The sequence below is a fragment of the Parasteatoda tepidariorum genome, chromosome 7, assembly GCF_982258835.1.
Source record: "Parasteatoda tepidariorum strain Cologne lab strain chromosome 7, Ptep-v5.0, whole genome shotgun sequence".
NCBI lineage: Eukaryota > Metazoa > Arthropoda > Arachnida > Araneae > Theridiidae > Parasteatoda > Parasteatoda tepidariorum.
In genome coordinates, this window is record NC_141761.1 from 26,155,154 (window position 1) to 26,277,049 (window position 121,896).

The following is a 121,896-nucleotide window of genomic DNA, read 5'->3' on the forward strand; positions in this document are numbered from 1 at the left end:
AGGTTTGCAAATATTGAGAGAGCTGTGTAGTTAATTCAAATATTCTTGAGAACATTTTGGCGGTGATTACTGTTTCATATTTGCAGAATGATTCTAAAAATATTTTTGCCTTTGCACGGATATCTGGCTTGAAATTTGAATTTTGTTGTATAGTTTCTAAACTTGTAATCAATGTGACATACAACGGTTTTATAGTTGAATCTGAGTTTGAAAATGAACCAAAAATTTTCTTTAATGCAGAATCTTTGGACCACCAACGTATGTATTAGTCAATTTGCTATACAAACAAATATCAACTTGATTACTATTTTTACTAGAAGACAATGAAGTATATAGTGTATTCAAATAGGTATGTTATTGAATTCTGAGGTTAAACCAGTTTTTACTTTTAATGTTTTAGTACGGTACAAATTCGACAATAGGCCCCTATAACCCCTTCGTCATTATAGACCCCCTTTAAAAATCCTTCGACCGGTTGGGGGTCGATACCGATCCTGTAGGAAACCCCTGGAACTTAATACCTATATAATATATATAGAAATAAAAATAGGCACTTACCAAATGGAATTTTAAAAAAAACACACAAAAACAAATAATACATTATATTAAAAGTCTAGTGAAGAGTCACACACTGTAGAAAATTCAACTGGATAAAATAAAAGTTCACGTTTGTGCAATACTGGAAATAATAAAGAAAGAGAATCCTACACAGTTTTGTCATAATGTCTTATACCTTCATTAAAACACATTTGTGCTTTTCATCCCATGTTTTATAAAAATTGAAGCGATTTTGATTATTTAAGTCAACTTTTTTTTGGTAAAACTGATAAATTGAAGTAAATAATCAGAATTTTTTCGTATCTATTATCTTGAGAACAGTAAGAGATATAAAAAAAAAATTTCAAGTAAAAGTTACTTTTTTTCGAAAACCCTCTCCATGATGCCAAATAAGATATAGGTTTCCATTTAAATAATCAAAATTGTGTTAAAATTCCGGTACTTCCGGGAATTTACAATATCACTATTGAATTCCTTGGGGTCGATTTAGTTATTAGATTTTTTATTTCAAATCGATTATTTGCTCCATTCTCGAAAAAAAATGGATGCCAGGCATGGTCTGAATCACCCTGTACATTAAAACAATATTATTACTACATATATCATATATGTTATTTAATATTATTAGCGCAATATTATTTGAAATGCATGCAATGCACTGTGGGCCAGAAGACCATGATCTTTAGCCAAAAGTGAAAATTAAATTTTCAACTAAAATATGTGTAGGCAGTTTTAATATAGCCCAAGTTAAGTATTTAAAATCATTCCAAACATATTTACTTTTTGGACCAACAAGAGTATAATGTAATGAAAAATATATTAAATTTTTTTTTTTTAAATGTAACTTTTACATTTTTATTTCAGAAATATATATAGGAATTTCAGCTTACTGTTTCATATTTATCAGAGTAATTAGTCTGAAATTATAGTACAATTTTTCAATTTGTTGGATTAGTTAATACTCTTGACAAACTTATAGTTTATCTCTTTTCATTTGACAATGTTTGAATGACTTTCAAAACTTATTTCCAAAAAGTTCCACGAGGTAACTAGCTAAACTTTTTTTTGTTGTCTTCTTTGATGTTTCTTCTTTCGAAAAAACCTGCCCTATTTTACCTGTATTGCAAAGGTAAACTAAATATACCGAAAAACAAAAAATATGCTTTTTTTCTTCATGTTTTCGCGTTATTTTGTAATATTACTTCGGAAATATAATTTCCTTTTCATTTTTAATATAAAATTACTATATTTAATTATTTAAACGTACTATATTATTTTTCTTATTTTTGCTCGCCATATTTCAGCCGCCATTTTTTGGGGGGTATTTTTAGTGTATTTCAAAATCTCATCTATCAATTCAATGTACCTGCACATAAAACCCCCCAAATTTTATCGAAATAATAATTTTGGCCACGAAACCTTGGATGCTGGCCCACTGTGCAATGTATTAAAAAATTTTTTGCGCTGCTGGCTCGGTCTGCCTATTGGCCAGTCCGGGCCTGAAAGTATATGCTACCTTTTATTAATTTACTAAAGTACACCCTGTGATGGTTTAAAATTGCAGATGTCTTTCATAATATGCTTGTTATTTGATTTTTGTCAATTGTAATTAAATGGTAACTATATGGTTGTTCTGTTTGAAAGATTTTAAAACAAAATTCTTGTCTTAGAATTGCAGCACTAATTTTGTGTCAAAATGATAAAGATAGCTTTAACTGATCATGTTTTCATACTGTTATTATAGCAAAAAAAAAAAAAAAAAATGGAAATCTAGTATAACAGTTCATAACTGATAACATGTAAAAAAAAAATAGAGCATAGTATTGTTATTGTTTTATAAAATATGCGGAGCACACATTTGAGAAATAACACTATTTCGCTTTCATACTTTATTTAAATTTGGATTTGTTTAGACATTGCAAAAATATTAATTTCACATCATGTTTTATTTTCATTTAATCCTTAAAAAATAAATACTGTGTTATTCTAAAGTTGTTAAAAAAATTTTTAAATGAAATTTTTTATACATATTAAAATGCATTGAATTTTAAAAGTTTATAATTTAATTTTTCATTTGTATTTTTTTAGAGTATAAAACTTAATGCTAAGAATGTTTGTTTTTAAATTTCTTTTTTATCAAATTTATGATAATTATTCTTAAAATTTTGCATAATTAAAGTCAAAGAATGAAGTTTATTAAAATCTAACAGATTAAATGGCTTGGTCATATCAATAGATAACCTTTTAAAAACTATCTTTTTATAAGCTAGAAGAAAAAGAGGCTGACACGTAGATAATGTGGTAAAGTGTCTTATATCTCAAAATTCAATAACGTAACACGCTATAATAACTGTCAAAATTAAAATCAGAGCGCAATTAACTGTACCAATAATCCAATCTGCAAGCACTGTGCAGGTCCCCATCATACTCAGAATCAGGGTTGCAAGAAAGCACACCTACCGGGTTTTACTGGATTTTTCTTAAATTGATTTCTTTTTTATCCTCTGTTATATTAAAGAGCTATTCTATTGAAATATTTAGGTAGCCTAGCCTGAAAAAATGAACCTATGATGAAAAAACTGTGTTTAGAGACAGGAGAGTCACCTTGATGAGTCAGTGCCTTTGACTAGCTTTTTATGCAAAAATTGTTTTTTTCTGAAATATTTTATCAGATTAAAATATAAATAAAAAGTAATCCTGTGTTACAATAAGTTTCAAATGGGTGATGTATGTGAGTACATATAACATTATGATGTCACAAAAAACCTTATTGACTTATGCACCAATTTATTTGTATTAATTACCGATATGTTAAGTTAATTCATAAAATTAAACCTAATTATTAATATTAAAATAAGCTTTTTTAAAATAAGGTACTTATCCCTTCCCTCTCTTTCAAAAAAAAAAAAAAAAAAAAAACATAAAAAAACCCAGAAAAGCTCAATAAAACCTACCTGGGTTGGGTTTTTCGCAACCCAGCTCAGAATTGTAAAATATGGATACTAGTGTCTGCTATAACTGTCATTATGTAAACAAATGGAATAGTCATAACTGAGACTGGACACCAATTGACATAACTCATTAGGCAAACAATCACTTTTGCCCAACATACCATCAAGTACGACTATTGGCCATAATTTTAAATTAATTTTGATTTTTTTAAATTAATTATTACTTTAATTCTCAATCAATTCTTCTAAATTACTCTGACTAGTTTTTAATATACTATCCCATTCTTTTTTTTAAACTTTAAGTTATTCTTCATTACTTAACTTTGCCAACTATTTAAATCACTTTCACATTATTTAATTAATCATAAACCAGTCACTGGCTTATACTATTCCACAACTAATAAAGTTATTCATCTTATTACAATAAGTTCATAATTGATAATTAAGATTTATTATCCACATTTGTCAGCAATTGTTAATAATTCCTTCTAATTAATATTCTGGCCCAACCATATTCAATTAACAATAGGCTCAATCACTTTAATACAAGGTATAACAGCCAGCAATTTTAATTTATAAATTCAATAATATTACTTCTACAAGTCATAACTGCTATCAAAAATAACGAATGCTATCATATTTTCACGAATGATCAACAATCGTGATTAAATATAATCTAGTTAACTAACTCAGCTATAGCACTAATAGTCTCAACTAATTTTATTTCAATAATTATCAAAGGTATGTTATATAATATTTCTCAACATATTTTGTTGTTTGACAATTTCTAAATCATCTATCTTTTCTTTTATTAGTTTTCTAGAAATTTCAGCTTTTTTATTCTCTTCGTTTTTCTTTTTTTTGGCTTTTAATGCATGTCTCCATCTTGTTCTAGACCCTTTTACAGCATCTAGCATTTTTTTATTTATTAATGTCTATGTTTCTTATTCCATTTATAAATGAAACATAATCATACATACGCCTTTGTGAAATAATAGAGTCTTCATTGAGGTTTTCAACCAATAAGCTTTTATTGACTGAAAACCCCCCTTCGACTGCAGCGTTACCATGAGAGAGAACAAGAAATTTTTTTATAAAATCCCACAAATTTTGAAATTTTTTTTTCTCTGTGCAAATATTTTGAAAAAAATTTATCTAATCTCTGTTGCAGTGGATTAAACTCTAAGAAACTCTTTTGCTCTTCTTTTTTCTTGGCAGCATCACAAAACAGTAAAAATTCCTTTTTTGCTTTTTCTGCTGTTGTTTCAGCTACCCAGTTATTAACATGGAGAATTTCTAGACAGGTATCCATCCTTTGTTGAGCAATGGATGGATGTTGAATGATCAATTCTGGAACTAAACTTGAAATGCCATGCGTCATACTATACAACAATGGACTTTTTTTTTTTTTACCGTCATCAAAAGGAATTTTCGACATTCTAACTTGAAATATCCCTTTTCCTTCTCACTAATTTTTATCATGTTCAGATATTTACATGCTGCAAAACCTATATTCACATTATTAACACTTGATAGATTGTCATTGCTTGTTAAGTCAATACTTGCTATTTTTTTTTGCAGTTGCACAGCTGCCAACCTCTAGTTATAAAAATGCAGAAGATGGACAAAAAAAATGCGGAAGAAATGCCTAAAAATGCAGAAGATTCGCAAGCGCATACTAATTACCAATAAATTTATAAAAGAAGCGGATTTTAATTATTTATTTATAAATCCACTTAATATGAGCATAAAAAAGCAGTACTCATCTTTTTTTTAAACAAAAAAGGAAATATCTTTTTAAAAAAACTTTTGACCAGCTACTTGATGGTACAATATTCATTTATTAATTCTTGATTAAAAATGTAGTTACGGCCCTGCCAAAGGCTGTTACAAGAGGAACAGCAACGTCTGACTTAAAGAAAATACTAGCTATCAGGAGGATGGGTAAAATGCAGAAGATCTTCTCTTCTGCGCATAAAAGAGGAAAAAATAGGTAAAATAAGTAAAAATGCAGAAAGCTTCTGCAAAATGCAGAAGGGTTGGTAGCTACGCAGTTGTAGCATTGTCTATAACCGACTTTTTTACACAACCTGCAAAAGATTTTGTGTTAGTTCCAATATACTGGAATATAAGTATGGACAGAGAGGTTTGAAAATTTAAAAGAAAATGTTAAAATTCTTTAAAAATTAGCTTAAAGAATGCTAATTTTGGTAGCATTATTGGATCCTTAACAGTCTTCGACATTTTTAGTTGAGATTCCGGCTGGCTGAGAATTTTTTTCCTCTTCTATGTACCTTTTAAGACAAATGTTCCATGTGCAAGAAAGAGGAAATTTTCTCAACTGTTGTCTGTAAACCAGTTATTCACACAAAGAGCAATAAACCTAGCAATCCTATCAAAAATTCCTTATCATTGGATAAACAGGAGGAAAATTGCTAACAGGACAGGTTCTACCAGGGAAAGAGGAATGTTATTATGAGGAAATTACATATTTTGAATTACAGAATTTTTCCTTGAAACTTTATTTTTGCCTGTCAGTCTTTGAATGAACTATAGTTTTTTTTTATTTTCCTAACTTTATGAATATCCTGACTTTTGCAGGTTTTCCTGACCGTGTAGGAACCCTGTAAGAGGATGTGTCAGCATGGTCAGTACTGGAACAGCGATACTATGACATTACTAAAAATAAAATTCAAAGCAATTTACAATTGAAAATTTTTATTATCAACAAAAAAACTTTACTGATAATTATAATTGATACAAATTCAGTATTAATAAGTACATACTATTATGACAAACATATGATATTTTTGAACTTAAATAAATGTATTATGTACTATCAAATACACATATAACAGTACCCTTTAAAGAGAAAAACAACTAATAAAGAGTGAAAAATGTTTTGCCAAGAAAAAAGAAAACATTTCATTTATGATAAACCATTCAAAACGAAATTTAAGAAGCATAAAGTAAATATAGTTTGAAGTGAACATTTTGTAGATTTTGTCCACAGATTTAAGAGTCAAAATTGCAATCTGATAAATATATTCACCACGTATTCTCATCTCAGAATCTAACTTAAGCTTCGGAAAGTAAGTGTTTATGAACCATCTCTTCTTTATTTATTAGGTGGGTAGTTTTGCTCAGGAGCTGCATTAAGCTATTCAAGTCATGAGACCAATCATTCAGAACTTCATTGGGGTCTTTTAACTGAGAAAATGAAATGACACCTGCTAATCTGTCCACTTTGGCCCACACTGTTTTGTTTACCACCAAGTTTGAAAGAATCTCTTCTGTTTCCTAAAACATAATTGGAAATAAATTTATAAAAGAAGATTAGTCGGAGAATTAAAGGTTCAAAAAATAGAAAATACTAACTGCTTCATTCAAGTCCAGTAGCTCAGCCATACGTTTCAGAGTAATACGAGTATAATATTTTGCCATAATTCGTATATTCTATAAAAAATAATGAAACATTACCTCATAATCTGAAAATAAATCATAAAAGGCAAACACTACAAATTGTGACTCATAAAGAAAATTGTTCAATCTACGCACTAGATAACTATATCTTTATATTTAAAAACAAGTTACATTATACAGGGATGAGATTGGCCAAAAGGCAAAAAAGCTGAATTTCCATGCGAGTAAATTTTACAAGTGTGCAATTGTTTAATAATAAATTCAAGACAATTTAAGATAATAAATAACTATGTGTTGACATAAAATCGTGTACTAGTTTATTAATATATAACTAACTAGATAGAGAAACTAACTAGATTAGCAAATTAAAACTAATGAGAACATACATTAACATTCCCATTCTTTTAATAAATACTATTACAGTAGGGAACCGATTATCCGGAATGATCGGGACCATTGCTATTCCGGATAACTGATTTTTCCGGTTTTCTGAATCGCTACAAAAAGCCGTTTTTTTTATTGTTAAACCCAAGTAAAAAAAAAATTTTTTTGGAAATAATCTTTAAAAGAAGAAAAGACGATGGACTAATACACTAATGATTATTTCCAAAATGATGGTAAGGTAAACATCTTTTAAAAAAGGAATAAAAATCTTAAAATCTTATGAGGAAAAAAAAAAATTTTTTTTTTTTAAAAATAGCGGGAACATTTATTGAATTTCGTTCCGGTTTTTTGGTTTTCTGATTTCCGGATAACGGGTTCTGTACTGTACATGATTTACAGCAAATATGTCAGTAACATGACTTTTTAAATTGTTTAGAAAAGAAAATCAACTTTTACAATTGGAATCACTATGCTCATATTATAATCTAATCTATCTAGAGCCCTGTGAAACATATCAATAACTGTGAAGTAGAAACATATAGTAGCTCTTTAACATACAAAAATTCCTATTTTAGTTTGAAAAATTACATGATAATCAGCAACTGGTTACATAATTATTTTTCATTTGATATGAATATTATAAATTTTTTAATTAAAACATTATTTTTTAAGTTTTGGTGCTTAATTAACTCTTTTTTCAAAAAAATTGAATCACTTTTTAAGTGATTGTTTTTGTTTGCTATATCTTTATGTTAGCTATTTTTTCTTTCTTTATTTTTTTTTTTAAATTTTCGATTGCTGTAAATGTTTCATGCTTTACAAAACAAGCAAAAAATCCTTTAACAAGGCTTGTAATGCAGCTTGTGAATGAAGGGTGCTCCAGTTTGGAAAAGTTTTATATATTCTTGCGATAATAGGAAAACTGACACAAACAGATTGGTGATTAATTCAGTCGTTAGCTCTTCTTTGAACATCTTTTGACAGATCCAATTTTTCAGGGAGCGTAGCCAAATTTTTTAACAAAAAATAAGCACATTTTAAAGCACTCAAAAAATATCTTTTAGCACTTTGAAGAATATTATAATCAGACAGGGTTGGCAAGTTTTTGACAATTGATGGTTTTATTTACAGTGATGAAGACGATGGCGAGTCACAAATGATGAAATTAACAAGAGAATAGAAACTTTCTACCACTAATAGAGAAAAATTTTTTAAATGTTTAGTTGGTGCCTGTAATTGGCAAAAATTCAAGAGATTTTTCGATTCTATCACGGAAGGAGGAAAATGAAGTCTGAAATTGAGAATCTCTTGCAAAATGCAGCAGGGTTACACATGAGAGTAAAAAATCCTTACCACTGAATCCAGCTCAGTATATGAAAGTGCGGACCCGCAAGTATTTCATCAAACAAGTAAAACAAATGGTGTCTTCATTTACTACAGACTGGCGGTACGACAAAATAGATAGGGGTTGAATTAATTGTGAAAATGTCTTCTTGCATAATTTGTGACGAAAATCAATACGGTAAAGAAAAATATCACATTTCGAAAAAGGGAAAATTAAGCACTTTTTAAAAAACACCTATGAAAAAAAGCATCTTTAAGGGCCTTTAGAAATCGAAAATAAGCACCTTTAAAAAATGATATGCACCCTCCTATTTGATAATAGGATATAAAAATTAAAGGTATTTATAAAAAACCCGATAAACTCCACATTTTTTAATAAAAAAACCCAAGGCAGGCTGAGATTTTTCAAAAAAATCCCCTATTATTCAAACTTTATTTTTATTACAGAGCTGTTTCATTGGAAATTTTAAAAAATGATACTGCTTTTTATAAATTTGCAGTTATTATTTGCACATCGCACACAGTTATCATAGTTTTTTCTTAGAAATAGCTTCCGTTACAGATTACAGTTCAAAATTGTTTTTGGTTACTTCTTCTATTAGGGCTTAACTTCATTATTATATGCATGAGCGCCAGTAGCTGAACTAAACTACCTTAGAACTATCCCCTCCCAAAAAGAACATGATCTCTTCCATGCGCAGTATCCTTTTTGTCCATGCCCTATTCTTTTCTTTTAGAATGACTCCCTTTCTACATGGAGTACCATTCTAAGCAAAAGAAAGAATTTATAATAAAAGAACCAATATATCAATGAAAGATGAACTTGCCTTGTACACATCCTCTTTTGTCTTTCTAAAATGCTTCACCCTTCATGTATTGTCTCATTATAGGCAATAAAAAAAACGACTTTTTATTTTTAATATTTTTTTCAGACTGAAAAATTGTTCCTAGCAATTATAGGGATACTGAAAATGAAGAACTTTTAAAAACCTTGTACCAAAATTAAGTATTTTCAAGGGCACTCATTTTTCAAAATAAAAATTAAGCAGTTTTTAAGGACTTTTAAGTACAGTGGGAACCCTGCTCTCTGTGTGGGCTAGTTCCATCAAAAAGTGGTCCACCAAGGCAAATTTCGCCAAATTCTGAGCCAGGAGCTTTTTTGTCTTCAGGACTGAGTCCAAAATTACAAAGCTACGGAAGTGAACATAGGTAGCCAGTCGTTGACTCAAAATTGGGTTGGCTGTTCAACGACGGCTATATATAAAATCAGGATTTGAGACTCACCAGCATCAAGTTTCCTTATAATTAACCATATATTATGAGGAATATACTTACATATTAATATACTGCATGCTACCATATGAATATACTTACATGCTCAACAACTCTATTTTTCAAATCTTGCCAGCATTTTTTACCAATTTCATCATGCCCAAACACTTCAGCAGCAGTGACGTCAGAAGTTGCTTCACGCAAATCAGATTCATACTTGGCATGCAATGATCGCCAATTTATCAGTTCTAGTGTTGTGAATAGCTGTAGCAATTCTCTATAATAAGAATATCAAACAAAATATTATGATTGCAACTTTACTTACTCAGCATGCTATTAGAGATAAATAAGTATAACAATTATAAAATGGTCTTAGCTTTAATAACTGAAATGAGTAAAAATAGAATTTTATAACAAGAAACAAGCAGAGTCTGTTCTAAATTTCTTCAACTTTAAAATTGCAAACATTCTCTACACAGTAGACTTTTTAAATAATCCAGTAGATAGTTTCCACAGGATGGCCCATTTCTTTATGTAGTATAAGTTTTGATTTTTCATATAAAAAAAAAAATACTAAATGAAAAATATAAACTCTAACAGTATCTATTAAAAAGCTTGAACAAATTATAATATTACATTTATAACTTTTGATAAATGGGAGCCTTTGCCACAGCACTGGTTGAACCAGTTTATATAAATTGCATTAATTACATTTCCAATTTCCTAGAGCATATTTCAGATGATAAAGTTACAATATAAAAAATACAGTTTGTACATTGCCACGTAATATTTCCATCACAAATAAATGTTTTTGCATAACCAGCTAGAATATTTAAACTCTTTACGTATCTAAAAAGTATTAGCAATTGGGAGAGCATATTACTGGCTCCAAGTCACAGAACTTGCTCAGTAATACCAAAACAAAAAGTTTTATTATTATTTTTAAATATAATAATTGCTACTTCTCGAAAAAAAACAAAAAAACTTTGGTTTATAAAGTTACTTAATACCAAAAATGAAATTGCAAATCATAACATTTATTTCTTTATTTTAAATTAAGATCCTAAGATTAGATCTCTCCAAAAACTGGACAACAGGCATTCAACATTCAAATTATTCATTACAACACAATTAAATTTGCATTATAGAACCTATTCTACTAAATTTCAAAGTAATAAAAAAAAAAACATTGTAGCAATAAAAAGCAATAAAAAATTGTAATAAAAAAACTTTAATGAAAAAGTTAAAAACCAATTTTATTGTAAACAAAACAAATGTGAAAAGAGGAAAAAAAAAAAGAGCAAAAGGCTAAACTAGATTAAGTTAGCTTCTGTCAAGAAAATATTACTTGTATTTTGGAATTTCTTCCAATGTTTTATCTTCCTTAACTCTGTGTATAAGATCTGATTGCTCATTATCATAAGGGGAAAGCACAAGATACATGACAACTTTTTTCAAGGCCACTAGCTTTTTCTCGGGATCTTCCTGTATCTGAGGAGTGCCATAAACTGCTCTAAAATGTTTACAAATAGCCAGATAGGATCCTTCATGTTGATCTAAGATGATCATCAAATGATAAAATTTCAACTTCAAATCCTGAAACAAAAAGTAATACTTAAATACAAGAACACTAAAAAATATTTGCAGCCTGTTTTAATTGGATCCGGAGCAAGTAGTTCATAATCAATGTAAACCTTCTTCATATGTTTTTAAGTTAGATCTTAATAAAATAATGATTATGGTGAGTAATAAAGTTTCTATTAGAAATTTGTATGCTGGAGTATTTATTTAATAATAAATTGTTTTCTTACCTGCACAGAAGCATCCTCAAAAAATTTTGTGCTTATTTTCTTGCTTATAATTTGAGTTCTAACATAATCTTTTATTTCTAAACAAAGTCTCATTTGTTCAAGTATAAGTTCAACTTTTTCTCTACGGTCCATTGAACCAAAAGTTTCCACCTGTAAAGAAATGGTTTAAAATTACATAAATAGGACAATTAATTAAAAAATAACAAAAATCAAAGATATTTTAATTTAATTTTTTTCTGCACCATTACAGAAAATGTTTGCTTATTACTATTTAATTAGACAAAATACAAAAAATTTGCATGTACGGAGGAGCAAACTCTACTTATTGCAGGCATTGATTTGGCAAGATCTCTGGCCTCTTGAGAATATTTTTAAAAAAGTGTTAGTTTAACATTATAGTTTGTATAAAATTTTGCTGTCAAGAACATAACTTGCATTTAATGATGAATCTTTTCTATACTTCTTAAAAATTATTTTATGAAAATTGTCAAAGAAAAGCATAACTGTTCAAGGAACAAGAACACTTTAAGTTGTTGAAAAATTATACAAAAATAAACAATGAAGTATAATTATGTAAAGTTATTCAGTTAACTGACAAATTTAATTACAAGGCTATAGCTTAGCACAGCAACATATGATTAAGATTTGTGGGTGGTCACTGCAATACGGGCTTTGGAGTAGTTAGGGGAAATGACTGAGTCCATCTGGAACATTAAACTTAAAAATTATGACTACCCCATACATATACACATGTGTTACAGCTTATTTATTTTTTTAAGCATAAAAATAATATAGAAAAGGGGAAAAATTGGCATAGAAGTTTTTTTCATATTAATTAGTATTTGTTATAAAACGGAAAAACTGATAGTAATTTTTACGAAACAGTATAGCGTTTGCAAGATCTTCTTTGACAGAAGATCATAGATACAATTTCATAAATTTCAGAGCTAGGAATAATTTTTCAACACCAACTTGAGTAGGTGTTACAGTACTTTTTTTAAAACTTTTCAGGATAGATTTGTTCTTCAAGGGCTGCGTAGAAATCATGCTAGCATTTTCCCCATTTTATATCAAAAGCTTTTGATTCTTTATTTTCTTTCACTATGTGTTAGTATCTTCAATATTAAAATATTTTTCAAAATCTAGTTTATCATTGGAAAAGGGTGACAGACTTAGTTGCAATGTCGGCAGTATCCTGATTTGAATGCTGTTCTGAGAATAATTTCATTCTGAGTAAAACTTAAGTTTGCTTTCTTTGCCTCTTTAATTAGCTAGTTATCCGAAGTCAGACTTTGTGTTTTTAAAGACAGCATGATTTCCTATTAACCAAAAAACCGCCACCTTTGATTCAAACTAAACGACTCCAGGTTGCAATGACAGAAAGAAAATGTTAATTATGTGCACCATTAAAAAATGTGATGGCTGTGAGTCGATATGTAAGCTCTAAACCAAACTTTTGTATATCACAAGTCAGATATGGCACATTTTTTTCTGGTTTTATTCATGCAACGAGTTTTTGAAATGTAACACTAAAATTTGGTGTTCTGTTTCAGAATTTTCAACGATTAAAAACCTAAGTAAAAACACTCGAAAAATTTAAGCAATTTTCATGTCATTTGAAAATAAATGAACTTATAGTAAAACTATCAGCACATACTTTAAATATTGTAAATGAAGAGTAAATTAGGGACAGCAGTCAAAATTTTCAGAAATTAAATTAGAAAATAGTGTTGGAAAACAAATAAAAAATTTTATGAATATAATTCTGAGGAGAAAAAAAAATATTAAAAAATTGTGTAGAAAAAGAAATTAAAATACTTTATATTCCAAAGGAAAAATCGTTTGGCAAACACCGTGAAAGTTCTACGACAATGTCGATATGATTTAGCCAATGAATTAATACCAATTAGAACATAACTTTGGTTTCGAGATTTTGCTAAACTTAAATCGAAATAAGACGAGGGGTAAAAAACTCGCACCATAATCTTATTTCTCTTCAAGCTGTGCGTCTTTATTTTTCCTTCACTTCAGATGAACATGAATTGACAAGCAGGCAGGTACAGAAAAAGAATTCATGTTCTATAATGCTATGTACCCACACCCCTTTAAAGAAGAATGAATTGAAAAACAGTTGCAATGTTACAGTGTGCAACAGTTGGAGTTGAGTCATTATTCTGTTTCTTGGCTATCGCTAAGTTCAAATGGGAAATGGCGATTTTTTAAAATAAATTTTTTTTTTACAGGAAATAACTGCGGAAAAGGAGAGACACCGAAATAAAAGGAAAAGTAAGAAAAATAGGAGGCCAGCGGTTCCTGAGTAAATGAGAATTTAGCAATCTAATCTTATACAAAATAACATCCTGTATTAAATAGCTTTCTCGTGTTCCATATGCATACTAAAGCAAGTTTTTTCCTATGAGAAAAACTAAAACTGCACAGAAAAAACACCTGAATTCAAGCAAAACACAAATAGTAGCTGTATCAAAATATATGCGAAATACATCATACAAATAAACATAAAAAAATTATACATATAAAATTTTCAATAGGTTGATGATGGATATGCTTTAGCAATATAATTCTCCCCCCCCTCCTGTTAAATTAAAAGCACAGTTTCACTTTTTTCTTTGCTTAGTTTATCAACTAAAAACATAAGATTTATTATTTATATCTTCACTTAGCTATAAGATCAATTTACTTGTTACACATCTTTTTTTAAAAATAACTTTTTAACTGAACTCCGGTATCATCAGTCTTTTTTGAGAATTTCAGAAATTTCAAATATGATCTTAAATTTGTATTACACAACAATAAAATGTTTTTTTCTTCTATTTTTTTAAAATTCTATTTACAAAGAAATGTTTTAATATAAAATCTAGAGACGAATTAACACTTAACAATCAAATTATCTTTTAAAAACCACCATGAGGAAATCTTTACAGTATATTTAATCCGATTATCGAAAAATTTAATTTTACCTGTAATTCTTGCAGAATTTTTGCAGCTTCATCAACTTTGTTTTCATCTTCTCTTATTTTGCACAGTTTATAAGTTAGTCGAGCTCTCTCTACTTCCACATAAATCTAAAAAATGAAAATCTTACATGCTTAATAAAATCCGCCCAGCTATCATTAAACATTATTAATTAGCACTAAGCTAATAAATTATCAATTAAATATAAGTTTTTAAATAAAAAAATATATGCATGCAAATATTATTTAAAAGAAATAGATTAAAGATTTCGTGCACATCAAATATACACAAAAATAATACAGTAGTTAAACAAAATTAAAAACCTCGGAAAATAAAAAAAATTGGTGCAATAAATTTATATAGACAAAATTAAACAAAACCTATTACTTTCCTCTAAAAGAAAAGAAGAAAAAAAAATGAAACTAATTCTGAGTATCAAACTTTCATAATTAGAAATTCTGTGATCTGCCTATTAATATGTAGCATCTTATTAATGGATTTATTGAAATGTGGATATGGAGATAAAGACTTTAACACTTGATATCATAGATCATCTTTTATCTTTATTTTTGAGACACTTATCTTTATTTTTACGTTGGAGACACTCTCCCTTTCTTTTTACTAGATTTTGTTTAATAATGCACACTTATAGTCAGACACTAAACATTAAACTGTCAAAATAATTTCAAGATTGTAAAAGTCAAGAAAATAACCTTAAAACCTGTGACTGAATTTTTTTAAGCTGCTACAAACTTCTCTAGCACGAATATCTACCTGCAAGATACTTTTAATAATAACAAGTATACATGTTACTAATCTACATAAAAAAAAAAAAAAAAACTCAAATACAATTTTTTTAAACGAATGTAATTTTTTAAAACTTCTAATATTATGGCGATACTCTCACATTTTGTTAAAGGAGAACACTAATTATTTTCTTTTTTGTAAATCATCATAACATTAAAAAAAAAAAAAAATCAGCAGTGTAATTGCGCCAACCTGACTCTTTAAAAAAAAGGGGTACAAAACGTGTGTCTCGTTTCGAGATTCGGTTGTTGTAATAAAGGTATTTCCTGCAACAACAAAAAAAAAAAAAGCTATAGAACCACTGCTTTAAGACTTAAATATATATACGATATGCGCAATTCAAATTTTCCAAATTGTCAAAAATATATAGGGATATTTCAAAATCAATAGCTGCTGAAAATGAAATCGAAAACTACACTGATTTTTGACAGTACCAGCATAAAATGAGTGTGTCAAAGTGATTAATTAAATGGGCAGTTTAAATTTTATATGTAGAAATAATATTAATTGTGAAATAACTGGAATTTTAAAAACCCTATGGGATTTGGTAGCACTAGCAGTAAAAAGTGAAATTACAGTGAATTCGCGATAACTCGAATCTGATAGGACTGACGAAAAACTTCGACATATCGGAAGTTCGACTTACCGTTAGTTTCGGTTTTGGACTTTCAAAATACTGTCAGATTATTTAATTAATGCTTATTAGCTACAAATCTTCTAAATGCTTACAATATTAAAAAAAAAAAACAAACTATAAAGTATAACACAATTACTTACTTTATTATTTGTACTACATTTTACGTTTTTTTAAGTAATCCATCATTTTACGTTGAAGTAATTCCTTATGAGTCTCTAGAAACAGTAAATCTTCAATTTTCTGCAGGTGCACAAACATAGAATTATCAATTCCTTCACGACTCTCTAAAAACTTTTGAAGAACTTCAAGAGATGCACGCGCTTCAAGTATGTTTGGGGCTATTGTTTCTGAACCTTCTTCCTCAGCAGCACTTTCGTCATTTTCTTCTGCGATCTGCATAAATTCTTCGTCGGAAATATCACCACAAACAGCAATGTTTTCATCGAAGTTGTGTCATCTGTTGTGTTTGGCAGGAGAAACTGCAAGTTTACTGCTTTCAAATTAGGTAGATCACTATGCGCTGTGCATTTATCCATAAAAAGTATCACTTTTCTTTTTTTGGCGAAGAATTTTCGATCCAATTTTCTTACATAGTCTTCAAATAAAACAGATGTCATCCAAGACTTTTTGTTAGACTTGTAATCCAAAGGATACGTTTTTACATTCTTGAAACATCGGGGATTTCGGTATTTTCCAATAACAAGTAAGGGCAATTTCTCTGTCCCAGACGCATTTCCCCCAACTAGGACAGTCAAACGTTCCTTGCTCATTTTACCCCCTGAGCAGTTTTCATCCTTAAACATCATAGTCTTATTTGGAAGACATTTAAAAAATAAACCCATTTCATCAATATTGAAAACATCATTTTCACTGTATCCTTGAAGTAAATTTGGTAACGTTTCATTTAACCACTGTTCACATACTTCAAGAGGGACAGCATTAGCTTCTCCATGAAGTGTGTGAAAGACAATATTGTGTCTGCTCTTGAATTTGTCTAGCCACCCAGCACTAGCGTGAAAATTGTCTATTTTTAACAGTTTAGCAAAATCTATCGCTTTCTCACGTAGCAAAACACCACTTATGGGAATAGCATTTTCTCGATTTCTGTACTGCAGAAACCATTTCAGAAGAGCTGACTCCACCTGGGGAAAGGCACACATCTTCATTCTTTTAGACAGCGGATTCGTAGATTCATATCGTTTAAGGATATTTTCTGTTTCTTTTAATATCGTAGAAAGGGTATTCGGGGGAATTCCATACTTCAACGCTATATCTTTCTTCTTCATGTTTGGATTTCTATCTACATCATTAATAAGATTAATTTTATCTTCCAAGTTGAGAGTTTTTAATTTTTGCTTCGACATCTTTAGAGGCAAACACTTCTTCCACACAATCTTTAATAGCAAATCATAAGCATAAAGCTTGTTCAGACCAGAAAAAAGTTTACTTATTCCTACAGTTGTTGTCTGTTACGAATTAATTCTTTTCGGCGGCGTCAATTCGTCACCAATCAAAATAATTTTTGTTTAGTTTTTCTCGATACACTCACGCCGGAAGGAGCACCTCTTGAAGGCTCCTGTTGTTTTTTATTTCTTATGTTTTATTATTTTCGTTTTCAGTCTAATTGTTAAAATTTATTGTTACGTTTTGTTAATAAATTGAGTCTATTGTGTGCGTGTTGCAAAGGAAGGGGCAAGATATCAGCTCCTAGGTTTTAGATTTCTTGCTTTAAAAGATCCAGTAATCTTTTTTTTAAAAAAAAATTGAGTTAAAGGGAGAGTCGAGAATAATTAACATGAAATTAAAGATAAAAGGGTCGGGACCTCATAAAAAAATCGAGTTGTAGTAATATTCGAGTTATCGTACTTCGAGTCATAGCGAATTGACTGTATTTATTATAAAAAGTATTTCGTGTATAATTAAATTGTATAAAAAACGTGATTTGTCTCTTAAAGATTGTAAAAATTTGCAGCAATAACTGTCAAAAGAACAATTGAAGTACAGCAAACGAGAATATCATGTAATGAGGCTTTGGTGCTAAACGAGATTGTCAAAGAGTGATTTCTTGAATTCAAGATTCGAGTTTTGAGTGTCATAATAATATGGGTAGGTACATTAAAAAAATTAACGAGAATGCAAATAATAACTAAGCATAAATGATAACTGACATCGGAATTTGGAAAAAAAAATTTTTTTTAGTAATAATTGCCAGAAAAAGGAGAAGATTAAAACACTACATATTTAAAATTGGAATCAACAAAAGTTGCGATCCAAAAGGTGAAATTTGAATTTATAACAATATTCTCACTCCCAGTCAAATTTTTATTAAAGTGTGAACAGGGGTCTGTCTAGGGTTTTCTGAGAGGTACCTATTTTGTGAAAATTTAGATATCATTTGTGAAAAATTAAAAATTATGTTAAAAAAATCAACACAAAAATATGGACTTATGGTTTCTTAAGGGATACAAAAATAAAATTTTAAGAAAAAGTATTTTGTGAAACTACCGTTTCTCCTAAAATTGAATTTGTGAAACTACCGTTTTTCCTAAAGTTGAATTTGTGAAGGTACCGCTAAACGGTAGTAAATTCGGCCTGGACAGACCCCTGGTGAAGTATGGTGAAAAAAAAATAATGAATGAAAGAACATGACTTGTAGAATGGAACTACCTTTTCAGCTTTAGCGATTTGTTTTTTTTCCGCTCTAATATTTTCCAATAGAAATACTAGCCGAAAGGAGTCACAGGGTTGCCACTCACATATGGGGGAAAAAAATTCCCTGTATATATTGTACACAATAAATTAAGAGGAAACAATAATTATTGTGCTCTTGCGTGAGCTCAGGGGTCTGTCTAGATTTTTCTGAGAGGTACCTATTTTGTGAAAATTTAGATATAATTTGTGAAAATTAAAAATTATATTAAAAAATCAACACATAGATATGGAGCTATCGCTTTTTACGGGATGCAAAAATAAAATTTTAAGAAAAAGTTTTTCGGATTTTCCTAAAGATGAATTTGTGAAGTGGTAGCTGAAAATGGTAGTAAAATTTGGTTTGGACTGACCCCTGGAGCTATATTGGGCAGACTTTATTAGTTTTAATTACAGGAATAATAGCTGTACATACTTAAATAATGCTATAGTAAATGAAATAGTTTAGTATAACTGAAATATCATGGTTAAATATCCCATAGATTAAGCTTTGAGAGGTCAATATTTTTTAAAAGATGAAAATAAGAAACTAAAATCCTTGTATCTTCTCAGTTTGTACAGAAAAAAAAAATCAAAATTCCCTGTTATTTTAAGTGATTTTTAAATTCCCAGTATTTTCCAGGTTTTCCCTGTTCTTCCTGAATTCATTATTGAATTTTTTATTTCTGAAATCAGGGGTCTGTCCAGGCCGAATTTACTACCGTTTAGCGGTACCTTCACAAATTCAACTTTAAGAAAAACGGTAGTTTCACAAATTCAATTTTAGGAAAAACGGTAGTTTCACAAAATACCTTTTCTTAAAATTTCATTTTTGTATCCCTTATGAAACGATAAATCCATATATTTGTGTTGATTTTTTAATATAATTTTAAATTTTTCACAAATTACGTCTAAATTTTCACAAAATAGGTACCTGTCAGAAAAACCTAGACAGACCCCTGAAAATAAGAACAGAAAAAATCACAAATTCCCCCCTTCAGTGCGCGTGAAAAGAATCCTTTGAAAAATGAAGTAAAAGTTTTGTTATTTAATATACATTATTATACAATAATTCTAGGGAGGGAAAAATATGTAGTCAATCTCTGTAGAAAAGTAAACCAAGATTTTTTTTCTTCACTAATCCTTATTTTTTTACTATTTTAAAATAAGAGTAGAAAAGTCACAAGCATTTCTCTTCCCTCTAATGCGCAAAAAAGGCATCTTTTGGCAATAATTATGAAGGAAAAAATGTTTCGAACATATCTGGAGAAAAGAAAAATCATTAACATTTCTTTCCCCTACGATGTGTAAAATAGGCATCTTTTAACACCCTAACGCAGATTTTTTGAAGAAAAAAATCTCTTTATATCTAAAAAAAACCTACTTTAGAACACAGATAAAACATTTTCAATTCTCAATTATATTCGAGTGTGAAAAATTATAGCAGCATAAAATATAACGCCGCTCAAATTATTTCGAGCGTGCGCAGTCTGGTCTGTTAAAGCATTCTCGAATCAACTCGAGCACACAAGTTAAGAGGTTAAATATAATTTTATCATTCATTAAAAATTCATTATAATTTAATCATTCATTAAAAAAATGTGAAAGAGATTTACTTTTCCAGCTGTAACTTGGCGAAGTGTATCTATTAACTCCAATTGAGTTTTCTTATCTGGCATTTGATCTACATAAGTGCAACACTCTTGAATCATCTTCGTAACAGCTTGTTTGATTTGACTCCGTCTTTTAGTCAGCAAAACAATGTGTTCATTCAAAGCAGTATAATTCTTTGTTTCAAAACATAGTCGAACAATTGCAACTAACACTCGTCCACATGAATGAGTATCTGCTCCCTACAGGGATAAACATTATAAAAGTATTTTAAATGAAATTACCTTTATAACCTGAATTGTATGTATGGGTCATGTATCTAAAAATCACCATGCTTGAATTTAAACTTTCATTTAGCTCTGACATTATTAAACAGCCCAGATTAATATTAGAAAGTGTAGTAATGTTCAAATAATCAAATCAATAGTAAATAAATTACAGCTCAAGGTCATTGCATACTAATTTTTTTGAAGTAATTAACAATTAGCTTTTGGAAAAAAGCATCAAACTCTTTTAAAACTTCCCTTTAGACTATTAATCTTAGATTTTGACACTTTTTTTACAGAATTATCCACATCATTTAATTCGATAATTTATCATGCTTTACTTAAAAGTTTTAAATAACTATCATATTGCCTTGGTTTTATATTAATAGCTTTATTTACACTTGTTTGGTCCAATGGACAAAAACTCGTGATTCCAGAAGCGAAATTATGTGTTTGGAACAAGCCTCCTTCCAGATGCTTAATTTTGACGAACACAATTATATGTATTTTAAATTGTATATTAAACAAAATAATGTAAATTTTTTTTTTAAAAAATAAAAACGCAAATAAACACAAATTTTTCATTGGGCAAATATATTTTCACCCAATTAAAATAATGCTTGATATTGTAATTTAGTATTAATTCATCATTCCTAATACTATAATTTATATTAGTAGATAACAAAATTATGCTTAAAAAACTACATTTTTATTAACATGCAACAAACTATACTTACAGTTCTTGTTTGCTTTTCCAATGACAGAAGAATATCTAAAGCTTCCGTCAATTTTCCTTCCTAAAATATAATTTATGTTATAGTTTAAAAGAAACATTTAAGAAACTCAAAAACTTATTCCTCACTATGCAAACATTTAAACTTTAATCTTTTAAAATATTATTTCGGATCATCCATTACAGATTAGTTACAAAAGAATGTTAAAGAATTAGTTACAAAAGAATTATTTATTGTATACTATAGTTCAGGGATGGCGAACCAATGGCACGCGTGCCATTTATGGCACGAGACACAATATTTTGGGCACGCCACAGATCACAACTGTTATTACACTATGAATTGTTATTGCACAAATGTTATTACACTATGAAGCGAATGTAACAATTAAATTAAAATTCACAAAAAACAAACAAAATAATGAACAATTATTAATAGAAAAATTAACAATTAATGCTAAAAAACAATAATAACCACAAAAAAACAAGTTAAAAATAAAAAATTAGCAAAAAAATTAACAGTCCTGCTTAAACTAACATCTTACAACCTATTATAAGTTATTTGTCATCTAATCTGCAACAACAGAAGTCACACTGATGTTACTTTAAGTTGTTTTAAGACATAGCAAATGTATTTTTTTTCAATGTAAATAAAGAGTTTTGAGTTGATAGTATTTAGTATTACTATTTTCCCAATAATCATGAAGTCAAAATTATTTGACGGCACGTCTATGACCTCATTAAAGAATTTTTTAGAAGAAATGGCACGTTGGTGTACAAAGGTTCGCCACCCCTGCTATAGTTACTTTGAGAGTATAAGTAAAAAAAAAAAAAACTTATTTGGGAACTTGAATCATTACTTTCGATCTTATTGCCATGAAAGTAGCACAAATACAGTTAAATATAAAAAGGCATACCAGCTAACTTTTACGCATTTGGCGTAAAATTTTACTTCCATATTTAAAGTGGTAGTAAAGTGTATGCTTTCTATATTTTCCTTGCATATATATACTTAATTAATAATATTTTTGATTCACCACTATTTTTTAAAAAATTAAGCATATCTATTAATATGTAATACTGTTGTAGTAATCCACATAAGCTTGTTCAAAATACAGCAAATGTTTCTGCTTAAAATAGTAATTTAAATTTCATTTTACTACCACTGGGGAATATCATCCTTGAAAGGATTAAAAGTTGGCAGGTATGTAAAAAGATTAGTAGGTTCAAAATAAAAATATTACTTTAGGAAGATAATTAAAATAAGAAATTTCTATCCAAAAAATTTAAATATATAAAAAAAGCTTCAATCTTCATAACAAAAGTATTCTTTAAAGAAATGCTATTTATAAAATTTTTTTTCTAAAAATCAAATTTAAATAAGTTTTTTATAATTAAAAACTTTCATTTACAGAATGTTAAATTATTAAAAAAGACAATGGTTAAACATAATCAAATATTTATCAATTAACAAATTGATTAAACCTTAAAATATTGATTGAACAGATAAAAAGGTATGATTTTTGGATTATCTATTGTTTTGGTATTAGTATTTGGTATACAGGATACTACAGGGTTCATACAGAGATCAGAAGAAGAAATCCAAGGAGTATCCAAGGAGTCCAAAATTTTAGGGACTTATCAAAAATTAAAAAACTTTGTAAAAGATAATTAGACAGTTTTATTTTTTTTTTTTAAATTAAAAAGCAGTTATTATAAGCAACTCACAAAAATGTATAGTTTCCATATTTCTTTCTAGCCCTTTTGAAATAAATTTTGACTTTGTCAAACTTCATCAAGAAAAATAAATTAAGTTATCACTTTTACACATAAATACATTTTCCAGTTTCAAATATTTTAATAAATCTTGTTGAAGTACAGATATTAAAGATTAACATAAAATCCTACGAATCTTATGTTTTTAAATTTGAGAATACATAAGAAAATCTAAGGCATATTATACAAAAAAAAAAAAAAAAAAAAAACCCCAGTAAATTAATAAAGTTTGCTTGTAACATTTTTTTTCTTTTTAAGTTTTTCTTAAACTATTAGATTTTGACAGCAAAATCATATAATTTAGTTTCCCTGTTTGGACAGCAAATTCATCAGCGTACTTAGTAAGTTCATCTATGCAACACAATAATCTAAGGAGTTTCTAAGGACTAATTTAGAAATCTAAGTAGATCCAAGTACTCCTTGGAGACACTTTTATTTCCAAGGAGTATAAGGAGTCTGTACGCACCCTGGATACATGATTAATTTATCCTTCCTGAATACAAAGTGGGTGAAAAAAACTGACTTTCTGAAATTATAATTTTTGTGCCCATACTTTTTCAGTCTCAGATAAAGAAGTCGCATAAGTCATACCAACAACTCAAGAAAACAAATGTTTCTGAGTATGAGAATTAGTAGGCATTTTGCTTTGTCATATATATATTAATTCTGATGAGTCATCAGATAAGATTTAAGTTCCTGGCGTGTGACAGTTACTTTTCTGAAACAAGATTAATGTTATTTCTTTTATTCTAATACAGTAGACGCCGCTTAATGTGATCACGGTTAATGTTATCAATCGTTTAATGTTATCAAAATCGCTTAGTCCCGTCCGCTTATATCAAAATACATTGAAAAATCATCGTTTATTGTAATCAAATGTTCGTTTATTGTTATCAGTTTATAGGTAAATTTTATTTTCCTGAAATCAATAAAATCAAGAAGGAAAACTTTTTTTGTGTTTTGTGAAGTGTTTCCTGAAACTTACCAAACGTCCAAACGGGGCTCGTATATTATCTTTTAAACATGTGTTATTATGAGGGGGGGGTGGTATTTTGCCATTTTCGGTCAAGTATTGTAAAATTCCGCAGCACTGTGCGATTTCAAATTCCCGGAAATCCTAAATAAAGAGAAAAGAAGACCTGCCAGTAACGAGTCAATGTTTGCCACGAGCCCCTTTTTAGAAGAATTAAACAATTTGACAGATGATATGTCCCAGCCGCTATGAGAAGGGGGTAAGGGGTGACCTTCAAAAGAGAACATTGTTTCGGGTATGCCACTTGATCTTGGCAGGTCGCTTACTGAATCGCTATTGGTCAAACAATAAAATGGGGAGGGGGATAGTGAAACTGCCACATCTAAGTGTTTAAAAGACGCATGGAGATCTTACTATGAAAGAAAAGGTCGACATTTCAAATCGTTACGATAAATTGCAGAAAATGAGCCAAAGGAATGCTGCTGTTCAATTGAAAGTTTCGCAGCCGCTTTTGTGCAAAATTTTAAAAAATCGTGAAGATAGCGAAAAAAAAGTGCACTTTGAACGAAAATCTGAATTGTAAAAGAAATCGAGATGGAAAAGACAAAGAGGTTGAATCTGCATTAAAACTCTGGTTCACAAACGTTCGTGAGAAGGACGATCGTGTTAATGGTCCAATTTTGCGCCAAAAAGCTGAAGATTTAGCTGCAAAATTGGGTGAAGGAAACTTCGTAGCCACAGAAGGATGGTTCCACCGCTGGAAAAAGAGGCAGAACATACTCTTCCGAAGGACACATGGTGAACAAAAAGATGCCGATAATGTAGCCGCAGATCAGTGGCTTAAAGAAGAATGGCCTAAACTTATTGCCACATATTCACTTGAAGATGTATATAACGCTGATGAAACTGGTCTTTATTTTCGTGCGTTGCCTGAACACACGTACATGTTTCAGAAGGAAAGGACGCAAGGCTGTAAAACCTCCAAGGAACGCCTAACTGTGCTATGTTGCTCTAGTATGGCCGGCACTAAAGAAAAACTTTTAGTGATTGGAAAAAGTAAGAAGCCCCGCTGTTTCAAAGGTGTGAAAAATCTGCCCGTCGATTATTTTGCCAACAAAACGGCTTGGATGACTACCACCATCTTTAACGAATGGCTGTTGAAATGGGACAAGCGACTAAAACGGAACATACTCCTGCTCATAGACAACTGCACTGTGCATGATGTAACTGTTTCATTAAAAAAGATAAATATCGTGTTCTTACCACCAAACACCACTTCTTTAATTCAACCGTGTGACCAGGAAATTATCCGCACCTTGAAGGCATATTACAGAAAGGAAATGCGTTCAAGGATCTTAGAAATTATGGAAGACCAAGACGCTGAAGATCTTAATGCGAACGCTCTAGCCAAAAAAACAAATGTTTCGGATGCCATACATTTGCTAACAATGTCATGGAATAATGTCTCGGAAAAAATAATTCGAAATTGTTTCAGTCATGGAGGATTTTGTCAACCAGAGGACAACAATGCTGCTGCGATGAAAGAAATGGAAGACGTTTTCAATCCCCCGCCCAATATGAATGCTGAGGATTTTGAAGCATGGTTGGAGATCGACGAGAAGGTTGAGACTTCTACTTCGTTAACTGATGAGGACATTTGCGAAGCCGTATGTGTCAAAGATCAAGTTTCGTCACAAGATTCTGATGCCGATGATGAACCCGAAAGTGCTATCGAGGACAAAATTCCGACGCCTGCTCAGATGAGGGAGGCACTTCGAATCTTACGGCTAGGTGTGCAAAACAAAGCCGACGCGGAACACTTTCATAAACATTATGATTATGAGCGATTCGTAAATGACTTGCTTCGAAAGAATGCTAAACAATCGACAATTAATGATTTCTTTTTCAGTTAATAATTAACCTTTTGAATTTTGTATTGTTTTCTGCAGTTCATCATTAAATATGCACGTATACTAACTAATTCTTTTTCTTTAGTGTACATTAATTTCTATTAAATACTTTAGAGTTTTACAGCAACTACTCCTAATTTAAATTTTTTTTTATTTTAATATGTATGTAAAAAAAAATATCATTTTTTAGCTTAAATTTTTTTTTGTTTATTGTAATCAATCGGTTATTGTTATCAAATCACGTTCGTCCTGATGTGATCACATTAAGCGGCGTCTACTGTAGTTTGCATAAACTAGTAGCAAGATAGAGAAAATGAGTTATATTTGAAAAGTTATTTAGAAATACTGAGCAGAGTTAGATAATATATAGATGCACAGATACACACAAGGAAATTCTGTGGATACTTTTTAAAATTAACATGAGAAACAATGTAAAATATCAAAATTCCAAATGTTTTTAATATTATTAGGGTGACCCGGGGTAATTCACGATCACTCTGTTTCTGGGGTAAATAATGATCACCTAAGTTTTATTTGAAAAAAATAATTTTTTTTAAAATTTAAGACATGAACAAGAATGCTTGTACACTTTACTAAAGTATAACTACATTTACTTAATAATAGTTTTTTGTTTAATCTAACAAAATAAGTATATTTTAAACTGCTTTCTGTATTTTCCTTTTCAAAGATAGGTTTCAAAATGTGCACATTTCTGCAAAGATCCCCCTCCTTCTCTTAATAAATATTTTGAGTTACTTTCTTTTTCTTTGATATGAAAATAGTGTAATCTTTTGTTTAATTGTTTCACATTCACTGTAAACATTATAATTGATAATGGGAAACTATATCAAATGTTGCCCCCTACAGATGGGGTAATTATTGATCACTGGGGTAATTCCTGATCATTGTCATTTCTTTTTATAAATAGTATTAAAAATAGCTGATTGTCTTTTCTTAAATAGCAGTTCATATTTATTAAGTGGAACAACTATAAAATATATTTTAATTGTAATCACAAAATTTGTTTTTAACTGTATACAAGACAAATGTGTTCTGATTTGCACCATTTCTGGTTTGTCTTACCTTGCTTCTATCTTAATTTTTTGTGTGTACATTGTTAGAATAATTTTTAAGTTTATAAATTAGCCAAATATAAATATGGTGAGAAATTATAAGACCAAAAAGGAAACTAAGCCTCTAGAAAGCAAGATTAGTGAATTTTTTTTAATGATTGAAAATGAAAATTTCAGTGTGAGAGCTGTTGACATACCTTACTTAACTTGACACTCTCACTTAATGAAGTTACAAAATCCAGCAAAAGAAACCCATGTGTGAACTCTTTCTTATGTTTCAGCAGAACATGAGAATGAGTTGGCTGCTTGCCTAAAATGTATGACATGATGCAAAGAGTTTTGGAAAATTTAAAGTGTTAATCTTTATTCTTGCTTTTTAAATAAATCGTTTTATTAGCTCCTTAAACATATCTTTTTGATTTATTTGTTTGATCTTGATGCCTTATTTGTTAATTATCATTGTATAATTATTTTTAAACAGCTCCTTTACTATAAAAACTGGTGATCAGTAATTACCCCAGAAATGATCAAGAGAAGGGGTAATTCCTGATCACTAAAAATTTAAAATCTTTTAAATTCAAACAAAAGAAGATAACATAGAACTCATCTCATAAAGCCTCAAACTTCCAGTAAATATTAAAATTCTATCTTGAATAGTTTTTTCACAAAATCAGGAATTACCCCAGGTCACCCTAGGTAATTTTATTCTTATATTTCTCATATGCTCTGCACTCATTCATTTTTCCAGTATTGAGAAAAATTATAAATACTACAATTATCTTAGTTCCAATTTTTCAGTAAAATAATAAGTAATAGAGTCGGAACAATATATCTAAAGTAATTAAGGGTGTTAAATTTTTCATTCCGCGCAATGTACATTAACAGTACCTATATGAGATTCAAAACCAAAATATACTAGATTTTAAGTGAACTTTACTAACGTTGCCGTAAAAATATTGTTATAGAAGTTGATATTCATTCCATAGAAAACGATTAAGTCATTGTGCATGTTAGTAGCAAGTGTAAGTTATAATACCTGGCATAATTTTTGACAAACAGGGATTTTCTCATCTACAGTAGAACTGTAATCCTCTTCCATCCTTAAAATTCGACCAGAATCCGTGAAACCCTCCGTCATGTTGCTAATAATAGATTGATAGATAAAATAACATAATAGAGCACAATATAACAATGGTACAATAACAAATACTCACATTATAGTATAAAAATATAATTTTTTAAACAGAATTCCAAATATTTTTCAAAACACAATGAATCGGCACGTAATAACGACACGGTTACAATTGCATACATTACTGACAAATGCCATCTTTATTTTAAATTTTCCAAATGTTTCAAATAATTCAAAAATACTTGAACTATAAGATTTCTTGCTTCAAACATTTCAATATCTAGTCATGTAAAATAAGCAAACAATTTAAATTTTTGAAAGAAAAATTTAAAATAAATTTAAATTAGTTTGAGAACTGAAGTGAGTTTATTGTTATGTTGATATTGAAATATAATTGTTATTATTCTGATTGTATGTTGGTTTATAGAAAAATTTCTATTGAAGAATTATTTCTAAGTATGCCAGGATTTGAATAATATTAGCAAGTACATTATAAGTGTCTATTAGCCATTGTTTTTATCCGAAGGAAGAGGTAGGACCAAAGCGTTTATTAAGACCTCTTACAATTCTGTTCTAATAAATATCTTCATTTCTTTTGATCAGATCCAAGGGAAATATCAAAAGTAATTTAATAATACCCATTAAAAGATTTTTAATTATGGTGTGTGATTAAAATCACGCCGTTGTTTTCCTAATAATTACATAGAATTATTAAATATGGCGTTTTGCATCAATCGCTCAATTCATTTTTTATTTTATAACCATCATTGAACAGCTGACCCAAATTTGAGTTTACGACTCCGTAGCCTTGCAATTTTGAACCCAATCTAAAATACAAAGTAATTCCTGGATCAGTACCCCCAGTGCTACTGATTTGTTTTGGGAATTTGGAGGACTTGAGGGGATTTAATTATTGACTATGTCAACCTTCATCTACCAAACGGTACCTCATGGTAGAATCATTTTAACATATCTTATATACTAGTGATTTGGTATTTAACATTTGTAGTGGTAGTTTTAGGCCACAGACTTTGTGATCTGACAGATTTACTGTGCACCAGTCACCATGAAAAACTATATTTGATTCTTTTGATGTTGCAATAGATAGTTTTGCAAGTGTGTTAATTTTGTTGTTGTGTTGTTAATTTTGTTAACCAAATAACTGAAATTGAGAAAGAAACAAACAGTACACTTGTTTATTTTTAACAAGGTCTGATAAAATAAAAATTTTCAAATATAGGTAATTACAAAGATGTAGCATGGGTTCACATGTCAGATATTATAGCAGTGCTGCCAACTCCAACTTCAGATAACCGAAGACTCACTTTTGACAGTGATGTTTCCCTTTAACCAGTTGTCAAATTTGTAAGACGTCCCCTCTGTTACATTTCATATCCTCTCTGTTACGACACATTATTTGGTAAAATGTGTTTGTAATTTTAAAATACTTATAATAATTCATATGAATTGTGATAATTTAAAAAAAATTACAGGTAGTGTTTCGGATGGTCCAAATCACATAATTTAGCGTAAATAACAATGTGTGTTAAAAAATGTGAGATTTTATTTGTCACCACTGTCACAAGTACTTTTAATTAACTTGCAATTTAATTATGAGGCTCTTTTATTATTTTATGACAATTAATTAAAAATTGCACTCTAAAGTTGCCTATTGTAGAATTTTTCTTTTCAGAAATATTTAATCTATTTTTTATAATGAAATATTTGCAGATGTTAACTCTATTATAATCTATCAATTTATAAAAAATAAATAAAAAGCAATTTTACATGTTAATGTCTAAATTGATTAATAATGACACATCATTACATACACATTGCAATAAAATGAATGTAAAGGGACAAAAACTATAGTTGTGAAATGTAGAAAGTTCTCTTTTTATTATTTTTTATTCACATTCAATAGCACAGCAGTATACAACCATCTTTTATTTATGGAATTTTATAGTTCGAAATATAGCTTGGCAATCTATCTCGATGGTAATGGGTGGGGATTGCAGGGAAAATTGTCCTTGAATCAAGTGACAACATTCTTTGCAACGAAAGATTGACTACAGAGAGGGGCTCTCTCTACATTAATTATTCCTGTAAGATATTTTAATTCTAGGGTCTAAATTTAAAGAGAAAAAAATTGTCTTCAACAAATTCATTGCGCGTTTTTTATATACATAAATGTAACCGTCGTTGAGCAGCCGACGTCTTTTGAGTTTACGCCTACTGATGTTCAACTCTATAGCCTTTTAATTTTTAACCCAATCTAGAAAACAAAGAAACTCCTGAATCAAGTATTGAGAGAAATTTGCCTTTGTGGATGTCTTTTTGATGAACTAACCTGCATTTGCATTACATGGAAAGGAAAATGTTTCACGGTTAGCCTGATGACAAGGAAACTCTAACCTATGATCCGTCTACCACTGAGGATATTTTACATCAGCACTGTGGTCGGTGAAAGCCGGGTGTGAAATTTGTATCGATCAACCATGGCTGGGATTCGAACCCAGGTCACTTCATTGTGAAGAGAGCGCTCTATCCTCTGAGCCACAATAGCTTTCATTGAGTGTTTAAACAAATTAAATTAAGTAGAAGATTTCCATATTTGTATCTACGTGAAAATAAATGCCAAGTTTTGGCAATTTCTGAGCAGTAGCCCACAAGAAACTAAATATTAATAAATAAAAAAAACTTGCCTGTGGGTGTCTAAGCAATCAACTTGAGAGACATTTAAAATTTGTAGTTACCCCCATCAAAATTAAAAAAATTGTTTTTTTTTTTTTTTTTTTTTTTTTTTTTTTTTTTTTTTTTGGAAGTTTTAAATCCCTTTAGCACCTTGGCAATTGAAGCTGGTGTGAATGGATACCAATATAGCAATGTCCCCTTATTTAACTGTTTTTTATTTATTTCTGCTAGATTTTTAAAAATACAGTAGGGAACCGATTATCCGGAACGATCGGGACCATCGCTATTCCGGATAACTGATTTTTCCGGTTTTCTGAATCACTACAAAAAGCCGTTTTTTTTATTGTTAAACCCAACTAAAAAAAAATATTAGGAAATAATCTTAAAAAGAAGAAAAAACGATGAAATAATACAGTAATGATTATTTCTAAAATGATGGTATGGTAAACATCTTTCAAAAAAGAAAAAAAAATTTTAAAATCTTATGAGGAAAAAAAAATTTTTTTTAAAAAAATGGTGGGAAAATTCATCGAATTTCGTTCCGGTTTTTTGGTATTCCGGTTTTCTGATTTCCGGATAACCGGTTCTGTACTGTATAAGAGTTTTGCTTAAAATTGCAAATTGCTGCAGAAGTTTTTTCCTCCCTGTGTTAATTGATTAACTGATTTGTTTATCCAGGGGGAAAAATAATAATGTGCTTGAAAATATTGTTATATCAAGTCAAAAAACGCAGGTGTGCTAAATATGTCTGGTCACGCCAACGTGATTCGGAGGAATTCAGGCATTCTTGGAAGAAATTTTTGTGTTGTAAAAAATTTGCTGTAAACATCTTGTAGTAATTTTTTCCTGTCTGTTGTTAAAACTTGTTGCAAAATTTAAAATGTAGTATTTGAGCAAACATAAGAAATATTGGAAAGTAAGTAATCATTTAAATACCTTATGTCTGATACGTGGTGGCTCAGGAGATAGAGCATTCGTTTTCGAGCTATGGATGATAGGTAGATACAATTTCCGCATCTGGCTCCCGTCGACCACAGTGCTGATGTAAAATATTCTCAGTGGTAGAGGGATTTGGGAATCAAGGTTGTCCTCTTCATGCACCGCTAATACGGGTTAGTTCCATCAAAAAGTTTTTCAGAAAGGCAAATTTCTCCCAATGCTTTATTCAGGAGTTCCCTTTTCTTCTAGATTTGATTCAGAATTACAAGGTTACCGAGTTGGACAGTAGTAGTAGTGATGCAACAGTTCTTAATTTGGCCGGATACCGGTTATCTGACCAATCTTTGAGCCGGATATCCGGTATCTGGCCGCAGTACTTTTTTTAAAATAAGTATTTATGTTTAATTGGACTTTGCTTATTTATTTTTCATTTTTTATTTATTTTTATTATTTATCATTATTATTATTATTATTTATTATTTTTATCATTATTATTTATTTTTATTTATTTATTATTTGCTTATTTATTTTTTATTTATTATTATTTTGCTTATTTATTTGCTTATTTATTTATTATTATTATTTTTCTTTTGCTTATATGATTATATATTTCTTTTAAATAAACTTTCAATTAGAAGTACTTAACTTTAAATTTCTGAATATTAATAAAGAACTATTATATAAATTATATTGTGCTAAGCTTAAATAAAACCACTGATTGAATTTTTATTATAAGTAGGTGGCAGAAACAAACATCTGTTAAAGATTCAAACTTATTTATATTAAAAATCCAATTGAAATAATGAATAAATTAATAATTTTAAAAATATTTCTTTCTTTTGTTCTTAATATTGAAGTATATATATAATTTTAATCATCTTTTTCTGAAATAATGTAATTTAGTAGTTGTAAACCCTAAATTGGGTGGGTGGTTCAACGACGGTTAAAAAAAATATATATCTTTGTCGTATTAGTTTACTGTGAAAATATATTATATAAATATATAAGAAAAAAATATCTGCTATGTCAAAGCTGACGCTAATTGAAATATATGTCAGTTTATTTATTTATTGTTTTGAATTCCTTAAGCTTTTGACTGGGGCTTAAAATTAAGTTGTGAAAATTTTTATTCTTTCAATATATTTTGATTTCTATTATTTTTAACACATGCTAATTTATTCTCAAAATGTGTAGAATCAAATGAGTTTTTCTTCGTTTTGAAAGGAAAAATTTTAACAATTGGTAAACTATACTTTCTAAAATTATTTTGGGAAAGTTATTGTAATTTTAGAAAGCTCTGCAATTTAGGGACTAATTTCAAACCGGGGAAGGAAAAAAAAAAAAAAAAAAACTGTGGTCTAGGGAAATATTAGGCATTGAAAATTTTTTGCACCCCTTGGTTGAGCATGCATAAAAAATGATACTAATGTAGATAAATATTTCTGCAATCTTTTATAGATTTTCTTAACTAAGGATTAAATTTTTTACAAATTCATTTAAAAAAATTATTCTTATTATTTGCAGTTGTATTATATTAGACGCTTGCTAAAGATGGAAATTTGTGAAGCACCTGATCCTGTTGAAGTTACTGTAAGTTTCTAATGTTATAGTTTTAGATTGTGTTATCTAGAGTAATGTTACAAATTTTGAGTATCAGATTATGATAATTACTTCTGTTTTAGAATTTTCATTTTTGCCAGTTGAGAACATTGAGACTTGCTAAGGGAGATGAAAAAGTACCAAAAGATTGTATTAATATTGTAGCCTCAGCAAGTAAATATGGATTACTCTTCGTTGGAATTGAGCATGGTAAGCTGTAATTTTATCACAAATAGTTAAAATGTGTCAAATTTTTAATTTCTTATTTGAGTAATGAATACTGAATATTTAGCTAAACACAGTTGAACTCTCTTATTACTAGTTTGATAATAATTTTTTTATTTTTACTTGATTCAAATCACTGATCTATATCAAATTATTCAGATTAGTAACTCAAATTGTGCGGTTCAGATCACTGATTGATATCAGGTGATTAAATTCACAATACAAATCAAGGGATTCTAACCACCTTTTAAAATATGATTTGAATCAAGTGATTCAGAACTTCATTCGAATCAAGTTCTTTGGATCACCAATTCAAATAACCAATCACTATCGAATTACATGATTCAACTTAGATTTCAAGTTCAGTTTCCTTCCTTACCTAGTGCCCTTTATCTCCATGCCAACTGTCAATAGAAGAAAAAAGTATTAAATTGTTAGAACTTGTTTAAATAAATAAATATGCTTATTATATCTTTCATATAATTTTAATACGTATTTTGCTAGAAGATCTAAATACTTTTAATTGTGGCAAGTTAGTGCATTACTATTTTCGCTTTATAAATTTTTTTATTTGCGAATTCTTAGAATGGGAAATCTTGAATACTTTATAATGGTTGCATTAAAAACACCATGATGTAACAAGACATTTTTAACTTTGTGTAATGTGGCATTAGTATGAAATTAAAGGAATTGAAATTTAAGAAACAATAATTCATTGTAATTTAAATCTATTCAGATAAAATCAACTGATTCAAATCACTAAATTGAAGAAAAAAAAGAAATCAGTTATCTGTTGGCAATTTCTTTAATGTGTTAAACTGTATTTAATTTCCCTTAATTAATTTCCGATTCTATATTGGATAGAATTTAAATTTTATTTTACTTAGTCTCTATTAAATCTTAAACTGCAAATTTGTTTTTAAAATTATTATTTAATTTAGTTTTCTTTTATAAAACCTATTAAATATTTTTCCTTAAAAAGATTATATAGTAAAATTGTGAAAATTTCGTTTAGTATTGTTTAAAATTTTTTAATAGTTTCTTGGTATTAATTTTTATAATTGACCACATTGACTGAATGCAATTTCATGTGAAATCTAATATAACTGTAAACGTAATTAGTAAAGTATATATAAGTTATTAAAAATAAATACAACTTATTCAGTATTTAATAATTTTAAAATTGTAATTCCATTCTTTTTAACATGGTAAGGTAAAATAATGCAATTACTTAATAAAGTAACAACACTTTCATAACTTTGAATGATAGTCGTTATCAAAGACGGACTAAGAAGATAGCCGAGATATAAAAAAGTGATGATAATATTGATAAATATGTTAAAAAAGGATTAATAGATAATTTACAAGCATTAATTATATTAATTTTATGTGTTTTTAACAGGATCTTTGATTATTCATAATCAAATATATTTGGTTTTTCTGTTCAACATAAATACAAATAGACAATTTCCTTTTTATGATAAATAGGGATATACACTTTTATTTTTCCTTTATTAGGTTTTAAAGTTTTTAAACTGGAAAACATTTTGAGTTTAAGTGAAGACAGAGAAAACAAAAGTATTGAAGAAAATTATTACTGCCAAGTAGTATCTTCTGAAACCCCTGTTTTGATGTCCATAAGTGCTGATCAGAAAACTTTAGCTGTTTGTTTTAACAGAAATGGTTCATTGATTTCTGACATGTATGACATTGCTGCTTTTGAACATCCAGTAAGTGTCATCATTTTGACCTACATTATATTATTATTACTTCTGTTTGTATATTAATCTATTAAAACTGTTATGTATTTTTGTTATTGTAATGCTTAATATTGTGTTAATCATTATTTAATAATTTTATTTTCAAATTTGTAGCCTTCAAAATCTAAGTCTTTTGTAAGAACCTTTTTTTAAAAAAAGTATATAATGTATGTTTTATGATGCTAAAATATTAATTTTGTATTTTTAGAAAGATTCTTAATTTAAAAAGTACACTTACAATTTTAGAATTTTACTGTCCAGTTTTTATATAAATTTATATTAATTTATTTCATAAGGTAATGAAAAGAACATCAATTTGTCTTAAAAACTGATAAACAATACATACATATGGACAATGTACAGTCAAACCTCTATATCATGCACTTTGATATCTTGAGAACACCTGAATTCCCTTCATGGTTAATAGAAAAAAAACTTTTTTTAGCTTAAGATATTTCTCAGTGACCCTCAATTTAAAGAAATATTTTCCATCACCAAAATTGTCCCTCTTCCAATGAAGAGTTTAGAAGGTTTTTTTGAATTCTAATACTTTTTCTTGAACAATTTTATAAATCATTTCTTAAAATTCAAAAGAGAAAAAGATGACCCTGTTTGAAAAGAAATTGTATGAATTATCTATTCCTCGAGAAATAGACAAGCAGGAGGTAGGAATATATAAGAATATGAGGGCATAAAATAGAGAATAACTTGCAAGTTTAATGAATCAAAAAAAAAAAAAAAAAAAAAAAAACTGATATTTTAAAAAGAAGTAGTTACTGTGGACATAAATGTTTCATCAATTGTTCCTATCTGGAGATCAGGTTAATATAAGAGGCTAGAGTATCTGGAAATATACTAATAGAAATGGAGTATGGCAAAACAATAGAGAAATCAAATAAAGATGCAAAGATGTTAACATTGCATAAATTAAGTTTTTTTTAAGTAAAGCATAAATTAATATATATATATATATATTTTAAATAAATGCATCTTTTACAACTTTTAAAATTAGAGTCTAGTTATTTTCAATGAAATACTAAAAAATATTTGATTTTCCAAATTTTCAATTTAACAAAATATTTAGCGTCCCTTTTCAGGTACATGATATTGAGGTTTGATTGTATATGTAAAATTATATGAAGTTTTACAACCCTTTTTTTTTGATAAATATACATTATGGTAGGTTTTCTACGGTCTCTTGCTTTTTTAATGAATCTGATTTTGAATGAAGTTTGTCTTGAGCATGTTTAATCAGCTTGAGTAGAAAGCTATAAAGTTTCTTATGCCTGTAGTAAATGTTGTTTCTTGCAATTAATTTTTACATGTAAGCCAATGGGTTACATATTGGACACCTGCAGAACATACAATTTTTTATTCAAATAATTTTTTAGGAAGATATTCTCATGTGTGAAAATTAAAATAAATAAAAATTAAAAAAATATGTACTATAAATTTTTTATGCAATTTATATCTTTAAGTTGCTCAGCTGCATCATTTAAATTGTTTTATAGCTGAGTTAAACTTCAGAGCCAGTTTTTTCTTCTTCTTTTTAAAATTGTGCAAATTTGTCAGTTTTGATTTTGCTGAAATTTTCAGGATTTGTTCACTATAAGACACATACTTTTTATTTTTCAAATTTTTTCTTCTTCCTTGAAGTTTTAGAAGCTCAAATTTGAAGATCCTATAGAATTTTAAGAAAGCCACATCTATTTACATGCAGTAATACTTTTTGTGACATGACTGAACCATACTGTGTTCATAGTTTTCCTGATAAAAATTATTTTGTCCTTGTCTTTCTGTTATTTGTGTGTGTCCAGAACATCCCATTTTCTTAGAATACAAATGCAGATTTTTATAAAAGGGTTTTGGAAAATCAAAAAATTCAAACTTTTGCCCTAATATTTTTATTTTATATAATGCTCGTAGAATATGCAAAATTTGATAGTTCCAATTTAGAGACTGTCTAATATTTATATAGGTGGTTCTGGCATGTATCATTACTCACAGCATTCATGTTCAAACCTTTTTTAGGAAATTTAGACATTCTTTGAAAGAGAAACTCAAGTGACTCTTTTATAATTTCAAATTTTTAGAATTAAGCATTCAGGGGTCATACACTTATTTATTATTTTAAGCAATTTCACTAGCAAATCTTGTAGGGTGGACTTTTGTAGTTTCATAATTTTTAATTCTTCTCTTACATGAGATTTTAAAAATGATTGATTTCAATCAACAATAAAGTAATCATATAGAATTTTTAAACAATGATTTGAGGGATCATCCACTAAAATTACTTTCATATAAAAATGCTAATTTTCATATTCAGTGTTTTCATTTTGCTACTATTGAAATTATTAGCTGATTATAGAAGTCTTGAACTAAATTACAAATTTTAATAATCTATTGGTGTGAGAGAATATTGATTAATTGATGCAGTTTTTTTTAAGGAATGGTATTGTAATAATTTTCAGTGTATTGATTTTAACCTATTATGAATTCTTTAGTATTGGTAAAATTATGATGGAAAACTATCTGTTCTAAACAAAGCATTTCTGAATAATATATTTTATTATTCTTTTTCGGTAAAATTTGATGCCCTAATTTTTTTGAAAAATGTCCTGATCTTTTCCTTTACCCACTACAAAGCATGTCTGAGTCATTGACCCTTATTTTGTGTACTACTTCCACACTAACTTTTAAGACATGAATATGTTCAATGAGGTTAAAAATATTAAAAAATCACTGAAATAAGGCTATATTCTTAAATTTTGACCATCAAAATTTACTTGTGCCAACAATGAACTACAAAGGTATATATTTCTGTGAATATTTTGCATATTAATTAGTACCTAAAAAAATCATATGATGTGTACATTTGGCAATACCTTTAAACTGACCATAAAATATCACAAAAACTGAAATTTCTTAGGGGACAACTTACATGTTCATTAACTGTTTTCAACAAAACTAGACAAGTATGAAATTTGCTGTAAAGTAAGCTTTAAATATAGCAGAAACAAAATGAACTCAAAGATCTATGGTTACTGTCTCAGTTATAATATTAAAATTTGACACTATATAATATGGTTTTATTATAATATAGCCCTATAGTTTGCTGCATGTGCCTGAGTATACAGAAATAGTTATGTGAAAACTAAATGGTTTTTTAAAAAAAATTTGATTTAGACCCAATATAAATATCTGAAGTTACCATCTTTGTTTTAATAGTAGTTAAAAACATTTCTCAGGTTAGTGGAAAAATCAGGATTGCCTGTTTTACGAGGTTATCTGCTTTCTCATTTCCCCACAAACCACAGTGGCTTAGAATCAATTAACTCTTACCTTTTCAGCAGATTGTAGAGTTTTCATGATTCTTTTACAAATTAATTTAAAAGCTCTGGTCAGTGAGACATATTTTGTAACTGTATGAATTGTAGCTTGGAAATCAATGAGGAGGAAAATTTTTTTTTTTTTCATGTTCTCTAAATTATTATGAATTGTGGCTTGGCAATCAATGAGGAGGAATTTTTTTTTTCATGTTCTCTAAATTATTTTGGAGCACAAGGTAAATTGCTTTCATTTCTCCATATAAATTGTCTAAATTACGACTTAGGGGCTCTTTGAGTTGGAAAACCTTGGAGAAAACACCAGCTCCCTCTCTCCCAGTAATTTTTTTCGCTGAGTATAGATCTGAATCCAATTGTTAATGGGGTATTTTTTTCCGTTAATAGTGACAAGAGCAGCCGCTTTGCCCTTTTGAGCAAGAAGGACAAAATGAAATATTGGAATTTCTTATTTCATTTTTCCCAAAAAGACAGAGGGTCTGAAATCAAGGATTTTGTTTCCTGTAATGTCCAATGAGCCAGATATTTTCGGGAATTCTGTTAAAAAGGTACTCAGTGTTTTCGATCTCAAAGTACTTGAGAATACCTATAATAAGAACCATCTTTTTCTGAGAGTCAAAGTAGCAAAAATTCGACTGTTATGCAAATAGTCAATGCCAGTCTGCAGTTCAAAAGCTGGGACAGGTGTTGAAAAAAACAATAATGTTAATATATCAAAAATGTCAAGTACCCAACCTTGCCTAACTTAGAAAAACTGTGTATGTTGTGTACATTTACTCATATTTTTAATATTTTCAGCAAAGTACACCTGTTCCTTTTCAAAATGTTCTACTTTCTGGTAATGGGACTAAGCTGAAAGATTTTGCTTGGAATCCCGTTGCTGTCAATACATATGCATTTTGTACAAGTGATGGCAGTTTGTCTGTACATGAACTTAATGGAACCGATCTAAAAATTGCTGCAAATATCCAGAATGCATCAGCCTTATCTGGTATGCATTCTTTCCTTATTTACTAAGGTGTTATGAATATTAATAGTTAAGTAATCAAATATTTTTACAAGGTGTTATTAACAATGCTTGCTAAGACATGTTTGAGATATAAGTTAATAGAAGATAAAAGTAATCTTTAATGAAATTTTTACCAGTGTTTCAAAATATTTATTTTAGTGAAAGATATTAGTATCACTTTAAAATGTTATGTTGCGACTTATACTAGTACGCACTTAACTAATTAAATTATGTTAAAATTAATTAAATTTTACTAAAATAAAATTAATAGTTTTTAGTTTGTTAGAAATTATGTGAGTAATGAAATAGGTTATTTTATTCAGATTGTTTTGCTAAAAAAAAAAAGTGCTAGCGATATCCATTGCTATTTTAACACATGAAATGCTTGCAACTTTAGTTTTAGTTGTTTGTTAAATGACATTCTTTAATTTTCTAAGTATTAGATGCTATACTTGTAGTGAATTGTTAAAATTATTAACATAAGTTATGTATAACTATTTCTTCATCGCAAATAAGTAAATAGTAGAACATTTTTCCCTTTATATTTAGGCCACATTTATTATTTATTTTTAAATTTCATTTTGAATAATATATAATTTATGTATATTTTAATAAATATAATTTATTATTTATATTTGTTAAAATATATTACATATTTTACATATTTACATATGTAATATATTTTACATATTTTAATATAATTTATGTATATTTTAACAAATAAAAAGTCTTTTAAGAGATAATTTTTAAACATTTATTTTATACATGGTCTTTTTCCTGAGGTATATTAATTATTGGAATGAACTATAGTTCTATATTTACCTAATTTAAGTTTTAATTGTATAATTCAAAAATGTTTGTATGCAAATTTTGTGTCGATTTTAATCAATAAAACCAAACTCTTATTGGATTAAGCTTCTTTGCTTCCTCTTTTTTGGGGAGTGAGGTTGTTATATTCTGTTGTTCAGGATTAAGTTCCATATTTCTTCAAATACCATTTCTATGGTATCAGTGTTATTCAGATTTCTGAAGTAAGGATCCCAGCGTTGGCAAGAATTATGATTTTTTTTTTTTAAAAAATAAAAATTATGAAAAAAATCTGATTTCCTTTTTATTTAAATCATATAATTTTTTTTTACTTAAATCTGATTTTTTTTTTTTTTTTTTTACTTAGACTAAATAAAACTAATAAATAGATTAATAATGCTAAACATTATTTTAAAAACAATATAACTAAATTACCTAATATTTCTAACTAAAATGGTTAAAATTATTATATAATTATTACAAGCTAATCACAGAAAAAATAAAATCAATGTTTTTATTCAAACTACTTTCATGGATTTATGTTTATTATCATTAGTTACTTATCAAATGAATGAAATAATTTATATCCGTAAACTTTATAAAAATAAATAAGTAAAAAATACAAATTCACTAGGCAGTGCAAGTTTTTCTTTATGATTTATATACACAAACTACATGTCTAATGAGTTTTAAAAATATATTTATTTAAGTTAACATGAAACTAAATTGGTATAATTGTATTATGTTCATTACATAGCAAATTATTTACATAAGCAGTAATTAGATACTTATAATTTAAAAGCTCCATATCTTTTCAATTCACTATCAGTCTTTTATTTTCTAGCATATTTTGAAGATTTAATAATGATTTTTATACATTACCCCCTCATTATTTCTCTGGATTAAACCTTCAATATCAATGAGATCAGACTTTGAAAAAAATTGCAACCAAAATTATCCTAAATAAAAAAAAGAAAGAAAAAAAAATATTCGAAACAATGATTTTTTATTTACTGATCATTGTGATTTAAATCAATGATTTAAAATAAAAGTGATTTCAATCATGTCAACTCTATCTAAAACAAGATAAACTGTCAAAGTATAAATCTTAAATAGTTGAACGTTAACTCTTTATTTAAAAAAAGTTATTGATGTATTTTTTTTAGTTATGTTTTTATACTTCATTTAAACTAAGTGTATAATTCAAATGTGTAATTTAAGTGTATAATTCAATTGAAAAAAAAATTAGTGGAAATATAAAATTAATTTTTTCAATGATTTTTTGCCCTGAATGTATTTTGATTGATACAATGTGACAATGATTTCTGGCCACAAAAAGTCAGTCATAATGGCTATTAACTAACGTAATCTTTTAGGACTGAAAGAGAATATCATTTTAAATTGCTAAAGAGAAAAATTTAATGAAATTTCAAGATATTTATAACGAAACATAAAATTTTTCTTATATATTAAGATTAACTTTTTTTTTCCTATTATGTAAATTTTATGATTTTTTTTACTTACTAAGCGACAAACAATAAATTCTAATTTTAAAAACTTTCTTTGAAAAAAATTGTTTCCATTAAAAGAAGACAATTTAAAAAAAAAAAAAAAAAACCCTGAATGATTGTCCAAACGAATTTATTTCATACATTGAAACTGGCTTACATTTATCGATTAAATTATTTTAAAAACTTTTTTTTTCTTCGTAAAAGCTAAAATTATTTTTATATGCAAATAATAAGTTTATGCATTTTATTCAAAGTTTAAAAGGGAAAAAAAATCTAAAATACAGGAATTTTTCACTCAAGTTCTTATTATGGGGGGAAAAAACTAGCAAAGAAATAAAATGCATTATTTCTACAGCTGTGGCAACCTTCGCAATCTTGAAAATGCCTAATATCTTAGTAAATTGTGCTAACAACTATTTAAAGCTATACAGGAACAAGTATCAATGTTAAAATATTATTCTGCATCTCTAATAGTCAGTGAAAAAAAAATCTGTTAAGAATCACTGAACTCAGCAATTGGAAAGGCTAGTTATATAAGTAACAGGAAAGGAAAGCTATTGCTTTACTTAATTACGGCTATAAAGTTCATGAAGATAGTGTGAAAATAGCATGTATAATGATGACACTTAATTGGTGAAAACTTGTTTGTGAAAAAAATTATAATCATTTCAGGACTATTTCATTATAAAAGTACTTCAATTATATTTCATTTAACTAAAAAAAAGTACTTGCTAAATATTGAAACATGAAGTAGATCATTAATTTGTTGCATTATACTTTGATTGTTTTTTCTGTGACTTTTATTTAATTTATATGTTTCATATTTTCAGTCTGTTGGAGTCCTAAAGGCAAACAAATTGTTGTTGGTAAAATTGATGGCTCTTTTAGTCAATACAAGCCAACTTTACAAGAGGTTAAAAACATTCCTCCTCCAGCACTTGATGAAAAAGTAACAGGTGAGTTGTTAATTTGTAGGTGTATTGATGGAAAGCAATAATGCTGAGCTTCTCAAAAAGTAAAAATTCTTGTTGCATCTTATTTAAAATGGGTAAATTAAGTTATCAAAATACTTTGTATTTTCAGAACACAATAATCAATATCTTATTTAGTAGGAGTCAAATATCTTATTTAGTAGGAGTCAGATGAAAGGTAAAATTAAACTCTAAGGTTATGTTAGATTGTAGGTAAACCCTACTGTTACGTTTATTGAGGGGAAAAAATATTGACAAAGACTTATAAATTTTATGCTCTTTTCTAATTTATTGCGATTGCACAAAGAACAATTAATTTGAATATTTCAAATAATTCTAGTGAAATTTTCGACAAAAAGTAATTCATGTACATTCTGAAAATTGCCTTATTTGAAACAAAAAAAAAACAAAAAAATCCACTTCTACTGATAATTATTATTATGATAACAATTATGAATGCAAATTAATTTAATACAAATGCAACATTTAGTATAATGGACATAATGCTCTATGATTTCAAATTGAAAATAAACTTTTAGAAGATGTAAGCTAAAATTAAATAAAATATTACAAAATGAAAATGGTATAATTAATAATAAATATTTTTCTTGGTTCTATGTTCATTTTTATTAAAGAAAAATGATACATGCATTTTTTTAAAAATTGTAACAGATTTTTTCAGCTAGAAATGCTTCTTGAGCATGTTTGCCATTAAATAGATTATTAATTTATGAACAATTTCTTGATAAACTGTAAAAATTCATGTTCTTCCAAATTAATGTTCTGGAAGACAAAGGAAAAACAAAATTTCCACAAAATACATATCTTTTAGTGTTGATTATCCTTGATAATTTTATTTCTTCAGAAATATTTTTATTTACTTATTGAACCCACTAATGCACTATTCCTCAAAGTAGAGTTAACTCGTGTCAAGCACTTGTGTTTTATAAAAGTTAAATTTTTTTTTATTTTTTGACATTTCTTAAGTAAATTTTTTTTTTATAGTCGGTAATTGTATATGTGTGAGAGAGAGAGAGAGAGGAGATGTTATTTTGCTAATATTTTAATATAGCTTATGTTTTATTCTGTAGATTAGCCATTTTGCTAGGGTTTTTTAGAAGCCAGTGAAAACAATGAAATGGTTAAAAATAATTACTGAAATCTTTATTGAAAATTTAAATGATTAATTAATATTAGAATAATTTCATGCAGTAGAAAAAATACTAGTAAATATGTTTATCTTCAAAGTCAATGCATTATTCAGTTAGTTTATATATAAATGCATTTGTGTGAGCGTTATTTTAAATAGTTAATTGTTTTATCTTTCTTAAAAATAAACTACCTATTTCCTGCCATTTGGATCCCATTTTGTTGTCAAATACAAACATTTCATATACATCAAATGTTGTCAAAAATTGTTAGTACACAAAATTGTTTTCAAAACATTATCTACGCTAGTTGTTTAAATTTCTACGGATGTTTAATAATATATGTAACGCGAACAATTTATTTATAAAGAGCAAAATATATTTTGAAAAAATATCGGAGAGTCTGAACTATAAATCTCTCACATATAAATTTATGAGTGTTATTTATTTTCTTTTAAATCCATTTTTTTTCTTGTAGACGCATTAAAGAATATTAAAATCTTGCATTTGTAACACAAAATGTTCTGTCTACAAAACCAATTCACCAAAAATAAATAAGAAAAATATTGTTTAGAAATTATTAGTTTTTAAACTGTTGAGGGCATTTAATTTGTAACTAACGATAAAATGATTTTAAAAAAAGTTTACCTCTGACAAAATATTCATTTTTATGCAATTTTTGCCTTGATTTTAATAATAAATTTGCTGATTTATACATATTTTAAAATTACTGAAATTATATTTTTCTGAAACTTCTGTATAATGTCCCTTATATGTATTAAAAAATTTTTATGTTAAAATTATTTTACAAAATATTGTGTTAGAGTATTTAATTGAAAGCTTATTTTCTCACATTTCTGTAAATAATTAATGCCTCCATTTTTCAACTGAAAATTCATGTTTCCGTTCAATTCTATTAGAAATCAAGTTGCATTATTTATTAGCATTGATAGTATTAGCTTAGGAAAGAATTTAGTTGTCTAGCCACTTTTCTCAAACTCTATCATGAAGCACTTTTTTTCCCTCTCCATTTGTTGTAAGATAGTATTCTTCAACAAGTGAAGAAAATAAATTTATTTTATACATGAGAGTATTGAGAATTTTTTGTGAATTTTTTTAATATCTCGAGCAAGGTGATTTTTCTTATTTGACAACTGTCTATTGGTGGGTTTCCCAGTAGAACGGGAAAAAAAATCCACAATATTGATGTATAAATAAGTTAATATGGCTTTAATAAAAAAAAAATTATATTTAGTGTTTTCTTATGTAAATCTTTTCCCCCCCCCGTTAGTGGAAAACATCTGTTGGGTCTCTACAGCTCAATTTGTTGTCCTTTATGTGCCAGTCACAAAAGGTTCTCCACCATATTTATTTGTTGTTTCTACCCCAGTAAGTAGCGCTCTTATTAAACTATATAATATATATATACAGTGTTTTCATCATAGAAAAAAAATGGGTGAGAATTTCTCACCCTTTCTCAAAAACAGGGTGAGATTTCAGAAAGTTAAGTGAGATTTCTAAAAACTGAAAAAATACAAATAGACTTGGAAAAAAAAATTTTTTTTTGTTATAATACATTTTTAACGTCTTCTATTTTTTAAAGCATTGAATATTTTTGCTGCATCATCATAGAAGATTTTGCCTTTACTAGGTATTTGTCCATCTTACATTAGCGCATAAAGAAATTTGAACGTCTTACATGACAAACCATACCTACAGTAAACACGTGGTTGCAGAGAAATGTGTTCTGAAAGGGGTTCCGTGGTTCGGAGGGGTTGTGTTCTGTTGTTCGAAAAAGTTCTGAACAATGCCTACTGGTAAATAGGGAAGCTGGATAACGGGGCAAGTGTTGAAAATAATGAAGATCCAGGAAGAAAAGTGAAACAGATTTTATTCTAAATGACATAATTCGAAGCTTTTTCCAAAATGCGAGAAATTCGCGAATTTTGAAATTGATTTATAGAATGCGCGAATTTCTCGCGGCAATCATTTTTTAATGCGAGAAAAGAAAAAAATATGCGAGATTCTCGCGTTCTCGCGCTGTAGTGAAAACACTGATATATATATATATATTTACTTATTGATTTCACTGGAACTTTGTTTAGTTTGCTCAAAGTTTTTAAAATATTTCAAAGGAATATTTTATATTTTTAGAAAGGTTCTCCCATTGTATATCAGAATTTTTATGACGTGTGTTTGGGAAATAGCTCCAGCGATGAACAACGATATTTTTTACATTTTGAACCAACTTGGTTTGTATTTGAATTTCATTCTAAAATTACTTAATCATGAGAAATTTTCTACATGTTTATGATGTAATATATTTTATTGTGGGATTTATATCAATTGCTTATTATATATTTTAGCATATATTGTATTAAAAAGTCATTTTAAATATCAGTTTTTTCAACTTCTTTAAGTTTCATTAAATGTGAATATTTTGTTGGTATTGATGTTTTGTGGTATATCTATATAATCCACAATTAGACAAAAGTTATTTTTATTTTGCTTTTAAATCGACTTACAAATATATTTTTTAACTAGATTAATTGTTAAACTAGTTAATAATAAATTGTAGTTGCCCACATGTTTTGCACAGCTCCTACATTTAACTCTCTTCTTTGTACCCTTTAACTAGTACTTTTGCTTTTTTTTAAAATTTAAATTTAATCGTTATTTCCTATTGCATTTTTTTGCTTATAACTTAGCATTTTATTTTTTTTCAAATATGATTTATTTTCATTGTTCATGTGTTATGAATTAGCACCTTGTTTTAAGCACTGAATTTATAATTTTAAAACTATTAAAAATTTTTAATTAAAAATTTTTTTTTATAATGTCCATTCTCTAAAAATTAATATTCAGTAATATTTATGTATTTGTATTTAGTGTAGTCTATCTTATTTGTTCTACAAGAAACAATAAATTGGGTAAAGGGACAGATTTTGCTTTGATCTCTAAAGAAATCAAAAGAATAATAATTTCTGAAGAATAAAGATTTTGTTCAATTTTTGGGATGGGATGTCTTTGGTGTATCTGTAGAATATTTTGTTTGAATAGGGGCGAATTTTGAACTTTAGTAATTGTTCTGTCCTGAACCCACGTTTTCCAATCGTTTTCCGGAAGTTATAAAAGTTATTAATTGTTTTTTCTGCTGTTTTTACTGTTATATATCGTGATATTGGCCATTTCTACCTAGTTTTTAAAATTTGATGTTTTGAATGCAATATTATTGTGACATGCTAAAATTTCAAAGTCGGAAAAATCTCTAATTATTTCATATTGTCTTAAATTTGTCGAAACACATTTCGTTATAAAACTGCTGAGAGGGCTTGAAAAGTATTAGAAATTTGCATGGATACTACTGAAAACTTTTACCAGAAGTCTCTGCAATAATACAAAAAATATGTTTAATCCCAATAAAATATAATTTCCTTTATAAATTTCAGTTAATTTTGTTAAATATGTCATATTTTTTTTATATTCTTTAAATTTTTATTATTCTTTTTTGTTATAATCTTGTTATAATTATTTATTTTTCTTTGTGGCAGGGGTGTAACTGTGTGTGCTTCAAGAGATTCCATTGAAATTGCTATCATTGGTGATTGTGTAAGTTTTGGTCACGCTTTTCTCTTATGCCCGAGTTTTTTAATGAATGTTTTAAAGAACAATATAAAAATATAATTTAATACTGATATAATACCAAAATATAATTTAACTCCAAATCTTAAACTTTAATTTCTCTTACTATTTAAGCTTGAAATTTTATTTTAAAAATAAATTGCTAATCAAAATAACTTTAGTTTGAATTGGATTGTTTTATTTCGCTTTATCGAAATGAAATTTACTAGATCTTGTTTGTGTAGATTTTCAAAGTATTCCATTTCTTCTTGAAATTAATTTTTCACCAGCTTTGATCTATTTTGTTAAAATGATCATAAATTATTAAATTTAACGTATTTTGACTTTTAAGTTCTTTCCTTTCCTTTTTTGAACTTTTTTTTTCTTCAGTTACGTGTTTATTTCACTGAATTAAAAATAAAATAAAATAGAAGCTATTTAGTTTTTTGGAGTACTTTTATTTATGATTTTCCTATTCTGGCTATTTATGATGTTTCGAATTTGGATATAATTAAATGCAAACTGATTATTGTCTTAAGTAACTGGGACTCAGATCCAGTCCAGGTAATTGAGATGTTTAGATTATAGGGGTAGCACCTTTTTTTTGTATTTTCATCCAAAACTCAGAAAATGAAGGTGTTTTTTCACTAATAGTGTCATGAAGAAATATGTCTTTTTTCATGAATGTTTTCTTGCCACATAGATATAAAGATATTTTAAAATTCGTTTGTACATATGCTTGTACTTATGCAAAAATTACATTATATAGTAAGATGACTCTTTTATGTCTTTTTATCTCATAAGAATAAAAATATTTTTTTAATCCAATTATACTGATGGAAACAAAGTCCATTACTCATTTTCTGAATGATAAAACTTCCATAGAGCATTGTTTAAATCTAAATCTTTGACTTATTCAATGGATTGTTGATTTCATTGGTTTATATTGTTCCGTATGTAGGATTGACATGATTTAAATCACTTATATTAAATCATGATTAAAATTGCGATTTTAATCATGTGACTTTTTTAAAAAAAATCATTGGTTTAAATGAACTATGATTTTATTTAAATAAATTTTTAGAGGGTGGGATTTTTTTAAAGACTTTATTCAACAAAATAATGAAAGGCTAAATTATTATATTTCAAAATAGACTAATAAAGAAATAAAATTAGAGAAAGTGAATGAGAGTAATATTACAGGATTGCTACACTATCTAGAAAATCCAAAAAAATTGGAAAAGTCTGGGAATTCTAAAATTGTCCAAAAAGTCAGGGAATTTAATAATTTTGAGTGAAAATGTGGAAAAATTAGTGAGTTTTAGTTGCCAGACTCCAAGCATGTGTTATTTGGGGCCACATTTTCAAATATAAAAATTTTGTTTTCACCTATTCGGCAGTGAGCTGGACTTCATGTAGCTGTAACCACGACTTAGAAAACTTTCAACTGGTAAAGGGTTATTAGTTGTGAGAATCCAGAACAGATAGAAGGATGGAAAGACTTCATATTGTTTATTCTTATTTTTGATGAAGAAATTTATTGAATTGACTGTTTTATAATTTCTTATAAATTAATGTTTTTCATTGTGTGTGTTTGTTTGCTTAATCCTCCATCACCTAAGCTTGATAAATGAATTTAAATAAACTTGATACGAACTTAATGTTTAATTACACCTAATTAAACTTGTCATTTGTTAAAAATTCCCGGTAAACGTTGGGTTTGCCGTTCCACATAAAAATTATGTAGCAGTACTATAATATAATAGGGTCAATTCAGGTTGTATTTTTTAGGATCCATCTTCTCGAAAAACTGAAATTATTTTTTAAAAAATTACTTCATTAATGAAGTATATTCAGTTTTAGAATTCACTATTTTCTATTCTTTTTTTTTTTTTTTTTTTTTTTGTAAATTGTAAATCTACTTACTTTTCCAATCATTTTTCGGCTGATGTCGTTATTTTCAATACATTGTTATTATGATGCTCGAATTTGGATATTTGAGTTATCTCTTTTTGATGCATTCGATTTGTGCTGATCCCATTACTTTCAATTCCTTTGATGCTAATTTTTTAGGCAGTTATTTATTATTTCTTTGGCACTTTTCACATAGTTTTTCCAGTCCATGTAATTTTTTTTAACATGTTTTAATGTAATAGTTTAACATGTAATAGTTTTTTCGGCAATTCTAATTTTTCTCACTTTGTTCACTTGGTTTTTCGAATTCTGATATTCTTAATATGATGTTGTTACGACTTTCAAATTAAAATTATTACTCTTTGTCGTGTTAGACTCGAAACAATTCTATCGTGTTTTCACTTCATCAGATGATAAACATTTCAGCATTTTCCACAAGGTATAAGGTTTTCCGAATTCCAATATATGTCTAACATGCTATTACAACATGCTGATTTTGAATTTGAGTTTTGACTCGCTTGATTCATGACGATGCTATCCTGAAAAACATGTCTTTTTTTTCCAAGAATCCTCCGAGGAACAATTTTGTGTAATCATTTTTCGATCATTAAATTTTGTCAAATTGGTTTACATTTTTTAAAAATTTTGTTAAATTTGTTTTAAATTGGTTTTTACAAAATTAAAATTTTGGAATAGGTTGTTTTTTAAGAATTTGAATTTTGTGAAGAAGCCACATAATGGCTCCAATTTCCACCTGGATATTACATATAGATAATGAAAGATAGTTATATAACTTGTGTCTTTTTCCCTGTATGGTTTTGCTGTCTTGTTTTCCCTCTCAATTATGTTTTCGTCCCTAATTTATTTTAACAGTGAGTAAAAAAATGGCCCTTTTAGACCTGCCAACCTTAGAAAATAAAAAAGCAGGAGACTCTTTCTGTATCACGACATAGAGCAATATTGAAAATTAAACCTGATTCACACTTCCTTCAAGAAGTTTATTTCAAAATATATTATTTACATTACATAAAATGGACCACAGTAAGATTCTGACACTGACTAATAAAGATATGTGTTCTTACTATAAAATATAAGGTTCTATATTAAAACATATCTTTTGATTTTTTCAAATTTAGGAAGAAGTTCAAAACTAACAAAATATGTCAATAATGAATACAATACTTTATAAATGTATTTCTTAATTTTTTTTTTAACTGCTACTGTTTTAAAACTGCAGATGTTGCTGATTTAGCATTATTTTAAAAAAAAAACTGGCATCTATAGAAAGTGAAAAAACATTTTGCCTAATGGTGTCCAAGATATCTCCGATTTTGCCATTTCATTGGTTATTGCTGCTGTTTTGGTTCACACTCACCATAATTTTTAGTGATGTTGCTATGGGGCAAAATTTTTCTAAATAAATGCCCAGCATGATCTGAAGCACAAGTTGCGAAGGAAATTGCACAAATTCTTGTTTTTTTCCTCTATCTTGCACTAAATAGAAAAAAGCAGGAGAAAACACCCTGAAGGCCTGAGGGCGAAGATTTGAGGCAAAAGCAGGAGACTCCTGCTAAAAGCAGGAGAGTTGGCAAGTCTGCCCTTTTTTCATACTTTGTCTAGCTTTCTGTTGTTGTCTAATTTACTGTTTAATATATTCCCTGCCAGCGAGATTTGAAGATGACACTGCTTACTTTATATATTGATCATTTTACTTTTCATTGGGTTTAATTCCTATTAATTCTAACATTAATTTTATATTTTAATAAAAATTTTCAAAATACTTATAATTTTGTTTTGTGAAGACAGAAAATTGATACACTACTAGAATTTTGTTTTGTCAAGTTTTAATTTTTTTTCCCTCAGATATTTCAAATAAATAAAATTTTCTTTAATAAATTTCTACATATTTCTATAATAGATTTCTAAATAATAAATTTCTACATAGAGTTGTGTTATATTTTTTAACTAAATATATAGTATAAGATACAAATTATAAATTGTTTTATGGTTTTCTGTATATTTTGACCCTCACATTGTCAGTATATATTACGATATTAGACTGAAATTTTTTAAAAATATATCTGGAAAGTTAAAGAGTTTTATTCTTCTATTTGAGTTGTAAGCCTGATGTTTAACTGGTAATTTTCCTTTCTCTGTATGTAAAATAATTTACCGGTAAAATTAATCAGCATCACCTCCAGGATAGGATTTGCCTTTAAAAGATTTTTCCAGTCCACTCTTCTGCACATAGAACAAAATTGGTATTTATTGTTTGTTACAAGCAAATTTCAATTATACCCAATTTATTTTGTATTTATTTGAATACTTTTAAGTGTTTTTAAAACAAATTAAATTTATAGTTAGTGTTTACCAATTGTGAAGAAAGATTTATTTTATACAATAGTTTTTATTTGTTGTATTCTGTTCTATCCTAAATTACTATTGAAACATTTTAGTTAGAAATATCAACTATTTTAGCTATATAATTGTTTTTTAAATAATATTAATGTAGTGTTATTACATTTTATGAGATAATTTGGCTGCTAAATAAATATATAAAAATGTCTAATTTAAATTTTAAGAAAAATTGGATTTAAATCAAATAAATTCGATTAAAAAAAAATCGTAAATTTTGCCTCATTTGTCTGTATGTTAGGCTTTATCTCTATACCTATTGTTATTTCTCTTATCACTATTATATTTCTTACTGGCATTAGACTTTTCATGTTTAGGTAACAAGACGCTTCCATTTAGTAAATGTGGAAGCCATGAAGGTCAAACTAAACTATACTTTAGAACAGGGTCTTTAGAACAAGGTTTAGGACAGATGAATTAATCCACAGTGTAAACCCTGGTTTAAACCATCCTGTCCAAAACTGTCTTAAACTGTCCAAAACCCTTTTACTCAAATTCTGTTACAATTTTATCTGAACAATATTTAAAAGGTAAAATAAACATAGAACTAGTAACATATTGATTATTAAATCTACTAGAGAATATTTGTTTTTAAAAGTATAATGTTTTATTAATATTGTTTGACTCTTCAACTCAAACATTAAACAAAGGATTATTAATCGGTAATCAAGTTCAATTGGCCCTCTCATTCAAGTACATAACTGAAGTTTGACCTTGCCATACAAGTTAAGCTATTAGGGACTAAGTGCTTGGTTAGTCATAAACAGGTTTATTTATCTATAGTTCTATTCAAGAATACTTTTATTTCATTCATGTTCTATTCTATTACCATAATGGTGATACATCACCAGTGTCAGTAACTGAAACTGATGCCCTTCAAAACAGTTAATACATTTTTCAGTTATTTTGTATTTCCAATTTAAACTAATATATTTATATTTAAAAACTATTTTTTTTAAATAGATGTCTTTTTTTATCATCCTGTAATGCAGAAATTATAACATTTTTTTAAAAAATTATTGTGAAAAATAAAAATAAATTTTAAACAAATTTAGTATTTTTTTAAAAAAAAATTATTATTTTTTAATATTGCATTATTTATTCTTATGCAAAAACATTATTTATCAGTATTAAAAGCATATTTATATTTAAAGGATTAGGTATTCACTTTTGTTGTTCTATGAACTGTGGAGCTTCAAAAATTATAAACCTTTTCCTATTATATTATCTTATTTTCCTTTAATAAGTTTAAGTAAAATTTATAAAAAATATCAAATATTTATTGATACATGTAATTATTATGTGCTCAATGGTTTCACCTATAGAATTTTTAACTTTTACCAAAGTTTAAGGTTTTGGACACTTTAAGACAGTTTTATCCAGTTTAAGACAGTAAAACCCACATGTCCTGTCCAAAACCAGTTTAGGACGTCCAAAACCCCTGCCCTGCTTTAGAAATTATGGTTTGTCGACTGGTAAATCCACAAAAATTATAGCTGATAGATTTGTAAAGCAAAACCAACTATATCAACCTGCAAAACATTTATTACAAAATATAATTTCTATAAAACAGTGCAATACAAAAAGTGTTTTTTTTTAAACTTTATGGATAACTGAATCATGACAGCATATCTTTGAAATAAAAAAATAAGGCTGCATACAAAATAATAATAAATTGTTAGCTCGTTATAGGTTAGCAGTATTTCAATGAAAGAGGTTCAAATAATTGAGTCTCTACTGTATTTTATGTATATTTTTTGTGGGTGGAGGTAGGGAATGTAATTTCAAAAGTTAAATGTTTGAAAGTGAAATTACGTAGAATAACAATTTTAAGTGTAGAATAGGGCACACCTTGGATTTTGCACAGTACCTTAAAGCTTTTACTATGCAAAATTCTTCAATTTTCATATTTTTATTATTTCTTACTTTTAGTAAAGTTCTAAGTACTAATTAGTAGTTCTTCATTACAAAATTATGTTTTCATTACATATATATGAAGAGAGAAAATATTCTAATATCATGTAATTTGGTTGCAGCCAAACTGGGTTCAGTGGGATGTGAAAGAAGATGGGAAAGCTCTGTTGCCTGGCAAAGATGGTGCTTCACATGCTATTGGAATGGGAGTTATGTATTGTGCTCAAAGAAAAATTGTAATAAGTAAGATGCCTCTCTATTTTGTTGATTTCTAAACTAATTGTTTAGGAATTTATTCTTACTAGGTTAAGTTGTTTAAGCTATTTTAGGAATGTAAAGTTAGAATAAATTGCTGATCATCTGATGTAATTCTCAGGGATGCTACGCCTGCGCCATTTGTGACAAACTGAGACAAAACGGCATAACTGCGCCATTTTGCGACATTCAGCTCAGTTTCTGCCAAAGCTGCGCCATTCTGAGACAAAACGTCCAAAATTTGGCAAACCTGAATTCAGTTTCAAATATTAATCCGCATTGCCGTGAGTCATTGGAGATCATTTTGCCGTTCACGTCTCCAAGGGATGAAAGACTTCCACGAAAAAGCGGAAATCCGCTTTTTTCTCCCAATTTTTAAAATTTTCGACCATGTTCCAAAAACTAAAATTTTTAGGGAGTCCAATTAGAGAAACCCAAGCCGCCGGAACGATAGTCGGATTCCCGCGACTTCCGCTATAGAGTGGAAAGGAGTCTAAGTGTTTCGTTTCGACCACCGATATATGATTTTTTTTTTCGTTTGGCTGATTTTCGGAATTTTAAATATTAGGAATTGCGCTGGAATATGCCAAAATCGCGATTTTTAATCAGACGTTTTTAATATCAATCATCGATTTTCGTATTTAACTTATTTAAAACTTATGTGTTGCGACTTTTTTTACGCTGTTTAAAAATCGTACTAGCAATTCCTATTCACTCAATTTAAAAATTCAATATCGCGATCTGTATTCCCGCGAGTTTAAAATCCAACGTCGCGATTCGTATTCACGCATTTTTGAATCCAATATTGCGATTCGTTATCACGCAGTTGTAATATCAGATCCCGTTTTTCGTATTTGTACGCTATTTAAAAATTACTCATTGCGATTCGTATTCACGTGATCTAAAAATTATTCATCGTGATTCTTATTTACGCAATTTAAAAATTCAATATCGCTACTTGTATTTTCGCGTTTTTAAAATCCAACAGCGCTATTCTTATTCACGTGATTTTAAAATTTAAAATCGTGATTCATATTCACGCGATTTTAAAATCCGAAATAGTGATTCATATTGACGCGATTTTAAAATCCAATATCGTGATTTGTGTTTTTTAAATCCAGCTGCGCGATTCATACTCACGTGATTCATATTCACGCGATTTTAAAATCCAATATCGTGATTTGTATTTTCGTGTTTTTAAAATCCAACAGCGTGATTCATATTCACATGATTTTATAATCCAAAATCGCGATTCATATTCACGCGATTTTAAAATCCAACCGCACGATTCATATTCACGTGATTTTAAAATCCGATATCGTGATTCATATTTACTTGATTTTAAAATCAAAAATCGCGATTCATGTTCACTCGAATTTAAAATCCAATATCGTGATTCATATTCATGTGATTTTGAAATCCAATATCGCGATTCATATTCACGCGATTTTAAAATCCAAAATCGCGATTCATATTCACGCTATTTTAAAATCCAATATCGTGATTCAAATTCACACGATTTTGTAATTCAATATCGCGATTCATATTCACGCGATTTTAAAACCCAAAATCGCAATTCATATTCACGCAATTTTAAAATCCAGTTTCACGATTCTAGAAAGAAGTAGAATTAAGTTTTTTCTTGAATTAGTTACTGTAAAGATGTGATATATTTTTCTACAGTTGTTGCATTTAAACAATTACTAAGTGCATTCATAATCACATTTTATGATTGTATATTTAGCTATACAAATTAAAAGAACATAGTCAACTAACTAATCTTGTGAATGCAAGAAAGTACAATCTACTAGTCAATGCCAATAAACTAAAAAGTTTACTTTTATACTTAATAAAGGATGCAAGTCATTTTCGAAAGAAAATTATATTTATATGTGTCTTTTTAAATTGTTTATAATAGTTTTTAAATATTTCTGTTTTGATATAAAAATGTATTATATGCTAATTTTTGGCTATTAAGTGCTCCCTAAAATTTTCTTGAAAAATTCCGACCTAAAATATTTCAAAATTTCACTGCACCTCCTGAATTCTATCAAAGAGTGTTTTTTTTTGTGTTATTTGCATTTTCTTAAACTCTCATTATTTAATTACTGAATTTCTCTTTTAATTATTGAAATCTGTAGACCTTTCATTGTAACTGAATAGTTATATATTTTGAGATGAAATTTGAGCTCAAAATAAAATGGGTATTTTCCCTTTTGAATTACTGAAACTAAATAGATATTTCTTTTTAGAAAGTTAACACCATTATATTTTTAAAAATAAGAAAGTTAAAATTTACTTTGTAAAATTCTGGAACAGATACTATTCATTGGCATAAATGATAAATGCAATATATATGAAAACAACAAGAGTCCATAAAACAATTTTGTGGACTCTTATAATCAATCATATGCAGGTTTATTAAAATCCTAGCAATAGTGAATGTATGTATAATTGTAGTACTCCTAGTATGCTATTAATGGTTTTATGGATCCTGAAAATTATCTTTATATTGTTATCAAACTGATTAATAATCATTTTAGCTGAGATAAACTGAGTGAAAAAAATAATTTTAGCTGAGACAAACTGAGCCAAAAAGAGATTTTAACTGAGACGAAATGCAATTTCTGGTGAGACAATTTGATATTTTGCGAGTAGCATCCCTGAATTCTCTTTAAAATTTATTAGTTCAATTTCTAATGTAATTTCTAGAAACACTCTTAGAAAGTAAGAAATTTGGATTACTGAAGTTTATTCATCTCATTTTTAAATTTATAAAAAAATAAAGTTTGGACAGATTATTTTTTCATTGAAGGTAAAAAAGGATTGCTGTATATTAAGTACTGTACTTAAAAAATATATAATTTTCCTTTTCAATATATCATAATTTATGAACAGTTCTATTGATAAATTAGAATAAATTTTATTTAATAAAATCTTTTGTTAAAAATAAAATTTATGATACACGGTGTGCCTTAACTAAAATTAAATAAAATGCTCTTACACCTAGAAAATTAGATGAGATTCTGAATTTACAATGTTCTTAGATAATAAAAATCGAAAAATTAATATAATCTGTGGAGAGATTTTTAAAAAAATCTACTTTGAACATTTTTGCTCACGAAGTACGAAATTTCTTAAATGTTAGCATCATTTTATACTTATAAATAGAATATATATATATATATTTGTATTAAATATTTATAATAACCTTTTATAAATTTTTTTTATAATTATTAGAAGTTTATTAATTGTTAATTATAGTCGGTGAACCACAAAATAAAAAACAAGAATAATAAAAACTTAAGTCAACTTTAGCGACACAAGCACTGTGAAATTAAAACTTACAAAACAAAACACGTTTAACCTTGTGTCACAGAGCGATTGTTTGGTATCTAAAAAACTGTTCAAACGTGTATAATTGTTCAGGGAAGGATGTCTAAAGCTTTGACTCATGATCAAAATCCAGGTAAAGTATGTTTCCTGTGTTTTCGAAAACTAAAACAAATGTATATTATTGAGAATCAGTTCAAAATTGACATGAAAAATGAACATGACAACTATGATGATGAGCGTTGATTGCCATCGGCTGTGTATTGTACGTGCAGAAGAAAAGTATTTTAAGCGAAGACTGGAAGGAAAAAAAATCTCCAGATTTGTCTATTTTTAAGCCTGTGCAGGCTACGTGATCAAGATACGACTACAAAATTTGTGAAATTGTATGCGAAATACCCGCTAAAATTTGTGGCAAAATTTTAAAAAAAAAGTTCCAGGTTAATTTTAGAAGTAAAAAATATTTCTTTTGGTTAATTAAAGGAAAACTAAAAGAAGATTCTAAGGGTGATCAGGAGCCTTCAGTTTTGCGGTTGTCGCAAATCCACGGGGAACCACTTCAAATCGCAGTAGGCAATAATAAAAAAAAAGCTTTCCACAACAAACTCTACATTATCTGTGGATGATATGTTGAAAATCAAAAGCAATTTAAATTTAAGTGATCTTGCAACTTTAAAAATGGCAGCTTCCATTTGTGTGTGTACATGAAGTAGAAAAGCAATTGAACCAGGATTAAAAACAAAACTTAATATCACAGCTCATTCTGTCGACAATTATTTTGATTTTAAGGAATTTCCTTTCGTTTGCATAAAATGCGATGAAATCTTGGAGGCTCTTGCTCTTGGAGTTTACTGCAAAGATGTTCCTGCTTTTGTTCAGTAAATGAAAAATAAATGAGATGTACTGGATGTTCACTTAAAAATGGGTATTGATGGAGGAGGTGGATTTTAAAAAATATGTCCTTCTGTACAATCAAATGAGTTGGACTTCGAGTGCAGTGGTAAGCGTGCTAAGTATGATGAGGGGATAGCTGCAAGGAAATTTAAGGATTCATTCTAAACGACTATTCATTCTAGCAGTCGTCACAAATGCACAAGAAAATTATAAGAATGTAGATCAACTCATTTCAATGTTGAATATAAGTCCTTTCCATGGCACAATTGCGGCCAATTTGAAGTTAGCGAATATCTTGGCAGGTATAATGTTGCACAGCAGCGCATACCCATGCACTTATTGTTATGCCATGAAAGATGAGCTAAGCATCTGTGGCGAATTGTGACCCCCCGATAATGTTTCATCGTATTATACAAGTTTGCTGACTGAAGGAAGAAGTTCAAAAATCAAAGCGAAAAATTATTTCAATTGCATTCATCCACCGCTAATTACAACTGTTGGATGCAAAACATTCCTAGACATTATTCCACTGCCAGAATTACGCCTTATGCTTTGTATTGTTAACACTGTTTTCACACATATGTTGAAAGAGTGTGAAAATGAATCCCTGACATGGGCAAAAGCTTGTCACGTTCAGCGTGAAATTGGACGAGGGTGTTCTGGGTTTAAAGGAAATGCATGCAAAACACTTTTGGATTAAGTAGACCTTCTGCCCCCCAGTTTAAAAATCTAGCAATACTGAAGTATTTGACAACTTAAAAAAAGTGGTTTCTGCATGCTTCAGAAATAATCTTGACCAAAATTACAAAGCATGTGTAGAAGCTTTCAAAAAGAGCTACATAAACTTAGGTGTCACCGTTACAAAGGTTCATGCAGTTTTTTTTTTTCACATTGAACAGTTCTGTGACAAAAACGGTGAAGGATTAGCATTTTTTTAGGAGCAGGCGATGGAGTCCGTACATTTTGATTTTTTAAAGTCTTCCTGGGAAATGAATAAGGTTGCTGCAAATCACCCGGATTATCCTAAACACCTTTTGAGCGCTGTTCGTAGATATACTGCTTCACATTTTTAAATTGATGTAATTATAATTAAATTATGTTACATTTTCATATTTTATCAGCAAAGTGTTGAAATAATAAAAGTTTAATAGAATTACAACTGTAAAATTATTATTCTATCATTTTTTCCTTTCTATTGATGTAAAACAACGCTAGATTTTCCAAAATATCATACTTTGTGTGCAAAAATGTTGAAAGTGGATTGTTTTAAAAGTCTCTTCACAGATTATTTTGACTTTTATTATCTGTTAACATTGAAACACCTGTTAACATAACCTAGAAAATTAGAATCTCTTCTAATTTTCTAGGTGTAAGAGCATTTTATTTAACTTTGGTTAAGGCACACCATGGATACATTTTGTTTTTATTTGACTGATTTATTTATATGGCACAGAAGAAAAAATTAAAATATTATTAGATCCCAAAACAATTTTTTTTAAAAATATTTTATACCATTATATTCTACAAAAAAAAAGGACTTAACTGGAAATATTTTGCTTCTTTTTGTTTATTTTGTATGTGTGATTCTCATTGGAGATGCATTAATTTTAAGGTGAATATGAATCCTATCAACCTATGCCTATTATATTTTTTCTGACAAATAATGGATTGTTGGTATCATATCACATGATCAACAACACTCCTGGATTAGAGAGCTTAGTATATCCAACAGAAGCATTTGATAAAGCAAATGAGAGAAAACGACATGGTATTATTACATTTTTGCTATTTTTTAGTTTCTTTTATAAGCTATAAATTTTTTCATATTGTTAAAAGTATATTGTGTGTTGAAAAATATATTTTCAATCTAGTTTTTATTATAATTTTTCATTGTTAACTACTTATGTACTTTTTATAAATATAGACAGCAAACTAGATTTAATTTAGATTAGAGAAAAGTAATTAAAAATTGAAAGCAACTTTTGTATTAAAAATAAAATTTTGTATTAAATATACACCAAAAAGGAAATAATATTTGTAGATGTATGTATAAAAATTTCAAGGCATTCGAAACTTTTTTAGACCTCTCAAGCATATCATATTGCAGTAGAGATCATATAATAGTTGAAACACTTTATCTTTTTGATGGGTTGCCACTGGCTACTAAAAAGGCACTATTTGCAATTATTTTCGGCATGAGGCGACTATGGAAACTTTTTATGCCTGGACTATTTTCAGAAGAAGGAGACTTTTCTGTACTTCTAGTGATTTTTTAAAGCATAAATTGAGTTGAAAACCTATGGCCTGTGTAAGATTTTTTTTCATGAAAATTTTGAATTTCAAATTTGAGCAATCACTTTTAGTAATCACGTGTTCCATAAAACATCTGCCGGAGCCATCTGGAGTTTTGACCACACACCCCTCCCTTGTGGAGTGGGGATGTGAACTGTTATAACCACCAGCCTACCTTTAAATAAACCTTTTTAGAACGTATTATGGCTTATGACTGCATTATTAAAGCTGAATACAACAATGATAACAAGTATGTAGCCCTGTTATTATTTTGAATTATTACATTCCTTACCTCCTGTTAATTAGTTATTTGATTTACTAGCAATAGATAGTGTTGCTGGATTGAATTACTATAATTCAACAAAAAAATATTTAACTTTAATTATTGACCACCCCACAAGATACATTTGGGCTTTTGCATCAAAATCCATTAGCTCAGAAACCTATACAAATTTTTTGCATCAAATTTTTCAAAATCAAATTCCTAAATCCTTGTTGAGTGATAGAAACGCTGCCTTTACTTTTTCTCATTTTAAAAAATTTTTGAAGCATAATAAAATTCAACTATTATTGACAACTGCACATCATCCGCAGTCTAATGGCAAGGTAGAACGCCTTGGTCAAACAATAATTACACGTTTAAAATGTAAAATCAATTAAAACCCTACTAAAACTACTAGTTAAAACTTAGGCCTACTTTGTTAAAAGATCTAGTTAATACTTGTAACTTAACTCCCCATTCCGTAACAAAATTTCCGCCTGCATATCTCATGCATGGAAGACTCCCCTATGGAAATCCCTTAAATGAAAAAAATCTGTCCACCTGTTGAGGAAGCTAAAAAAATACTTCCTTTTAGTGGAACATATGAAATTCTTCAAAAAATTTCAGAAGCTAATTACAAAATAAATAAAAAGAATAATTTAATTAAACAAAATTTTGAAATAGTACACATATCAAAGCTTAGGAAATATCACAACCCACAAATGTTGAAATAAATCACGAATAGTGTCCAAAGGAAAAGAAATTTTTTTAAACTTTCTTCAAAGGAAGAAGTAAACCCTATATTTTTGAGAGATCCGAATTGCGTGTGGAAATGTTTACCTCAGCATCATTTGGATGTGAGAGCGATGAAAGTTGAATTTTTTTTTCTCTCAACAATGTGAGAAAAATATAATAAATTATTTTTGTATATGTCCAATCTGGATCTCTCAAATTCCCTCTGCTTCATGAAATTCTGTTTTCCTCCATTTTAACAGGGAATACAGATTTTCATCCAGTAAATAACCCCTTTAACCACACAGAATCTTAAATTCTGAATAAATGACACATGTTGTCCAGTTCATTTGCACAAAAATTTTACATATTTTTGTGTGAAAAATTTTTGAAAATTTTAGTAGATTAGTTATATAAATATGTTTAATTTTTCTTTCTGTTTAGTTGACTAAACAGATAAATTGTATTATCATGTTTTTTAAAATTTTTGTCTTTCTAAATAATTGTTTTTTTTTTACATATAATTGAAAAAATATTATTGGTAGTAGGGAAAAGGAACAGTCCTACCAACCTCAATTTTAGAAATTTAAAGTATTCTAATTGTTTTTTTTTTTTGGCCTACCAAAATTTTTTTTTTTTGGGGGGGGGTGGAATACAAAAATTATAATTACTTTTGTATTAATAAAAGAATTATAACTCTTTCGTTTTCATAAAATGTCTTAGGTAAAGAATAGGTGTAGAAATTCTATTTTGAGACTTCAAGGCTGAAAACATACCATTGAATTATAATGAGATTTATATTTCAAAGGAGGAGTTATTTTTAGAATCTTGTCCCTCTTTCACTTCCAAATTAGGAAGCATTAAATGATTATCGATGATGCATAGAGTTACAAACTATGCACTGACTGAGCCTTTTCACCTCCAAATCTGTAAGTATTTAATGTAAGAGAAATGGTTTTCGCATGTCTTTTGCTGAATAACGTGTTCCATAAAACATCTGCCGGAACCATCCGGAGTTTTGTCCACACCCCCTCCCTTGTGGAGTGGGGATGTGAACTGTTATAACCACCAGCCTGCCTTTAAATAAACCTTTTTAGAACGTATTATGGCTTATGACTGTATTGTTAAAGCTGAATACAACAATGATAACAAGGATGTAGCCCTGTTATTATATATATATATATATATATATATATATATATATATATATATTTATATATGTATTATTATTATTAAAGGTCATTTTATTCTGGCAAATATTTGAGTTACATGGTTTTCTTGAATAAGCATGATTTGCAAATAGCGTCCCTATGTTTCGATACATTCCGAAACTGACTTTTGCAAACATGTACTTCCGCTCAACATGTTCTTGCACTAAGCTCTTTGATTGCAAACAGTTACTTATTTGTCACCAACTATGACTTCTAAAGTTTCTTTGTTTTATTTCTTTATTTACAAACTTATTTTACAATTCTCATCCTCACTACTAGCATCTGATATGATACCTCATTTTAAGTAGAGTTCGTATGGTCCTTAAGAAATTAAAAATGTGGCAGCAAAACTGAGAAGAAGCATTTTATTATGCTTATATTCACCACAACATTCAATATTTAATTTAAAAAACTTGTTAATTTGTGGTCACAAAATGTTGGGTTTCAAAATTTTAATTTTAAATTTAATGATAATTTGATAATTAGGATACTGATACCACAGTTTTCTTACTTTATTAAGGAACATAAGTCCTGTTAAAATATTAAAATACTGGTGTTTGCAACTGCAAGCATAAAAACCTAATTTTTCTAAATGGACGTTCAGTTAATAAAAAAGAAGGAGTTTAAAATTTATAAAAAAATTGAAATTCATCAAAAGTTGGCGTAAACACCCTGAGGTCTCTAGCAAGTTGCAAAGTCAATTTTACTTGGAGTTTTTCATTGTATTTTGGAGTTATAGATTTGTTTAGATATTTGCTAGTTTTAGTCAGAGTTTTACTAATTTTAATTGTTAAATTAGAGAAAATAATGTTCCACTGTTACGACATTCTAAAAGGAGAAATAGTGGCACTTTATGAATATGGAAAATCCATTGGTGAAATTAGTCAGGTATTGAATATATCTTATTATACAGCTAATTGAAAGGAAATCGTAATTGAAAGGTATATAATTCGAAATAAATTCCAAATTACTTAAGTTTTTGAAATTGCAATCAGCATCGTATTTTATTTTTAAATCCAAATTTTTTATGTATTGCTGTAAAAAGAAATTAGTTTCTCTAAACTATTTGCATTATTAACTCTTTAAAGAAAAAATTTTTTAGAAATTTTATGTTAAAATAAATGAAATATTCTTTTTATTGTTTGTTTAAAACGACTGATTTTAAAAACCTTTGATGGGTTGTAAAAAATTTTACCTTAAGTAAAGAAATGGTCATTATGTGCTTATAAATAACTGAATTTATAAATTCTATTTGTAACAAGAAATAAACTCAATGAAAAGTGATGAATTGAAAGAGCACTGAATGCACAAGACAAAATATTTCTCCAGTTTTCGCCTCCCTACTTTACTCTCCCCTACCCCTAACTATTTCCAACATTTATGCAAACAAATCCTTTCATTGGTATTTTTTTATTTCATTTTTATTTTCTGAAATTATTAGAAGATGGCTGCAGAAATTACAAGTGAAAAAATAAACTTAACAATAATATTTAAAAACTAATGCTGTTGGTAGGAACTGTTCTTCCCACCACCTTTCAATGCCAGACTCCTAACTTTACGATAACATGTATATTTTGAAAAAGTTAATTAATATAAAGCCCGGCAGGTTTTTTTAAATTTTATTTTTATTCATGATTTAAAATTAATTGATCATTTATAGGTGGATTACAAAACCTAAATCAAGGAGTGACTCCACAGCCTTCACTTGCTGCCCCCAGTTCCATTATGTGAGTAAAACTGCTTAATTCTAACAATATATAGTCTTGAGTTATTTTTTATCAATTTAACTAAATTCTGACGTTATTTTACATTTTTGTCTTTTATTTCATGTGATTTATGTTACTGGTTTGTCTTAAAAAACTATTTTTGGCTTATAAATAGAAAAAAATATTTAACTTTATGTTTATGGTAAATTTTAAGACAATTTCATTAAAGAATAAGATTTTATCGCTTAAACATTTGAGGTATTTTCATGAAAATCAATTATAAAAGTAATTTACATTAGGGTTGACTCAACCAACTTATATTAATTTTTTTATCAGTAAATATTGTCCTCTAATTTCTAATTTTAAATACTTCAAAAATACCTTTGATATTTAATATTTTTTAAAATGAAAAATTTGTTATAAGTGACTTTAATTTTATTGATGAAGTTGGAATATACAGTTGGAAATATACTAAATTCCTTTGATTAAAACGGAAATAAAAGTGCAATGTAGGTTATTTTTTTAAATTTTTTTTTACAATCCTACTTTATTGCATTTTGAAATGAAGTAATTTTATGAATGCATTATATTTTTTGATGGTATTATTAGCTGTTTGATTTTTATGATAATGTTTAACAAATTACTAATTATTAAATATTTAACAATTTATTGATGAATAATTTAGTGACACAAAATTCTTCTTTCGTTATAAAATACCCTATAAAATATCCATTGGAAATATTAGGGCTATTAAAAATGTTCTCGTTGTATTAATAAAAACTATTTTTTAATCCAAGGTAGCGAGAAAAAAAAAGGTAATTCGCTTTTTCAAATTCTTCTGTATTGATAAAGCTAAAAACTTTTTAATCTACTTAAAGTCTTTCAATCTTTCAGATTAAAATCCTTAATGTAAATTAAATTTGTTGAATAATTGAACTGAAAATTCTTTTGTATTTTCAATAAAATTACCTTTTTCTTTTTCTTTTTGCCTTCACTGTTGTCTCTTTTAGTTTTCAGTCACCATCTGCTTTCCAACCACAACCTGTGCCGGAGAGTAAATCTGCATTGGCTGCTACTTCTCCATTTAATCTGAAACAAGGCTTTAGTCAAAATAGTAAGACATGTTTTTACCATCTTAAAATGCATTTATTAGAATTAAACTGTAACTATTATTATGGGTAATCTATCCAGTTTTGAAAATGTGCATTTCATTAATAATTTAGGGAAAATTCTCCCTATACAATAAAAATACTTATTTCTCTTCAATTTAAGGTTTATTGAACAACACTAAATTTTTCATAAAATTTCATTTGATTGATTACATTCGTAACAAAATTTTGTTTTTAAATGTAAAATAATGAATTTTTCTAAGAGTATCTCATAGTATCTTAATTGGTTCTATGATCTTTCCCTTTCTAAAATAGGGATTGAGTAACAAACAAAGGGCTTAGTGCAAGAAATGTCCTAAAGTGACATTTTTAAAAAAAATGTGATTTCTCATAGAATGATCTTATTTTAGTCTAAACATTGCAGTATTCTATTATCTTGCCAAGTCTCTAAATTTTGAAGATCTCAGCTGATGAGAGTATTAAGTGACAATCTATGAGCATTTCCAGAGTAAAAGAAGAGCTTTTGGCAATCAACTGTCAACATGTAACCTTACAAAGTGTTGATTTTAGCACCAAATTAACTGGCTAAGACACAATAATGTGATATAGAACCTTTAACTACTTTTATTCAGATTTTAAATATGGGTATGTTTTGTTTAATCTATTGCCTTATTAGTCCAAGTAATATATGCTAAATGCTTATCAAAAGAAACAAAAATGTGTATTTTTTAAATGTTTTACAAAATATTAGCAGGATTATTCAAAAAGTTTCCATGGACAGGTGAGATGGTTTTTTGGAGCTGTGTTTATCTAATTACTTATTTATTTTAAGTTTTTTGTTAGCTTTGCAAGAGCTAAATGTTCCTGCAAATAATGTTTAAGATACCATTACTAAAACTGTACTGGATCTTTCTTTTGTAGAGTAAAATGGTTCTGGAAATATAAAAATATGAAAGTAGGATGGGGAAGTATCAAAATATCACTTTTTAGTTTAGTTGAAATTTATAAATAAAAAACTGGGCTGTTGGGAAAAAGTGCACAAAATTAATAAAAAGGTTGAAATTGTTTTATGAAATGTTGCATAATATTGTTGTTGCATTGATGGATTAGATAATAAAGAGTAATAGTTTAAGAAAAAAGCTATTTTTTCTGGGTCTAGATTGGCAGAGTCATCAATGAGTTAATTAAATATTTTATTTAGTGCCATTAGGAAATAAAAAAATCCAGTTTTAAAACATATTTTTCATTATTAAGCTGCATTAAATACATCCGAAACAATTTATAATATCTTCCAACGAAAGCCAGTCTGTTCTAAAATAAATTAAAATTAAAATAAAATTCACACACAATAAATTTGAATTTGCATGTTTCATTATTTTATAATTTTTCTTGCTTATGTTAGCCTTTCTAAATTAAAAGTCCCGACATATAGTACCTTTTTAGACTCATCCCACTTAAATCCAAGAGTTAGAATGTCTTATAAAGCTCATGATTTTAAAAAGATATACGAGCAGAGTTTGCTAACATCTACATTATTTTTGTATCATGATATTTCATAATTTTAAACTTTTTATATCTAATAGATTTTATATTTTTTTAATAATGAAAAAAAAAACTTGTTTCCATGCTTTGATTTTGTTAGAAGGTAAAGCGGAAACTTAACCATGATAATATCATTCAACGTGTTTAGCTAGTGTTCTTCCCCTCAGACTGAACCTGTATTTTCTCGATTTTAAATTCATTATGATATAAAATTGTCATGTATATAATTTTGTAGCATATTTCATGTAATATCTACCATATTTTTATTGTAAATATGATAATAACGACCTGAAGTTTATTTTTGGAAGTCAGAGCAAAAATGGTTTTCGGTTGAGCCTGTGATTTATAAAGACCAAGCCCATTCGAATCGGAGAGTTTAAATGTCCTACAATTTTCGTGATTTTTAAAAAATTTAAGAGCAAAATTTCTTAACATTCTTATTTCAGGTTACCAATTTTCGGCTCATGGTATTTCATGCTTTTCAAACAATGATACATATAATAATTTTACTAGGGATGTAATGATTAGTGATTTTTCCAAATGGCCGAATGCCGAATATTCGGCCGAGTAGCAACATTAAAAAAAATTAAAATTCATTAAATAAAAATAATTTTTTATTAATTAATAAGTTTAGTCGTTATTAAAAAATACTCAGAAATACTATATTTTTGGTAAGGGATGAAGAAAAAAAAACTATAACAGAAATATTTAAGAATTAGAAGGGATTTAGATATTAAGATAATTATAAATATTTCAGATAGATAAAAATAACTGATTAACAGCTATTAAATAAGAAAAAATAAATCAATATGTAAAATTAAAACACAGAAAAGAAAAATAGAAAAAAAACTATCTTTCTAATTCTTAAAACAAAACTTTAATGCTAAAAATAATATTTTTCAAAAAATATTCATAAAACATTAAAAGAGATATAGTCTATCATAAACGCTTTTAGAAATGTCGCGCTATCAGAGAAAGGCCCATAAAAAAATCATAGGCAAAAGCAAAAGAGAAAAAAAAATTGATCTTAATTTTTGAAAGAAAATTTTAAACCTTAACTACTCAGTTTTTCCAATTACTGTATTTTTAATAAAAAGTGAAGAATAAAGTCAAATAGAAACCCTCTCATTGGCCATGTCATAATAAAAAGGTTTGTGAAAACATTCATTCTTAATTTTTAAATGAAATATTTAACTCTAAAAATCTTAAACTTTTTCACATTGCCATATTTTTAGGAATATAACGTTTATTTGAAATGCTTTTAAAAAAATGCTATGTCATAATAAAAACACTGATAAAAAGAAAATTTACTAAGTAAAGCAAAAGCAGAACAGAGAAAAAATTGTTTTTAGTTCTGAAATATAACTTTTAATGTTGAGAATCAGTTTTTTATGTTACTGGTCATCTCTCTTAGTGACAATAAAAGAATGAAGTCTATTAGGAATGCTCTAAAAATGCTGTGCTATAATTAAAACAACCAAACCGAAGCAAAAAATGAGTTTTTAGTTCTCAAAATTGAAAGTATTCAAAAATGACAAAATTGACTTTGCCTGAATATAATTTAAAAAAATCATCTATACAAAATTCATAATTCAGTATAAAATAATCTAGTTTCAAGTCTTCAAATTTAACTTTTCTATTTGTCTTTGAGAGTTTTGAGTTTCTATTTGTCTTTGAGACATAAATTGACAAGTTTTTGTACTTAACAAATATATGTAAAAACTATTTCCTAACTTGTGTAGTAAATGATTCATTATTCTTTATTAAATCAATTCAAATTCCCCAAAAATGCTTCGTCATATATTCAGCAAAAGGGCTGAATATCGAAAAATGTCTGAATATTTATGACACCCTTGACCATTACATTTTATAATATTTTGTATCTGAAGACATTTTATATGGATCTGCTTAGCTTGAATGTAGACGGTAAATAGCTTTGGTTCAAAAACTTCTTTCAGCTGATGAACTGAGGTTTGGCTAAGGCTTGCGGTCTCAGGTTGAACCTGTTTGATCCGTACTTTATGCCCATTATTGTATAAAGTAGTAAATTTCGCTACAAAGGCAGCTGGTGTAAAAAAGGCTCCGTTTTATTTTTTAAACTGCCACTTTTTATTTCAAATTATTTTCTTAATATAGTACTAGTTTTTCAATCTTTAATGAGATGAAGTTTCAGATATCATAAATATTGCATTATTAATCTGAGAAGTGTGAATTCATTACTGTCTGTTGAAGATATATGCAATAATTTTATTGTGTATTTATTTTAGTATCTATTTTTCTTTCTAGAAAATGAGCAAGTCTCAAATGGAATAAAACTGATTCCAACTTCAAATAATTCAGCTTCTCCGGCTCAACCTGCATCTATGCCTGTTGCAAAAGTTCCTATATTTTCTGTGCCCGATCAAGCGAGTTTCCGCACCCCTCCTAGTAATACAACTTTTGATGTAACTCCAACTTCTGATGGTCTATCTAAGTCAAGCTTGCGTGAAACCCTTAATTCAACTGTTTTGGTGAGATGATTAATAAAATTTCCCTTAATATATATTTATGTTTATATTAATTATTTTTTGTAATAAAAGGGTGTATTATATTATAAAAGATTTACCTCACAATGTAATTGCACAAAATTTCACAGATGAGCTTTGATCTTCATATGAAAGAAAAAATATAAAAAAATTATGTTTTAATGTGTAAGATCATAATATAAATATCACCGTAAAAGAAAAAGAAAAAAAGATTTACCTCATTAGGTAGTTATACAACAATTTCCAGATCAGCTTTAATCTGCTCCTACACTAAAACTCCTCCACTAAATCCCTAGAACTTAGACTTTGTTAGCAGTAGTGTTATTTACTGCAGTTTCAGGGTTACTTTCCTCCTAAAAAAATGTTAATTGAAAAGAATTTAAAGAAAAATTGCTTCTTTTTCAGGACTAAAAGACTATTTGAAACCTTTTAATGCATTTTGATATTTTTGCTTCCCTTCCTGATTTGAATGACTTATTTGTCAATTTTTGAATAAATCTGAAATAATGCATCTATTAGATTTTTGTTACTCATCTTAATAATATACTGAAGTTCTTTTAAATTACTAATTAAAATGTTTAATTTTATTACGTTTACTAGTTATTGTACTTTTGTGGATGATTTAAGATTTACTCACATAGTAAATTTTAAAATAACATAAACTGTATTGGGTATACGTCTACAATACTTGATGGCCGGTGTTTGCCTAGTCGTCGTAGCTCAGAGATCCCTGATCTAAAGAATGACCCTGAACACTTGAATCTCATGGTATTTTGATATAAATACTACCCTTCTTATGCAGTTTTGTTTCTTATGTTCTAGAGTAATTTTCATCTGGATAGTTATTAGAACTGTACTTATAAATGTCTAATTCATTATAAATTTCTTTACAATGCCATTTTTTATATGATCCATATTTCATGTATGTAGTAGTATTATTATTATTTTCAGTTTATATTAACGGTGCAATTATGACTTTTATTTTTATTTCAGTCTCACAAAATCAAATAATCTTTTATTGATTTTTTAAAAAAAAAATTATTATTTGCTAAGCTAGTTTTTCTTAGTATTTATGAGTGATTATAGTATTTATGTTCTTATTATTTATAAATAAAATAAAAAAATGATTGTTTAAATTTTAGGCATCAAAGGAAACCAGTAACAAGCAAAATACATACATTGGTGCCATTGTTGATGAAGTCAGTATCACTTTCTATTATGTTATTTTTTTAAAGCAAAAGATATGCATTATTTCCTGAATATATAAATCTCCTGTGTGTTTTTTTCAAGATAGTTTTCATCGCTTAATTATAAATTTTATATAATTTTAAATGTACTTTAACTAAAACTATGTGAAATTAAATATTACTAAAATTATAGATTATTAGTAAATTGCTTAAATTAGTTCTCTAATGCATTTAGATTTTTAAAACAGTTTCATAGTTTTTTTTCCCATTTTGTTAAAAAATTTTGCTATTAATATATTTTAGTACTACTCAACATTTCTGTTTACAAAAACCTAATTAAAAATATGTTTTGGTATTCATATTTTTTTTCTGCTTTCCTCAATTCTTAGCTTCTGTTGAATAAATTTCAAATTTTTTGATTTAATTCTTCTTACTTTTTAGTGCTAAAAATTAATCCAGAGAAGTATATCTTAAACGTATTAATTTAAAAAGCCCCATAATTTATGTTTTTTGCTTATTTTCCCCCCGCCCTAATAAGCTTTTGTAACACTTTTCTAGCGTTTCAGTTTAAATGTACTTTCTGTTGCACTATAAAAAGTTTAATTTTTTATTTACTACAAAATGTAACAAAATAAATATTATACATTAGGGAGATAAATCAAATGGTATATATTTGATTTTTTAAAATGGTTTAATCCTCTATAAATAAATTTGTTATTTTTGCAAAAAAATTTAAAATATATTATTTATGCCAAACTATAACTTATAAATATACAAGTAACGAAATTAATTTTGAAATTTTTTTACTTGAGTATATTTGCTGTATATTATTTCTTGTTATATTTATGTTATATTATTTGTGTTACATTAATGTTATATTATTTATGTCATTTATGCTGCATATTAGTTCTTGTTATTAGTTATATTTGCTGCATATTAGTTTATTTTCTAAAAATAAATTTGTGTCATAAAGAGTTTTGCTGATATATGTTATCTTATTCTATTATTTCTGCTACTTTTCTTTTAAAATTAATATGTAGATAAAAAATTAATTCCTTAATATTATAAATTTGGTTTGATGAAAAAAAGAGAAAAAATATATTAAAGAAGTTGAGGATTGCTACATATTTTCTCAAACTTAGTACTGAACTGGGAAATTTAAAGTTATTAATAGAATCCCTGGAATGTCTCTAAGATTCTGCAAAATCCAGATCATATTTCTGATCGAGATAATTGGTTTTAAACCTTTTTGGATCACTTTGCAAGGCGAAAAACTATTAATACATCTACCAAAAAGTTTTTACTTTTAGTTAGTTTAATATTTTGATGTCATAAAATTTTGCTTATACTATTGAATCCTTGAAAATGAAGGGTAATATTAGAAAGTGTTATTTTTATACCGATTTTAGGGAAAATAGTCTAGACCTGAAAATTATTAAGTATTTAAACAAAATTCAATTCAACCTATCTTTTAATCTCCAGTAGATATAGATATTGTTCTTGAATCTTTAATTAGTTGAAATTTGATCTTAGGTTAGTCATATCCTTAAAATTCATTTAAGTCTTTTATTTAACAAGTTTCATCTTCACTTCATAATTCAAAAGAAGGGCTCTAATTTGAATGTGCAAATAGTTGTTATATTTGGACCTAAAAAAAATTTATTTTATAAAATTTTGTAATAAAAAAATATACGTAAGTACATTTTATATTAATGGTTAATAAAATGAAGGCACACAATTTAAAAATAACTAGTTAATATTATTATTAAGAAGCAAAAGATATTATAAAAAACAGAAGGGAAAAAAAAAAGACAGATGGTGAATTCTCCATTTTAATTTAATTATTTAAAAAAATTTCGTGAAAGAGTAAACATCTTTTAAGGGGTCGCAGTACCTTTGCAACAATTTTTTAAAATAAAGGTATAATCATTCATTTTGAGGATGCTTTACATGCTCATTTAAGTTATAATCAATAATTTATCTTCAAAAAGTAATTAAACTGTTTAATTTTTTTAAAATTTTAAAAAAAGTTGAAAAAATTCTAAATTTTTAAATCCCTAAGGCTTTTTTATTTTAACTTATTTTCAAAAAAAAGTTTTTTTCATAGTGCTTGCAATATTTATCTTAATAATTTTGTTCATTCATTTGTTGATACATCAATTAGAATATTTTTTATAGATTATTTTGTAAAAAAGTAGAAAAAAAAGGGTAAAAATTCCTGTTAGGTATATATAACATGCCGTAAAAATTGTAATACCTCATAAAATGCTTATTCCATGCACAGTTTTAATAAGTGTATTATACTCAAGATAAAAAAGTTTACTTCAAAGCTTTATCTTAAATAGAAAAAATTCCTTAGGGATTTAATTAAGATTAAGACACAAAATTATCATCTATGCGAAAAAGCACTTTAAAGTCAGACTGCTGAGCAAGTTTCTGTATTAGAACAATTAAAAATCATTCATAACTTTTTTAAAAATGTAGATAGAGAGATGAATTTTTTTCTGTACATTTGAAATACTTTGAAGTTTTATTATAAGCAATAAAAATTTTTTTGGTATTTTCGTCATTTTTTGGGTACTGTGACCCCTTAAATTGTTTAGTGAAATAAAATGCCATTCTTCATTCAGTGAACTGATATTACTTCACTTTATTATAATGTAATGTTTAAAAGTCAAAAGGTTTTTATTACAAATCCAGAAACTCTTAATTTTACAGTTTTTAAGAACTTGATAGTAAATTTAGTCTGTTATTTGTTAGGGCATTATGGTTAGAGAGTATAATCAATGTGTGAGGGAATTTTTAACACTATCAAATCTCACAAAAACGTGATATATCAAGGTATTTTTTGCAGTAGTGCTAAATAATATTAAAAATTAATAAAAATAACTGCTAAACACATGATCCCTCGTATATTGATGAGATTTTTCTTTTATGCTAGCATTTCTGAAGATGAAAGACATGATTTTAACTCAAAACTATTCTGTCTTAGAATGTTTTTTAAACATTCTAAAAATGTTTAAAAAACTGATCTCCCGCCCTCTGTAATCGAGCCTAAAATCTCACACTTTCAGGCGATTGGAGGGATAAACTACATACTACATATTGCCTTTTTTATATTTATTATGATGTATTATGTTCGACTTCTAGAGAATAACTTGCATTGATATTGACAGATCTCTTTAACAGAGGAGACAACAAACAAATATTTATTCTGTTGATAAGAAAAGCAGTAGTTATAATGAATTTAACCAGAAAGAATATGAAAATAATTGAAATTTATACAAAATTGGAAATATACATTCTGGTGAAAAGAAAGAACTTCGCTTATCGGAATGTCTTAATTCTGGACATTCTTGTTGTTACCCTTTATCATCATTTCTGCTTCTTTTCTTTGCTCTGTCCACATTTATATTTTTTTGTCCAATAAAGATATTGAAGAAATATATATTTGCTTGGGAACTACTGAAAAATTCATTACAGTTTGATACCTCACTCCTAAATATTGGATAAATCAATTTTACGAATCTTAATGCTTTTTTTCCCCACCAATGTCTCTTAGGTGACAATAAACCAATGCTGGTTTGTTATTGATAAACTAGTATTGTATATGTTGGTTTAATATGAGAGCGATTGAGAAATAAGTTATAATCTTAATGGAAATATAACTTTCTTTGGTTTTAAACTTTATCATATATATATATATATATATACAATATTCAGAACTACTTAATCATATTTCTTTATTTTGATATACTTTTTATAATAAATGGTTATGATGCAGATAATAATTATAACTTAATTTCTCTCCTAAGTACATCTCTGCTAATATATTCCACATTTATCAATAAAACCTGTAAAAAGTGCCGCTTCAAGTGAATTGGAAAAACTTTTAACTAGTAACTTTGATATATATTTAAACTAAAATTTTGTAAAAATGTTATATTCTAAGTAAGTATATTCAATATATATTAATTTTTCGTTTAAAAAGTCACCAGATTTAACGATAGCAGCGTCAGCTGATGAAACCATCAGAGAATGGTTTAAATAGGCTATCATATTCTTGGTAATGCTTTAAAGAGTATGTTATGCATAGATTTTTCAGTTAAAAATAAAAAGCCGAATTCTATTTAAATTTTATTTCTCTTTAGGTGCAAACTTTTGAAAAAGAACTACATGATTTAAAGCTTTCTTTAAGTTCTTTCGCACCAATCGGCACAAAAGATGAAATGATAGATTTGAAATCTGCTACTTTAAATGCTCAAGACTTTCAGAAAGAAATGTTGGAAACTATGACAGTAAGTTTTTTTAACTATTTGCATTGCAATTGGTTGTTTTAAATAATAATTTAAGTAGTGTTGAATAGTTAATTATGTGTTAAGCTTTTCTATAGTATAATTTCTGTTTTTATAGAAATAAAAACTTAGTTACAGAGTAATTATCTAGATTCGTTTCTGATTCTTTCTAAAATGGTTGTATAAATTTTAAAAAAAAAAAATGATGCTATAGTGCTACATATTGTACCAATATGTAGTATTTTAGGTTGGGAAAAAAAATCCATCAATATAGTTTTTTATTCAACTAGCAGCTTGTTTGAGTATTTCAATATGTATTGCATCTAAATAATAAACTGCATTGATAAGGGGCATTCAAAAGAAAAGCAAATACCTACTACAAAGTGACAATGGAGTTTGTTTTCCTGAAAAGTAATTGCTAAAATTCTCAATCCATTTATTCTTCTGAGATGAATAAGGTCAGTCTTGCAGAAAGAGATGTGTTGCATTACTCACTTTCGTATTTCATACTCTTAATGAGAACAGACGTCATCATCATTAAAGTTTTTCTTCTGGTGCAAAAAAATGTAGAAATCACAAGGAAAAAAATCTGTGTCATATCGAGGATGTGTTTTGAAAGCCAATATTCATTGGTTTTTCTGGATAAGACCTACAATATACACATCAACATTGAGGACTTGATGTACCGGGTGCAAATAATCTTGCATACTTCTCAGAATTTTTTCTTCCGGTTGTGTTCGAGTAAGGAACGTACAGTCCTTGCCATACGCAACAGAATGAACTTCAAGTGTTCCAGCAGCCATCAAGAAATGAACCTCACTTCTTTGCTTGCCTCTGTACCTTCCTGTGTTGAGCGAAGTGTTATTATTTTCACTGTGCTCACCTTTAGAGAGAAGAAAACTGCGACTTTGAGGAGAACTCCTCCAGACTCGAAGCATGGGGTTGTCTGCTGTTCATCTCTAATGAGTGTGCAATGGATCAATGAAGATGACAATTGGTTTACTCACGCCAACCTATGCTAAGATTAACGCAAAACTATTCACCGCTATTCGAAGTGACTTTTCTTCTTAATGGCTATGACACGAGACTGATGTCTTAAAAAGCTCTCCTGAAAGCCGCACAATATATAGATCTGTGCATTTTCAGTTTATTTCTCCCACCCTGCAGGCGATAGTATCCATATTACGCAAGATAATTGCCAACTTTGAGTTTTATGATAGTTCTATTTTTATTTCGTTATGCTTTATAAATAAGTATGCTAAATAATAAAGTAGGTCTCAGTTATAATAATCAGTTTGAAATTTTTCTAAAATTTTTAGAATTGTCTGTTTTTTTATAATTAAAGTATATGTTATAACTATATCATCATCATATCTGGCTAGACAGCCCAGGGTGGGCCAGTGCCTTCCTTTGAATTCGAATCCACTTCTCTCTACTTTTGACACTTGTTCGCCAGTTTTTCTCCTTTAGAGTAAGGAAATCAGTCTCAACTAAATCCAACCATCTCAGCCTGGGTCTACCTCTTTTCCTGTTCGTTAGGGGCTTGTGTAACAGGATTTTTTTAAATTTGAGTCATCATTCCTTCTGAAAATGTGAGCTGCCCAGTTCATTCGATGTATTTTAATGAATTTCACAATATCTGGCTCTCTGTAGATTTTATACAGTTCAGTATTATATCGTCTTCTCCAGGAATTATTTATTTTTATCCCACCAAGGATGGCCCTCAAAACTTTTCTCTCAAAAATGGCAATTTTATTTTCACCAGCTTGAGTTAGGTTCCAGGTCTCAGATCCATAGGTAAGTATTGGCCTAATTAATGTTTTATAGAGTAAAAGTTTTGTATTTTTTGATAAAAGAGAGGATTTGAAAAAACATTTTAAACCATAAAAAGCTTTATTTGAACAAATTAGATGACTCCGAATCTCATTGTCTATGTTATTTATAACTATATCACATGAATAAAATATCTATTACAACTCAAGATTTTGAAGTCAGAAATGTGTTATAAAAATACCGTATTTTCAAGTTTATGTGATGTCAATCACAAATGGAAAATATGCCAGTCAATTTTAACTTGTAGTTGAAGGAGTAATATGGTTTTTGTATTTTAGTAATTATAAATATTTCTAAAAGTCATATTGTTATTTATCTTATGCTGTGTTTTTTTTAAAAATTTTTTATACCTGGCAGCTGTGCATAGATAATTAGGCAAGGTCTTTTCAACATGAGTGTGCAAAATTAATGCTAATCTTAAAATGTAATTCAAATGTGAGAAATATTTTAACAACATCTTAAGATTTTTTTCAAGTTTCTATGAAAATGCTTCAAACAAGTTTTTTTATATTTTACATAATATTACCAGCTATTAGTGAAGAGAATATAATTGACATGAATGAGTAAAAATAATGTATTAATTATGATTTCAGTCTTTAAATACTGACATTCATGATTTGAAAAATGCACTGCTGGAAAGCTTTGTAATGGTTGAAGATGCCAATACAAGAGAGAGAAGAAAGAATGATCATTTATATTTATCTTTATTGCGGGAAAGAGCTCTTGATCCAGTCACTGCAAAACGACTCAAACAAATTGAACAGCACTATATGTATCTGAGCACACAATTACAAGAAGTGAGCAATAAAATTGATCAAGATTGGTTTGAATACTTGGAAAAGAAAAAATCTTCTCAAAAGTACGTATTTTATTTTGTAATTTACTTAAACATTTTTAATAAGTTTTATTTTTGTTATCTCAATGACAAATTTGCAATTCTAACATACTATTTAATACTTATCCTGATCAAACAATATAATTAAGCTTGCATTGCTAACCCTTACTCTGAATCCTTTATTTAAACAAGAAGTCATACAGCTTTAATATATATTCACACCTTTTGATACTAATGAGAAATTGAACAAGTGCTTTAATTGACTCCCTTTGTACATGCCAATTCTATAATTTGATTTTTAGATAAATGAAAATAATCGAAAAATTTAAATGGCATTAAATATTACTCTAAATTAAATATTTAGAGTAAATTATGCAGATATTTCTTTTAGTTCGGAAGAAAGCTGTTTTTTCCAGGACACTGCTCGAAACTGGAGAAAATGGATTAAATTAAAATTGACTAATGCATTAGTTGAATGATAACCAATAAATAAATCCTTCAAATTTAAAACAAATAAAATATAATATAGTACAAAAAAATAAAACTGTTTTTTTTTTTTTTTTTTTTTTTATTTTTTTTTTTATAGTTTCATGTGTTAATCTTTATTTTATGCAGAATTTTAAGATTTATATTTTTATTTTAAATTTAAATTATCCTTATTTTCCTAGATATTTACACTAGTATCTTATAAATTACTTTCATTAATTTCAGTTTCATGAATATTCTTTTTAAAGATCGAATTATATAAAGCATAAAAAAATTTACTTAACAAAATATTAAATTCAAAATTTATAAACTTTTCAATTAAATTTTTAATGTTAATTTTTTAAGGCAAATGAATCTTTTAGTAATATTTAGATACTCATTTTTATTAGTTATTTTTATTTAATTTGCTCTCTTTTGCTGTTTTTTTAACAATTGATAAAAAGGGAAAAAATTTTGGGAGAAAAACTATTCTTTAGTGTATCCTAAGCAAAATACTGTAAAGTTATTAAAATGTGGAGAAAAAAAAAAACGTTAACTGTAACATTTATCTTTTAAAGCTTTAAGTTATATAATTTAAAATGAAACTTGTAATTTTGAGCATGATTTGCAGTTCAATTATTGGAAAAGATTTTAAATTGTTTGCCACTTAATCCTATTTTTTAAAATTTATAACATTAATCATTGATTTAAAAATGAAGATTCTGTAATTTATTAATAAAAATTTAATTAATAAATTATAAATTAACGTATAATTTTATGTCTCGATAAGTAAAAATACTGTTTTATATTAAAAATATATTGAGTTTTAGCCTACGGTCTGAGAATACTTTTCAGTATTCATACTTTATGAGTGATGATTTGTAGTATTATACAATCTGATTACTATATTTTGAAAGTTTTTTTTTATATATATAAAAATAAAGTTATGCTATACAAACTATGCTATAAAGCTATAAATATATGTACGCTATAAAGTAATATGTACCTTTATTTAAATAATTTAAAGAAACTACAGTTACAATGTTCTCCCTAAGCATTTTATTAAGGGCGACCCATCCTGCTTACCCTTTGATCCAAATAAATGTGTCCTCTTTTGCCCTTTTTGTAAAAAATAAGCCGCCAACCCTTAAAAACACAAAATTTTTATTCATATTCTAGTTTGAAAAAATTAATTCACTGTTTAAATTATAATTACATTCCTATCTGTGTTTATAGGTTCAATTCGATTAGTATAACATATTTTTACTTTGTTAGGATTATTGGTTAAATTAAAGTGGTTACTGATTAAAGTCCTAAAAAATTTCTTTTTTGAAGGGGTATTAATAAATTTTTTATGTGATTTTAAAGCTATTTTTTAAACATATACCTTTTTTTGTAAAAAAAAAAAGGCACCTTTACATGTTCATTTAGTCATAATTTTCAGTTTTAATTATGGAAAAAAACTTTCAAGTTCTTTATCAATTAATAATTTTTTTGTTACTTAACTTTAAAAAAAAAGGTGCTGAGATAGCTTTTTAGCATGCCTTTATTTACTTTTATAAACTACAAATTTTCTCTTGTTTTGATAATTAAAGAAGTTCTTATGAAATATACACATATTATAGTATAAGAGGGTAATTAAAAATTTTTTGAGAATATAATATTACACATTTTGATAAGTTTTTACTGTGTTAAGTGAGTCGCTTTCAAAACTCATAGTTCCCTTTTAAGAGAGAAAGCACCCTGCCCTTTTTTATTCCTTAAGGAGAGCTCTGCAGTTGTTTTAATTTCTTAAGAAATTCATAAAATTTATTTTTATTTTTATTAAATTAAATATAATGTTATTTTTATTAAATAAAATATTTTATAAAATTTATTTTTGCTTTTTTATTTTTTCATCTATTTATACTAAATAGCTTGGGAAATGATTTATTAAATAACTTGAAAATAATTCTGTTATTTAAATTTTATTATTACAGTTATAAAATGTTGAAATTTTAACTTAGTACTTGATATTTCTTTATTAAAAAAAGAGTTTCTTCCGTTTTTTCCATTTAGGTTGAAGGAAACCTTTTTTTTTCTGGAGTGGTTTTTTTTAGCATTTTTTTCCCTCTGTAAAAGAAAATTTCTACCCCTGAAATTATCAGACCACACCCTTTTTCATAAGACTACATTAATTTTCTTTTAATCATTCTTAATCCTGTTATAATTAAATGTTATCAATTATTTATTTTTTATCACATTTTATAAAAAGGGAACACAAATACTTTTATAGTTTTCTTAACAATCAATGTAATGGATAAGTTTTTTCTTCAATTCAAAGATGTAACTCATTAATTCAGTGTTGCAACAAATTGATTATCAAAATCTATTTTTCTGTAAGCTACTTTATTTCTCTAACCAAAAAAAATATTTCAGCTTCAGGGTTATACTTAATTCAGACAGCCTTTTAAGCCAGATTATTTAATATATATAACTTTTTTTTGGCTAAATTATATCATGACCAAAATTTGATCGCTTCCCATGCTAAGCATTTACTGGATATTAGCACTGTCTTTGGATGCTCGATGGCCCTATTAAATACGGTGATATGAATCTCTATATTCGTTCTGAACTGTTTTTTGATATTTATTACTTCCCTGGGATTGTAATAGGGATATCATATAAATTCCGTAATGCTCTAATATCACTGGAATTTTTTACGGGATCAAGATTTAATAGACGATTCATATGACTATTAATCACTAAATCTTCGCGCCCAAACCTATCTTTTAACAATTCTATGCTTTTCATATAATTTTCTTTAGTCAAAGCAAACCCTTTAATAGCATTTAGTGCAATTCCACCCAGTAAAGTTTTTAAATAAGTAAATTTTTGTACCTCAGTTAAACTTTCACTTTCATGGATCGCGATTTGAAATTGATTCCAAAATTCAAGCCAGAATGTTGTTTCACTGTAAAATTTATTTATGTTTAATTTTGGAAGTTTAACTGCATTACTGTTTGGAACAAATTTAGATTTTTCATATTGTGTGCTGTTAAATGATTCTTCTCCTCCTCTACTTTCTTTATTGTTTTCTTTCAAAAATCTTGCGATTCGAGATTGCCACTTTATTATTTTTTCAGAATATTCTTCAATTCCAGTAATTTCAGTTTCTATTTCCTCACTTTTAATCAGTGGTTCAATTCGATTATTTATTGCTGTTAAACTTTTATTTTTATCTATTAACTGTTCTTTACAATCTATTAATTCTTCGATCTCTTCTTTAGTTTCCACATTATCATCATTCATCAGATTTTCAATTTTTGTTATTAATCGAGTTGTGAAAGAGCAAATTGTTTTTCTTTTATTTTTCAAATCATCGTATGAATCCATTATTTAAATCAAGTGCACTCACCTTTAATCAAATTCTTAGCTCCAGGTTGGTGCGCCAATATTAAATACGGTAATATGATCTCAGATCTCGGGGTTTCAATCATAACAAACGCCTTTTAACATAATATATATTTAATAACAAAAGGATGATGATAATGGTACATTGTTATGGAGGAAACTGATTAGAAACTAATGATTTTACATTACAGAGCAGAGCGCCATCTATTGAGTTTTAGAAATTATAATTAATATGGAGAAATATTATTAACAGGCCCTGCAGTCCTACTGTTAATATTTTTATAAAAATTGTTATATAAAAAAAATGGATGCATAAATAGAAACTGTCTCTAAAGGAGATGCTTAATGTTTTATTAATATAATAATGTTTTTCAAGTATAGCCATATTTGTTAAGATATTTTTTCTATGTGTGATTATATCTCTGCATTATCTCTGTGTTGCGACACAATTTACAAAATAAATTTTCATTATTACCAACTGCCACCTTAAGCAAATATGTAATGCCTATAATAGCATCACCGGCTGAATTACCTTCAGTGTGGAAAATTTTATTATATATGTATATTTTAGGGTTTATAAATTACTTGAGTCTTTAATTTTAAAAGTAATTTTTTAACTAGATTAGTCTTTCACGTTTTGGCGAAGGGAAATTTTGTTTTAAAAAATCAAAAATGTGATAATATTTTTGACACATTGAATTAGTACCTCTATATTTTAGAATATTATTGTTTCAATATTGGTGTGTCTTAAAAGTTTATTATTATTTGTTTAGAAAATGATTTATAATCAAATATTAAATATAGAATTACTTATTGAACATTAATGGCAGAATATTTGTTCACAAACATGTATTTGTTATACTGGATCTTTCTATGGGTGCCTTTTCTGCTCTGGTATGTTCAGTGTCTTTTGAGTAAGAGCTTACAGGTTTTAAAAAAATTTCTGAAACTGATATTATTTTAATGTTTCAATTTTTAAGCAAGTCTTTGTGTGTAATATTATTGTGACAGGCATGCCACCAAGCGATACAGTGTATTAAAACAAAAAAATTCTGATTACAATTTATATCGATATATTCTGCCTTAAGCATCTGTTAATCACTCTTTTTGGATATTTCCCAAAGGATATGACTGCATGATAACTTTAGTTGCCTTCTACATAGAACAGATACCTTCAAAAATTGATGCAGTATTCTAAATGCAAAAAAAAAAAACTTTTTGACATTGAAAACAATAATATTTACAATTGAATGGCAATAGTGTTATATTATAGATTTTCTTCTTTCGCATTCTTGGGGTGCACAAAATTTAAATTTAGCTTCATTTTGAGAAATAGAATTTTTATTTCATTAATCAGAATGTATAAAATTAAGTTAGCCTATATCAATAAAAATTGATGAATTTTGCTAAAGAAATACTTAATTCATTGTTTCATTATGATTGCCTTATTATTAAATTTCTAAGTGATTTTTAAAATGTGCATATTGAATTGAATTTTCTTTTGTTAAAATTTAGGTCCACTTCTCATTTGTCATCTGCTGAAGCAATTTACAAAACACTTGTAAATAATCAGAACATCATCCACAATTTAAAAAAAAATATTGACCTTGTTTTTGATAAGGCTACTGAAAAAAGATTGGAAAATATTTCTAGAAGAAAAAACAGAAATCCTTTTACTAAAAGGTAAATGCTCATAAATATTGAGGTAGTCATTGTTTTTTTCATGAAGTTCTATATTCTTTTACAATGTATGTTTTAAAGAATTTTTTTCCTTCTGCATGAAAATAATGTGATATAATTTGGTAAAATATTTATGCATCACTGAAATAACCAAAAATTAGTATTCGAGGTTAAAGGTAAAGCTCAAAGAAAAGTTTATTTTAGATGTATTTTTCTACCTTTTGTGAAGTTAATTTCTTTTTTACTTAAACTATTTAATTTGCTTTTAGTTTTTTAACTTTAGCTCTTCTTCCTCATAACACTTTTCTAAGATTTAATTTATTTCATTTTGCAATTAAATTTGCTTTCATCCTCATACATGCTATTTTTCCTCTGAGTTACAACTCTTTTCAATTTATTCCAGCATGAGATTTATTTTTCTATTCTAAAATTGCAAAATTTTTATATGTTACTGAGAAACCACCCTTCATTCTACAAAATTTATGGAGGTATCTTATTTTTTCATTTCAATATGTTTTTTTAGAATTGTTAAGACTGTTGAATAATATTATAAATAAAAGAACTTGATTACTTAAATTTTCTTATCAGGAAATTTCCTAAGAAGGAATTGAATATCAAATACTTTTTTACTATCTTTATAAGACAAAATCAAATCTTATATGATGGTGATTTCAAAAAAAAAAAAAAAAATTGTATTTATCTTTTTGTTTATTTTATTTAAAATCATTTTAATCCTAGTTAGGATTCCGTAATCACTACATTTTCCAAAATTATATGCTGAGGAGTACATAAGTTAGTATTTTTAAAAATTTTATTTATTGATTTTTGGTCCAGAACCTTAATGATCTCCCTTCTTTTAGCAAAACTCTAACTTTATCAATAAAGTTCATTAGTAATTGTGAATATTTTAATCAAATATACTACATATTATTTTTAAAAATTTAATCGGCAGAAAGAAATTTTTTCCTTTTATTTACCAATGATAGTTTTAAAATTGGATTTGGTATTTAAGTAACTAAATATGTAGCCAAATATTTGGCATAGTATTTTTTTAAAAAAGTATTTTACCAATAATTTTTTTTTTTTTTAAGAATTGGAATTAGATTTAATGACGAACAATCTGAACTCTAATTTTTAACTATAGGTTGTTCAAAATAGTTCTAACACACATTTGTTAAGTTCTAAAACTTGCACATGACTTTCAAATTTATGTACTGGAAGACAAATGCAAAAGTGAAATTTGAAGAATTGATACTATATTACTTTATACTGAATTACGAGTTTTTTTATTGCTGATTTTTTTAAAATTCAGACAAGTCAATTTTGTTGTTTTTTCAACACTTTTTTTTAAAATTTTTTTATTTTTGTTTTTATTATGACGTGGCAATTAAATAAGTTTCTATTAGATTTAGTTCTCTTTTTTTTCCTTCACTTTTTCTTGAAAGTATGGTAATTGGAAAATAGAGATGTGCAGCTTTAAAATTTTCTTTTGAGAATTAATATTGATTTTTATTCTTTCTGTTTAAAAGTGTTGCCTTTTTTAAAACGTTTCTGATAGAATATTTCTTTTAAAGTTGTTTTTATGGAAACTTTTTTTCTGAAAATACTATTTTTATCATTAAAGTTTTGTTTTAAGAATTAAAAGTATTTTTTTCTATTTTTCTTTATCTCAATATTATGTATACATAAATTGCTGTTAGTCAATTTTTTATTAATCTCGAGTATTTTTATGAACTGCTATTACAGTTTTTTTCCCCTTTACCTCATACTAATAATATAGCTACATTTTGATTATTTTCCAATAAAAACTCATTAATAGATAAAAAATAATATTTAATAATGATTTCTTAAAAAAATTTTGCTCTTATCCTTGCTTTTGCCACCGAATATTCGGTATTGAGCCAATCTTTGGGGCATATATTCGGTGTTTGGCTATTCGGCCAAATCACTATTCGTTATACTCATACGTACTACTCAGACCCATAGAATGGAACAATATAAATAAACAATATTTTACATAGAATGGAAAACAGTATACAAAATCTTAATCTTAACCCAGTCATATGTGATATTTTTTAAATAATAACTACCTCTTGTTTAATTGTCTGAATTGCCTTGTTTTTTGAATGTTAAGTATTTTGTTCATAGGTTTCAAAATAATTCATTAATATAAAAATGAAATTGAATAGTTCACTATTTTTTCTGTTGAATATGAAATTTTGAAATTTTGCAAAAATGTCAATGTATTTAAACAAAATGTCAATGTATTTAAAATGTATTTAAACAAAATATTGAATGATTTTAAACACACATTAAGAAGACTAGTTTATTTTTTTTAAAAATATATATTTTTTGGTAATTTAAAAAAAAAAAATTTGGATACGAAATTTATAGTTTTAGTTCTATCACTTATATATTTTTTTAAACAAATTAATTATAGAATTTATAAAATTAATAGAAATGGACAAATTTCTTAAATTTTTAACTCATTCCTTTTGTTTATTCATTTTTTCTATTTCATCAAGTTTATACCATTGTCTGGGAAAAAAAATTATTTCTTCTTGAAAAGTGCTCAATCTTTATTTAAATCACTTAACATAATGTCTTCTTCGTCGTATTGCACAATTCAAAACTTTTTACATTACTTTTTAATGCGATGAATTAGCTCCTCTACTGGGTATTTATAATTTTTTTAAAATATTTTTTCTGGAATTGATATATTTTAAGTTTTAAAGTTTATTTTTGAAAATTATGTTATTGTTTTTATATTATTGTGTTTAATTTTTGTGTTACATTATTTCCAGAACTATAAGTAAGACAAATCATAGTTACATGCTTTAAAAAGGACAAAAAATTAAAAATACCCTGATTTTGGGTATTTATGAGACCCATATCCATATGCGTGGAACACCTTCTGAGAACTGCTTCTCTAATAAATCTTATTAAAAGTATATGTATGTAAGAAAAAAAAGTAATACGATTATCATAAAATTTATTTTTGTATGTCTATGACTTAAATTTTGTTGACAAACTAATTACATATTTTGTAAATGTTGAATATTAAGTTTTTATTCTTGCAGCTTATATATTTTTGTGTATTTTTTTTCTGAGTTCTTTTTTTGTTTTGTTTACATAACGTGACTTCATTTACTCTTTGTTTTTTTTTAGGACTACACAAGAAGAACTTTCTAAATTAGCAGATACTTTTCTTCAGACTAAAATATCCAATGATGATGATAAAGCTCCCAAATTTAAAAAGATATCACCTGAAGCACAGAAAGTCTTAAAGAGCTATTTTTCCTCTGCTAAAGTAAACACCGTCAGACCTACAGTTGTTTGTATGTATCTGTTTTGATTTGATTTTAAACTACTGTCTTAAAAAGTATTTTTTTACTTTGTATTTTGCTTTTCAAAAACATAAGCCATTTATTACTAAAACTACATTTATCAAATTCTAATTAAAATTATCACTCAAATTTAAAATATGAATTTTATTTATGATTATAAAAAATTATGTTATGATTCATTACTCACATTTCATAATGATATAATTTTTAAGATTTTAAAATTCATGTGTAAATCATAGTAATAACTGCCAAAAATTAATGCAAAGATGATGTAGATTTAGAATGAAATTACTAATGTGTGGAGCGAAATTTATTTGTATTGATAATGTAATAAAACTGTGTGGAAATCTGTAGCAATAACTGCCAGAAAAGTTAGACAGGACTATGCGGGTGTGTAGATCAAGTAATGATTGCTAAAATATTTAATTCACAATTTCTCTGTTGAATATCATATTGAAAATAACGAGATTTTTAAAACCATATGGAAAACCATAGTAATAGATTTTTTAAAAAAATCTGAAAGTACAGTCGAACCCCGCTATAGTGAACCGTCTGCGGACTCAGTAATGTGTCCACTATAACCGATGGTTCACTATATCCAAATTTTTTGAAGAATATTTTTTGCATAAGACAGTTGAATGATTGAAAATTGGCTTTGCAATTTTGCATAAGTTATTTAAAAAATTATTAATTAATTAACAGATAATAAAGCAAAAATTGATGGAAAAAGTAATTACGTCGCTAAATATTAGTGTTATTTTCACTTTTTATGAAAAAACTTTGTGATTTTTGATTGAACACAATTTGATTTTAAATTGAGTTCATCAATTTTCTTATCTACAATGTGCAAAGAATGCGAGATTTTTACATTTTGAACAAGATTTCGAACCATCTTAACAAAGCATCTCCTACGTTTTCTCTTTGAGCTCCACGCAGTTTTTTCGATGAAACCATGTTTTTGTCGTATGCCGCAAGAATTGCACTTCGATTTTTCCAAATGTTTGAAACTGTAGATTTTGACAAGGAAAATTCCTTACACAGTGTCGATTGATTGGTTCCATCATTAATACGCTTTACAATTTTAATTTTGTCGTCTATCGAAAACGCTTTTCTCTTTAGAGAATTTGCCATTTTCGCTGCTTTTGAAATAAAAATCTTGTCTCAAATAGATAATGTAAGAATATGAAGAGTTAAATTGTAGAATGAGTTAATTGTTCCCCTTTTTGATTGTCAAGTGGTGATTTGTAAAGAATATGGTTTGAACAGATAAGAAAATTCCAAAAATTCAGCAGGTGGCCAAGTTAACTAGTTGTAGAGCAAGCTTGGGGAAAAGAGAGAAAGCGAGGCTTGTCAGGGAGGGGGGAGTATAAGATAAATGATCTGTTTGACATTTATTACAGTATAGTTAAAAGTGATAAGCATAAAGGAGAGTAATATGACGCATTTTATAGGAATGCATTCATTTTCAGTCCCAACACCTACAAGTTTAAAGATGGAGGACTGAAAAAAATATTTAAAGAAAGGAAATTTGAGTCCACTATAACCGAGTTTCCAAGTTCTAAGCTGTTCACTATAAGCGTTAAAAATAACATTATTTAAATAGGAATACGGACGGGACCGCTAAAAAAGTTCACTACATCCGAGTGTTCACTATATCCCAGGTTCACTATAGCGGGGTTCGACTGTATTAATATTTCTTCAAAGAAAATTATTTCATCTTTGTATAAACATCATATCCTGATGTCCTAAAATTACCAGATTTAAAAATCCACTTGGAATTTCAATGGAATTTTTATGTTCAATTTAATTACATGGCAGCCAAATAATAAATAAAAGGGAAAACAAGTATATCATACTTATTTAGTGATTGTTTTGTTATAAATCAGAGAATTTTTCTCCACATACTGATGAAGTCATAATGTATATCCTCAAAACAATTAGGCTTATTATATTGTATTTTATTGAAAATTGAGAAGACGAGTGTTTTTAGAACAAATGATTCACAATTTCAGAATCATTTTTTCAGTTTTATCAGTTGCTTATCTACAAGAAATTACAATGATTTTTATTTGCTCTATTTATATATGTTTTATAAAAGATGAAGGGCAATCAGGGTAAGATAATGTGTTCCTTTTTAAATGCTAAAATGTAATTCATTGCCTGTTATCATATTTTGTTGTTGATTCTTTGAACACCTTAAGTGCCAATTTATATAATGGTACTGTTTCATGCAATTTTACTGCATTTGGATTAAAATATTCGGGATTTTTAAAAGTATTTTTATTGCTGTATAAAAAAATTTATGATTTGTAAGAGTTTGATTGTTGACAAATACCAGAAACAACAGGAAAATTAAGGCTAGCTAAAGATAATTTTTTTTTACAACATACTATACATTATTGGAATTACTGTTAATATGAGAAATTTATTATGCCTCAAATGTATGTTACATATGTATTCCTTTTTTTTTATTGTTAATATTTTTAATTTCATCTTTGAATTCTAAGTGACAATAAAATATAAGTTTTAAAGTTAAATAGCCTTGATTGTAAGACAATAGAAGCAAATTTTGATTTTATATCATTTCACCATCATGTTAATTAGTATAATTTTTTTTTCAGGTTCTCCTTCTCAATCCAGACTTATATCTAAATCAGCACTTTATAGTGAAAACATGAAAAAGAAAAATATGCAGGCAGATAATAAAGTTTGTGGGGAAAAAGCAACCCCGGTAATTCCTTTTGTATGTGTCTATTTGAATCCCTTACATTTAACAAAATTATATTTGCTAGGAAAAAACTACTGGTTGTTTAAATAATATTTATGTCTTTCTCATTTTTTTTAAGCACATAAATTTTTTTCTTCTTTATATTCATAACACTTTACAGCATAATATTTCAATTTAAAGGAGCCATTATCATCTACTGTAGCTGAAATAATTAAAAAGAAATATGCATTGAATTTAGCTCAGAATAACAATCTTTAAAACATAATTTGTGAGCCAAAGCACGAAATTATTGGTTGATGATTTTAAGTGTTGTTAATAAAACTGATTGTTGATGGAATGATTGTAATTGAAATAATTTATATCTCATAGGTTTTTATGACTACTTTTACTAGTGTTAGTAAGAATGGTCATAAAAACATTTCTGGTGCCTGATTTGTTTGACTTAATTCCTTGAATTAGAACTTATTAAAACAATTTCATTTTGTTAAAGAGCTCCTGAAACATTTTGTTGGTTGTTTTTTTAATCAATGCACATTTTGTTTTGTTTTTTATGGGAAGATAGTAGAAAAAAGTAAATTTTTTTATCAAATATTTTTAATAAAAAAAGTATCTAATGAAAATTGCAAAATTTTTTAGCCCATTATCACATGATAAATTTTTGTCTTTTTGGAATGATTATTTACTCCCTTTTTATTTACGACTAGAATTCAATGATTCTAAAATTGCAAAAATTCAAAATGTTGATTATTTGGAACCACTCACTAATTATCCATAAATGTTTCAGATATCTAATCTTATTAGTTATTTCAAAAATTTTAACTTAATCCTTTTATGATAAAGGAACTTGATTAGCTATAAGAACTAAATTTTAAAATAATGAAGTAAGGAATTATTTGTTTAATTCACATTATTTTTTTTAGTAATCTTGCTCAGTGCAGCTTGTTTCCAAACTTTTGAGCCTCATCTATTTAAATTAATAAAATAATTTATTCTGTTTAGCTCCTTTTGTATTGTTAATAAATATTTTAGTTACTACTGTTCATTCATAATAAATAACTTCATAACAAAATATTCAGTCAATGCATATCAAATATTTAATATTTTCAAGCTTTTAAATTCATATTAGTCACTGTACTTTTTACATATTTAAGTGCATACACTTCATTGTGTTTTACTACTTTCTGTCTTAAATAACTGTGCTCTCATAAAACTGCATAAGTTATAATGCTTTGTTTAGAGTCATATAAAAAATTAAAGAAATATTTTAAATGACTTTATTTATGCAGATTTAAAAGACATTTCTCTCTCAAACCTCATTAATCAGTAATTTGTTTTCAAAAAATCATTTGATTAAAATTGTCATTTAAAATTAATTCTTAAGTAATTTTAATGATTTTATTTAAATCATACACGGCCAGTTTGAAAGGCATGCTGTATTAGAATTTAAACCTCGGGTATAGCTACTTTGTTAAAAATTCTGAGCTCTTAATTTAAAATAATCTCTTATATCAAAATTTGATTTTAATATCATTGTATAGTTCATTACTGATGAAAATTATATTGTAAAAAATTTTAAGTAAAGGAATAAATTTGTAAATATTTTGTGTTTTTTTCCCCAGGTTGCTCCTTTAATTAGCAAAGAAAAATTAAATTCGTTAAATAACATGTTTGCAACTGACAAAATGCAAATGTTACATCCTAAGGGGATTGCGCAAACTCTACCTTCTATTCAAAGTCTATCTCCACAGCGTTCCCCATCCGTATCATCTTCAGGTGAGAAATTTCAATTTGTGTGTGCAAGCTTTTTTCCTGAGTAGAAATTATTCTGGGAAAAAAATCACATAATGACATTTTGCACATTCATTGGTAGCAGAATTGTTGATACTAGTCATGTGTTACTTTGAAATCACAATGTCTTTTTCTTCCCCAGCAAAATCTTAGCTAATAGCAACTAATATTTTTGCTGCCAAAAATTTAAATTAATCTTTATTTTATGTTTTAGTGTTTTAATAATTTTTTATCTTTTGCTTTTCACAATAAGTTTTACGATTTAGGTAAGGTCATACAAAATGATAATTGACAGCAATGCTCATTACCTTTAAATATTTGGGCATAATATAGTAATGCTTTTATTTTAAATATAACTTTTTTTTAATTAAAAACACCCTGCTGAAAGATATAAAAGAAAAATATGTAAATCAGGACTATTCAAATTTTATATTGTTTAAAGAAAATATCTTTGTTATAAATGTAAATTTTTGTATTTCAGCTCTCATATACTTAAGCAAACAAATCCATCCAAACTAGCTTATAACAAGAAAGTAGATCCAATGCAATTCAAAAAAGGAAGGGAAAAAATTATCAAAAAACAAAATGAACAAATATGTTTAAATAGTGGTTACCTTTAATTATTATTTTTTCATTTTGAAAAAGAAAATGTGTAAGAATATTTTAACCATAATTTTTGCTGTATATAATACTTTATCACGGACACTACTTATGGTGGTAAACAACACTTCATTGATAAATAAAATCATATTATTAGATTCTTTCTTGCTAAGAAATTAAATTTTTTCTTTGAAGGAACGAAACCCCATTATTGAAATTTTATATCAATAAAACAAAAAGCATATCAGACGCGTGATTCACAAGCATTTTTATAGCTAAATACAACTAACATGAGGATAGAATCCATTTTTAAGTATTGTTATGACCACACACAGTCATCCATTGCCATCTTATAACATTTTATTAAATAAATATGTAGATTAACGACTTCATAGTTTAACTCCTTGGAAATAGTAAGAAACTTGGAAACTCTCTATATTTTCTAGCTTACCGAAATTTTTTTAACTTGTGAACTTTTTTCAAATAAGTCTTTCTAATTTTGTTTCGTATTTAAATGACACAAAAAAAAGTCGGAAGTTTCATGTTTGTTTTTAATGCGTTTAAATTCATTGAAGCTTATTTCAAAAGTTTTATAATTTAAGTGAAGTCACCTTAGAATCTTGAAATTTATTTTACTAGTTATACAATAATTTAAGTGATATCTCAATGAAACTCTTTATATTTATTATGTTTTTTTTCCCTTCATTTTTAGGCTTCTAAATTCATTTGAGTTTAATTTAACAGTTACTTAACTTTAATTTAAAAGAAATTTAAATGAAATATTATATATAATGTTAGTATTTATTTATTTAATTAATATAGATTTTTTATTTCATAGACTGCTTATTTTATTATGTACTTTACAGTTACTAAGCTGAAAATTTTATTCTGTTGTTCATTGAAGAGCATTGTTAAAGATTGACTTGTCTTAGAATGTCACATATTATGTTTTTGACTATCTGTTGTTTAATAAAGTCAATGCTAAAAAATTTATAAATAACATTAAAATTCTTTCTTAGTTAATTATGTAAGGCATTTCTAGAAGCTCTTATTAAAAATATTTCTTATAAAATATATAAAGAAATGCTTAATATTTTGCGCTTTAATGATTTTGTAAATTTTTCATTCATTTATGAGTTTTTCTTTACCCATCTTATGTAGGGGGACCATATTATGAAGATATAACACCACCTGGATCACCAGGATCGCCCGATCCAAATAGTAAGCTGTAGTTTCTTTTAAAAAGTTTTATATTTCTTTGGACAGCATTAGAGATTTTAGAACCCTTACTATTTTTATACAAATATTTAATTGAAAAAAATAAATAAATATGATTTGTCTTATTTTGATTTATTAATCTATAAGTTGTCATTAAAAAAAAAAAAAAGAATTCTGGTTTTGTTGTTTCACTTAAAAAAATTAAGTTTTTCCTGACAAATTTCTATATACTACCTTTTTAAAATTAATTATGCTGATCCAAAATCTTTTATAGGAAATATTATGTTACAAATCTTAAGTAATTCAGTGAAAGATTTTCAGATGCATCAAAATTATATTAAATAGTTTTTTACTAATTGTAGTAATTAAAATTAATGCTCTGTTCTATTGGTTTGAATGTTTAAAAACTACAATGGAAAAATTTTGATTATATTTGAAGTAAAAACTCATCGCATCTCATAATACTAATATAAAATATGTGAATTGTATGAAAATCGATTGATTAAACAACTAAAATTTATCTAAGTAAGTTTTAAGATTCAATAAATAAATAAATGACCTTACTTTACTCGAAATTGCTCCCTATTGAACCAACTTATTAAACAGCTACATACCTTTAAGATAAATTTAAAATAATAAGCAAAGAAAAATTCTTGTTAGACACAAATTTCTATCATACAGAACATTCCTAAATGCATATCTCTTAATACTGGGTTCGTAGTAGTTTGGATAATCTTTATTTGTCCGAAGTTTTAGTGTTTTGTCCTGATATTCTTGATTTTTTTATATATTTTTTTTTTAGAATGTACAATTTTACTCATGTGTGATTTTAAAATAATAATTTGGAAGGAATTTTTAATTTCTTTCATTTTAACCGAAATAAGAAAAATCAGACCTATCAATATCAAAACAAGTATAATTTTATTTAAAATGTGAAAAATTGAAACCGTTTATTTTCCTCAAAACAAATTATTACTGTATCAGTATTGGACCAACAGTTTTCTTATTAACCCCCATCCTTCATTTCGAATCAGTTTCTACTTTTGTCATGCTACACCTCTTTTCATCATTAGCGAGTCACAATATGCTTATCAGATATATTTTTTGCAAAGGCTACTGAAGATTGAAGAAGAGCAAATTTTTAAAAAAAATTAAACTTTTTTCCATATTAAAATTTTGTTTATATTATCTAAATAATGTAACTATGCTGAACTCCAAAATATGCTTGATTAAAAAATTAAATACTGGAGTTTAGATTGGGTTGCAGCTCCTATTCTGGAAAACATTGTATTTTTATTTTAATTCTTATTACTCTCATTTTCATGCGTTATTGTAACAGAGATGAACTTACGTTTCGTTACTTATTTACTCCTCGAGCTCTACAGCCCATGAGGGACCTTGACCCCCTTTAACACACATCTTCACTTTTTTCTGTCCTTGGTCTTTATCTTCAAATTTTTGATTTTCATTTTTTCCAGATCTCTTTTTACCTTACGTAGCCATCTATTTCTTGGGCGCCCGACCTTTCTCTTTCCATTTAGTTTTTCTTCATAGATTTTCTTTGGTGCTGTTTCCTTACTCATCCGCGCCGTATGTCCGAGCCATCATATTATTTTTTGGCTCTAAATGACTCCTAATCTCCCAAAATCTCCATCATTGATGAGTCTATATATTTTCTTAAGAATCTTTCTGTCGAAAGAAATAAGTATTTTTTCTTCATTCTGAGTAGTAGTCAAAGTTTCTGCTGCATATATGACAATGGGTCTTATTATTGTTTTATAGAATTGTAGTTTAAATTTTCTTGAAAGCAGAGAAAATTTAAACAACTTAAGCATTGAAAAGTAGCATCTGTTTTCAGCTGCCAGTCTAGCCTTTATCTCTGCTTTTAATTCACTTTTTTCAGTGATAATTTAGCCAAGATATTTGAATTCTGTCACACTTTCAAGACCAAGTTCAGTATTTACTGCACTCGTGATTGATCTATTTTCTCTGTCCATAACAATGCATTTAGTAATAAATCAAACAATAAAACATCTAAAAACTTTTAAGAGAATATTTAAAAAAAAAAGTTTTAAGAGAATATTTAGTAAAAGAATAAAAAATCTAATTTTGCACAAAATTATATCATGCAGAATAATTATGAACGCATTACCCATCAATTAAAAATATCTCAACTATAACTAAATAAAAATGATTTTAAATCAGGAGTCAAATAAAATATAATCACGAGAACAAACTAAGTTATTCAAAAATATAGAACCAGTTCGTTTGTTCTACCTTTCCCCCATTAATCATGTGGAAATTGTGTTGCAGCACTACTAGTCTTCAAATTCTGTAATTGTACATTTCCTAATGTAAAATAACTAAGTTGACTTTCATTTCAAAGCGGGAATAATGTTCCTCCCCACTCATTACTTTTAGATAATAACATACATTTTCCAGCTATGTTCTTTCTTTGGACACCTCTACAAGAGAAAGTGTTGTATTTCCAGAAGTCCTGATACTCAGGAAGATTGGCGCAGAATATGTTTGATTGTGTCTACAAGGTTCGAGAGAAATTTAAGTTGCCCCAGGGAAATTTTTGATTTGCCTAAACTAATTTACAGTCTAAAAACAAAAGGAATGTTTTCTATTATGCTAAATGTACCGTAAATAACTTTATAAGTCAATTTGTTTATTTATTATTTGGAATTCCTTATGAGTGGGACCTTTATGTCAGAAAAATTAGCATTTACTGTTTTTACTTTCTAGGAATATGATGAAAAATTTATTGTAACAAAAAAGCTGTATAATTTTAGGGGAAATTCCTATATATATATATATATATATATATATATATAAAATCTGTTCTGGGGACATTTTCTGCATCTCTGGATTATGGAAAGAGCATTCTTCAATGCCTTTTGATAAGGAGGGGGGAATCCACTACACTGTCCTGCTAAAACATCGTACATATTTTTTACATGCATAATTAATAAAATTGAGTGATTTTTAAACTTTAATTCCTTAATAATTGATCCTAAAATATGTAAATTTATTGCCTTAAAAAACAGAAGTAGTAATGAATTATTGGAAAACCAATTCAACAAATTAAAATACTCAACTTAAGAAAAAAGACAAAAAAAAATTTTTTTTTTAACCGGATAAGCTGCCTATGCCAGTATTTAATGTTTAAAATAATTTGTAACACAGTGTGCTTTCACAAAATTTTTGAAGCGCTTTCTTAAAAATGTTAATTTTAAAAACAAAAATTTCTTATTTTGAAAATTTTTAGCTATTGTATTACCTACCTGTGTCTGTAGTTAATTTATTTTAAAGCATTAATTTTCTTTATTTTCTTTAGCTCTTGCATTGATACAAGAATTAATGAGCCGACACAATATTGATGAGGAAAATCTTCAGATGTTGTTAAATATTGCTGTGAGGTACAAAAGTGATAACTTGAAGGTGATATACACATCTATTCATAAATATCTAAATTGTTATACAGTGAAATCTCTCAGGAGCAACCACTCTCTGAATGAAACATCATTTCTAGAGTGAATTATCTTTTAAATTTATGTTTTAAATTTCAAAATTATTTTATTTGTTTATTATTTTTATCAATTTAAAATTCTAGTTTAGGCTTTTTACATTACACTTTTCAAAAGAAATGAAACAACTTAATATAACTACATATATCTGACTGTATTTAATTATTTGCTTTAGTATTTTTTTCAGTTAGTTAATTGCTTCAACTCTTTTTTTTTACTCTGTTTTTTTAAGTTTAAAATCAATAAATATGAAGATGCAGAGTATAACAGTTTTGGTTACATCTATCATTTCAATTAATGTTATTATAATGCTTTTTTAAATTTATTATTGTGCTTTTGTCGGATAATATATAGTAACTTTGGTAAGTAATGAGAAATTCTTGGAATTATACATGGAAAGTCATGGATTTGAAAATCTAAATTGTAGCAGATAACTTGAATCTACTTATTTGTTTTGTTAATACTTTTTGTTTTGATATTTTTTAATGTTTCATTATTTGATCTTTATTCGCATTTGGTGGGGAGGTTTGCCCAGTTGCCAGGAAAGATTTTGATGTTCTCTCCTAATGGTTTTCTTCTACACAAAGTCTTAGGAAAAAATTCTGTGTATGCTAAAAGTGGTCCTAAATAGAGGAGGTTGCTGCACAGAGGTGGTCTTCCCTGGAGGTTTCACTGTATATCAATATTTACATATTAATTCATACTTAAATGTAACATTAGCAGTGACGTGCCAAATATTTTGAGCTGATTAATAAATATTTTTATAATAGAACATTCAGGCCACTGAATAATTTATTTTTAGTAACATTAGTTTCAAAATAATAATTGTTCCTTTCAAACGTAATAACTAGAATGAAGTTTAAATAATCTTGAGCTTTTTAAGAAAATACTTCTTATTGAATAAAACCATGCCCGAATGGTTATTTAAATGTGTATATAAGAAAAACATCTCAAAACATATGAATGCAATTTCTGCATAGTGCTTCACTTTAAATTTTGAAGTAGTTTTCTAAATAATGGCATGATGCAAATGTTTAGTTTGACATTTTAAACTTATGTGTTATGGAAATGAAAATAAAATATTTTTGTTGTTGATCAAATTTTAAAATATGTTATTTTTACTTTACCTCAGTCATGTATAAAAAGTTTGTTAGTTAATAATAATGGAGTGACTTTTTGTCAAATATTTTTAACTCATATTGTTGTATTACTAACTTTATTATTTTGTTATCAGATCAAGCTGTTAAATAAGATAAAAAATTAAAAACGTCTAACTTACATGCAACAAAATTTTGTCTGTGAAAAGTTTGTAAACAGTAAAAACTTAATTTGTAGTATTCAATCTGTATTTTAATTTTAAAGAAACACACTGTAAAAAATTATTGCTCAATTGATATTATTTTCTTGTTACTCATTTAAATTGTTTAGTTGTCACAATTGGTTGTTCATGTTATTTAAAGTTGCATTAATTGCTGTTTACTAATTTTATACTAGTGACATCTTTTATGCACATTTTATTAATGATTTTCAATTCAAGACCTTCACTGAATACCTTTACTGTAATTTTCTCAGTAAAAACAAACAAATTTTGTTAATCTATAATATCAATTAATTTAATGTGTCTAAAAATATGATAAATTAATAAATATAAGCATTTTTTTAAAATTGAAATTTATACCATCAACATAAAATTTTACTTTATGATATTATTTGTATTCTTTTATATATTAGTATACCTTAAACCAATTATAAAGCTTCCCTGTTTTTCAATTTTTGTTTAAATGTTTATGTAGGTTGTATCCCCTTCCAATTCAAATGCTGGTGAATTTACTGATCCTGAAAACAACTCCCTTGAGGAACAATATTCTGGTTCAAAGTTCTCTCAGTCAAATGTGTCTGTTCAATCACCTTCAGTTATTTCAGCCTTGAATGTGAGCTATGGTGGAAATAAATCTTTTATCTCAACAGTTGGTGCTGCAAAATCATCTCCCATCCTACAAAAAAATAATTTTCCTGCTTTTAAAGCAAATGAGAATCAGCCTATCTCATCATTTTCCTTTTCACAACCAATGAGTGTAAAATCTAGTGATAACTTGGTAACCTCTAACCAGTTAACTGTTAATCAGCCGCAAGTAACTAGCAATACTGTATCGACTGCTTCCAATTTCAGTCCATGGACACGTAATGAGTTGAGGCAAAATATTGTGTCTACAGATGTTCCTCCCAATCAAACTATTACAACTTCTACTCCATTTATACCTGCACCAAATAAAACTGTTTTATTTTCCCCCCAGTCTAATAATAATGTTTTAAATTTAGCAGGCAGTAAAAAATTAGAGTCAAAATCTTCAGATACTGAAAATAAATCACTTCTTAAAGATGGAAACTCCTTAATTTCATCAACCCTTTCAAATGTGCCAGTATCAGCAACAGATGGCATTGGTTTCAGTAAATCAAATTTGACGCTTGCAAAATCCCAAGGGGGGAATTTTTTTGGCGGGAATATACAAAACTCTTTCTCAGCTCCCCAAGCTTCCAGCAACACAACTAGTACTACTTTATCTTCACCTGTATTTGGTATTGTTAATGCTGCACCATCAGAACATAAAACTTCTGAAAGTCCTTTCTCCTTCAGCTTAAAATCACCTGATACATCAAGTTCTTCATTTACGTTTGGAAAGTCCTTATTTGGCTCTAAAATTTCCACTGTTTCAACTCCTCCATCACTGACTTTTACTCAAGTTGCAACGTCAGATTCAGTTGTTCCCAACGCTCCATCTGAGAAGCAAGCCAAATCTATAGATTCTAAATCTGCATTTTCTGCTGCAGGAGATTCCTTATTCGGGCAAGTTTTGGCATCTGAATCTAGTTCGAAAAAAGATTCATCATCTTTCCAATTTGTTCCAACTCCCACCTCTGAACCTGAATCTAAAATTATTGAGCTTTCTTTGTCTGACATTGGTAAGAATACAACTGTTGTTAGTTCTCCAGCAGAAACAAATCAGTTAATTGTTGCATCAACTGCAAGTGCAGCTGTGACAAGTGCTAATCAACTGACTTCTGCAGCAAGTGAAAATTCCACTTCAAAAGTTCGTTCAGCAACTACTTCAAATATTCCTGGCTTGCAATCAAGTGAAAACAAAGATACTGCCAATATAAATGTGCCAACCACTCCACCTGATGTTGCATCAGCAATTACTTCTGTCTCATCTCCTGTTAGTAGTGAAAGCTCTGCAAGTGCTCCTACTACCAATACCCCATCTTTATTCGCACAAAATACAAATGGCACTTCATTGTTTGCCGCCCCTGCAACTACTCAGTCTTTATTTGGTGGTGCTAATGGTTCTCAAACATCCTTCTTTAGTAAACCTGCACTAGAAACAACTGCAGCTAAAACATCTCTCTTTGGAACCGCACCAGTGGATGCTTCAACGCCATCCTTTTTCGGTAAAACAAGTGAGGCACCAGCTTTTGGACAGAATACTTTTACACAGGGGTCAGCATTTGGCTCTACTCCAACTACTACCCAAGGGTCAGTATTTGGTTCTGCTGCAACATCTTTTTTCTCTCAAGCACCTGGTGGAGCTGGTTCTGTGTTCGGTACTAAAACTACTAATGCATCAGAAAACACTGGTTTTGGAAATCAAACTGGTGGATCATTCACCTTTGGAAAATCACCTTTTGGACAGACACAAGGGTAAGAGAGCTTTTAAATTTTTATCAACTATTATAGATAATTTGTCTACTTCAGAGCTGCACAACCTACGACACACCTGTTCTGGATATGTAGTCTGTGACAGTTCCTGAACATAATAAAAAAAATTTAAATTTTAAATTGTATGAAGATTTTATTTCATCTTAAATCAGTGTAGTTTCTTTATAGTTTTATCGGAAGTTATCTCAATGGATTTTCACATATTTTGAATAATTCCATTTTTTTAATTTAATTAATATTAAAATACTAAAATTTCAGTTATAAATTTTTATGTTCTTTTTGTGTCGAACTTTTCATGAAACTAAGTGACTTTTTGATAAATTTTTTTCCATAGTTATTGCTATAAATATCCATATGGTTTTTAAAATCATGATATTTTTAATGCATTTTTACATCTTTCAAGTTTGAAATCGTGTGTTTAAACACTCTTTTTTAACCTGCTTTATTTCTGTCAACTTCAGCACAAATTCAAAAGATTTATGATAATTTTACAAGCAGTAATTGCTACAAATATCCACTTGGTTTTTAAGATTTTTATTTTTTAGTGCGATAATTTTACGATGTACAGTTTCAAACCACTCGTTTAAGTAACCACATTTTGACATGTATTATTTGCATCGATTTTATGGCCAATCCAAATTTTTTTTCCTATGGGTTTTTGGACAGCTTTTGTTACGCATTTCCACATTGTTGGGAAAGTCCTGATTTTTTAATATGCTATTATTGAGGCATTTTAATCGCATGCTTATATAAATAAAACACGTAAAATCATTTTTTACGTGTTTTATTTGTGCCAATTCATTTGTAAATACAAGTGATTTCTTATTTGTTTTTCAGCAATTATTGCTTTGCTTCCTACGTGGTTTCAAAAATCATGATATTTTTAAAAGTATATTATGACATGAATGCTTTGAATTACACATATAAATGTTTACTTATTTGTACCAACTTTATAGTAAATCTTAGAAGTTTTGCAATTGTTTTTCGAAGAAGTCAAATGCTTAAAAGTATTTAATTTTATTAAATATATTGCTGAGTTGACTGATAAAAAGAATTGAGTGCCTAGAACAATGATATTTATATGAATATTACTAAAATTGCCACTAACATGTATGTCTAAATTACAGATGTAACTACTAGTTATTTGTTATGTAGTAGTTAATAGTTATTTGTTAAAAGCTATTGTTAATAATGTACAGTAAAAAACTCCCATTCGTTACATTTATGCATGTGCCCCTTCGTTTATCAGCCTGCAATGCAATTGGGCATTCAGCAAAAAGGTTGCACACCCCTACTACAAGACAATTTTGCCCTTATTATTTCGAATATTACGTTGGATTTTGTGTATTTTTTATTAAATTCATAGAAAATCATAGCATTCTAACCACCATTTATATACAATAGACCTCTGGTCGATGTGCCCTGCTCTTTGGAGCTGCCCAACCTCCAAGTCTAAGTTTAACCTCCATTTATAAAAAGTATTTTAAGAAAAAACTTTGTTAATATTTAATAATTATAAAAAAAAATTTTGCTCTTTATTTTATGTGTAGTACCTTTGGACTTGCAAAATCTGTATTTGGACAAAACAGTTCATTTAATCAGCCTGCAGCATCTCAACCGAAGTAAGTCTTTAAACTACTAATGCTTTATTTTTTTTTAAAAATTATTATTATTTAAAAATTTTCCTTTCATCATATTTTCTTTCACAATATTTTAAAGAAAAGAGACATTAAGGGATAGGAAATTTTTATCTCATGTCCTAGAACATGTGTTCCCAAATTGGAGGGAGATGAAGTTTGTTCTAATTTTAAACAAAAACTGGAGAACTCTAGAAATGTTAATAGAATTTATCCTTTTTGAATCACTGTCTTGTGTATTTCTAAGAGGTTAAATTGGTTTTAACTGCTTTATTTCAAATACAGTGAAATCATTTTATTTTGAAAACAAATTATTTCTGTTAAAAAAAATTTTTGTTCCTAGAATGGTGCTAAAAGCCATTAAAGGCAATAGAACATTTGCAACCATAAATAGTAAAACAGAAGCAGTTTTATTTCAGAGATGATACAGCTGCAATGCAAAAATATTACTTCACATATATTACATTTATTACATACTAATTAGTGAATATATTAAATTTATTCAGCTTTTATTAAAAGAAGAATAATTCATATTAATTTGCATATTCATATTATTATGCATGTGACATCACAGATAAGTAGTTTTTTGTAACTGTAAAAAAAGATTTACTTTTTCCCAATTTAAATTAATATACATGTGAAATAATCAAATATTAGTAAATGAAGAAAATGCCCATAGTTCTTCAATATTAATTAAATGCAGAATATCAATTTTAAAGCATTGATTTTCTAAATCTTAAAGAAAGAGAATTATACTAAGTGTTGCTCATTAGAATTTAGTAAAAATGAAGAAATAGTAATGTTGCATAAAAAATATAGAAATAAGTAAAAGGTATAACAAAATGATCAATATAAGTAAAAAAAAAAAAAGAATTTCTTATGCCGTGGGAAATGCAAGAGAGACATTAAAAGTGTTTTTAATTCAAAATTTTACCTCAATTTCCATCTTGCTTCAATTCTTTGAAAAAACATTGTTTGAAAATCATGCTAAACAATTTTTTTCCTTATTGTCTGATATTCATAAATAATCCATTTGGCAAAAAATAAGCTCAAAATAGATACATAATTCAGCAAAAGATTTTGCCTCATTGACATCCACTCTTACAAATACTAAAGTATTCTTTTAAGATGAACAATAAATAAAAAAATGAAATGTGAAACATGCAAACTTTTGGAGACCATAATCAGGTATAAGAGAATATCATATGATATGGTGGAAAGGCAAAATACTGCGCTTTAAATTCATTGCCAGTGATGAGGAATTAATTCATAATGATGATAAACATCAAGTTATGAGACTTCAGTAAACAAGGAGACTGGGTATTTGCTTGACTTTCATTGTCCCAATTCATGAGCAGGGCAAAACTCCTGATGAATTCTATGAATGTAGACCGATAGCCCTTACGACTATTCTGGCAAAAGTTATGGAGCGGATGATCGCTGGAAGATTGACCTGGTTCCTTGAGCACCAAAGTCTTATTTGTAACTCCCAGGCGGGCTTCAGACGTTTTCATTCCACTGCCCATCTGGTGGCCTATTTTAGCCAGAATATTAAAGATGATCTTGACAGCCGCAGGTCTGCTTTGGTGACCTTTGTTGACTTCATCAGCATATGACAGGGTCTGGTGCCCTAAATTAATTTATAAGCTGATTTCCAGGATAATTAGTGGTAATATGTTGCGATGGTTACATGATTTCCTTGGCCAGAGGTTTTGTTCAGTGTAATTTGGAAACTCTGTATCAATATTCGAGCAAATGGAATCTGGACTTCCCCAGGGTGCTATTTTGAGCCCTTTACTGTTTAATATTTATATCAATGATCTGACCAACTCACTAGAAAGCATTTCTGAGATAAGAACTGTAACGAAGTCCTTGTCTCTGCTGCTGCTAGCACTATTCAAAAACTCGAAATAGTTCAAAACCAAGCTCTCCGTATCATTATGGGCACTGTAAGATCCACTCCTATTCTGGCAATGCAGTGTTTGACTCAAAACCCTCCAGTACGAAACATAATTGAAAGAGACGCAGTCCTTCTTTATGAAAAGCTGATTCGCCTGCTCAACAATACTTTTTGGAGGGATTATGACACCAATGCAGACAGACATCTTAAAACACAAAAGTGGTTTATATAATATGCCTATTCAGCAGCTAATGACATACATGTCCACCTCAGTCCTAAACTTCTCTGTAAGCCTGTTTGCCCTTTGAGTAATTGAGGGATCTTGGCAGGTCTGAAGCTGGACATGCAGGCTAATAAGAGTCATATGAGCGATCAACAACTTCGTGCCATTGCTCTATTTACTATTGAAAACAAATACCCTAGAGATGCGTGTCTATACAGATGGATCAATGTTTAACAATGAAGGCGGAGTGTATTGTAATATTTTTTCATGCTATTTACCTATTGGTGCTCATTCCACCCATTACGATGGTGAGATTGAGGCTATTTGTATTGCTTTAAAGCAACTGGCAATCCATCGTTCATCATTCTGTAGAGCGGTTATTTTGTCAGACTCCACATCTGCGCTGCAATCTCTTGCAATTAGACAGTATACAGATAATACCCGTAGGCTGGAGTGCACAGAGCTAGTAATGTTGATCCCTATTTCCTTCTAGTGGATCCCACCCCACTGTGGGATTCCCGGAAACGACGCTGATAACTTTTTAGCCCAAAGGGGGGCAGGGGTCCTTCAGAGACCTTTGAAAAGACTCACTTTTTATTCAAACTCCTGATATGAGGAAGATATAATACCAGGATCATGGGTGCAAGTCTTCCGTCCCCAGGACGGATTTCCGTCTTTCGAAAATGTCCGCGGACGGAAGTAAGGCGGAAATGAGACTGACTTGTAGGCGGAAATCGGAATTTTTTTTTTCTGTCCTTAAAAATATTTTTTAGGTCTACATTATTGGTCTACTTTCTTATGTCCTGTTGTTATTTTATCAAAAGACAGATGAATAAATATTTTTTGTACAGTATTTAAACTTGATGTATTATGGTAAAGCTTTCTTAGATAGTTTGCATATGTCATGGGGGTATTGTGTATGTTAGGTATTTCAGTCAAAAAAATTTCAGTCTTGGCCTTTTTTCCAACTTGCACCCATGACCAGGATAAGGTGGAAAGCATTATGTGAATCTGGCCATGGGCCTCACTGCTTGAGGATAAGCAATTGATTCCTGATTTTCCTAAAAGAGCAGCTGTGGCACTTTTCCGCCTTACTACAGGCCATGACTGTTTAACTGCGTATTTGTATCAGTTTGGGCTTAGTAATTCTCCATTTTCTCCTTAGGGTGGACAACATCAAATTTTTGATGCTACTCATCTTTACTCATGCTCTGCACTTGTGTTTTTAAACTGTAATGTTCAGAGATATTGGAAGACCAGAGAACTAATGGTGTCATAGCAAATCTTCTGGGCATTTGTAATAAACAAATACACTTTCAATGAAAAAAAAATATATTGTTTAAATAATTTCTTTGAATTGGCTGAATTTATAGATTTATTTCAGAAATTATATTTACACAATTTTAGCTCTGTCCCGCATGTGACACTTGGTTGACTTGTTTTAATTAATGTATTTTTGACTTTAGAAAAGGTTATTAGTCTCAAATAATAGAGTACTCTATGCACTTCATAAAAACTATATAAAAATTTCGTTTATTGAAGTTACTAAACATATTATGATACAATTGATTGAAAAAAGGCCCAAGAAATTGTCCCACACGTGACAGTGGAATGATCCATTAACTATTTTGCCTGTGATATTTACTCTTTTTTTGCTGTATCATTCCTGTTATTTCCATACATTTTATGAGCTGATATGTGTAATTATTATCATTTTTTTAAATTTCAATGACTTTTAATAGCAATTTTGGTCAATCAACTGCTGGCTCCATTTTTGGTCAATCTTCGTTCTCTTTTGGTGGCCTTGGAGGCAAACCATCTGAAGAAAATGCCTCTAAAAATATATTTGCTATGGGAAATCTTGGCAAGCCAGCTTCTGACTCTAGTAGTATGTTTCTGTTTTGTTTTAATATATTGTAATTTAACGTGTTTTTCTGAAACTTATTTAATATATATTTAGATTTATTTAATTTTTTCTTTCTTATTTGATATATATTTTTTATTGTTCCCATGACTGTTAGAACATAAGCAAATATAATGGACTGTTCAAGCATAAATATTTGTTAAAAATAAATTTCTTGGATGAAATTATTTTTATTACTTAAATAAACTTAAAATATAGACCACTATATGAAAACAAAACATCTAATGGAAGCTTTATAGCTGTAAAACTGCTTTAAAAATAACTTTCCATTTATTGAATAAAAAAAAAAAACTTTAAACATTCTGATAATTTTTGTCATTATTCCCTTATGTGTAAAACTAGATAATATGATACCATAATTTTTTTTCATTTTATTTATTTATCTATTTATTTTTTTACTATTTTATTTGTGTTAGTTTACTAAAAATACAGATTACTCAGAATCCTTTGTTATTTTATTGTATTAAAATGTATGCTTTTATTATTTTTCTTTTGTCAATTCTGTTTATAAATAAATCTAAAAATTTTTTTCTTCCTTTTTTTTAAAAAAAATGAAGAAAATTTGCTTATCATAATAATAAAAGAAATATTTCCAATTTTAGTTCTAAAATAATAATTACAACTATAACAACTCTTTATCAAAATTTCCTGAGGAAACAAGAGATCTCAATAAGAAAAATATAAATTTAAAGTTAAAATTTGTTTCTTCTGCTTAAATTAATTATTGTTAATTATTTATAATTAACATTTATATAATGGTATATACTTAGATATTATTAGATATCCGTATTTCAAGTTATTTTAAATATACTAAAAAAATTCAACTGTTATAACTATAACCCTTAGTTTTTGACAGTTTTATCTGAATAATTAGCAAATAATGTCTGTAATTTTTTATTCAATATGATGTTATTTATCGATCCCTTTTACGTTTTTGTCCTTAAAAACTATAAATGCCCTGAAACCTACAATGATAATCAAAAAATCACAATGTTTGTAAAGATTTTTATTTTCTGTTTAAAATAATAATTAAATTGGAAAGTGTAGTTTTAAGCAGAAAAAAAAAGATTTCTCTTTATGCCATTTTTGATATTTTATTTTATCTGAGAGCTCCTATCTACTCAAGGAATTTTTAAACCGACTAAATGAAATTTTTAAAAAAGTACAATTAATATTTTAGTTTTCCTGTTATTACCATGGGTATTATTTGTTTTATTGTTATTGTGTATTCTATTTTGTAAATTTTAAAGTCTTACAGTTGCATAAGGTCTAAATTATACTAAATTATTAATTTATTTATAAAATTGTCTGAAATAAATCAGTTTAATAAAGGCATGAATTTTATAATAATAAAATAGAAAATTATTCTGAAGAATCTGCATTTTTAGCACTGAAACTTTCAAACTTAAGATTTGATATTATTTTGTCTTTTTATTTTAGGAAAATGGTGGCACAAATTTGAAGGTTGTTTTTTTCTTCATATTAAAATATCTTTGAAGCCACTTTACAATTATAAAGCTTACACCAGATCATTTGTTAGCATATAGTGGTTTATATTTAAATTTTATTATTAAGAAATTTTTTGTTTATTTTAAATTTTTATTTCTTAGGATTTTGAAATGGGTTAGGATTTATGGTTATGGGCTTAGGTTTTATGGCTAAAACCATCAAAAACTGACATTTGTCAAAAGCTTGCCAACCCTTCCAAAAATATAAATATGTCAGTTTTACCCTGACTATATTATAAGCTTAATTAAAACAGCAGAAAGTTGGATACCTTAATAAGTTGATGCATTAAAATAAAATAAAAGAAACTTAATTTAAACCTATGTTGTATGTTCTTCTGACTGTCTTTTTATAAGATATCTTACTTTTTTTTTTAGATGTGTTTGGAAGTCCTGGTGCCTCAGCATTCGGTGCAAAAGCAAATGCTTTTTCCCCTGGTAGTTTCAGTAGTGGGGGTGGATCTGTTGCCCAATCTGGGTTTGGAGCATTTCAACAGAATTCACAAAAACCAAGTACAGTTTTTATGAATTTGTTTTCATACTGACCTAGATTAATTTTTATTTGTAGTTGAATTTTTTCACAGATGCATTGTCATTCTGAAATTACTTAAGCTGGAAATATTTTGTTATGGGAACACGAATATAAATTATATAATGTTTTATATTGGTGGTTTTCTTGGGGAAAGATAGTTAAAGTATTTATTTAATTTACTTTTTACTATTTAATTGTTTATTTTTAAAATGTTCAAGCTTATCATTGCTGTAACATGCATCATAGAGGATTGTGTTCCAGTACAACACTGGAATTTGGCACTCAGGAGAATACCAATCACAATCCTTGATTTTTAAATCACTTGAGGACGAATCATGATATGAGATGTAATTTATGAATTGGGTGAATCTATGTGAAATTTTTAAACCTTAAGAACTCAAATCTCTATGTTTGATTTTAAAATTGTGTTATTACGAATTGCGATAATTGATTTTCAGATCTCTTGAAAATGAATCGTGAAATGAGATTTTTAAAGCAAATAAATATGAGTCACAATGTTTACTTTTTAAATGGTGGGAATACATATTGCGTTGCTCGATATTTAAATAGAAAATGGATGTGAATCGCAATTCTTAATTTTGAATTGTCGTGAAAAGGAGTCAAAATGTGACAGTTTTAAATTGCATGAATATGAATCACAATGTGTAATTTATAAATGGTGTCAATAAGCACTATGATGGGAAATTTTTAGATTGCATAAATACAAAGTGTGATATTTGATTTTTAAACCATGATAATACAAATTGCAATTAATATATTTCTGTGCTCTTAACTCATGTGTATGTGCACTTTATGATCAGCATTAGTCATATATTTGATTAAATATCAAAATTACTTCAAAAAAATCAGCACTTATTCACATTTTGTATGTCAAGTGTTAAAAGTGCTAATGGGAGCTTATTAATGACAATGCACTGAAACATAAAAATGGACAGCAATTTTTAGACCTGGGCATTCAAAATGAGGGCCAAGATTATTGATATTGGAAACAGTGCTAAACAGCTCTTAAGAAACCTTAGTCAACCTATGAAAGCGAATTCTTTAGCCAACGCAAAACAATTTTATACTTAATTTATTTTCTTTTAGAGAAATTGCCTTTAAAATTTAAGATGTTGCAAAATTTACTGACTGACAGAATCTGTAATATCTAAACTGTCCATCATAATACAACTTGCAAATATGTTGCCTCAAGTAATAATTGAAGATTCTGTTGATAAAGTTGCAGATGTGTAGAATTTCTATTAAAATGACACACTAGAACAATGGAGCTACTCTGGTGGAGATTGCTGGAAACCCAGTGATTCTTTTCTGTGCTAAGTTTTTGAATTAAAAGATAATCAGACACAGCCATCTATCTATTCTTATCAACGTCTGTCTTACATTTTCCAAAAGATAGGCCTCAATAAAAAAAAAAATTTTTTTTGTTGTTAATGATAATAAAAGAATTGTTATGTCTGAAAGATCAAGAATAAGTCTGGACATCATAAATGCCATGAAAATTATCAACAATGCTGTAAAAGGAAATGATGTGAATGCTCAGATCCCTCAAGAAATGATTAAATATTTCAGTGGTACGTATGCTAAATACAGAACCAACGAAAAGACTTCTGAACAAAAAGAAAAAATAGATAGCTAGAAATAAAAGAAAATGTAAACCCGATAGACTTTGTGACCTGAAAAAAAGAAAATCAATCACACGAAATTAATACTTTATGAAGGCAACCAAGGTCTCATAACTGAACTTAGTATGAATAGAAGCAGCTCAAGCACACATAGATGCAGGCCAGAAGAAGTTGAAATTTTACAAAGAAAATGTTTCTTAAAAAATTTAATTAAAAGATTAGTAGTATTACTCTAGATATATCATATTAACGGTGTAGGAAAAATCTCTGAGCATGTTCACACAGCTTTTTACGTTAGAGCAGTTTAACGAGGACTGATACTGTGCCCCCTTAATACCTTTGAATGCTGATAAAAGTAGTGACCCAACCATTAACAGCTGATAGTGAAGCTTGACTTCAATGTACTACCATGTCTTACAATAAGTAAACTGGAGGACTTTAAAGATAGATTTAATTTTATTATTTGCAAGCACATTTTCAATACTAGTCCAGTAAATGAAAAAAAAATAAAATAATAAATATGGTTTTCTGACCTATAACCTATTTTGATAACCTATTATTAGAATCTTCGTAATTTTATTGATAAAATTATTGCATGTTTGAATTATTGATTTAGATAAGTTTTTAATTAGTAGATGATTCTACAAAAAAAGGGAATTCCAATTTCATGAAAAGCCAACTTTTGCTATCTTTAGCTCTACAGACTCCACCATTCAATATTCATATGTAGATTTATACAGTGCCAGGGATAAAAAAAACACAATTGCCAATCAATCTTTTTAGTTGCCCTATATATTTTTTTAAAGAGTGCTTTCTATCCCTATTTAAGAATTTTATCTGTTGATCAAAATATGTTCATGCTATCTTCTTTGAAAGTAGACTCGTTAGCACTGCAGTCACATGAAATAACTATTTGTTGTGTAAAAATCTAGATTTTTTTTTTTTTTTTTTTTAGAACTCCAACTTTTTTTTGAATGCAATAAAAATGATCAAAATAATTATCCCACTAAAAAGGTTTCTAAAAATATATGAAATAAAAGAAAAAAGAGGAATTAGTTCAACCAATCCACTGGTTATAAATGTTCTACTCTTATTATGTTAATTTTAAGTTGAAAAATTTCCTGAAAAAAAATGATTCCCGCTTAAAAAAATATTATTCCTCAAAAAAAAAAATTACATTTTTAAATTTGTTTCACCATTTGAAGGGATTCTTATTCCTCTCAAACTAATCCACTAGCCATTAGTTGTAAATGTATTTATCTTATTTGTTATTTTATGTTATTGTAAAGTTGTGCATTGATGATATATTAAGTTTGGCTAGATATATATAACCCAACTAAAGAAGATTATGAGAATTATCTTCCAAAATATTAAAAATGTCTCTTAAATTGTCAAATATATTCCTTAAATCTAATTGACTGTTTTTAAACTGAAAAATTGCATTAGGGAATGCAAAATTGTATCCTTCCTAAATAATACCTATGGTGACTTTCCTTGGTTCTGTGGGCACCCATGTAAAGTGCTACTGAAAATTTACCCCTGTTCTACAAAAAAAAGCTGTAACTGTGGAAAATTATTGCTGCAGTTTAAAATCCTTGAAAAATAATCTTTACAAACTTGCTTTTTATTGTAAATTTCTTGTGTTCTTGTTTTTATTTCTAAAAATATTAAGTATCAACCCTTTTTCCTAAATTTGTCTAAAAGGAAAAAAGGTAAGAAATCTCAATTCTTCCTTTTCTCAATTCTTCCAAAATGCTGCTGCTGTTCTTTTTTAAACTATTTTTTTTCCTTCAAAACTGTTCTTTTAAAATTGTTTTTAAGCCATTTTCTGCATGGTTTATCCCCAGTTGACTTAAATTTTTTGATGTTTTAAAATTTAATTTTCTTTCCTAAATAGAAAAAAACATTTAAATTAACTAATGTAGGAATAAGAAAATGGTAATTAATGCAATTAAATGATGTTCAAGTATAATTGTTACATTTTAATAGAAAATTTTACTATTTTGGTAGGGAAGTTCTTTATTCTTGATAATGTCTACAATTCAATTCAAAGTCTTGTTGCTTGAGAAATAATTCTTCTCAATAGTTTTTATTTCTTAGTCTTACGCATGAAATGTTTTACTTTTAAATAATAATTATAATGGAGAAGTTTTATTTTAATAACTGTTTTATAATCAATAACTGTTTTATAATCAATAACTATTTTATAATCAAGGTTCTATAAGACAATTTTAAATCGCATAAGAATGTCACAACTTCAAAAAGCACTGTTGGAACAGCTGCCCATAACGTTCCAAAAAGCTTTGAAGCGGAGTTTGTTCTCCAAAATGCCACTTTTTTTCTCCAAAATTGCTTCAAGCTGCTCTAATATATTATTAATAGAGCGAAAGGCGCTATTTTGGCCCCATTTGATGCTAAATTTGTACTCAAAAATAAGTTTTGTTGCTCTGAAACAGCAAGCTATTTTCATTTTTATGCTAAATTTCAACCTACATGCTTATTTAGGTAGGTTTTTCTTTCAACAAAATTAGCACATTAAAAAGTTAATGTTAGTAAATTAAAGATAGAACAAACACACTTGTAATAAAAAGAACGCATTTAAGATTGGAATTGGAAATGTCATTTTAAAAGGGTTGACATACTATAGAAGGGTCGAGGGTTGCTATAGGACAGGGATGGCGAACCAATGGCACGCGTGCCATTTATGGCACACCACATAATATTTTGGGCACGCCACCGATCACAAAGTTCACTGTGAAGCAATTTACCAATTAAATTAAAATTCACAAAAACAAGCATAAAAAATAAACAATTATTGACAAAAAAATTACAATTAATGCCAAAAAACAATTAATTACCATAAAAAACAAGCTAACAATAAATAACTAGCAAAAAACATTGACAGACCTGCGTAAAATAACATCTTACAACCTCTTTTAAGATATTTGTCATCTAATCTGCAACAACAGAAATCACACTGATGTTACTTTAAGTTGAATTACGCGTATAAGTGAGACATTGCGAAATTTATTCTTTTTCATAGTAAATAAAGAGTTTTGAGTTGATAGTATTTAGTGTTATTATTTTCCCAATAATCACGAAGTCAAAATTGTTTGATGGCACGTCTATGAACAAGTTAAACAATTTTTTAGAAAAAATGGCACGTTGGTGCATAAAGGTTCGCCACCCCTGCTATAGGATATGTGCAAATAGATCACGTTCAAAAATAATACTTTAAAATTTGACATATACTTGTTGTAATGATTCTTACTTAATTATTGATGTAAGTGATGTTTAATTAATTTTGTTGGTAGGTAATAATTGAAAAAAAATCTTTGTATTGAACTCAAAATTAATGGAGAAACAATACTAATTTGTTTTGGAAGAAGCATAAAAAGTAGCCAGTATATTTTGGTAATACACCATTATTGGTATTATGGTAATTGTTGCAGTTGTAGCATATCCATTAATACAGATAAAGTATAATGTTAGTATATTTGGTAAAACTGCATCAATACTTTACAGCTTTAATATTGGGAGAATAAATTTTTTTTAGTCTCTCTAAAAGGATAAATACTCCCAAAAAATTTCTTGATTTGTAAATTTTGACTATTTTAAGTTTGGCCTCTAGCAACAGCAATATGTCAAATTCTGAATTAGTTAATCTTTATTTTCATGTGATGAACTTCGTAAAACATGTTCTGCTTATTCTAATAACGAAAAGCCACAAGGGCAACAAATAATAATAACTAAGCGTTATTAATTATGTTAGTATATAAATTTCAGATTTGTGCATGATTTTAGTAAAATATTGATTCTTTATTGATCTTTTCCTTTTCCTCGCCATTACGAAGAATGGGTATTCAGCTAGTATGTGCTCAAAAATTTAATTTTAAAACTCTATGCTGCTCTGAATATAAAGACTGTTCATTTCAAAAACAAAATTTTATTTATGCAAAAACAAATTTTTTCTGCTCCAAAATGATTTTAGTGCTGTTCCATCCTCCCTGAAAAAGTTTTAAGAAAAACCTGATCTATGGAGAGGAATTTGAAAGCTTTTGTATTCCTTTATTTTAAGAACCTTTTTTTAAACTATTTCTTGCAGTACATTTTTTATAAGGATCATCTTTGATCAAAAGCTTGTGCCATTTATAGGTGGTTTCGGATCGAGTGCTGCATTTGGTAGTAGTCCAAGCTTTGGTAGCTCTCCTGCATTTGGAAGTCCTCCATCCTTTGGTTCTGGAAATGCTTTAGCATCTGTATTTGGATCATCACAACAACAGTCACCATCTTTTTCAGGGTAAGAATTTTTTGAGTGATATTAGATACAGTAAGTAAAATAAAAAGAGAAGTATTTAATAACTTTCGTCAAATGATCGTATTGTCATGTACTGAGTTCTACAGGTTAAGACATTAAATTTACTAGGTAATTTGTGCAGATGATACCTAATGTTACTAAATCAGACATAAAAAATCGAATTTCTCTGTACAAACATACCTTTTACTTTAATGATTTTGGATTTTAATTTGATTCCTGTAATATTATAAAGTCACAATCTGGAAAGTATGGTCCCAATAATTTAATCAGGGTAAGTCTAAAGTTAAGCCTTAATGTTAATTTCACTTTTTGTGTTTTCTCTTTATCTCTGGAATTATTAAGCAAGTAAAAAAGAAGTTTTGCCTGAGTTTATAAAACTAATTTATCCAAATAAAAAATTGTTTTCTATATTTAGTATTTTTATTTCAGCGAAAACCTGACTAGAACTCTACCAATCGAAAAGCTAAATAACCAAAACATTTTTAGTTAAAAAAAAAAGAAGTTGTATTTCTTTTTTTTTTCTTTTGCAAAAGATAGCTTAGGACATTTTAAAAAAATACTCTAAACTACCCATAAATTGCTGAAAAATGCTTTCATCTTATTTTACTATAATATAAATAAACCTTCGATATGGGTATATTAAAATCTTGTCTGCCAAATCAATTAACTTACTAAGTCTTATAAAAAAAAACTAATATGTTGATAGGAAAATTAATAAGGATGAACCATAATATCAACATTAGCCACCACAAAATTGAATTCAGGAAAATGTGAAAATTAGCATAACTGCAAGGTACAGTAGGACGTGTTTTGCATATGCAAGTCTTGTATTTTAAAACTGGTTTGTCACATGACATTGTTGTTCAAAATCAGAGTTTAACGGGAAACAATCAATTGACAAACTTGCAATTTTCATATTTACACGCAATTTTCATATTATCAGCAATATTGAAGTCAAAAAAATAACAGATGCTTCCATAGAGTTCATGTAGGAACTGGAATGTGTAGCAGACATCACGGATGAGGCCGTTTTCTGTGTATGACACCTGCAGAAAGCAGGTATATAGTGCTATTGACTAAAAGTAACCGGTGCAATAGAGCCAGTCAGGTAGCAAATCAGTTTCATGCTGCTACTGGCAGACAAACTTCAGAAAAACCATAGCCAGACGCTTGGCTGTCAGACTATACACCGCCGAATTGTTGTGTGCATACCATTGTCTAGACATCACTGTAGCGCCCGTTTGTAATGGTGTCTTCATTGCAGTTGGAGTAAAGAAGAAAGGGCTTGCATACTATTCCTAGATAAGAGTAGATATATTCTCTCATCTGATTGTGAGCACCAAATGATCTGGTCTGATATTGATACTGTGCATAGTTTGAGTAAACATACAGGCATGGGACTGAGATCCTACATGTAGTGTCTTGGTATGTGCTGGCATTATGATTAATAGCTGTATGACCCGCTGTGTGCTTCCAAGCGAGACTATGACTAGCCAACGCTGCATTAATGGTGCTGTCAGTGATAAATTAATTTTTATACATGACAACGCACCCAGTCATCAAACATTTGCTGTCGAGGAGTATGTACAGAGGGAGGATACTCAATGCCTTTTATGGCCAGTACCTTCTCTATATTTGAATCTAATTAAAAATGTATTGGATGATTTGGGGTTACGTGTTGCTGGCGACAAATTGCCCCAACAGCTGTTAAATACTGCTGTGCAAAGCATGCAATGACATCTGGAAACTTGCATCACCCTCTATGGTGCTCCAATTCCTTTTGGCATCTTATTCCAGGATCCCTACAAATTGTATTTGCACTTGTTTTCAATACAAAACAACTATTTTGTTTCTTGAACACATTTCAAACCTTCTGGGTTTCAGAGCAAAATAAATTATCTTTTTTTATACATATTCTGCCATTCTGTTATTTTACTTATCACTTTTTTTATGAGCTATGCAGCCATTTGTGGTGGTCTGTCCTTAGCAATTGTCCAGCAGTGAATAAGTTTTTGAACATCCCATCACTAAATCAAATGCTATTAAGGTGTCCTGTTTTTTTATTAGCTTATTTATATACCTAATTTAATTGTTGCCCTTGGGTATGTTATAATTCACAAATCTATTTTTAGGAATATATAGAGCTTTGATGAAGGGAAAAAACCTATGAAAAAATTTATCATTTAAAAGCGTGATAGTTTTAATATTTGTAAAATAATTTTGTAATGTGATAATTTGTTGAATTATGGTGCAAAAATATATATTTTTATAAAGGAAAAAAATATAGTAATTACTATTATTTTGTATAGATTGAAATAATTTCAATTATTATCAATATTAATTTACAGTTTTAAAGAATAAGTGAAGTGTAATATGCTTTTGAATCTGTATATTTTATTAAAAATATGGAATTTAAAATACATAGTTGGGTAAAATGTTAATTTGAAATTTATTATATCTATTAAATTATAAGAAAGTTCATAATATTATCTGATAATAATTAGAAATAATGATAAATAGGTTAAAAATAAGAATTTGTTGCATAATTATTACCATAAAAAATATAAGCATATATAACAATCTATCGGTTGGTTTTAAAATACTTGGTTCAAAAATGATTAGTGGTCGAAGAAAGTTTTTGACTTTTTCTTATGGGTGTAATCCCAAATTGTGTTTATGATTGAGATGAAATTAGGATAATTAAATTTAGATTTCTTGATTTCTATGAGGTTTTAAAAGTATGTAATTTTTTTAGTTTTGCATCGGCGGATTCACCAACATTTGGAACTTTAGCCTCTCAAACACCATCTTTTGGCAATCCTCAACAACAACAACAGCAGCAGCAACAACAAGGTTTTGGAAGTGCCCCAGTATTTGGTGGTGGTTCATCATTTGGAGGTAGTTTATTTGTTTTTAATGAAATTATTAATGTTAAGGTGAATATTGAAATGTGTTTTTAAGTAGCATATTATTTTACATACAATTAATAAAAAGTCATAATTTAAAAGTTTTGCATCACTTTAAACCATATTTAGTTTTCTTTTTTTCTTATCTGTTATGAAATTTTATGAAAAATTTACACACATTACTCTGTGTAATTTTTTTTTTTTTGGATAAAGCCTTTGTTATCAGTGAAATCAGACTTATAATAAAATCGTAATCTTAAAAACAAATTTATAAATTCTTCTAATTAAAACTGTTTTAATTAAATAACATTTTTATTACAAAAAAGTAAGTTGATTTAAATCCAAGATTTAAGAAAAGAATTTAAGTCATTTAAATGGCAATCCAATCAATTCCAGTCCAACCATGAATATCATATTTACTTTTCCCACTATTTTTGGCAAGAAATCTTTAGTTTCAAAAATTTAGAATCCCAATTTAGTTAAGATGTGGTGTTTAGTCTGTTAGTCAGATATGCAGTTGATACTCACCTTAATATACCTTATTAAGAACCTAAATATAAATTATTTCTCTGCAAATATACTTATTTCTGGTTGATCTAAAATGTATTTGATTCAAATCTATTTAACAGTAATTTATTTAATTTACATTATTTAATGTAATTTTTTAAAATTTTCTTTCATGTAGGGCAAGCTCCTAGTTTCGGAAGTCCGAGGTATGTGTCGCTTTTTTATTATTGTTTAATTACAATAATTTTGTAACAATTTTTTTTTTTGTTGAAATTATTAGAAGCAATTTGGTTATAATTAATTTCTTTTCTAAACTTCAAGAATTCTGTGCATTATAAAAATGGTAAACAATATTTTTAGAATATAATACAAACAATATTGTTAACAATGGTGTTTTGTAAACATTACACTATGTAGAATTACAATAATTTTTAAACCTTTCAGAATCTTTTAAAACTCCCAGAAAACATTTTATTATTTTACTAAGAGTGCTAATTATAAAGCTATTTTTAAGCAAAAAACACTTGCTTTTGTTTTCATCAAACTGGGAGTCATGTGATTATTCTTGAACTGACATCACATCCATGTACATCTGTTGTTCGTTTACATCGCTGTGCTCTGAAAGCCATTACACTCTTACTTTGGTTTGAACTATCAGGATTATATCCAACTATTTTATATGGTAAATAACTACGTGAGAACAAAGATATGTATAAATTGTGCCCTAATGAAAATTTGGGCTAATATGACGTATTCTTGATATATTGTTAAATTTCAATGGTACCCACTGAAACACTGTTAATAGTTGGCGAAATTTTCCATTTCTGAATATTTAAGTCTTTTTAGTTCAGTAAAGAAGCTGTTGGAATGAGTTATATATGTCTGCTATTTCTTATTAAAACAAGCTGCTATAAATGCAAATAATGTGCTCTAATTTTGCTCTTTCATTTTTTTTTTTAATCGTGTTAATCTTAAGTTGAGAGTATATTTCCAATTCATTTCGAAGATTTATTTAATGTTAAGTGAAAGAAATGTTGAATAAATTTTTTATAAAGAGTAGTTTAAAAAAAAATGAAAAGGATAGAAAAGTATGGTTTGCTGTATTCTGATGAGGAATTTTCAAAAAATTTAGTTTTGCTATGTTTCAAAATTAGTAACTCAGTTTATCTACAGATTGTGCTCTAACTGAAAAAGGAACAATCAAATTCTTCAAACTAACCTCCTTTTATAACCAAGTCAGAGCCTGAAGACTAAATTAATAATCACTCGTGGAATTATTTCATGATGAACAGTTTGACATACTACCGAAACTATGATTGATATTTTTTTAGATCTATTAAGGAACTTTGTAATTAACTATTTGACAATAAATTTTCTAGTTTTCTTACCAGAAGGCAGTAAATCATACACGTGTATGTCCTGTTTTTCTTTTATAAGTTTTCAGTATTGTCTACCATTTATTGTTCAGTAATTGTAAAAATTGAAATTTTGTTTGTTTTTGAAATTTAAAAGTCCCATAACATGTCTCTTTTTTTTCTCCAGTGGTGGCCAAAGTAATTCTTCAGCGTTTACCCAGTGGAGGAACTGAAAATGCTTTATAAAATAAATCTGCCCAATTTTCTCTTATAAATAAGCAATTATTTTCTGAGATTGTAAATTACTATGTATATGTATAATCAGAATAAACTTGACTTTTAAAGTATTGATTTTGCATTGTGAAATAAATAATTTTTTATTTTAAGACTTCATGAAATAAAATTTTGCACATTTGTGTGGTATTATATTTGGGTACATGCAATAATGTCGTATTTACTTAAATTTTTGAAAAGAGCTTTTACTAAAGTGAAAAAATATCTAGGTTGAATCATACATGCCCATACGACATTGAGTAATATACACTGAATATTGGTTATAAAATATCGGATGAACTCTTTTATTGATGAAAATCTATGTATCATTTTTCAATATGTAAAATTGTTTTATAAACTATAGTTATAAATTTAAAGTAATTAAAAGGTTACCATACTTATTGGGTTGTGGTAACTAAAAGAGAGACTAAAACTTCTATTTTGAAGAAAAGGTAACCAATTTCACCAAAGTAGGCAAAAATGACTATTGCACTCAAATGCGAAAAATCAGTGATTTTTTTTTTTTTACCAATTCTCTTCTAAACAAAATAAACTTTATTCCCCTTGCATTTATAATTCTACTCAGTTTTTGTAATTTGGATTAACCGTTCATTCACATAACTCGTGCTTAATTTAGAAAACGTCATATATGATCCATCTAATCAAAGAATGAAACTGATTTAAACAAATTAGAAAAAAAAAGACAAAATAAGTAAATAACATTTAAAATAATAAATCAAAATGCAAAAGTGCTAAGAGCAGCTAAAACCTAATTTGTTTTAATTTAATTCAGAAAGTCAAAAATACTATTCTAGCAGAAAATGAAGAAAAAAAAATAATGTTTTTAACACATATCTTAAAATTTTTTCGTTTTCTGCTAGAAATGTATTTTGTAATTATCCATGTAGCAGTCTAGTTTTTATTTTATTTTTAGGTTTACAATTACTAATGTTCAACTCTATAGCCTTGTAATTTTGAACCAATCCAGAAGACATGGAAAATCCTAGATCAGTACCCCCAGAAGTATTGATTTGTTATGGGAACATGGAGGACTTTGTGACTTGACAGATTTAACGTGCATCAGTCACCATTTACTACACGGGGAGTCTTCAGTCGGCGGGGACCGAACCCACGAACTCTTGGGAAGGGTGATCAGGGCTGATTGTGCTCCGGAAAAAATCCGGATTTTTCGCTAACAGGGATCCGGAAGTTTCCGGAGATTGAAGGTCCAGATGTTTAAAAAAAATCATTGGTCAAAGAAATTTCCGGAAATCAAACTTTTCAAAGGTGGAACTTAAAAACGCAGTTTATTTTATTTGTTTGTAAAGGAGAGCCAGAGAGATACTTTATAAGCATGTAATCATGATTAATATTCATTTTTTATCAGTGAATAGTTGTTATAATCATAAACTCAAGAAAGAAAGACATATTTGTAAATTTTAATTACTTCTCCAGGTCATCATAGGTATGTGTAAATGGTATAGGTATGTGTAAAATTGTAAATATATTTTAAGTAAACTAAGAAATATTGAGAAAAATAAACTTTTTAAATTTTTTTCAATTTAAACCTTTTTTTAACTCAAGAAATTTTCCGGAATTTTGACTTGGGCTCACAATCACCCCTGGGTGATGGCAAAGTCTATCAGCTCTTGCAATCTTGGGAAGGGATGTAATATTTTACGCTTAAGCAAATGAAATCGCACTTAAGTTGATTTATCTAATAGTTAGTCCCGCAGTGGACTGATCGTTAAGACAAGGTTCCCAGCAGATCACCGAAGTCAAGCATCACTGACTGTGGTCAGTGTGCGGGTGGGTGACCACTTGGATCAGTCTGTGTAGGGACCGAGGGTGTGCGTTATTGGTCCTCATTAAACTGTTCTATCGTAAAGTGCTGGACTTCGCGTGCAGGTCATCGGGCTACCGAAGCGGGGGTGCCATCCCCTCTGCAGAGGATCAAAGTTGTGATGGTATGTCTTCGGATCATCCTCAGGGATGTTTCCCATACCGTCGCCAATAGAACGTTGTGCGACGTAAATGAACTACTACTACTACTTATCTAATAGTTAAGAAACTATTGAACATAGAAACAGTGCAATAAATCCGCATTTATATGTATTTAAGCGTCTGATAATGCTATTTGGGCAAGTAAGATATTGATATCAATTTATTTTTAAGCAATTAGGTGGGAACACTCCTGTTCACTAACAGTTTCAAGTAGGCAAGTGCAAAAAATAACAAAAGTACACAAATCTTAAACTGTTAGTGAGTTGAAATGTTATCATCGATTGCTTCAATATGTTGGAATTAATACCACATGTTGGAATTAATACCACATTTAATACACAAGTCAGAATTTGTTAGATTTATATGTGTAAAAAATGTCTTAATTATTTTACATATCTACTTTGGGGAGATTTCATTCGATTTAGCGAAACAAATTACACCAGAAACATATCACTTGTTAACGAGTTTGCTTCCTCTCTCTCAATAAATTACGGATAG

General features: G+C 27.9%; 2 protein-coding genes across 8 annotated transcripts; one reads left to right on the top strand and one right to left on the bottom strand.

Annotated features, from left to right (window-relative positions):
- Positions 1 to 6,210: 6,210 nt before the first annotated feature.
- Rpn5 (regulatory particle non-ATPase 5) lies at positions 6,211 to 28,540 on the bottom strand. Its single transcript, XM_016071961.4, has 10 exons — positions 28,405 to 28,540; positions 28,227 to 28,332; positions 21,463 to 21,522; positions 20,465 to 20,701; positions 14,722 to 14,826; positions 11,744 to 11,893; positions 11,281 to 11,528; positions 10,035 to 10,209; positions 6,888 to 6,965; positions 6,211 to 6,809 (listed from the first exon to the last, which is right to left on the bottom strand). Exons 2-10 carry the CDS (start codon positions 28,326 to 28,328, stop codon positions 6,588 to 6,590), a joined length of 1,377 nt encoding a protein of 458 aa, XP_015927447.2. The 5' UTR covers positions 28,329 to 28,332; positions 28,405 to 28,540; the 3' UTR covers positions 6,211 to 6,587.
- Nup214 (nuclear pore complex protein Nup214) lies at positions 28,472 to 119,468 on the top strand. 7 transcript variants are annotated; one of them, XM_087167529.1, is made up of 31 exons: positions 28,472 to 28,682; positions 33,480 to 33,545; positions 33,638 to 33,764; positions 35,298 to 35,509; positions 39,682 to 39,874; positions 43,041 to 43,166; positions 45,621 to 45,718; positions 46,484 to 46,581; positions 47,881 to 47,938; positions 54,316 to 54,436; positions 60,288 to 60,443; positions 64,833 to 64,899; positions 65,889 to 65,992; positions 69,816 to 70,039; positions 71,197 to 71,253; positions 75,393 to 75,539; positions 77,963 to 78,228; positions 83,578 to 83,745; positions 86,911 to 87,080; positions 89,711 to 89,832; positions 91,437 to 91,590; positions 93,367 to 93,426; positions 96,767 to 96,870; positions 98,750 to 100,653; positions 102,222 to 102,293; positions 106,174 to 106,319; positions 108,239 to 108,373; positions 114,191 to 114,335; positions 117,109 to 117,251; positions 117,945 to 117,972; positions 119,309 to 119,468. In XM_087167529.1, exons 2-31 carry the CDS (start codon positions 33,507 to 33,509, stop codon positions 119,352 to 119,354), a joined length of 5,490 nt encoding a protein of 1,829 aa, XP_087023655.1. In that variant the 5' UTR covers positions 28,472 to 28,682; positions 33,480 to 33,506; the 3' UTR covers positions 119,355 to 119,468. The 7 variants fall into 7 exon arrangements, with proteins under 7 accessions (XP_087023655.1, XP_087023652.1, XP_087023657.1 ...); XM_087167526.1 differs by having other exon boundaries at positions 28,669 to 28,854; XM_087167531.1 differs by having other exon boundaries at positions 28,669 to 28,854; positions 89,711 to 89,820.
- The last annotated feature ends 2,428 nt before the right edge of the window (positions 119,469 to 121,896 follow it).

Excerpts from the sequence above, each read along its gene's own strand:
- Rpn5 (XM_016071961.4), bottom strand. The coding sequence starts at position 28,328 with ATGACGGAGGGTTTCACGGATTCTGGTCGAATTTTAAGGATGGAAGAG. Across the intron at positions 21,523-28,226 it reads TTTGTCAAAAATTATGCCAG|GAAGGAAAATTGACGGAAGC; the intron begins GTATTATAACTT and ends ATTATATTTTAG. Across the intron at positions 6,966-10,034 it reads AAAATAGAGTTGTTGAGCAT|AATATACGAATTATGGCAAA; the intron begins GTAAGTATATTC and ends TATTTTTTATAG.
- Nup214 (XM_087167529.1), top strand. The coding sequence starts at position 33,507 with ATGGAAATTTGTGAAGCACCTGATCCTGTTGAAGTTACT. Across the intron at positions 60,444-64,832 it reads AAATGAGAGAAAACGACATG|GTGGATTACAAAACCTAAAT; the intron begins GTATTATTACAT and ends GATCATTTATAG. Across the intron at positions 83,746-86,910 it reads AGAAATCCTTTTACTAAAAG|GACTACACAAGAAGAACTTT; the intron begins GTAAATGCTCAT and ends GTTTTTTTTTAG.